Source organism: Meriones unguiculatus, chromosome 5, assembly GCF_030254825.1.
Source record: "Meriones unguiculatus strain TT.TT164.6M chromosome 5, Bangor_MerUng_6.1, whole genome shotgun sequence".
NCBI classification, from domain to species: domain Eukaryota; kingdom Metazoa; phylum Chordata; class Mammalia; order Rodentia; family Muridae; genus Meriones; species Meriones unguiculatus.
Window position 1 is genome coordinate 13,347,717 of NC_083353.1, and position 121,896 is coordinate 13,469,612.

The following is a 121,896-nucleotide window of genomic DNA, read 5'->3' on the forward strand; positions in this document are numbered from 1 at the left end:
AGAAGAGAAGGCTGCTGGCCAGCATGACGTAGGGAAACATGCCTAGGAAAGCAGGGAGAAAACATGCCAATATGGCCAGACTCCCTCCATCACCTTCCCTTATGGAGTGCCTCTACAGAATTTTAATTTAATGAGTTGTGTCTTTGTTTCCTTAAGAGACAGCCTCATGTAGCCAAGGCTGGCCTAAACTCAGTATGCAGCTGAAGATGGCCTTGACTAATCCTTCTCACTCTACTTCCCAAGTGCTGGAAGTGGAGGTGAACGCCAGCACATCTGGTTCCCTGTGGTTCTGGGAGTGGACCTTGAGTCTCCTAGGGATGCGCTGTTGCAGCTGAGCTGCAGCCCACCCTTAACCTGTGCTTCCCACAGGCCTCCCTGTGCCACATGCCGCGCCCACACAGCCCAGCACTCTCATCTTATTCCCACTTCACAGGCATTGCATTGGGTTCAACCTAGCTCCTGCACCCATCACCATCTCCCACCTGCACTCAACACGTCTCTCCAGTCACGCCTCACAGCCCCACAGGGACTGCTGCCCACCACCACGCAGGTACTGACCTATGCTGAAGAGTTGCGAATTCATGCAGTGAAAGTAGGACACGAAAAAGAGGCCAATGGATCTTGAAGCATCAAAAAAGAGCAGGAAGCCAGCTGAGAGGTCAAGGAGAAGCCCGCACCAGTGTACCACCAGCAGGCTCGTCAGCTCCTCAGACAACACCAGCCTGCAGACACAGGGACAAAAGTCCAGAGCCAGCCAGCTGGGCACCCAGCAGCCACAGCACAACTGCAGGGGGCGCTGCAGCACCTGTCCCTGATGAAGGTCTGCCCCCCAGTGCTGCTTCCAGATTCCCACTCTGCTGAGTTCCTTCCTGCCTGGCTTCCCTCAATGATGGCTGATGATTAGGGTGGACTGGATGTGTGCGCCAAATAAACCCTTTCTCCCCAAATTGTTTTTGGTCATGGTCTTATCACAGCAGTTGAAAGCAAAGTTGGACATTATGTCACCTAGTTCTGATTCATTTTTCTCTTTGACCATCTATTGCCTTTAATATCATTACTCTTAACTTTTAATAACAGGACTATGCATCTGGCTGAAGAGGAAGATAAGGTGAATATCAGATAACAGGTTACAGACACCCAGCAGATGAGTGACCCACTCAGTAACTGTGCCCCCCAAAAGGCCTCTGTCCTGACTCTACTCACTTGAAGGGACTAAAGAGCCAGTGCCGGGACAAGTGTTCCATGGAGTAGCCCTCAACCCAGTCTGCATCCAGCTTTTTCACACCCGCAATGAAATATACAATGAAGATCTGAAAACACAAAATGTAGCAGGACTGTGTAAGCAAAACCCTCTGTGTCTCTGCAGAAAGCTCTGTGGTTGGGAACACTTGTCGCTCTTACAAAGGACCTGGGTGTAGTTCCCAGCACCCACATCGGGCAGCTCAGAACTGCCCATAACTCCAGTTACAGGGCATCTTCTGGTCTCTGTAGGCACTGTATGCTCATGGAACACATACAGGCAGGCAGGCAGGCACACATGCTTACATAAATAAAAAGAAATGAAGCTTAAAATTACATTAAAAGTTCTCATCTCAGCCAACGCCCAGGAAAGAACAGATTCATTTCTCTAATCATCTCATAGATTCGTCCAACAAGCTAAAGAAAAGAATTCTACCTATGCCAGGCACATTAGGCATAAAGGAAAAGTAATAAAAGCACAGAAGTGACTTTCTCATAAGGATTCTGATCCAATATGGACAAGGTACGATTCACTCCATGGTGGGGTGGAAACTCGGAGACTAAGGAATTGGAAAAAACAGAAGGGCCCATCTAGTTTTCTAGCAAAAGGAAAGAGAAATAACCAGAGCCAACAAGGTGGCTTTGTGGGTGTAAGTACACTGACGGGTCAAGGCGCGGGACCCATGTAAAGCAGGTACAGTGGCGTTTAGCTGTAATCATTCCTACAGGGTGATGGGAGGCTGAGACAGGGGCATCACCTAGAGGCTTGTGCGTCAGCTAGCCTGCAGTGTGCAGCAGGGCAGAAACATCAAGAGAGGCCCGGCCTCCACAAGTAGATGGGAGAAGCAACTCCCGAGAGTTATCCACTGATCGCCACATGTATGCCACAGTACACGTACATGCATAAGCAAACACACACACACATCATCATCATCATCATCAGGCTGGCCTTAGACTCACGGAGATCCTCTGCCTCTGTCCCTGAGGGCTGAGATTAAAGTGTGTACAAGCATGCCTGGCTAGATAAATAAATAATTCTTTGAAAAAAAGAAAGAAGAGCTGTGTGGTAGTACCTCATGCCTATGATCCCAGCACTCAGAAGGTAGAGGCAGATGGATCTCTGAGTTTAAGGCCAGCTTGGTCTAAAGAGTGAGTTCCGGGACAGCCAGGGCTATCCAGAGAAACCCTGTCTTAAAACAACAACACAAAGCAAGAAAATGTAGGGAGAAAAAGGAGAGGGCCTCTGACCATTGCTGACCATAACAGCTCAGAGGAGCCCCTTCCCCATCTGGAAATCCTACACCTTGGCTGGGAGATGCGCAATGGTAAAGCGTTCTCCACAAATGCATGAGGGCCCGAGTGTGACCCATGTAAAGGACGGCACAGTACTGTGCGTCTGTATTTGCAGCTCCTACAGCAAGCTAGGAGACAGGAAATCCCTGAAAGCTCATGGGCCAGCTAGCCTGGCAAAGGCAGCCTCAAACAACAAAAGTATGGAGACCCTGTGCTCAATCCAGGTGGAAGGGGTACACACACACGCTCACATGAACACACACACATGCTCGCACACACGCAGGCACACGCACGCTTCCATACCTGACCTCGCAGGACTGTGTAGTTCCAGAGGGGCACGTGGGCATTTTTCTTTCGAGCATTCAGCAGGCCATCCACAGACCTACGGGAACGAGGTAAAAACATCGAGAAGGTCTCTTGGTCCCGCCACATTCCCACCCTCCACTTGGGCCAGTCACAGGTATCTCAGAAATAGCTCTCACTCCCTCCCTGTCCTGGGAGAGGCCCTCTGAAACACCTGAGTAAATCTCCCTGAAACATCATGTTGACAAGGGAGCTTCTCATATCACAGACTGGTCTCAAACTCACTAGCTGAAACTGGCCTTGAACTCCTGATCTTCCTGCCTCTACTTCCCAAGTGCTAGAATTAGAGGAGTGTGCCATCATGGCTGGCAATATGAGTACACTGTCACAGTGATCACTGCTACTAAGATCATGAAAGACTACTACTATAGATGTTCTATAGCCGATGGAGTAATATCCCAATAGAGCCATTATAAGATGAAAAGAGTCTTAATCTGAAAATGTATTTAATATACATAACCTACTGACTCTCACATCACGGCCTATATACTATATTAAATGTTCTCAGAATGCTAGCAATAGCCTACAATCAGGCAAAATCATCCAGGACAAGGCCTATCTTATAATAAAGGGTTGAATATTTTATTGACTACTAGGTCAAGTGAATAAGAGAGTAGTACAGGCATGCTGTCACCACCATGTCAAAAAAAACACTGAAAATGAACTGTTGTGTTAAGTCCTAAGAATAGAAACTTCAGTATAGCTGACCATAGTGTGCCCACGCCTACAATTCCAGCCTCAGGAGGCAGAGGCAGGAGAACTGCTGAAACTTTGGAGCCAGTCAGATCTCTACAAAACAACCAGACTCAAAACAACCACACACACACACACACACACACACACAGAGTTTCTATTGGCTCACTCTTCAGTTTGTCCTAATGAATCAGACCGGGCTCAAAGTTGTAACAGAAGTGAGAAGAGGAACAAACTTGAGGGAGTGATTGAAAAACCTAAAGGAGTGGCTGGAGAACCGGCTCAGCTCAGCACTCTGAGTTACTTCCTGGAGCCCACAAAAGGTGGGTTGCCTTCCGGCCTCTGCACATGCACCATGACATGCACCCCTTGCTCCTCTACCCTGGGCTCCCACCCCACACTAATAATAATACAACTAAAAAATAAAAACAGGCTGGGCGTGGTGCACACACTTTCAGCCTCAGTGCGCAGGAGGCAGAGGCCAGCAGATCCCCGGGAGTCTGAGGCCAGCCTGGTCTACATAGCAAGTTCTAGGACTACCTAGGAAAACTGTGTCTCAAAACAAAACAAAACAAAAGACGTAAACAAATCAAATGCTCCCCAGCAAAGTAACACCCACATCTTTCCGGATATTGCAGAGCACAGATTAACATTTATAAAACTGGATGCCAGGATCCAATGCTAGAGGACTCCTGACTTTAAATTTCATCCTGAGAGAACTCGGAACACCAGGCTACTAACAGCAGATGCATTCTGAGGCAGACACCAAGCAGGAAGACGTTAGGGAGAAGTGGTATACACTGTGGTCAAATACACGAGACACGCAGTCAAGGAATGGGCCTCTTTGTTTCCGTCCTGCTGTGTGAACTCAGGCAGATTCTTCATTTCCCCCAAGTCTTCTTCATCTACAAAACCAGTTCAGCGCTAGGGACCTCATGTTTGTTTGTTTTGAGACAAGGTCTCATTATATATATAGCCCAGGCTGGCCTCTCCTTCAAAGCAATCCTCTTGCCTCAGCATCCCACAGTGCTGGGCATGAGCAACTAAACCTGAGTCCTCAGAGAGCTGTCTCAGTTTTGTTTTGTTTTGAATTTATGTGTTCTGGTGTTCTGCCTCCGTGTGTATCTGTCATGTATGTCAGATCTTCTAGAACTGTAATCACAGACAGTTGTGAACTGCCATATGGGTGCTAGGTAGTTGAACTGAACCCAGAAGTCTGAAAGTGCAGCTAGTGCTCTCAGCTGCCAGGCCATCTCTCCAGCCCCTTCATAGGGTTTTAATTAGAGGAAAAAAAATTAAATATGCCTGCTGCAGACAAAGCCCTGACTATTTCAAATTGTCTAAAAGTCAAAAAGAGTAACTAGGAGGTGAAGAGATCTGTCAGAACGGCTGTTACTTCTCTAGATCAGAGAGACACCCTCAATTGGTTTCAAGTTCCACAAAGGTGGGAACTGGGGTTTGGGGTTGTAGGCTGGTGGTAGTGCGCGTGCTCAGCGTGCAGGAAGCCTGGGCCATCCCCAGCCCAGGTGCGCACACAAAGCTTTACAGGAAACATGTACCCTGCTGATGTGGTGAGCCGTCTCCATCTGGCTCATCATGATCCACGCCTATGACTCACTAAACAATGGAAAAGTCTCCTTAAGGTCTTGGGGCACCACCACCCTGGCTCCAAGGCTTGTCCCCACCACCACTAAGAGATGGTCACCTAGGCCAGAGATGGAGTGGTTACTTTCTCCTAGGACAGCACTGCTGAGCAACGCTGGTGGCCCCTCTCCTCTTGGTTTCTGCTATCATTTCCACCTCACAGCAACTTCTACGTTTGGCTCTAATTCTGCTTTTCTGGGCTCACACACAGAAAGTAAAGTCTGCACCCCAGGAGTGTCTGTAAACAGCTATGTCTGGCTTTAGTCTTCTCTTCTTCTAAGAGGATTACAGGAGTGGTACATCAAGGTACCTAGAGAGATATGGAGAAAGGAAAGGGGTGGAATGGAGCCATTTTCCTGTGTCTCTGCAATCAACCTGCTGGTCCTACCCCTTCCCAAATCCACCCAAGTCAGGCAAGCAATACAGCTGAGAAGCTGGGCAGATACTGTTACTCACATCAAGCCTACTGACCTGAGCTGGGTCCCCAGAACCCACGTGGGAAAAAGTGAGAACAGGTTCCCCTAAGTCAAAGCATGATCTCATAACCAGACTTTGTTAAACTTGGTTAAATACTACTGTCTACTGAGCACGAAGGCTCAAACCCACAATTCTAGCACTCAGGAGGCTAGTACAGGAGAACAAGTTCAAGGTCAGACTAGACTACAGAGTGAGTTCAAGACCAGCCTGAGATACAGCAATACATATCTCACTTCAAGCCCCCTTCTCCCCACAAAACCCAAAACACCAATAAAATTGTGCTATGGGTCAATTTCTAAGGCTTCAGTGGACCCCTATCTCTCTGGTAAGCATCCTGACTCAGACACATCTTCCCTCTAGTTCCCAAGGCTACTACATACCAGTAGTGGTTTGCATCCATGAATGTCAACTGAAAGGCCAACAAGCCATACAGATAGGAGTGGTTGTTCCACGAGGTCTTGTCCAGGAGAAACACATACCAGTATGGTAGCAGGAATAACACACAGCTCAGCCGGTAGCACAGGCCCAGCATCATGCCCAGTGCCCCTGGGGGTTTGTGAGGAGAGGATTCAAGGTCAAAGTGTCACAACAGGCCCAGCTTCCCTGGGACTGAAATTAAGAAGAGTCAGCAGGCATTTTATAACCAGGCAGAGAACTAAACGGAAGAAGAGTTATGGGGTCATGACGGATCACATGACACAGATGAGCAGCGTGAAACCGAATCACAGCAGAAGTAATACAAACATCCAGTGACTTGGTTCACCAGCATGCTTCTGGTGAGTGTCTGACAGGCCAGTCAATATTCCCTGGTTCAGAGCCCCAGCACCCAGTTCCCCTCACCCAGAAACATGATGGTGTAGACAAGATACATCCAGTCAAGTGGCAGTGGGCGTAAGGCATCCAGCAAGGGGAAACGGCACACATCCAGCCCATCCAAGTATTTTCGGTCCAGGGAGCTAAGGCCCCGTTCCTGGGGAATGTCCAGGAGCATCAAGAATGCTGTGAAAGCAAGCAGGGGAAGACAACTGTTAGGCAGAGGGAAGCAAGACAGAGTGCTAAGCATGCACAGCCCCACACGTGAATTCCAGCCTGAGGTAAACAGAAAAACCTTGTCTCAGAAAAACTTAATAGTCACCACTATTAGTGCAGAGCCTGTTCTGTGCTAAGCGAGGTGCTAGTCGAGTGGTGTGACAATCCTAAAGCTCTGTGAGAAGATTCACACCTGTAACAATCACACTTCGTGCGGGGGTGGGGAGAACGCGAGGCGGCTCAACTGAGCAACCAGAAGGACTGCAGATCAGATCCCAGCGAGCACATAACAAGCTGGGAACCCCGTGCACATCAGTAATTGCAGCAGCGAAAGGGGCAGTAACAGGAGGCTTGCTGACTTACTGGCTTCCCACCTGCTAAGAAACTGCAAGCCTCAGGGGCTCAGGGAGAGATTCTGCCTCAAAGGAATTAGAGGAATGTGACGGATCATTTTCTGGCCTCTGCTCACATACAGGCAATACCAGTTGTAGCAGCATATACTCTCACACACACGCACACACATATGGAAAAAAATTAAATACACCCACCACACACAAAGCCCTGCGTATATGATAAGTAATCTTCTTCTTTTTTTTTTTTTTTTGAGACAGGGTTTCTCTATAGCCTTGGCTGTCCTGGATTTGCTCTGTAGACCAGGTTGGCCTCGAACTCACAGAGATCTGCCTGCCTCTGCCTCCCCAAGTGCTGGGATTACAGGTGTGCGCCACCGTACCAGGCTAAGTAATTTTTTTTTCAAAATGTCTAAAGGTCACAAAAATGGATCTAGGAGGTGGGAGAGATCTGTCAAAATGGTTGTTAATTCTCTAGATCAGAGAGACACCCTCAATCGGTTTCAAGTTCCACAAAGGTGGGAACTGGGGTTTAGGGATATAGGCTGGTGGTAGTGTGCGTGCTCAGCGTGCAGGAAGCCTGGGCCATCCCCAGCCCAGGTGCGCACACAAAGCTTTACAGGAGAGAAACATGTACCCTGCTGATGTGGTGAGCCATCTCCATCCGGCTCACCGACATATACAATATATTATATTAGTTTATAATATATATAATATATCTACTAATACATATTTATTTATGTATGATATTTATGAATCTATAACACTAACAAATATATCTTTAAGAAAATACTTCACAAGTCAGGGTTCCTAGCATGCCTTTAATCTAGCACTGGGGAGGCAGAGGAAAGCAGAGAAAAGTGAATTCTAGGCCAGCCTGGTCTACATAGTGAGTTGCAGGCCATCCAGGACTGTGCATTCGGGACAGTGAGAGCCTGTCTCAAAAAATAAAACAAACAATGTACAAGACAAACAATACCAAAATGTCACAAGGTTGCAGATAACATTAAATAAGACCAATGTACACACTTAGAAACTTGGGTTCAAGTGGTTACATCTATAAAGATACACCCTCACTGAGCTATAAGAGTGTTCCAGGAGGGACTTCTGAGCATTTTTTTTTTTTTTTTGCCTCCTGACACACCCAGGAAAGCAGTGGTATTTGGTCAACACACTAAGATAAATAAGGGACACTCAGATCTGAAAGCCAGCTAGAGTTCAGGCAGGGTTTCTCAATCCCAGGAGCAGTTGCATTAGCCAGTCTGGTTAATTGTCAATAGGGATATTTACCCATTCATTACAGGGCCTCTAATGCGTCCTGGTACCAGCACAGAGGCTAGCAACCGCCTATTCCTCCCCTCTGAAAGTTCTAACATCTAAAAAGGTCTCCAGGGAGCAAAAGCTCCCTTCCCCCTGCCCTGCTGGAAACTCCTGGAGTACTATCTCGGCCCATCTGCAACACTGTGCGCTGTTTTCCTGGCTGTTCCTCTGAAGTGCTTAGCACAGCCCCTGAGCAGCCTCATGATATGAACAAAATGGGCTCCTTGTCAGTGTGACGGTGTTTGGAACCCTAGCACTCCAAAAGCAAGCCAAGCCTGCTCTATGTAACGAGACCTTTTCAAAATCCTGAGCTCAGATCACTAGAACTCATGTAAAAAGCACGGCACAGTAGCTAGCGATTTCAGTGTGGTGGAGGCAGGGGGACAGTATGATGATCCCTGGGGCTTGCAGGCCAGCAAGTCTAACTAAATTGCTGAGCTCCAGGTTAGGAGAGACCCTGACTCAAAAAAAAAAAAAAAAAAAATGTGGAGAATGATTAAGGACAACACCTGACACTGACCTCTGGCCTACATGCACCCACATGCGCAGGCAGGTACCCATTCTTCAACTCCATGTATCCTACATAGCCTCAGATCAAAGGATTTCTGAACACTAACTTAACTGAAGGTGAAAGGCCAGGTCTGATTCTAATTTATTTATTTTTTAGTTTTTTGAGACAGGGTTTCTCTGTAGCACTGGCTGTCCTGGACTGGCTTTGTAGACCAAGCTGGCCTTGAATTCACAGAGATCGGCCTGCCTTTGCCTCCCCGAGTGCTGGGGTTAAAGGTGTGCGCCACCAACACCCAGCCCAGGTCTGATTCTAAACTTTCAAAGTCTTCCATTATTCCAGTATCTCCGCTCTAAGAGAAAGAGCATCTATGAAGTAGCTAAGAAATAGGCAATTAGATTGGAGAGGCTGTATCAGCAGTTAAGAGCATGCACTGATCTTCCAAAGGACCAGAGTTTGGTTCCCAGCACCCAGACCAAGCAGCTCACAATTGCCTTTAAGTCTTCCAGCCCCAGGGAATCTAACCCTTCTGGCTTCTACAGGCACACCTAGCTCACAGTCACAGAGATGACCTGGTTAATCTTTGTCAACTTAGAACAAGCTAGAGGAACCTCAATTGAGGGAATTCGTCAAACAGACCGGCCTGTAAGAATTGATGTGGGAGGGCACGGCCTACTGTGAGCAGTGCCATCCCTGAGCAGGCGACCGCAGCAGCACAAGAAAACAGGCTGAGCAAGCTAGAGGAAAAAGCCAACAGCAAAGTTCCTTCATTGGCCTCTTCTTCGGTTCTGGTCTCCAGACTCCTGCCCTGACTTCCCTTCATGATGGATTACAACTGTAAGCTGAAATAAAGCTAACTTTCCGAGGTTGAGTTTTCGGCATGGTGTTTTTATTACAGTAATGGAAAGCAAACGAACACACACAAAAACAAAATAGTAATAAATCCTAAACATAGGTAGAATGCCATTTTCCCACCACCACCACCAAATGGTCCCCATCCATAAAATGGACTTACCAAAGAGAAAACGAAAGACAGCCAGGTTTGCTGGGTCCGTTGGTCGGTTAAGCAGGGTCACGACACTCTGCCAGCTAGATAAATCTGTCCATTCAAACCCTAAAAGTTTCTCCGTTCGGCTGCCCTGTCTGAGCCCTGATGTCCGTGCTGACTTGTTTTTCTGTACTTTATCTACAACCAAAAAGTGGGGAAAATGTGTGCTGTGCGTAGGAAAACCGCAGTCCCTACAGCCTAGGGTCTCCACCCACTGGCTTCTCCTGATCCCGCTACTGCAAGCTTCTGGATCGCAGGGCCTCCTCCAGGATCCTCGCACGGTCTCCCCACACGCCGCCATCTCTCTCAATAAGCCCCTTCCTCACCTGCACCACCATCTCTCTGGCCAGCCCTCAGCCTACCTGAGGCGGGAGCGGCCGGTGCCGAGGTGCGGCGCACAGCCATGACTGCAGGGGTAGCTGAGCCTCCGCTGCCGCGTCCGAGCGAGAGGAGCCCTAAGACTTTGCACCCTTAGGCTCCGCCTCCTCGACACGTCAGCGCCCGCGCGGCAGGCCGGAAAGCGCCGGCACCGTAGTGAGGCCGGCACTCGCGAGGGAGGACTCCTGAGCCGGGGCTAGGAGTGAGGGGGCGGAGCGCGCTGAGGGGGCGGGGCGGGAAGGTTGTGAGGGGTGGTGTAGGGTTAGAGGCGGGGCGAGGCGAGGACGGGGCGGGGAGGTTGTGAGGGGTGGTGTAGGGTGAGGGGGCGGGGCGAGGCGAGGGGCGGGGAGGTTGTGAGGGGTGGTGTAGGGTGAGGGGGCGGGGCGGGGGCGGAGAGTCCTGAGCTGAGGGCTGAACCCGAGAGGGTGGTGGCGCGAGGGGTTTTGCGGACGGGCAGCGCAGGGACTGAAGGGCTTGCTAAATCCAGCCTTGGCCTTGTGAGGGAGGAGTGACCAGTGACCGTTCCCGGAACAAGATCTATGCTAGCTACCCATCACGTACTTGAGCTTCACCCCCTACCTCTCGCCTCTGTTTTGTTGTTGCTTTGAGACAGGATCTCTTTTTGTAGCCCTGGCCTTCCTGGAACGCGCTTGTGTAGACCAGGTGGCCTCAGACTTGACAGATCCACCGGCCTCTGCCTTCGCAGTGCTGGGATTAAAGGCACTCACTACCATGCTGGGTTTGCCTCGACCTCCCGGCGATCCTTCGGCCTCTGTCTCTCACACGTTAGGATTACAAGACTAAGAATCATACTTTCCTAACCTCCTTGTGTCCTTCCCAGGCCCCATCAGGCGTCTGCAGGTTTGAACGTCCCTCCCAATTCCCCACCCGGAACCCCATCCCCACCCCCAAAAAAGTTGCTTGGTGCAAAGGGGTGGACCTTTCCACAGACGTGGAAAGGGTTAAGAAAGAACTGCTCCTGCTTAAGGCTGGTGCACCAATCCTTTCTGTACTAGAAGAACCCCTAAACTTGAAAGCAGCAGCCTTGTAAAACAACAGAATGGCCGAAGGAGAGATACGGAACACGCGCTGTGGATCCAGACGTCAGTCAGAGGGTTTTGAGCACAGTTGTATTGTTGGAGTTGGCCCACAGGCTAAGGAAAAGCATCCCAGAATAGAATGGCTCACCGACATTTTGATCTCAGGACACTTGCACTGTTGGAGATAAAGGAAACTAGTTTTTGTGTTTAATTTGGTTTTGTTTTGAGATGGGGTTTCAGGTAGCCTAGGCTGGCTCAAACACTCTAGTCGAAGGTTACTATTGATCCTATTGCTTCTACCTCCCCAGTCCTGGTATTACAGACATGTGCTATGACTCATTGCTGCTGCTCCTCCTTTTCCTCTGTGTGTGCGTGTGTGTGCGTGTGTGATGCTGAGGATCAGACCCAAATCGTATACACTGCAAGCACTGTACTGCTGAGCTGCAACCTCAGCTTTGAAGGAGTTTTTGAAGATTTCTTTTTATTTATGCGCATATTTGTGTGTCTGTATGCCATCTGTGTGCAGGTCCCCCAAAGAGGACCAAAAGAGGACATCAGGACACCTATAGCTGGACTTTCAATGAGTTCTGAGCCCCGGTATGTGGTGTGGGAACAGACTGTGTCCTCTGCTGAGCAGCAAGTTCTCTTGGCAGCTGAGCATCTCTCCAGCCCCTGTTTTGAAGGCTTTACATTGAGAGTATCTAGGGATGGAGAGATGGCGGCAGTTCAGAGCATGCATGATCTTCCTCTTGTAGAGAAACTGAGTTTGGGTCCCAGTGTCCTCATTAGGCAGCTCAGGACGGTCTTTAACTCCAGTTCCTAGGGCATTTCAGGCCACTGGCCTCTGAGGGCATCTGTAATCGTGTGCACAATTCCCTCATACAAACATATACACCCACACAACTAAAAATAAAAACATATTTCAAAAATACACGTCAGTGCTAAATGTGGTAGAGCAAGCCTGGAGCCCCAACACTCAGAAGGTATCGTGAGTTCAAGGTTGTTCTCAGTAAGTCCCAGACCAACCTATCTAAAACCAAAAACAAACAAACAAACAAAGTTATATAACATACACATATACATGCATGTGTTGATTTATTCAAATACAATTAAAAAGTTATTACATGTTTACGTAAATTACATCTGTAACTCAACAGATCACTGGCCTCGCATGCATAAGGCCTTGTGTTTGATCCAGCACAAAATATACTTACTTTTCTGTAGAAAATTTTCTGTAGTATATTTTTTACCCAACCATTAGGTCCTCAAGAGACAGGCCTCCTCAGAGCCCAGACACTTCATGGCAAAGCTAGTGTGAAATGAAGACAGTCCTTCCCTGTCGGAATAGAGCCTGGAAAGATGGCTCATTGGTTAAAAGCCCTGGCTGCTCTTCCAGAGGACCTGGCTTTGATTCCCAGCACCCATGGTATGGCTCAGACCATCTGTAAAACTCTGGTGCCAAAGGCTCTGATGTCCTCTTCCAGCCTTTGTAGGCATCAGGCACACACATGATACATATGCATGCAGGTAAACCATTCATAAACAGAAAAAAATGAAATATTTTTAAAAATTTTTGAGCACACATTGAGACACAGAGAACTCCCATGAAAGCACAAACTGCCTCTGAAGCAGATTAGTAAGGAAGTAGCCCGGATCTGCTCCCTGGATCTGTGCAGCAATCCTGCAGTACAGTGCCCTTTAGGTCCTGTTGCTCTGTTTCCTCGGCAAGCTACAGTTATGGGACATGACGATATCCCATATCAGAGTGCTAAGTTCTTTTCAACAATTAATTTCCCTACAGGCTATCCCTTCAAGTCACCTAAGGTTGCATTTTTAACAAGAATTTATCAGGCTAGTAGTAGTGGCCCACACCTTTAATCCCAGCACTTAGAAAGCAGAGGCAGGAGGGTCTCTGTGAGTTTGAGGCCAGCCTGGTCTACACAGCAAGTTCCAGGACAACCAGAGCTACACAGAGAAACCCTGTCTCTAAATAAATAAATAAATAAATAATCATTCAGATAATCACAGTCATAGTAGCATTTGTCTTGACACTGTAAAGTCACAGCATTTTTCTGTTTTAACTATTTTTTTTAATGTGTGTGTGTGTGTGTGTGTGACATGCATGGCATGTGTATGCCTATGGATCCCCTGGAGCTGGATTTACAGGCAGTAAATCAGCTGCCCACTGGGTGTGTTAGGACCTGACTGGAGTTCTAGAAGAGCAGCAAGTGCAGTTAACTCTCCAACCTCTCTTGAACTGTCTGTAAAGTTCTTTAATCTATTTGTTCGCTGCCTTGTGATCCAGACCCAGATGACCCCCTAGAGGCTGCCGGCGTCTATAAAGCAGACCCAGAATATTTCAAGAACAGACTCAGACGAAGGCCATGTAGCAAGATCCTAAAGGTGAAATAACCTGAATTCTAGGTGGAATGAATTTTAAGTCACCATTTTTGCTTTGATCTTTTTTTCTGGCTGTTCTCCTGTCAGACCTCATCTTTTTAAATTTTGCTTTTGTTAATCTCTGTCCATTCATTCACATGCACATATGGAGAACTTAGCTCTTCCAGCCTTAGACAAAAACAGCTTTGAGGGATTGCAAAGCAGTTACAAGAGAACAGTTGCTCAAGATTCAGAAAAAAAAAATTCTTTTAATGGATTAGAGGGTGGTCAGAGAGATGGTTTAGTGATTAAGGACAATTGCTGCTCTTACAAAAGACCAGAACTGGATCTTAGCATTCATGTCAGGTGAATTACATCATGGTTTCATGTAACAAAGTTCTAGGGGATCCAGTGCCCTTTTCTGGCCCCCATAGCTACCCGAACTCATATTTATATACCCAAGCAGAGACACATACATACACATAATTAAAAAAATAAAATACTTTAAAAGCGGGGCCTGTGGAGCTGGGGTAGTAGAGCGAACATTGCATCTGAATTTGGATCCCTCACACTAATATAAAAACCAGGCCTGGGTCAGGCAGGGGTGGTGCACACCTAATCTCAGCACTCGGGAGGCAGACGCAGGCTGATCGCAGGCTGATCTCTGTGAGTTCGAGGACAGTCTGGTCTCCAAGGTGAGTTCCAGGACAGCAAAGGGTACACAAAGAAACCTTGTTTCAAAAAGCCAAACCAAACCAAACAAACAAAAAAGCCGGCCTGGTTCTGAAGCGCTGTGCCCTTGGTCCTGAGGGATGGAGATAGAGGATAGTCAGTGCTCACTGAAGTGAGGTAAGCAATCAGTGAGCCCTGGGTTCATCAAAAGACCCTGTCTCTAAGAGATCAGGTGGAGGACTGGAGAAATGGCTCAGCGGTTAAGAGCCCAGCCCTTACTGCTGTTGCAAAAAACCAAGGTTTGGTTCCCAACAACCACAAGGTGGCTCACAACCGTCAGTAACCCCAGTTCTAGAAGATCCAAACCTCCTCTGCGGCCTCCTGGGGCACTGCATGCACATGGCGCACAGACATAGGCAGGCAAAACAAACACAGACAGTGAAAAGAATAAATAGCTAGGCCTGGTGGCACGGGCCTTTAATCCCAAGCACTTGAGAGCGGAGGTGGGAGGATCTACGTGAGGCCAGCCTGGTCTACAAAGTGAGCTCCAGGACAGCCAGGGCTACACAGAAAAATCCTGTCTCCAAAAAACTGTAACAATAACAATCTTTTTTTAAGCTCAGTTAGAATGACACAAGCCATTAATCTTTCGGTTACACCCTCATGTGTGCATGTGTGTGCGTGCACACACATACCATACACCACACACACACACACACACACACACACACCACACACACTGGGATGTATGCATTATATGGACAATATCTTCACTCTAACTTGATTATGAGACCTCACTGCTCTGACAAGCTGAAGAAATAACCTGAGGTATGTTGTTACAAAGGAAGGAAATCCCAAACGTTTGATTTTACCAATCTTGACTCAGGAGCCAGATGCTGGGGTGAAAATCTGCTCCTCAGAAGAGCAGAGAAAGCACCCAGCTGATCTTTCCAGTCAGCTCACCTCCCAGAAGGAAAAAAACCCTTTCTCCTTCTCTGTCTTAAATACCCTTCAACTCCATGTCCCTCTGCCTGTGTTTTCTAATGTTCTCTCCCAATAAACTGGTAGCTTGCTCTGCCGCTTGATCTATGGGTGACTTTATTTAATCCTGTTTACAGAAAGCTCTTGAGTTAAAAGTGTGTGCTAGGGCTGAGCCACACCACAGCTAAAAACAGCCTTTTCCAGTATACAATCTCGGGGTTCACAATGAGATCAGATATCCTGCAACAGGGGTAGAAAAAGGTGGTATTCATCATTCATCAGAGGAAGCAGCATCCCTCCAGCAGCACCCATTCTTTATATATATATATACTGTTATTATATTATATATTATATATATTACAGTTTATTCACTTTGTATCCCAGCTGTAGCTCCCTCCCTCATCTCCTCCCAAACCCACCCTCCCTCCCTCTTCTCCTCCCATGCCCCTCCCCTAGTCCACTGATAGGGGAGGACCTCCTCCCCTTCTCTTTGACCCTAACCTATCAGGTCTTATCAAGACTGCCTATATTGTCTTCCTCTGTGGCCTGGTAAGGCTGCTCCCCTCTCAGGGTGATCAAAGAGACAGCCACTGAGTCCATGTCAGAGACAGTCCCTGTTCCCACTTGAAGACTGAGCTGCCATGGGCTACATGAGCTACCCAGGGGTTCTAGGTTATCTCCATGCATGGTCCTTGACTGGAGTATCAGTCTCAGAAAAGACTCCTGTGCCCAGATTTTTTGGTTCTGTTGCTCTCCTTGTGGAGCTCCAGACCCTTCTGGGTCTTTCTATCTCCTCCTTCTTTCATAAGATTCCCTGCATTCTGCCCAAAGTTTGGCCATGAGTCTCAGAACAGCACCCATTCTTGTCTAAGCCTTCCAATGCTAGAAATTAGTGTTTACACGATGAATTTTATGCTCGTAACTGATATATCTGGTGAGTTCTATATCAGCAGAACAGAAAATGCATTGTGTTACACTTATCAATAAAGAAATGTCATTTCTTTGTTCTAAGAGAATAGAAATTAGAAATCAAATACCTTTGGTGTTTCAAAATTTAGCCTCAAAATATTTTGTAAATTTTATTTAAGTTACTAAGAGGCTTGGTATTGTTGGCTAATGTGCCTTCCAATACACTGTCTTGATTAGATTTTTTTATAAAATTTATTTAATCTTATTTCATGTGTGTTGGTGTGAGGGTGTCAGATCCTCTGGAATTGGAGTTACAGACAGTTGTGAGCTGCCATGTGGGTTCTCTGGAAGAGTAGTCACTGCTCTTAACCACTGAGCCATCTCTCCAGCAGTTGGTTAGGTCTTTATTGCTGTTATAAGACATCAAGACCAAAAGTAACCCGGGGAGGAAGAGTTTATTTCAACTTACAGTTCCACATCACAGTTCATCAGGAAGTGATGTCAGGGTGGGAACACAAGGCCGGAACCTGGAGACAGGAACTGAACCAGAGGCCATGAAGGAATGCTGCTCGCTGACTTGCTAGGTCCTGGCTTGCTCAGACTGCTTACTCAGACAACTCGGAATCACCTGCCCTGGGTGGCACTACCCCCAGTGAACGGGCCCTCCCACATCAGTTATCAATCAAGAAAAATTCCCCCCCACAGGCTTGGGCAGATTGCACTCTCTGGTGTCAAATTGACAAAAAAAAAAAAAAAAAAAAAAAAAAAAAATCCAGCACACTCTGCACCTATAAAAACAGAGCAAACTGTCAGTGAACAGTTGACCAGCTAATAGCTCTATAGTGAGAACTTTGGAGTTTTGTTTTTTAAAAAACACAGAAATATTTTAAGAATATGTTTTCAATTTACTTCTAGGTGTAGGATATGAGGCTGCTTCGCAGCAGCTGACTGTGATTGCCTCGGGCTCTAGCAAGGCGAGATTTTGTCAGCTGCAGATAATTTCTGCAATTGTGTGATTCTTGGAATTTTGTGAGGACTTTTTAGTGGGTGTACAAATAATTCTAGGGCCCTGAGCAGCAGAGTGGGCTGTAGGTCACTTGTTGGTTTTTGTTAGCTGTGGTTTGGTAAGTAGTCTGCACAAAGAAGAAACAAGAAGAAATTAGATATCCGACAAGGAAGATCAAATTTGCCCCAAGGAACTCACATCCCCTAATCAGCAGGAAGTAGAATAAAAAAAATGTTGCCCCCCTTTTCAACCCCTGGTTTTATTATCTAGCTTTAGAGGGCTGAAATAGGGGGAGAAGAGTAGAAGAAAGAAAACCCACAAAGTAGCAAACACCACTACATAGCTTTGCTAGTCTTGGTTTATTTTTCTTCCATAACCCCCAAAAATCTATTTCCCACAAAAACTCAGTGTTGTTTTACATATAGTTCTCTTACATTTTTGTTCAAGTAAACATAGTCATATTTTTTTTAATTGAAAAAATATTCTTCTTTCATACAATACCCTCCAAGCAGTTTCTCTTCCCTCCACTCCTCCCAGCTTCCCCCCACCTGTCCTCTTCCCAGATCCACTTCCCCTCCCTTTCCTCTTCAGAAAACAGCAGGCCTCCAAGAGCAGCCAATGGGACAGAACAAGATACAAGAAGACAACGTGAAAGCCCTTTTATCGAGGCTGGATGAGGCAAACTGAGGAAAAGAGTCTCAAGTGCAGGCAAGAGCATCAGAGATAACCTGCTCCCACTGTTGGGAGTCTCACAAAAACACCAGGCTAACCTCTATACATACAACACAACACAGAGGACCTGGTGCAAACTCATGCAGGCCCCATGCTTGCCGGCTCACAGTTTCTGTGAGCAAATGTAGGCCCTGCTTAATTGATTCAGTGGGCCATGTTCTCCTGGTGTCCTCCATCCCCTCTGACTCCTGCAGTCTTTTCTTCCCCTCTTCTACAGTGTTCCCTGATTTCCAAGGGGGCTGATGGAATCTTCCAGTGTAGACTCTCTCTGTGCATAATGTCTGGCTATGATCTCTGCACCTGCTCTCATCTGCTGCCAGAGGAAGCCTCTCTGATGACCCTGACTGAACAAGGCACTGATCTGTGAGCATAGCCAAATATCATTAGGAATCATCTCATTGATTTTTGGAGGGGGCAGGCCAGTCATGTTTAGTTCTATTCTAGGTCTCTGGGCTATCCAGGCTCCCATTCCTGGTCACCCAGGCAGTGTGGGGCATGGTCATGGGCCTCAAGTTAAATCAAACATTGCTGGGCCCCTCCCACGAGTTCTATGACCATTGCTCCTGCACGTCTTGCACGCAGGACAGATTGTGGGTGGAGAGTTTCGTGACTGGGTTGGTGTCCAGGTGTCTGTTTCTGCAGCCTGCAGAGTACCTTCCTGTGTCAAAGCAACTAGAACGCAGGGGTAAAGGCTCCACGCCACACAGCTCAACCTCTGCATTCAGTGAACTGTGTGCAAGTTGTCCTCAGCAATGGAGCCCCGCTGTCGATTTTCAGAGAGAAAGACCCTCTGTCAGCAGCCTGGGTTGTTTAGGGATCTCCACAGGACCTTCTCGGCCAACAACCAACCGAATGTAGCACCATCCCACACTGGAAGACTCGCCTGGCCATCAAAGATGGCCAGATTCTAGAAGTCATCTCTAGAGTCACCCTCATAGAGTCCAGAAAGTTTCCACATACTAGGTCTCCACACAGACCCCACATCCAGCTGTCTCTCCCTGTGCTCTCCCCCTCCACCCCTCCCTCCCCACACCTGATCCCTCCCACTTCTATCTCCACACCCACCAGTACAACCCCCTCCCCAGTCCGCCCACAGAATCTATTTTATTTCCCCTTCCCGTGGAGATGTAGCTCTAGGTCTGTGGATTGTAGCTTGGGTTATCACTTACCTAACAGCTGATAGCTACTTATAAGTGAATATATAGCATATTTGTCTTTTGGGTCTAGGTTGCCTCGGTCAGGAAAGACCCTGCGTCCTAGCATCAGTCTGGTCTGTTTAGGGATCATCACAGGACCTTCTCAGCCAACAACCATGGAATGTAACATGGTCCCACGCTGGAAGCCTTTTTTTTTTTTTTTTTTTTTTCTAGTTGCATCTATTTGCCTGGAAAAAAAAAAGTTTAACTATTGAGTAAAACTACTCCATTGTTTAAATATACCACATTTTTTTAATCCATTTCTCAGTTGAGAAACATCTAAGTTGTTTCCAGTTTCTGGCTGTTATGACTGAAGCCACCATGAGGACAGTTTAGCAAGTGTCCGTCCTTGGAGCAGACACCCAAGAGTGGTATACTGTGTGGTTCTCATCTTTAGATCTCTACTTTATGGGGTGTTCAGGCCTCATCCTCCCTTACAATCTCCCAACTCTACAGAGGAGAGAGGTTAGTGGGGACAGAAGGCCCCTTCACTTCTCCCGGCTGTTTAGGGTCAGGGGGTCTTTTAGGGCTATTCCAATCTCCCTCAGCAGCAAACACAGCCAGCAGTCTCCTCAGCCACTGTGCCTGAAGCCTTTCTGTTTCTCTCCATCCGTCTTCTCCAAACTGCCATACCATCAGCCTCTCCAGTGTCTCTAATCTGCTTCATGCCACACACCGACACCAGACTCCACCGCTTCTCTTTCCCAGCTCTCAATTTACATCCTCCAGGTCCTAGGCCTCCCTGTTCTGCATGTGGAAGGCTGTTACCAGCTGGCAAACACCAGCTTCATGACACAATTAACAGGTATGGACAGACAAATTATAGCCCAACTGAAATCCTACACTTGGGATTAAAGCAAAAACATATTTATATAACATAACTGAGTTTACAAAGAAACCAAAACTTCCATTACACAGCTGGGGGTTTTGTTTTTTTGTTTTTTTTTTTTAAGTTTTACTTATTTATTTATTATATATACAATGTCCTGCCTGCATGTGTGCCTGCAGGCCAGAAGAGGGCACTAGATCTCATTATAGTTGGTTATGAGCCACCATGAGGTTGCTGGGAATTGAACTCAGGACATCTAGAAGAGCACCCAGTGTTTAAGACCCATCTCTCCAGCCCCTAGTTGAGTCTGGAAGTTGATCCATTCCAACTTATCTGAGAAACTGCCATACTGATTTGAATAGTGGCTGTACACATTTGCACTCCCACCAGCAATGGAGGAGTGTTCCCCTTGCTCTACATCCTCGCCAGCATGAGCTGCCATTGTGTTATTGATCTTAGCCCATAGCCACATTCTTGTATTAGTTTCTTTGCTCAATCTGTTTTGAAATATTAAAGGATATGAAGGAAATATGACCATACAGATATTTAACTGGAAAATAAGAAAAATCAATTTAATAGCCTTTTTGGTAATTGTAGACTTTCTTCTCTAGTACCAAACCTACCTGTACTGTACAAGTGTTTTTATTTATTGTAAGCATGATGTGTATGGGGGGTACTTGTCTGCATGTATGGGTATGAGAGACTAGTCAAGGTCAGAGGACACCCTTAAGGGGCTAGTCTCCAGCTTCCAGTCTTAGGCAGGTCTCTCTGCTACAGCAGAAGCCAGACTATCCACTTTGCAGCATCTGGAGATTCTCCCACCTGTTTCCTGTCTCCTCCTAGGGTGTGCTGGAATCCTATTGCATTAAGCTTTTATGTTGGTTCTGGAGAGCCCAGCTCAGGTCATCAAGCCTGCACAGCAAGTGATTATACCTACCAAGCCATTCCCAGCCCTCTTTATTTGTTTTTAATAGTATTGGGTATTAGGAACCACAGCTCTCTGCTGTGCTGCTCTCTCCCAGCGCTGCATCGCAAGTACTCTGCTACGGGGCTAAATCCTCAGCCCTCTTTTAATTCATTGTTCTAAGACAGGGTTTTCACAGGTTTGGCCTTGAATTCACTCTGTATCCCGGGCAGCCACTGAACTTGTGATCCTCCTGCATTAGCCCTCCAAGTGCTTCCAGAAACATACTACTACACTCAGCAAAGAAAAATGGTTTTGACCCTGAGGAGTCAACCTAGGGCACTGCACATAAAAGACAAATGCTTTACTAGTGAGTCATATTCCAGCTCATCAAGGGCATTCATAATCAAAAATGGTTTATTTCTCGATATAGCCCTAGCTGTCCTGCACTTGCTATGTAGACTGCGCTAGCCTCAAATTCACAGAGATCTGCCTGCCTCTGTCTCCTGAGTGCTGGGACTAAAAGCATGTGTCACCATGCCTGGCAAAAATGGTATTTTTAAAAACTGGGCATGGTTCCATATGGTAATAATCCTTGCATGCATGAGACAGAGGCCAGGGTGGGGGGGTTGTTGCAAGTTTCTCAAAAGCCAGGTCTGCTTTTAGAGTTTCAGGATAGCCAGGGCCTCATCATGAAACTCCGTCTCAAAAGTCTAAAACCAAGATAATTTAAATGGTTCTTTGAAAAAATTACAATTTGAGGCCTGGGTGTGGTGGCTCAGGCCTTTAATCCCAGCACTTGGGAAGCAGAGACAGACTGATCTCTGTGAGTGTGAGGACAGTCTGGTCTACGTATTATGTACCAGTCAACTAAGGCTCCTTAGTGAAAGGCTGTTTCAAACAAACAAACAAGCAAAAAAGTTGCAAGCTGAGGTCTGTGCGGATGGATCGGTGGGGAGCCTGAAGACTTGAGTTGGGATTTCCTAAACCCATGTAAAACCCAGAAGCAGTATGAATCTGTAATCCAGTGCTTCCAAGGAGGGTGGGAACTTCGCCAGAGAACTCCTGGAAGCTTGCAGCTGATCTGCCTCAGCAACCGCAAACAGCCGGAGTCCCCATCAAATAAGATGGAGAACAGGGACCAATACCCAAAATTGTCCTGTGACCTCCACGTGCACACCACAGCACACACACACCCTCACACGAATGAACAGACACAACCATATGCCCACATCGCAATCTGAGGAGCTGTGGATTAGCTCAATTGGTAGAATGCTTGCTTAACATGCATGAAACCTGGGTCCGGTCCCCAGCACATCAAATAAGGTGCGGTGGCACACGTTTGTACTTCTTGTAATTAAAAGCTCATGATCATCCTGCGTTATTTTGTGAAACAGCCTGGGATATATAACACCCTGTTTTGAAAATAACTAAGGTATAGAAGATTGCTCCGTGGTTAAGGGCACATACTGTTCTTTCAGAAGACCAAACTGGAGAGATAGTCCAGCAGCTAAGAGCAGTGATTACTCTTTCAGAGGATGGGGGTTCAATTCTTAGCACCCACCTGGAAGCTCACAACCATCTATAACTCCAGTTTTAGGGGGTTCAAGACCCACTTCTGGCCCCTGTGAACACCAGGCTCACACGTGGTGCGCAGACATACATTCAGTCAAAACATTCATGCACATTTAAAACGCAAGAGTAAAAGAAAGCATTTTCAAAACAGTAGGGAGGCTGGAACTATGTCTCATCAGTTAAGATTATTTGCTTCTCTTTCAGAGGCCCCAAGTTTTAGTCCCAGCACCTGCACTCACCTACACCTACAACCATTGTCTCTCTGGCTCCAGGGTGATCCAGTGTCTGATCTCTCAGGGCATTAGTGACACACACACATACACATAATTTAAAAGCAAGAAAGGGAGGGAGGGAGGGAGGGAGGGAAGGAGGAAGGATAAAGAAAGGCTGGAAGAGTTTGGACCCGGAACACCTGTGCTTGACGCTCAGGAACCTGTATCTTCCACTCTAAAGTATCTGATGCCCCCTTCTGGCCTCCAGGAGCATCACATAGGCAAGCAACAAATAAATAAATCTCACTATAAAACTTGACCTGCTTGGAATGCACTACATAGACAGGACTGGCCTTGAATTAGCAGTAATCCACTGGCACCTACCTTCCAAGTACTGGGATTTAAGTGCCATAAGTCTTGGCATTAAAAATAAATTGTTTAAGAATGTTTAAAAAATGTAAAATAAGTAAAACAAACAAAAAATTTGAAGCCAGCATGTTTGTACATGCCTGTAATCCCAGTGCTTGGGAGGTAAAGCAGGAGGGTGAGGATGTCAAGATGTCAAGGCCATTCTTAGCTGAATAGAAAGCTTGAGGCCAGCCTGGGCTACATGTGACCCTGTTTCCAAAATCATAAAATGAATGAATGAACAAAAAAAGTAAATAGCTAACTATTGTAAATATGTGAAAGTAAGGAATGCAATTGGATATTATTACAATTTGCTTCCTCTCTTCCTTCCAGCTAAGTTGGCAGCATCATCAGTGCAAATGTCAACATGATAGCTCAGTGTTATTGTAGCTGCTGTCCTTGAAGGCCCCAGGAGTTCTGAGCCACACTGTGCAGCACTGTTAGCAGATGTAGACATAAAAGCAGGGGTCACTGGGGCCAGATGTGTGTGGCAGCTGGAATCACCAGGCCAACAGTGTTCCTGCGGTTGAGGACACGTCCACTGCTGGGTTATCCTAACAGGCAAGGTGGTCACGTCACTTTGGAAGCTTCAGACCTATAAGAGATGGGTTTCCCAATCTCTATCAAGCTGTGGCCCAGCAAAGCAAAGCCATACAAAGAAAATAAAAAATAAAAACTCATGGCCCAAAAGGAGTCAGTGCAGCTAGGGAAGCTTGTGCTAACTTTTCTGGGACCAGGCATGGGGACTGAGCTGTGTGGCTCAGTGGTAAAGTACTGGCCTAACAGGCATAAAGCTCTGAGTTTGATCCTCAGAAGGACCCAACCCCCCAAGTTAAGTCCGTCAACTTTAACCTTCTAGTCTGTTATACACAAGTGGCTCACTCTTATAATCTCAGCACTTGGCAGGTAGAGGCAGGAGGGCAAGGAGTTCAAGGCCATTCTTGGCTACATACAGAATTGGAGACCAGCCTGGACTATATAATACTCTGTCTAAAAGAAGAAAGAGGAGTGTGTGAGTTCACAACTCAATGCACTAGCCCACTCCTATGTCGCTTAGCCACCTGTGATGTCATCATTGGTCACTGCAGCCAGGTGCCAAAATAAAAGGACCCTCCTCTTACTTCTCTCTCTCTCTGCTCTCTTGTTCTCTCTGCCTTGGTTTCTCCCCCTTTCCTGGATGCCCTCTCTCTCTTCCCTCTCTCTTTCTCTCCCTGCCTCTCTTTCCCAGGGGACTCCCACCATGTCTTTCCCTTTCTCCTTCCCTCTCTCTCTCCACCTCCATCGAACAAATATCTTTCCTATAATATCTGTTTGTGCATGGCATCATTTTAAAATATAGAACAGAGGGGAGGACAGTAGCAATATGATAGAGCAGAGGGCTGGAGAGCGGAGTTGAGTAGTGTGTACTTAGCAAGCATGAAGTCCGGGGTTCAACAATAACCGTGCTGGTCGGAATAAGAATGATCCCCAGAGGCTCATATATTTGAGTTTGTGGTTCCCAGTTGGTGGACTGTGGGAAGGATTAAGAGGTGTGTCCTTGTTGGAGGAGGTGGCTTCAAAAGCTCAGGCCAGGCCCACTGCCTCCGCCTGTTACATGAGGATGAGGGTGTAGAGCTCTCCGTACTTCTCCAGCACCAGGCTGCCTGCAGCCATGTGGACTCCCCACCATCATGAGACTCGGCCAAGGCTCTGAAACGTAAGCAACCCCCCAATGAACTGCTTTTCTTTAGAACAGTTGCCGTGGTCACGGTGTCTCTTCATAGCAATAGAACACTGACTAAGACAACAGCAAAGGCTGGCAGGATGGCTCAATCACTGTTGCCGAGCCTAACAACCTGACTTTGATCCTTGGGAACCACTTGGTGGAAGGAGACAACCAACTGCTGAAAACCGTCTCTCTCTCTCTCACACACACACACACATGCATACACGAGCACACACATAAAGGTAAAAGCATAATCTTATGGAAATAATAGGCAACTTCTGTGACCATCTATCTAGCTGGAGTGAAGATATTCTAAAGAGAGTTCTTATGCCCCTCCCAAGGTATTGGTTCCAAAGAATTAAAATTTCACAGGATTCCCATGCTAGAGTACGGGAAAAGCTGAAGTCTGGTGCCAAAGGAAGAAGTTGCCTCCCAAGGAGATAGTTCACAGAATTCTGACCTTATCAGATTGCACTGGAGCCAGATCTGAGCAGAGGCAGTGAGGGGTTTGTGGTAAGGGGGCATGCACATTGACTGAGACTGCCTAGTTATGCATGCCTCTATTTGACTCTAAACCTTAAGTCAATACCCTAAGACGGACTTGTGGACCGCGCGACTTCTTTATTTGATCCTCTTTCCAATGAGGGCACACTGAATCGATCTTTTATTTTCTGTTTCTATTACTTGTCTCTTTAATTGGTATATTGGGGTTTGGTGGCCTAGCCTAGCTTGTTGAGGCTTTTAGAGCCCAGGCTTTGACCCTAAGAACTCTAGTGGTAGCACTATTGTGATGTAGAAAGTCATAAATATTAAATAAATTCTATGGGAGCACTGGGGAAAAGTGAACCAGGACTAGAAAAATCAGGTTTTTGTGTTTGTTTTGAATTTGGGCTGGTGGTTGTAGCTCACTGCTAGAGTGTTCCCCTGGCATGCACAAGACCCTAAATTTGACTGCAGCAAAAAACAGATGTGGAATAGACTCGTAGTCTCAGGAATGGGAAGATGACGACAAGCTGTTCCCTGGAGCTTACTGGTCACCTAATGTAGTCTATTTGGTGAATTCCAAGGCTGTGAGAGACCTTGTCTAAAAAAAAAAAGCCAGTTGGTGATGCACACCTTTGATTCCATCACTTGGGAGGCAGAGGCAGATGGATCTCTGAATTCAAGGCAGCCTAGCCTACAGAGAGAGTTCCTGGACAGCCAGGACTACACAGAGAAACTTTGCCTCAATAAATAAATAAATAGATAGATAGATAGATAGATAAAGTGGATGTTGCTTGAGAGAAATCATACTGAGATTATCCTCTGATCTTCATTGCAAATGTCCCTATACATACAGGCACACACACATAGCAGTAGCATTTAAGGTAGCTTTAAAATGTAATTTAGGGTGCTGTAGAGATAGCCCAGCAATTAACAACACTGACTGCTCTTCCAGAGGACCTGGGTTCAATTCCCAGCACCCACATGGCACTCACAACTGTCTGTAACTCCAAGATCCGACACCCTCACACAGAGACTTATGCAGGCAAAACACCAATGCATGTAAAATAAAAATAAATAATTTTCTTAATGTGAGTAGAGTTTTGGGCTGGAGAGATGGCTTTCTGGGTAAGAGCACTGGCTGCTCTTCCAGAGGATCTGGGTTCAAGTCCCAGCACCCACATGGCAGCTCACAGCTATCCAGTCCTAGGGGACCCCACACCCTCTCTGGCTTCTGTGACTGCCTCCGTGTGGTGCGCAGACATGCACACAGGCAAAACACCAGATGAAATCAAAAGGGAAAGTGATTCTAAAGTTAAGTATAACTTCATCTGAGAAATCAAAAGTCCTGGGTGATCTAGGTAGAGCGGCAACATTCACCTAGAACTTTCTGGATACAAGAAATACACCTGTCTTTAAAAATGCCCCCCAAACAAGCAATTAACAGGTTGTGCTAACTCAGCAGCTCTTTGTCGGTGGTATGATTTACTTTTGTTCAGGGCGTTGTCAGTCTCCAGTGTATCCCTTCATACCTCATCCCTTCATACAAAGCCTTCAGCCCTATGTCTCATGAAATAGTACAAAGGTTGGGTAACAAATTTCTTCATGGGTGTTTTCTAATAAAACTGTCATTTTGTCTGCATTGTGGAGAGAAAGAAAGAAAGAAAGAAAGAAAGAAAGAAAGAAAGAAAGAAAGAAAGAAAGAGAAAGGAAAGAAGGAAGGAAGGAAGGAAGGAAGGAAGGAAGGAAGGAAGGAAGGAAGAAAGAAGGAAAGACAAATGAACAAAAAACCCTTATTCAGCCCTAACTTTAATATTGAAGGAGTTGCTCTAAGGTGAGGCTAAGTCATATAATACAGAGGGAGCCCTGCCAGCTACCAAGGAAAACAAAGTCATTAAAACTAATCTTTTTTTTCCTTCAGACAGGGCCTCACTTTGCAGCCCAGGCTAGCCTGGTATTTACTTGTCTTGCACCGAGTCTCTGGAGAGTTGAGACCGCAAGAGTGCACCGCTGCTCCTGTACTAGACACTTTGCTCTTTTAAGTGTGGGATGCGGTCTTTCTATGGTACCCAGGCTGACTTCAGCTTCCCCAGAGGCTGGAGTGACAAGTGCCATGACTCCACCCACTTCTAGCAATTAAAATGAAAATGAACATTGGAGCTGGGAGGTCCTGAGAGGCCTGCACTCAGCCCTGCTGAAGGCTAAAGCACAGAATGTTGCAATAGGCTTGGGTAAACAACTGCAGTCAGCATCTCCTGCCTTCAGCAGCACTCAGCAGGGGCACCCTCAATGACTACCAGGAAGGTTTGCAGCTTGGGATGTCTGCCCTGGCAATGACTGCCTCCAAAATCGACTCTGGAAATCCCCAACCACAAATTAAACAAAAGAAGCCCCTGCCTCCGCCTTCTGCGCTGATTGGGGGCACTCTGATTCGGTGTGTCCAAAGCACTCCTACATAAGTGCTATATTCTTTGGCTTCTGGGCTCTGTCATCTGTTTTGTTTTGGCTTTTGAGACGGTCTTAGTAGGTAGCTTTGGCTAGCCAGGAGCTTACTATAGTATGTATGTATGTATGTATTTATGTATGTATGTATTCTGAAACAAAGCACTGGTCTAGGCTGGCCTCAAATTCATAGATCATCTTGATAAATTTTTTAAACTAGTGCTGTGTTTCAGATTACATACATACATCTATACACGCATACATGATAAATGCCATGAAAAAGGAAAGATCAGGGAGGAGGAACTGAATATAACTCTGTGGGGAATTCCGGAAATAAAGAAATAGGAGAAGAATCTCCACAGGCCCAAAGAATAAAGCCTTTAAGCAAAATAGGTGCGTGAGGACGGGCAGGGCAGGCTGAGAAGGCTGTCTCCTTCGTGAAAGCTTGAGGTGGCGGGTGAACTCCTGGAATGCCTGGGAAGGGAGTCTGGCTTTAACCTGCAGGTGAGGTGAATTTACTCACCTGTTTGGGGAATACAGCAAGCACTCTCTAAAGGAATGGATGGGACCAGAAAGGTGAGTTTGGAAATGGCTGGGTCTAGAGAAGAGACCATGCTGGCAGCCACTCGGAAGCTGGAGTTGATGGGAAGAAATGAGTGAACATTATAAAGTGACCAAGAGTGAAGGAGGATATGGAACAACCCCAGGTGTGGTTCTGGGACCAAACCCAGGACTTGGTCCAGGCTAGATAAACAGTCACAGAACTGTACCCAAGCCCTTGCTTTTGTACTTGCTTCCTTTTGTTGTTGTGTGTTGGCTCATGATGTAGCCCAGGCTAGCCCTTCCACCTCACCACCACACCCTCCAATTCAGGCTTTACAGGCATATGTCACCATGCCTGGAGCCAGCCCCCTTGTTATTATGTTGTTTTAACTTTTTCCCCAAGGTAGATTTTTTTTTTTAATATCAAGCAAAAACAAGGCTATTTTGCAAAGGAGGTATGTAAAGTACTCAGATGGCCCCAGATGCCACAGAGGCACCTTGTTCTCCTGAACAAAACGCCTTCCTGCACCAAAATCAGGAGACTCCTGGGGTACTTAGCTTGTCATCCAAAGGAGACTATGCCCTTCAGCTCTCCCAAAACCCAGCATCTAGGCTGAAGTACAACTGTTTGCTTGATTTTGTGAGACAAGACTCTCTCATTCTTTAGCCCAATCTAGCCTGGTACTCACCATAGCCCAGGCTGGCCTCCAGCTCAAAGTGATCCCCTGCCGGTGTGGCTTGACTGCTAGAATTACATACAGAAACCATTTTGTCCAACTTTTGTTTGTTTGTTTTAGAGATGAGGTACTAGTATGTAACCCAGCCAGCCTGAAACTGGTTGCCTTTTTAGACTGTAATATTCCTACTTCCTATTTCCTCATTCCATTTTTTCTCTTTTCTCTTACGTGCTTTTTTTCCTTTTTGTTTTTGTTTTCTCATTTTTTTGTTTTTGTTTTGTTTTTGAGACAGCCTCTGGCTATGGCTATATAGCTGAGGCTGGCCTTGAACTCCTGATCATTTTGCCTCCACCTCACAAGTACTAAGAGTACAGGGGTGTGGAGTTAGCTTATAAGCAGCCTGCTTCTGGGTTGCCTAGTAACCTATGATGTCAGCATGTGTCACTGCCAGGTGTGTGGCACACGTGGTTCAGCTGTACAAGCTATAAAAGGACCAACCCGCCAGCTTGTGTCTCTTACTCTCCCCTCTTGCTCTCTCCTTTTCTTCCCTGGGGGTCCTCCAACCATATTTCTCTCTCTCTCTCTCTCCACCTCCATTCAATAAATCTTTTTTATATAATATCTGTTGTGTGTGTGGCATTGTTTTAAAATAAATACTAGCAGTGTGGTACTATGCCTGACTTTTTTTGTTTTATTGATGTTGGCCTCTGTTAGCCTAGGCTGGCGTCAAGCTCACTGTGTAGCCAGGGTTGGCCTCAGACTCACAGTAATCCATCCTCCTGCTTGGCCTTCACATCCTGAGATGACAGGAGCGAGCCATCTATCTGCCCGGCATAAAAAGTGATCTTGCAAGTAGCCTTCATTTCCACGCCTATTTGCAGAGCCAGAACCAAAAGCTCCAGAGGGAAACGGCTTGCCCAGGCTGCCCAGCTGAGAGCACACCACAAGAGCCCAAGTCTTCTGCTTACTAGAGCGAATAGGACCATCCTTAAAACCTTACCTTGGCTTTGCTAGCCACTGCCTAACCTACAATCCTCATTCCTTACTGTAACTCACGGGTGAGTTCCAGCTCCGGGGTCTGGCACTGAGCTGAAGACAGAGGCTCATTCTCAGCTACATAGTGAGCTCCATGCCAGTCTTAGCTATATAAGAACTTGTCTCAACAGGGGAAAAAAATTACATTTTAATAACCCAGGCTCAGAAAAGTTACTGAGCTTCTCATTTCTTCAGAGCATCCTCTTCCCTCTAGAAACAAAAACCCACAGGGAAAATAACCTCAGTGGGTAACACCCAGCCCAGAGTCTGGGGAGTTCTCTGTTCAGTCCTTAGCAAAGAAAAGAAAAGAGGAAGAGGGGAGAGGAGAAAGAAGGGAGGAAAGGAGGGAGGGAAGAAGAAAGGAAGGAAAGAAGGAAAGGAGGGAAAAGAGGGAAGGAGGAAGGAAGGGAAGGAAAGAGCAGTTGGGCATTTTGGCTCACACCTCTAATTTAGAAATCTGAGGAGGGAAGACCACTGTGAGTTTGAGGCCAGACTGGACTCCATATCATGTTCGAGGCTCTTTGAGTTACATTATGACAGTCTGTCTCAGAAAATTAAAAAATAAAATAAAATAAGAATTTTAAAAGGGAGGCCTGGAGAAGTGGCTCAGCAGTTGAGAACACAGACTGCTCTCACGGAAGAACCCGAGTTGTTCGCTCATCCACACCCAGGTCAGGAGGCTCACAACAGTCCCAGGACTCCAATACCTTCAGATTCTAGAAATAATTACATGAGACCAAGGATGTGGCTCCGCAGCAGATTCTTGCCTTACGGGAACAAGACCCTGGGTTCAATCCCTAGCACCCATCCCCCCCAAGAAAATAATAAAGTTTTTATTAGTTGTGTAGTTTAAAAATTTATACAACTCAAACCAAAACCTTAAAATAATCTAGAGGTGTAGCTGGGATGGCAGAGTGCTCACCTGGCACTGTAGGAAGCGCCAGACTCCAACCCCAGCACCATCCGAAAGAAAACATGGTGGCTGGTCGATGAGTCATTGAGTCATTGATTGATTGGTCCAAGACAAAGTCTGCCTCTGTAGCCCAAGGCAGCCTTGGATTTGTGATTTACCCGGCTTCGGATTCCTGAGCTCTGGGATTACAGGAATTGAACACCACGCCAGGCTATAAAATATTAATCATGTTTACGAAAGTAGCATTCCTTTTTCATACTAAGTTTCCGAAATCTGCCATGAACTTTATAGCCTCAGTTCTTACTGGCCACACTGCAAATGCTCAGTGGCCACGTGTAGTTAGTGCTGTATGGGGCAGTACAAGTAGAGAGCAAGGATTTGGGGGTGGGAGGCCTTGGGACAGAACCCAGGGCTCCATACCACAGCATCCTAGGCAGATGCTCAGTTGCTGCCTAGAGACCCATCTCCACATCTTGTTTTTTTGTTTTTTGCAACAGGGTCTTTCTATATAGACCTTGCTGCCCTGAAACTCATTATGTAGACCAACTGGTCTCCAACTCACAGAGACCCCCCTGCCTTTGCCTACCAGGGGATTAAAGCTTTTGACACCACACCTGGCCCAGGCAGGCAGGTTAGCTCTTGTAGACCTCTTTGCAGTTTAAGATGACTCTCTTAAAAGAGAGTAGTTTTAAAAAATACTCTTTCTTTTTAAAAATACTTAATTTTCATTATTGTTTGACAAAGTCTCACCATTTAACCCTGGCTGGCCTGGAACTGAGTAAGTAAACCAGGCTGGTCTCAGACTCACAGAAATCTGCCTATTACTACTATTTTTAAACCATGTTTGCCTGTGTGTGCGTTTGTACGCGTAAATACAGGGTCTGCTGGGGCCAGAAGAGGGCTTCAAATCCCCTGGAGCTAGAGTCACAGGTCATGAGCTGCATGACACAGGTGCTGGGAATCAAGTGTGGGTTTTCTGGAAGGACACTGCATGCTTTTAACCAGTGGGCCATCTCTCCAGGCCCCAGTGCTTTCTTTGTGAGCACTTGAGCCCTGCCACTTGATGAGAGAATTAGCACTACCATAAGGAGCTTGTTTAGAGTTAACATTCCCCTGCCTCTTGGACTTTTGGCTAAGATCAAGTATAGCAGAACTAACATTGCTGTTGTGTTCTCATTCCTGTTTATTCTGGATTTTTCTTCTGTTTAACTGGAAAGGAAAGGGGCTGCGCAGTTTTAAGGCATCACTAGGGGGCTGGAGAGAGCTCAGTTGCTATAAGCAGAAGGGTTCAGTTCTTGATTCCACATCAGGCAGCTCACAACTGCCCGGAACTTACCAGAGAACGGAACACCTCTGCCCTCAGGCACACACACACACACATACAATTAATTTAAAATAATAATAGTAAATTTTTATTTTTTATTTTTGGTTTTTCGAAATAGCGTTTCTCTGTGTGTAGCCCTGGCTGTCCTGGAATCACTCTGTAGACCAGGCTGGCCTCGAACTCACAAAGATCCACCTGCCTCTGCCTCCCAAATTATTAAAGGGAGCTTGCCACCATGGCCTTTAATAAATATTTTTAAATATATATATTTTAAATATCTACTTTAAAAAAGTGTTACTAGTTGCTTCTGTAAAACTAAGCATGCATTGTTTGGGGATGTAGCTTGTCTGTGAGTCCCTGAGCAAGCAAAAGGGAAAACCCAAATATCTCAAAATAATTCCGAGATTCTAATTTATTAAAGCCTTTAACAATAATAAAAGACTTATTTGTTGGAGGAGCTAAGATTTCCTCCTTGGCGCTGTTATTTCTTCTGGGGTGGAAAGAATGTCTGCTCTCTTGGTGCCCTGTTATTGTTCTGTCGTGACAAACGCCATCCGGAGAAGAGCAGTTTTCTCGGGCAGAGAGCCACATGTGGTGGAAAAACCCTTTACCCAGGCCCCCTCCTAGTCCATCGGACAACTGAGCAGGGTCACCAGGCCCTGAGGTGACCTTTGGAAGGAAATGTAGGACTGCTGAACTCCAGAAGGAAAGGAGGGGCTGGTGAGTGAGCCATTTCGATTGTCTTCTGTCCTGTGACACTGCTAAGATGCCCTGCCCCGTTGTTTACACTTCCCCCACGGCCTAAGGTCATCTTCAGCACCTAAAAAAACAGGAGGAGGACAAAGATTCCCCCAGGGCCATCTTGGAACTTTTCCTGGAAGACTTTCAGTGTGGGGTGTGTGTGTGTGTGTGTGTGTGTGCGCGCGTGTGGGTTCACATATCCACAGAGGCCAGAAGAGGGCATCCAGCCTTCTAAAGCTGCGTTACAAGTGTTTGTGAGCAGCCAAGTTTGGGTGCAGAGACCTGAACTTCCGGTCCAGTGCAAGCGCAGCAGCTGCCCTTACCTGCTGACCCATCTCCTCAGCCCCATTTTCTGAGGATTTTAGTGCTTCCTTCTCACCCAGGATGGCCCTGAAGGACAAAGGTTGCCAAGCAAGATGTTTTCATCTGTACTTCCGTTTCTATCTGAACAATGTTAATTTAAGTCTCTGAAAACTAGAATTACTTCTTTGAAACATAAAAAGGAGGTTTCTGAAAACTTAGGAGGGTTGGTTGATCCCTCCTTTCTCCTTGGCAATTTAGACGCTTCCCCCCTCCCCCCCCTCCCCCCCCCCCCCCCCCGCCCTGTTGCTTTAAGCTTAAGCTATTGTTTGGGAGGAGACTGGGAGGGCAGCAGAGGGCGGCCGCCTACCTGGAGAAACCTGCAGTTACGTGTGGCAGTAGCCCGGGCGGCTGGAGTCGCGGGATGGGCAGGAGGCGGGCTGAAAGTTGGAGTAAGCAGGAAGTGAAGCTGTGGCTGCCTTGGGTGGAAACAGACTAGGCGAGTTCTGTTTTGAGAGGCCCAAGTGCTCCTAGACATGGTGAGTGACGTGGGGACTGGAAAAAGGGAGATTTAGAGGGGCTGCTAGAGCGGGATCGGGCCTGGGGGTTGCCAGAGTGGAGCTAGGTTAAGTTGGCGCAGGCGAAGGGCTGGCGGGCGGGACTGGGCCAGCGCGGCCTCTGCCTCCTGACTTTTGACAACTCGTCCACAAATAGCTCTGCAGTCCCGGCCAGGGGTTCCGGACACTTCTCTGCCGCCTTCCTCCCGTGACCTCGTTGCCGGATCGGATCAGGGTTTTGGTGGGGGCTGGGGGACCCAAATTCCAAGCCGAGCTTCTCGCGCCGCGCCCTCCCCCTCCCCTGCCTCCTCCAGCTGGGCCTGAGCCCGGTGTTGTGACATTACCCGGCCACAGGCGCTCCTGCTCTCTGGTCTCACATTCCAGCCCAGCAGACTTGGGTTTTGCCCCTAACCCTCGCGCTGTATCTGCGCAGACACCCAGAGGGTCTGCCTGGCCACCAAAAGCAGCCCCTTCTCTAGAAACACTGGCAACAGTGCCAAGGGTTTGTAGAGCAGTCAGACGTAGGTTCTCCCTGATACTCTAGCTTCAGGCCCACACCCATGGTCGGTACCTGAGGCTCCCTGGGTTTCCTCTCCTAGTTCAAAAGCCTTATCTAGAGGTCTCCTGGATAGAGAGACCGCAGCAGGGCGGACTTTTATTAATATCTACACAAGCAGGAGGTGGTGTGGGGCCTACACAGGCGCTAAACTCTGGGGAAAGCAGAAGTGTGCAGACCAACAGCACGTGATGCCTTCTGAGGTCCACTGAACCGCCACTGAACCGCAGTTACACTGCCCAGCAGGCCAGAACCAGAACTCACCAACAGCTGTCTGGAGAGGCACTTGGGTTGGGCCAGGCAAGGGTACTCTGCTGGCCAGCTCTCACACTTTTCGTGAGAGCCTGCTAGGATTGGGAGGAGGGAGGCTGTGAGGACCAGTTAGCAGTTGGTAGCGCCTGGCTCTGCTCTGCTGAGGAAACCTGAGGTGACAGCTGTGTCATCTCCTCGACCCTCTTTGTGGGAGCTGAAATAGGGATGGTTGTGTGCTAGTTTTCCTTGTCAGGGACCCTGAAAAATACCCAGAAGAAGGTGGATCACAGAATCATCTTCTGGGGCTTAAACACACTTATACGGCAACCAAGATGGCTGGGCAGGTAAAAGTGCTTGAGGTGCAAGCCTACCGGCCTGGAGTTCAACATACCACTCACTGTTCTCCATCCGCCTGTAGGAGACAATCCACTCATGAAAGTTGTCCTCTGACCTCCACGTGTGTGCTGTGGCATACACGCATATTCCCCACCCCAACCTACCGCTAACACACACACACACACACACACACACGCACACAATGAATGCAAACTTATCCGGGACTAAGGATGTGGTTCATTTGGTAGAGTGTCTGTCCGGCGTGCATGAAGCTCTGGGTCTAATCGCAGCACCTCATAAACCTGGGGTGATGGCGGACACCTACAATCTCAGCACAGGGTCAGTAGAGACAGGAGGACCAAATGGTCAAGGTCACCCAACTTAAGTTTGAGGCCTGCCTAGGCTGTATGAGACCCTGTCTCAAGTAAGTAAATAAAACTGGGGAGGCGGCTCATTAGGTGAGGTGCTTGCTACGTAAGCATGGAGGTTTGAGTTGGATTCTCCAGACTCATGTGGAGGGGAAAAAAAATTCAGGTGTGGCTCAAGTACTGGGTGTGATGGCTTCCATCACTAGGATGGCAGAGATAAGCTGACCCCTGGGGCTTGCTGGCCAGCCTGACTGAGAGCCCAGGCCAATGGGAGACCCTGAAAAGAACGTCTCTGAAAAGAATGAAGCAGTGGCCCCTGAAGCGTGACACCTGGCCACTGGAGGCTGAGCTGGCCTCCACCTGCTGGGATATACTGGAGCACCCACCTGAGCATAGAATGAACATTCTCCTTGTGAACAATTGAAGGATTAGAAATGGCTCAAACCTACCTTAGTTCCCCACCTCCTCTGGCCCTGCCCCCGCCCCGCTCTGCTTAATTAACCTTCTGTTGACTTCCAGGAGGAGGCCAGCGGGGGTGCCGGAAATGACCGAGTTAGGAACCTGCAGAGCCAGGTGGAGGGGGTCAAGAATATCATGACCCAGAACGTGGAGCGGATCTTGGCCCGAGGGGAGAACTTGGACCACCTCCGAAACAAGACAGAGGACTTGGAAGCCACGGTGAGATGGGGGCAAGCTGGTGTGGAGGTGGAGATCTCATGGGGGGAGGTGAAGTGAGCAGAGGGCATGGCAAGCTGCTATCAGGAGACGTTGAGTCTCCACCTCTGGCTCCTGGCTGCTCTGCTGGTTGGCGGAGAGCCCAGTGAGCAGGTCCATTTGGGCCTGAATGAGGAGTCCACCCACAGAGCCTAGGCCTCCTAGGCTTCCCTGGAGTTTTCTTTTGAAGCCTCCTACCCTTGACAATCATTTGGAGTTGACACCCCCAGGGCAAAATTATGAGCACTGGGCAACCCTTGGGCTTTTAGCATTTTCCAGAGGTTATTAGGCCGAGAGTGGGGAGGGGGGGGAAAAAGAGTCTTGCTGAGTCAGCTTTAAAACACAACTGGGAAGATCAATGAAATTCTTTGACGCCAAGATCCCTTTGCCTGCCGAAGGCCAGAATAATATCCATCTTGCTTAGACCTTCTCTTTGCAGTCGTGGGCTCAGCAGCTCAGGGAGGAAACTCTAACATCAGCCAAGGCTGGAGCCATGTGTCTTGGGATCTAGTGCCTCCTTCTGCAGCATAAACTGGGTAAATGAAGACTCGGTGTCTGCAAGTTAACTTGGGGGAACAGGAGGCATTTTCTTACACTTTCACCTTCCGTAGTGCCTTGGTTCTTCCTCTAGCTTCTATAGTCCCCAGAAGACAAAGAGCCGTAGATCATGGAGATGTGTCCATCTGGAGTGCATTCCTGTACCCCTTAGCCTGTGGGTCTGCTCTCCAGAGGCCAGATTATTTTGCCAATCAAATGCCAATTGAGAGCATACGGGAAAGACCCCATATGTGCAGGCCAGTGCAGGGGCAAGAACAAGGGAGGCTGGAGAGAAGGCTCAGGTGGTAGAGTTCTTGACTAGAATTCATGCAGCTCTGGTTCAGTCACTGACACTAGATAAACAGGGCCTTGTAGTACATGCCTGTCATCCCAGGTCTTGGAAGGTAGAGGCAAGAGGATCAGAAGTTCAGAGCCAGGCCATCAAGATGGCTCAATAAAGGCACTTGCTCCCAACCCTAAGGACTTGAGTTCCATCCATGGGATTCACTTGACTGGTGGAAGGAGCGACTTGATTCTTGCTAAATGACCTCTGACCTCCACTGTGGCATGTGCACACCATACACATAAACATAAATAAATAGATATACTTTTAAAAAGTTCGAGGTCAACTTTTTCTACAAGGAATGGAGGCCAGTCTTTGCTATATGAAATCCTGACAAGAAAGAAAAAAGAGAGAGAGAGAGAAAGAAAGAAAGAGAGAAAGAAACAAAGAAAAAAGAGACCCTGCTATGCTCAGAGGGAAGCTCTATGAGCTCAAGAATTCTCAACCTGAACTTGGCTTACAGAGTGTTGTGGAAAGGGATTTGTCAAGGCAGGAGGGTCGTGCATATCGCAGCAGGCAGAGGTTAGACAGAGCTTTGAAGTTCCAGGTCAGCCAGGGATACATGGTGAGACCCCAGTCTCAAAAGTAAAACAAACAAACAGCAACCCAAAACAAGCAAAAAGCATAGAGATAGGTCAGGGGGTAAGGACTCCTGTTAGCAAGCCTGATTACGTGAGTTCAATGCCTAGGACACAACAGTGGAAAGAGAACCTTCTCCTGCAAGTTGCTCTCTGTCACCATACAAGCAGTGTGGTATATGCAGCAACACACAGAGGACAAATAAATGTCGTAAAAATATTTTTAAGAACCTTTCTGGACAGACATTCTGGTGCACACCTTTAAGGGGGGTTGGGGGGCAGAGGCAGGCGGATTTCTGTAAGTTTGTGGATATCCTAGTTTATAGAGAGGACAGCCAGAGCTAAACAGAGAAACCCTGTCTTGGGAAAACAAAACATTCCTATTGTAGCAGGAAAGATCTGTTTGCTCATTTAATTATTTATTTGCTTGTTTGTTTATTTTGAGGTAGCTGTGCCCCATCCAGCATCTTTATTTCAGTTTCTTACTTCATTTATAACGTCAACATCTACACTATGGCATGTGGGTCTCCATTTGTACTCTTAATTCTAAGCCAGGAGCCATTGGGTCACTACTTTATCTTGTCCCAACAGTCTGAACACTTCAAGACAACATCGCAGAAGGTGGCCCGGAAGTTCTGGTGGAAGAATGTGAAGATGATTGTCATCATCTGTGTGATTGTCTCTATCATCATCATCCTCATTATACTCTTTGCCACTGGCACCATCCCCACTTAAGGGCCCCTTTCATCCCACCCTGCTCTTCAGGAGTGGCCCTCCCTAATGTTTGCCAAGAGGGACCCTCTCCTGTCCTCCACAGGAATGCTGCTCGGTCCCTGTGAGGGTCTTCTGCTGCATCATATGCCCCAGAAGCACCTTAATCCCCTGGGAGGAGAGAGCTGGACTGTGGCTGCATCTCATGGGTCCTGAGAGTGGGTTAGAGAGACCCAGAGGACCCTGCTTGTGGCTGGGGAACTGCTGGTGGCTGATGGGCAATAAAGACCTTTCAGTGTCCCTCGGTGTTCGGTGCTCTTTCCTCTTTTGTCTTTTTTGCCCTTTGTCCTTCTGTTTCTTTCTACCTAAGGAAAGCAACTGCTTTCTCCCAGTCTAGTACCAAGATCATGCAAAGAATAGAGGCACGGGTTTATAGAAAAAAGATGGCAGCTTGGAGGCTTTGCACACCTGGTTTACAGATGTGAATCGCCATATCCAGTTGGAATCAATAATTCTGTCAGTTAGTCTGTCTGTCTCTCTCAAAGGACTTACTTTTATTTTATTTTATTTTTAAAGTATGAGTATGTGAATGAGGAGCCAGCAGAGGCCGGAAGAGGATGTCGATTGCCCGGGAGTTGGAGTTACAGGAATTAAGAGTTACAAGCCTAACATGGGTGCTTAGAACCAAACTTGGGTTCTCTGCAAGGACAGTTTGTACTCTTCCCCCACAACCCTCCTGTAGGCAAACATTTAGATTTGTTTATTCGTAATTAAAATGTAATTACACTGCATTTCCCCTTCCCTTTCCTCTCTTCAACAGTCCCCACCCATCATTCAACCTCCTTTCACTCCCTCTCAAATTCATGGCCTTTTTCTCATTGTTATTGTTTCTCTCTCTCTCTTTCTCTATCTCAATCACACACACACACATACAACCCACAGAATCTGTTTGGTGTTACTTGGATGTATGTGATTATAGGGCTGAGCACTTGGCATTGGATAACCAGTTAAAGAGCTCATCCCTGGGGAGGACTCTCTCAGCACTCCTTAATTGCCAAGAGTTCCTCGTCTAGGGTTGGGACCCCTTGAGAGTTCCCGCTTCCATGCTAGCATGCTTATCAATGTTGTTATTGTTCACGTCTTGTGTATATTGTTGAACAGTTTGTACTCTTAACCAAAGAACCATCTCTCCATTTTCCTCCTTCCCATCTTGATTATATGTGAATATGTACATGTGTGTGGGTGAATGCAGGTGCTGTGTGTGGAGACCAGAGGTCAATGTTGAGTGTCTTCATTGCTCTTCACCTTACTATCTAGTGGACCCTGCAGCATAATGAATGTGAGATAAGCACTCTACTGCTGAGGTACAGCTCCAGCCCTCACCCTACTTTTTGAGGCAGTGAGCTCATCAGTTTGGCTAGGATGGATGGCCAATGAGCTCTAGGGATCTACCTGTCTCCATGGTGCTGAGGTCACTGTGTTGAGGTTACAGAAGCATGTGTCAAACTTTCACGTGGGACTGGGGCTCCTAACTCAGGCCCTTGTGCTTGCATAGCCCTTGAGGGTAGAATACAAGATTGAGAATCTTCATTGGATCCTGTCATATCTCTTAATTCTCCTGGACAGGTCTGCAAAGATATGGTCATTCAGGACCTGGTTCAAGGCCTCCTGTCACTTTTGCCATGTCTTTTCTATGACTTTGGTATAATTCAGCCAAAAGTTGAAGGAACTAGCCAGCTTACCCTTTGTTGGTTATTCTGTGTGTTCTGTTTGTCTTTTGTTCACTCTTGCACTTCTGGATCTCAGCTGTTCTGAGGGAGTTGGGGTGAGGATCTCTCTCCAGAATCCCATGGCTAGTCACAGTCAGTGTCACAGGAACGGGCCTGCAGCACAATGAGCTTTCTGTCTTCTGGACCCCTCCTTCCCACCAGGTTCTTCATCACTGCTGTTCTTTCCAGGGCCCAGGCTGCCTTGGTTTGTGGGAAAGGTTCTTGGCTACTTCTGTTCTTGTTTCCTCCACAGCCATTCCAGAATTAGAAACAACCTGTTGTTGGGAGGATGTGAGGAAAGGGCAGGGTCAGGAGACAAAGGTTTGGGACTAAATAGAGACCAGATTCTGGGATCCCGCTCCTGATCCAGGGCAGGGACAATACCATATAGCTCCTCTCCGTCTGCTTTGACATGACTGTGCCTACTCCCCCCCCTCCCCCCCCCCCCCGCTGTTCTGGGGTTCCAAGCTTGGAAACACTTTGCCTGTCCTTACAGCTGCTTAACCCCAGGGGGGAAAGCTCCTGGCACTTTGGTTAAGAGAGGCCACATTTGGGAAGCCAAGGGCAGCCTGGAAGGTGGAAGATGTGTTTGGCAGTTTCTTCACAGCAGCTCAGGAAGGCTACATAATGCTAGAGGCACACCAGCACACAGCACAGGAACAGGTCTGCACGTTTCTCAGAACAGAAAAACCAGAGCTAGCACTTCCCTAGAGAAGCTGCTGTCTTTATACGTTGGTGTGAAATTCATCTGACATAGGATTTCTTTCATTTGTGACAAAGTCTCACTTTGTAGCTTTGTAGCCTAGCTTAGGCTGCCCTGGAATTTACTATGTAGAGCAGGCTGGTCTCAAACTCAGGCAATCCTCCTGCCTCATCCTCTTAAGTGTTGGGGTGACAGCCATAAGCCACAGTGCCAGCTCAGCTTGTCCTTTTGTTTTGTTTCTAGACAGGGTCTCATGTAGCACAAATTCACTATGTAGCAGACCATACATTTGAACTTTTGATCCTTCTGCTGCTGGCTCCCCAGTGCTGAAATTTCAGGCTTCTACCACCAAATCTGGTCTATACGAAGCCGGAGACCCAGAGCTTGGTGTAAGCACATCCCCAGCCTCGATTTACAATATGACGTTTCCCTCAACACTTCAGTCCTTTTTAAAAAATTACTTTTTCTTTAAATCATTTTTTTCCTATTTTTTATGTAAAGATGCTCTGCCTGCATGTGACTGTGCACCACAAATGACTGGTGTCCTTGGAGGTCAGAGCAGGACATAGGATCCTTTGGGGCTGGAGTTACAGGCTGTAGTGAGCACCATGCGGGTCCTGAGAATTAGACCTGGGTCCCCCGAGGAGCTTCTGGTGCTCCAACTGCTGCGCCATTTATGCAGCCCCGCGTTTTAATTAAGCGCATAAAAATCAGTGCCACTTGATACATTTCTCCACGAGCTTTTGTGGAAGTCATAGCACAGTGTTTCATTTACAAATCTTAGGACTTTCTCATTACACCTTTTGCACAATTCTTACAAATAACTTCATTCTAACCTTGAAGTTGGCCCCAAGCTGGGATGGGCCAGAGAGGTTAAAGAAGGGACTGCTTGGTTCCCAGATCTGCAAGAAAAACTGCAGTATATCCTCATCAACATTATCCTTCGAAATCTCCATCTTCCTCACCTTTCAAAGGACTGTCCAGTAGGACTGGCACCAGGATTCTAGAAGGAAGTTGTATTCTAGAAGGAAGTTGTGTTCTAGAAGGCTCAAATCTCCTCTGTTTCCTATTCTGTCTCTTATTGGTTCAAAACTTGGCTGCTGTTGCCTTCTTTTATTTCAGGATCCATCCCAGCAGCTGTAGAGACTCATCCCTCCACACACCATGGAGACTTTTAGCTCACAGAAACCTCTGGAGAGTTTTAGCATTTTAAACCCCTCCCCCCATGTCTGGAGTTGGTTCTTTCCACCACGTGAGTCCCAGGGATGGAACTCTGATCACTAGGTTTACTATCAAGTGCTTTTATCCACTAAGCCATCTCACCAGCCTCGAGCTATATCATTTTTTGGTTTGGTTTGGTTTTGAGACAGGGTTTCTCTGTGTAGCCCTGGATGTCCTGGAACTCAACTGTAGACGAGGCTGGCTTCGAACTCACAAAGATCCGCCTGCCTCTGCCTCCTGGGTACTGGGATAAAGGCCTGTGCCACCACCGCCCAGCTTCCAGTTTATCATTTTTAAGTGTACAACTCGATGATACATAATGTATTAAAAATCCTTCCTGTCTAAAAGCAATCAAAACTTTGGAGTGGCTGATGCGCTCACCAAGGTGGCAAACAACCCTCCTGGCTTTTTCCTGTCATCTCTTAGCGCTGAGCCCTCACAGATGCTTGTCGCACGTCGGAATGACGCCTCTCTGGCTAACTCCTTATACAGCCCCAGAGCCAAGAGACATCGGTCCCCTAATCACCAGGCGGAGGTGTCATCGGAAGTCGGCCGCTGATGGCCCGGTAGGAGGCGCCCCGCGGGCCCTGACGCCGCTTTCGGTTTGCCCGGGTCGGGCACCTCTGAGAAGGCGCGCCCCCCGCCCCCTTGGCCGGCCGGGCCCGCCCCGCCCCAAGGCTTCCTCCCGGGCCGCGGGCACTGAGGCCACCCGCGCGGGGCAGAGGAGCTGGAGCCAGCGAGCAGGCGGTGACTGTGGCGGCGGCCGCGGAGGCGATGGTGAGACGGGCAGGGGCAGAGGGCATTTGGGCAGGGGCATAAGGCAGGAGCCCAGACCCCAGGGGCGCAGGTCGCCAGATCCCAACTTTGCAGGCTGCCGGGGAGGGAGCCTCGTGAGTGCGCCCCGTCGGAGCTGAGTGAGCGGAGCCGCAGCTTCCCACGCTCCTGCAGCAGTTATCAGCTCCCGGCAATACCGGGCAAGTCACTTAACCTCCATGAGCCTCCTTTTCCGAGCCGTGAAGTAGGGGCAGCAATCCCTACCTTAGTGGGTCCTTGAGAGGTTAAAGACGGTGTTTATGGTCACTGCTGCCAGGCACTCAGAAGTCTTTGCTGAGAGGGCATAGGTAATGTGATGACCTCTCCAGCTCTTCCCCGGTCTAAGCGGAGCCAGAGCTGGCCCAAGGGTTAGAAACCTGAGCAGATGCCTGGTAGAGGCCGCTTTAGGCCGGGTGCTGAAGGATAAACACTTTCCCCAGGGGAAGAGAAAATACGCTGTTTACTATAAATTTTCCATGAAATTATCAGTGGGACACAGGCTGACTCTTTCCTAACCCCTACCTAGTGACATAATTCTGAGTTGAGTCACCCACGTTCCTGCTGCAGACTCGCCATTCCCAAGGCAAAAGTGTCCGGGACCACTAGTGCTATGATCCCCCACCTCCCCTGGGGGCTTCTGGAAAGACGGGCCAGACTGGAGGCGAGTTTAGTACTCAGGCTGGATGGATGTGGCCTGGCTAGAGGGAGCAATAGCCTCTTCTCTAGGGAGCTGGAGGCAGGAAAGGGAAGTGGGGCAGGAAGATAGCCCTAAGCTTTGAGGCCACACCAGGAAACTGAGGGAGGCTCTGAGAATGGGCTGGAGCTGAGAGCCCACTTCCGAGAGTTCAGGGCAAGAGATGGCACGAAGTTGGGGGTGGTCTTTTAGCTGGCCCTCAGCTCTTGGGGAGAAGTTCTCAAGTGAAGGCCGAGCCAGGACCGTACCTGGCTGTACAGGAAAACCTGAGGATGCTCCTGAGTGCGCTCCAGGCAGAGGGGGTTCAGAGGCTGGGGATGCATTAATTTTGTTGCTCCAGCCTGTCTCCAGCTCCATCACCTATCACTTCTTCTCTCCCTGTCCCCTTTTCTGTCTTCAGCTCTCTCCCCTGTCAGCCCATCCCTCTGACTACCAAATAAGCCCACCCCTACCCCCCTCCACCCACCCCCACTTTCCCTTCCCGTCCCTTCTCTGTGACTCATTCAATCAAAAGGCTCTTTTTTATATTCATTAATATAGCAGTTCTTTTGTGCCACTAGAGTAGGACAAAGCGGTGATGGGGAAGATGGAAAGTGAACAATACTTTTTTGCACATGTACATGTGTCGGAGTGTGGTGTGCACCCTTGTTCACGTGTATGGACACTTGCTTGTTTAGGTACAGAGGTTAATGTAAACTCTCCATTTTATTTGTGGAGATAGGGTCTCGGCTCAACTCGAAGCTCACCGTTTTGTCTAGTCTAGCTAAGCAGCTTGTCCTGGGATCCCCTGTTTCTGCCTCCTGGGCACTAGGATGACAGTGGACTGCCTGGCCTTTGGGTAGGTGCTAGTGGTCCAATCTCTGGCTCTCATGCCCGCGTGCCAGGAGCTTTATTTATGGAGATATCTCCTCACACCATAAATAATGTTAAAAGATGTTCTTTTATGTGTATGAATGTTTTGCCTGAATGTATGTATGTTTGCCATGTCTGTGCAGTGCCTGTGGGTCCAGAAGAGGGTGCTTGATCACCCCATACTCCAGGTGGCTGTGAGCTACCAAGTGGGTGCTGGGAATCCAGGTCCTCCAGAAAAGCAGAAGAAAGTACTCTTAAATGCTGAGCCATCTCTCCAGCCCTGCTACCAATAATGTTAAAAATTATTTAGCTTGCCTATTTGTTCTTTAGGGACAAGGTTTAATGTCGCTCAGCTTGGTGTGGAACTCACTAGAGAGCTGAGCCGCCATGCCTGAATGAAATTAACTCGTTTTTTTTTTCCTTGAAGCAGTCTTGCTATATAGCCTGCCCTTAAACTACCTATGTATACAAAGATGACCTTAAAGTTGCAGCAAGGTTCCTGCCTCTGACTCCAACTGCTAGGATTACAAGTATTTGGTACCATGTCCAGTTATAGGATAATTCTTTTTCCTTTTCCTTCCTTTTTTTTTTTTTTTTTTTTTGACATGGACTATGATGTAGACCTGACTGGCCTCAAACTCTTTCTACTGAGCGCCGGAATTATGTACGTCCACAATTATGCTCAGCCTGAAATAATCCCTGAAGTCTTTCAGGCAGAATTTGTGCTTGTAGTCACAGGCCTCTCTCCTTTGCGAAGAAGCTGAGTTGGAGGTATCAAGTGGCTGGAAGTCTACCGTCAGTTAGCTGGGGCATCAGACCTCCCACTTTCCCTGCATCTGGTTTAGTACAGAGTTTAGACATGTGGCCCCTGGAGTGTCTGTCCACTCCGCCCTCAGATTGGTTACCCTCTTACTCTGGGCAATTTAACACCTCTAGGCTGTAAAAGCGGAACAGATTTGATTTCCAGCCCCCATCTGGCAGCTAAGAGCTGCCTAACCCCAGTTCCGGGGGTCAGACCCCCTCTTCTAGTTTACTCAGACACTGCATGCACCTAGCACACAGACATACGTGCAGACAAAACAGCCATACACGTAAAAATAAAAATGAATAAATCTTGGGGGTGGGGGAAGGGAACAGGAGGACAGGAGGAACCAAGTGTGTATGATGGAATCCATCAGTCTGAACCACCTTACACCTGTCTGGAAAAGGAAAAGGAAATGGGCTGGAGAGGCGGCTGGTTGGTTAAGAACAATTGCTGTTTCTACAGAGGACCTGAGTCCAGGCCTCAGCACCCATTTTGAATGGTTCACAGGGCAGATGCCTGTACAGACCATGACAGGTCCCCTGGAGCTGGAGTTACACATGGTTGTAAGCCATCACATGGATGCTGGGAATCAAACCAAGGTCCTCTAGAAGAGGAGCCTAACTGCTGAGCCATCTCTCCAGCCCCCATAAATATTTTTTGAAGATAAGTCTTGGGGCTGAAGAGGTAGTTCAGGGGTTAAGAACACCGGTCCTTAGAGGACCTGGAGTGGATTCCTGGAACCCACAAGGTTTCACTCAACAATCCATAATTTCAGTTCCATGGGAGTCTGACAGCCTCTCTGACTTTCTTGGGCACGGGGCAAACACACCCCCAGGGGAAACACTCATTCACATAAAAGAAATAAAAGTTAACAAAATTCACATGTTTAAAAAAACAAATCAGCGGGCCAGTGGTGACACACCCTTTAATCCCAGCACTCAGGGGGCAGAAGCAGGAAGATGTCTGAGTTCGAGGCCAGCCTGCTCTACAGAGCAAGCTCTAGGACAGTCAGGACTATGAAGTGAAACCCTGTCTTGAATAACCAACTTACTAACTAACTAACTAAGTCCTTAATAAAAGGAAAAAGATGAAATTTTGGTCCACATTAATGTTGATTGCTGTTATTTATTTAGCATTTAGTCAGGTCAGGCATTGTGTAGGCTTTTGTTTATACTACGTCACATAATCTGAGCTGGCATGATGAGGTTTATGAGGTAAGCACTATTTTCACAACTTTACGGGAGAGGACGTGCTGGTCAGAGACCACATTCTGTCTCAGTTACCCAGCAGGTGAGTGGCAGAGGCAGAGTTTGAGGCGAGGGAGGCAGCACACCTTGTGTTTGAGATAGTTTCACTTGCTGAAGCCAGGGCTCAGCCTTCGGCAGGCACAGGGTCCTCCTCTCTCCCAGGTCCTGAGCAGTACATACTGTTTTCACATGGGTATGAGCTAGCAGGCTCTGGGAATCTTCCTCTCCTGTGTCATGTGCTCTGCCCTCCCCCATGTGCTGGGGTTATGTACATGCATGACCACACCCTATGCTTGATTTTGAGAGACTCTAGCAGAGGCAGGCAGATAGCTGTGAGTTCAAGCAGCCTGGCTGCTCTGTATATTGAATTCCCTGCCAGCCGGGACCATGTAAAACAAGACAAAACGGAGGAGGGAGGTGCTGAGTTCCAATGCTGCTGGGAAGGGTGGGCTAAAGCGATCCTCCTACCTCAGCAACAGGAAGGGAGTGTTCTTTCTTTTCTTTTTCTGTGATGTTGGTAATTGAAGCCCTCACCACCAGAGCAGGCACTTCTAGCTCAGCAGGATGTGGAGCCCAGAATATCTGGAAAGGTGCTCTAGAGGGTCCAGGGTGTTGTTCGGTGGCAAACTGCCCTGTGTTTCTCGTTTACGGCCCTGGGTGCTTTCCCTAGCGGGTGTGTGTGGTGTGCATGAGTGGCGTTGTGTGTTGTAGTGGATAGTCTGTACAGACGGTGGTCCCAGTCTGACAAGAGTGGTCCTTGTGCAATCAACCACCCAAGGCTTGGCAAATACCCCTCTCCACCTCCCTTTGGCTCAAAACCCCCATGTCCTGCCGGGCACTGGCAGGTCTCAGAAATACTTCTCACACCTCCCCCACTCCACCCCCACCCCGCTTCCTCTTCTCTCTGCTTTCCTGTGGGACCCTGCGGGCCTCTCCTCAAACCATGGCTGATGCACTTCTCTGCCCTGTTGGCTGGCCTCAACTGGACTTTTCACCTCCTCCTCTTCCTCCTCCTTTTCTTTCTCTTCTTCTTCACTTTATTTATTATGTATGCATTATTCTGCCTGCATGTGTGCCTGCACCCCAGAAGAGGGCACCAGATCTCATTATAGGTGGTTGTGAGCCACCATGTGGTTGTTGGGAATTGAACTCAGGACCTTTGGAAGAGCAGCCAGTGCTCTTAACCTCTGAGTCATGTCTCCAGCCCCTGGACTTCTCCCTTCCATTTGCTCCTGTTTGTCGGCAATAGATCAAAGAGAATCTGAAGCTCTCCCAATGTGAACATGTGTGAGTGTGCCTGAACATGCGTGTTACCCTGCTCCATTCCTCTCTGCTATATTCCTTTGAGACTAGGTTTCTCGCCAAACCTGGAGCCAGAATGGCAGCCTGTAAGACCTAATTATCCTGTCTCGTTCCCTCAGAGCCAGGGTGGTCAGGGTGTACAGCGTGACTGGCTTTTTCCATGGGTGCTTGGTGTCTGAACTCAAGAGCTTTGAATAGACAGCAAGCACTCTTACCCACTGAACCCACACATTCACAGCTCCCACCTTGAGATGCTCTTATCTAGCCCGGGCCAAAGACGGCCTTGAACTTCTCTGATTCTCTTGCCTCTGCCTCTGGAATTACATGTGTAGTCACACCTAGCACTTTTGTTTTGAGCCAGATCTCACTGTGTAGCCCAGGCTGGCCTGGGACTATATTTGTCAGTGATGCATGCCACTGTTATCACTTCCTCTATACTAGTTTCCACCCCTGACTTTCCCCGGCCCCACCCAGCGTCTCCACCTTCTGCCCTGTCCCTGTCAATAGGGGGCTGTGTCCCTGTCTCTGCCGGAATGGCCCAGCTCCATCCCAACACCTGCCCTTGTAATTTTGGTTACAATCTGACCCTTGTAATGTACTCACTCCATGGTTGGCTAGTGTGTGACTCTACTCTTTCTGATGGCATCGATGTGTTTCTTTTCCTCACCTGGAAAGAGAGCTTCCTGAAAACATGTACAGTTCATTCAGAAAATATCTGTCATGTGTCTTCCAGCTGCCAGGCCCTTGGCTGAGTTACAAGTGGCACAGGGCAGCACGGCCCTTGCCCTCTGTTTGCTCAGCTCTTCCCTAACACTGTATCTTTTATATTGCCAGGAGAGACCTGTGCATGTCTCAAGGTCCTTTTACCTCTGCTTGAGGGGGGACCAAAGTGGGTGAGATTTAATGGCTGTATTCCCTGGAGCCCAGCTCGGCTCCCAACAGGCAATAGGCCTGGCTTTGCTGTGAAGGGAAAAGGCTCCAGACTGCAGCTAGAGGCACAGCCAGCTGTCCACAGATGTGACCCTGCATTACCTCTTCTACTGGAATAAGATAACAACAGCTGTAGCATCCAGAACAGGAGAGCAGAGCTGGTGGAAGAGTGCTTACCTAAGCACGAATGAAGCCCTGGGCTTTGGTCGCTACCACCACATAAACTAGAGCACACCTGTAACACGGGGAAATGAGGCTAATGAGGTCAGAAGTACAAGGTCATTTTGGGCTGTATAGTATGTCAGAGGCCAACCAGGGCTATACAAGACCTTGTTCAAGAGAAAGAGAGAGAGAGAGAGAGAGAGAGAGAGAGAGAAGAAAAGGTAAAGGAGGAGGGTGCTGGGTGGATGGTTCATGTCTCTGAAGCCTGAGCACTGAGGTCACATGTCCAGACCCCATGTGAAAATCTGGGCATCGCTGCACATGCCTGTAACCTTAGTGACAGGAGAATTGGTGGGGCTTTCTGGCCAGACTCTTCCAGGTTCCGTGAGAGATCAACTCTCAAGGGAGTAAGATGGCGACAGAGCAGGGCGCCTGGCATCCTCCTCTTGCCTTTGGCAGGTGGACTAGTGCGCCACACCTCACACACACACACACAGATGCCGGTGAGGTGGCTCAGCAGGCTTCCACACAAGAATGCCGACCTGAGTTCAGTCCCCAGAATCCACTGTAAAAGTGGAAGGAAAGAACTGACTCTTCTAACCTTCACATCTGTGACCCCCTACAATAGTAAAGGACAAAAATATCCCCAGCATCCCACCAACCCTGAGTAGTGATTCTCATCTTGAAATCTTTGTCCACTCCTAAGTCTATGCTTTGGAGTGCTGGGATGTGGGGAAGTTCAAACAATGGAGCCTTGTCCAGCGATACAGGATGACGAGTGAGTCAGGAATGGGAGGACGCGTGAGTCCCTGTTCTCTGTTGCCCTGTGTCCCAGCATCCGAGCACCTTCTGCCTCCTTGGTTTGCCTGCCCTACACTTAAAACGGGCTGTTTTTCAAGCTCTTGGGTAAATATTGACCTGTTTGGGTTTCAGATGCCTGTCCCTCGAAACTCCAGCTGGCCTAGACAAGCAAACCAGGAGAGCCTCTCTTGAGACTGAGAGTCCCTTTTGGGTAGGAAGGCAAGCAACTGGCCCTTTACTGGGTCCTTGCAGCGATCAACATTGTGCTGGCCTCCCAGGCTCATGGCGGATGGTGCTAGGTGCTGACCCACCCCCGGAACTTGTGATCTAGAGGCAGAGAGAGGACTCATACACTGAGAATGCTCTGAGACTGTGTGCAAGGCAGCTGCCCGTGATCCTGTGTGAGGAGTCTTGCCTGAGTAGGAGGCAAGACTATGACTACCAAGTCTCTTCCAACACAAATTCTCTGGTTTTAAGTGGAATTCTGTCAAGTGCCAAAATGTCTGCTGTAAACAATGGGAGATATGGGCTGGCAGGAAAGGGAGGGTGTTGGTGACTCTCTCTGTGAGAAGGAGATAGAATAGGGATGGGCTGGGAAGGCCTAGGCTGAAGGAAGGGAGTTGCTGTGGTTTGTTAATCCTCTGGCATTCATCTTCCTGAATAGACCTGACCTGCTCATGGTTTCAACACAGGGCATCCAGAGACAGCAGGGCCTTAGCCCACAACCCCTTTTCCTCTACCCATCTCCCTCTCTTTCCCTTTCACTTCCCCTGGACTGAAGCTTGTGTCCTTCTCCTCCTAATCTGCCGAAACAAACTGTCTTTCTTGGTTAGGTGAAGCCATCTAGCCCAGGTTTAGAAGCCAAAAATTGCCACTTGGATTCCATCAAAGACTTTGGATCCCAGGGAAGCTTTGGATGACTGGAAGGCCAAAGGATCTGAGGTTCCCAGGAAGAGAGGAATTAGGTGGTCACTGAGGTGGAGAGCAGGTTAGCTCAGAGGCAGAACTGGCCTGACAGGTCAGAGGTCCAAAGAGAGGGGTAAGCTGCTCCCTTTTCAAGGATTTCTAGGCAGAGTCACTGATGTGATCTGGTCTCCAGTCAGCTCGCTGGCCCTCTGGAATGGACTGTTTTCCTGCCTGGTTGCATGGTTTTTGCTAATTCTTGGGGCCAGTGGGAAGCCACAGGGCAGGTGAACATTGGATAGATGCCATCTTGGAGCAGGTGAGCAAAGTGTCTGTTTTGTGAGAAGGTGGGGACCTGGCAAGCTCCCCATTTGAGGTAACATAAAAGAAGCTAAGATGCTGAAACTTAGGGCAGATGGATAAGGGTAGGAACCTATGAGCCTGGAGCCCTTGAACCTGGATATCTCATGCCTCTACACACAAAAGGCGCTATTACTCATCCCCAAGACATTGTTTAGGTCTTTTTGTGGCAGAGGAAGGCTGGGGTGAGAACTCTTGTAGTCTTGACCTTGGGCTTGGTGCTCAGGCAGGGAAAGAATTGGAGCGATGCCAGCGACAGGTGGACCAAGTGACGGAAATCATGCTCAACAATTTCGACAAGGCCCTGGAGCGTGAAGGCAAGCTGGCAGAGCTGCAGGAGCGCTCCGACCAGCTCCTGGACATGGTGTGTGGCCATTGGGAGTGGGGGAGGGACGGGGATGGGGAGGTGAGGCCCTAGGTGGGGTCCATGGCTTACTTGCTTACCAGCGTGGGACTTCTGGTTTCCTACAAGTAGGTTTCACAAAAGATACCCTTGGGTTGGGGCTGAGGCTCGGCTGGTAGAGTGCTTACTTAGCATGCACAGCCAGGCTCACTCCCCACCATGGCATGAAACACAAGTGCTGGCACACCTGTGATCCCAGCACTCAGAAGGATCAGAAGCTCATTCTCAGCTACACAGGAAGTCCAAGACTTGAGCTATATGAGACCCTACCTTACAAACAAAAATAAACAAATACATAAACCAAAAGAAGTCTTTGGAACTGGGCACATTCCAAGAGGTCATGGGCTGGTATTGCTAAGTGGGTGTGAGGTGGCAGGGTAGAGGGTCAAGCGTCACAGCAGTGACTGAGATCGGGAGCCAGGCTGCAAGGGTGGCAGAGCACAGTGACTGGGGAGGCGGCAGGCAGGGTGCAGAGGATGCAGGAGGTCGTTCTTGCTAGCATGGGGATGGAGAGCTGGCTCTGAGGCCCTGTGGCAACCATTAACTCTGTGTATGTGTGTCCCTGGCTATCCAGAGTTCGACCTTCAGCAAGACAAGCAAGGCTCTAGCCCAGAAGAAGCGCTGTGAGAATATCCGGTGCCGGATCTACCTGGGGCTAGCAGTGGCTGGTGGCCTGCTCATCATCCTGATTGTCCTGCTGGTCGTCTTCCTTCCGAGTGACGAGGACAGTAGTAAACCATAGGCCTAGGATGCAGGCACTGCCTGAAGGACTGGGGACTGACCCAGCCTGGCCTGGAGCAGAGGATGAATGGCTCCTCTGCCCTGTTCTGGACTCCAGAGAATCCTGCTGTTTGCTTTCATCTAGGCTGCCCCAGTGAGTGCCGAAGGACATCCTGGAAATGTTCACCTCTGCATCTCCCATCACGCCATAGACTGGCCCTTCAGGGCAGCCTGCTGCACTGGCCCTGTGAGGCCACAGCACTTGAGCTTAGTAAAAGCTGCTGTTTGGTTAAAAGCTCTCTCTTTCTCTCTTCCTCTCTCTCTCTGTCCCTCCTGCCTTCCCTTCCTGGCCTGCCTCTTGCACACACATATACCATACAGGCAGATGTACACATACAAACACAACCCAAACCCAGAAACATCACATACACAGAGACACCAGACACAGAAACACTCTATAGGCATACACATACACACACGTACCACAGATACACATACACACACCCTGCAGATACAGAAACACACTACATACTACACACACATACATAAATGAATGTATTTTTTTTTAAAGGCAAGAAAACTTGTCACCCAAAGACTGTATTCCAGGAGATGGCCTCTTCCCTTCCTTTTCCTACTTGATCCTGTCCTACACAGACAGACCTTACGGCAAGTGGAACAAGGACACAGCAGCACACAAACCAGACCTTTGTGCCTACTCCCATGAAAATGAAATCTATTATTTTGATATCTTGAGGGTTCTCAGAGGAATAATGGGATTCTGGATGGAAGGATAAGGAGGAAAGGGCTTGCTGAGAGCATAACTCAGTTAACAGAGTGCTTGCCTCATATGAATTTAGTTCTGGGTTTGATGGTGGCACATGTGTCTGAAATTCCAGCACTCAGGAGGTAAAGGCAAAATGATTATAAGTTCAAGACCATCTTTGGCGATAGTTAGTTTGAAGCCAATCTGGGCTATGGAGACCATGTCAAAAAAAAAAAAAAAATGAAGAGGATGCTCAGAGATGCTCTTCTAGAGGACCCAGGTTCAATTCCCAGCACCCACATGGCAACTCACAGCTGTCTTTAACTCCAGTTCTAGAGGATCTGACACTCTTTTGAGGACACACATGCAGGTAAAGCACCAAAGAACATAAAAAAGAAGGCATACTGTTGCTAAGGATCCAAGGTTGTAAGCTCAGTTCCCATCTCTTAAGTAAGGCATTTCATAGCCTCCTGTTACGTCCTTTCAGGGAGGTCATATTCTAGAGGCACTTGCACTTAAGTGCACACACACACACACACACAATTTATAAAATAAAACATTTAAGAAAAACAAGAAACATGCCAGAGAGATTACCCCATAAAGTGTTGGCCTTGCTAACACAAGAACCTGAGTTACACCCCTAAGATCCATTTAAAAAGTCATGGGTGTAGTCCAATGTGGCAGTATGAACCTTTGATCCAAACACTGGGAAAGTAAGGACAGGCAAATCTCTGTCAGACTGAGGCTAGCCTGGTCTACATAGTGAGACACTTTCTCAAAAACACAGAAACAAACAAAAACCCAATATGGTGTTCTTTTACTACCAGAATTGGAAGGTAGAGACAGCCGGATCCCTGGGGATCACTAGCCACCAGCCTAGCCCAATTGGTGAGCTCTAGGTCAATAAGAGATGCCGCCTTGAAAAAAAAACAAGTGAGCTGGTGAATAAACACTGTGGAGTTGGGGACGAACTGGTGTGCTCGAATCCCAGCACATGGGAGGCAGAAGCAGGTGGATGTCTGTGAGTTAGAGGCTACACAGTGACACAGGGTTTCAAGAAAAGGACAAAAAGAGGGGAGGGATGGAGAAAAGAAGAGAAACAAGACAGATAGTTTGTTTGAACAACTGAGGTTGCGCTCTGGCCTCCACACGTAGATGCACACACATATATGAACACAAATGCATGCATTACATAAAACAAACATGACAAGGAAAGGGCTTCTAAATTGTTTTCATGAGCTCTTCACCTGAAGACAGACCATCCCCAACATTTCCCCATTCCTAGTTTCTCAATCTGTGTCTTGTTCTCATTTGAGCTTTAAATACCACCACATTACACACAAAAACCTTTAATGCTGTATACAGGGTCAAAAAGGAGGTTTCTCTTTAGGAAAGAATTAAGGCATTCCAGTGTTCCAGGATGTACAGGACCACAAAACCAGTGCCTTCAAGAACATAGAAAGGGTCATCCATTGGGGACTGGCAGATAAAGATCCTGCTGCCAACTGTTAATGGTTAGGGGTCTTCATGTGAGTGTTGTCCGTTTGACACAAGCTAGAGTCATCTGAGAAGACAGGAACGCAGAACTTCAGTTGAGAAGATGCTTCAGTCAGATAGTCTTGTAGGCAATCCTCGGAACATTTTCTTGATTAACGATTGATGTGAAAAATCCCCATCCACTATGGATGGTGCCACTCTGGACAGGTGGCCCTAGATTATATAAAAAGCAAGCCGAGTAAGCCGTGGGATGCAAGCCAGTTAGTAGCTTTCTTCTACAGTGTCCTCCCATAGGTTCCTGCACCGACGTCCCTCATTGATGAACTGTGACTTGGAAGCTATAAGATGAAATCATCCCTTTCCTCCCTCAAGTTGCCTTGGCTGTAGTGTTTGTCACAGCAACAGATACCTAAATAAGACACCAAACCTGATGGCCTGAGTTTGATCCCTGGGACCCGCGTGATGAAAAGAGAGAAGGCACAGCAACTCCCAAAGTTGTCCCTGACCTCCATATGAATGTTGTGACATATTCATGAACACACACACACACACACACACACACACAAAGGTTTTCTTAAACAACAACAACAACAAAAAAAAAAAAACAGTGGAAAAGCACTTTGCTTAAAAAACAAAACATTCACTGGCAAAGATAGGCATGAAAGGGGGCTGGAGAGATGGCTCAGCGGTTAACAGCACTGACTGCTTCTCTTCGAGAGGACCTGGGTTCAATTCCCAGCACCCACATGGCAGCTCACAACTGTTTGTAATTCCAAGCTCTGCCACCCTCACACAGATATACATACAGGCAAAATATCAATCCACATAAAAATGAAAATAAAATTTAAAAAATGTAAAAAAAAAAAAAAAAAAAAGATAGGCATGAAAGAAGGCCCACCCCACTTTTGATACCAGCACTTGGAGGCAGAGGCAGGCTGATCTCTGTGAGTTCAAGGTAGCCTGGTCTACAAAGGGAGTCCAGAACAAGCAATACTACACAGAGAAACCCTGTCTTAAAAAACAAAAAACAACAAACAAAAACAGGAAGAAAAAAAAAAAAGGTGGGGCTGCAGAGATGCCTTAGAGGTTAAGAATACTGGCTACTCTTCCAAAGGTCCTGAGTTCAATTCCCAGAAACCACATGGTGGCTCATAACCATCTAAAATGAGATCTGGTGCCCTCTTCTGGCCTGCAAGCACATATACAGGCAGAATACAGTTTAAAAAATAAATCTAAAAACAAACAAAAAAACTTAGCTGGTACAATGGTGCAGGCCTATAATCCCAGCACTCAAGGAGGCAGAGGCAGGCAGATCCTGGTGAGTTCAAGGCCAGCCTGGTCTACAAAGCAAGTTCAGGATAGCCAAGGTGACAAGGTGACATAAAGAAACCCTGTCTCAAAAACAAACAAACAAACAAACAAAAGGCCCAGGAAGACCTTCTGTTTGAATTACTTTTTGTTGTTGTTGTTGTTGAGACAGAATTTCACTACATAGCTCTGTCTGTCCCAGAGCTCAATTTGCAGACCAGGCTGGCTTTGAAATCAGACATCCACCTGCGTCTGCCTCCTGAGTGCTAGGATTAAAAGCATGTACCGCTATACCAGGCTTGTTTGGGTAACCTAACTGTAGCTCGAACTCAAGTGTGAATGGTAAGGGAAATCCAATGTCAAGTGTATAAAATACGCTAGGAGAGGGAGGGCTACCAAGAAAAGCAAGAAAAAGAGATCCAAGAATTGTACAGAGCTTAACCTCTTACAAGGTTAAACATGTCCCACAGTCTTACAGAAAATTTTTCTTACAGAAAATAAAATACTGTAAAAAGTTCAGTCTCTTTAAAATATCCAGTCTTTTAGCTGTGGCCTCCTGTAAAATCAAAATAAGTTACATGCATTCTTATTCGTTCTTAGTTACAAAAGTTAATACTTAGAGGGAAGAGCCAGCACATGGTGACAATCAAATAAGAACCCCGAACTCCACAGTGTCTAAAGTTCAATGGGACCTGCCCACAATCCTCTGGGCTCAAAGGGCCTGTGACACTTGGGTTCTGCAATCCACAGCACTCACAGCTTTCCCCCCAGGCTCAGGCTGACTCCATTTCACAGATGCTGTCCTGAGCATCGTTCCACAGTCCCAGCGCCTCCAATATTATAGGATTTCCACAGGCCGCACCTTCACCAATGACCTCTTGGCCTGTCTTCAGCAACTTTGACCTTGCCACATGCTGCCAAGCCCCAGCAGCTCTCCATGACCCTTTCAGTCTTCAGAACCAGTACCACTTGGGTGACCCTTCCACATTCCCAAGTTCTGCTGCTATCATGAGATGCAGTCTTGGCCTCCTCTGGACCACAGCTTCTGTGTACTGATGCTGAGGAAACACTCCTAGAAGATCTCACCTCAATAATACTGGTCTCTTCTTAATCACTGCTAATTTCTCAGCTCCAGCTGACCAGTATGGATTATCCTAGTACAGCTAAAGTTTTGCTTTAGCGGGGTTGGTCTCTTGTTAATCATGGCTGATTCTTCAGCCCCAGCTGACCAAAGGCACAGAGTGTTAAATCAAATATATCTCACAAACAGCCCCAACAAAGTCTTTTCAGGATTCACAAACTTCCCTCTGAAATTTCATGAAGTCATGCCATGCCTCCATCATCTGCACTGCCCTCAACATTATCTTCCAAGTTCCCACAACAGTTCATTAACTTCTAAGCACTTAAAAAACTTTCCCAGCCCTTTTCCAACATCCTTCCCAATCTTCCCCAAAACAATATGTTCAGAGCTGTCACAGCAATACCCCGGTCCTCTCACCAACTTCTGTCTTGTTTTGCTTTCTTCTGGTGTGCTAAAACACTATGACCAAAAGCAACTTGTTGAGAAAAGGGTTCATTTCAACGTATGGTTGTAGTCTATTAGGAAGAGAAGTCAGGGCAGAAAATCACGGCAGGAACATGAGGCAGGAACTGAAGCAGAGGCCATGGGGGAACACTGTTGACCGGCTTTATGAACCTGCTTTCTTATACAACCCAGGATCACATGCCCTGGGTGTCACTGCTCACAGTGGGCTGGGCCCTTCCATATCAATCATTAAAAAAAAAAAAAAAAAAAAAAAAGACTAGTCCACAGGCCAAGGTGATGGAAGTGTTATCTCTGTTGAGAGTTCTTCTTCCCAGATGACACTAGCTATGTCAAGTTGACGAAAAGATAACCAACATGCAGAACTTATTTCTTTTTTTTTGTTAGAGTCAGTTAAGTTGTGCAGGCAATTCAACTGGCCTGCCCTTAAGGACCTTTAGGGTCCTGACAATGTCCTATGTCAGTACCTGTGTCCTATGACATCATCTGGGCCAGGTGCTTCAGATATAATTGGTGGTCTGCCACTCTCTCTATCTCCCCCCTCTCCTCTCCTCTCTTGCTGATGGGTTTTTCGGTCTCTCTCCCCTTTCACTGTTGGGGTGTCCCCCCTCCGCCCATCTCTGTCCCTCTGTCTCTCTCTGTCTCTGCCTTCATGGCTTACTCAGGCCCTAACTCTCTTCTTCTTCCCTTCCCCCTCTTCCATATAAGATCTGTTCTGTGCATGTGGCATCATTTTTTAAAAAGGACTAACAGCAGTATCTCCCTAAGAGCCCAAGCTGGCCTGTTAAATTCTGAGACTACAGGTGCATACCACCACTCCTGCTCTAAGCATTTGCTCCCTCCCCTGGATTATCATCTTCCTCTTCTGAGAAAGAGAAAGGGCAGCACTTTGCCTTGCTAAATGGGTCAGCAACACTCATTTCGGGCAAACCACTTCTGAGACTCAGGTCTTATGTGTATAAAAGGGAGAAGTAACGGGGTTTTAGCTCAGTGGTAGGGCAGATGCTTGGCGTGAGCTCGGAAGTTGAGCTCTCCCTCGCCTGCGGGTGGTGGATGTATGACAGACAGAGTCTCACTTTGTAGCCTTGGCCGGCCTCCCACTCACAGAAACCCACCAGCCTCTGCCTCCTGAGTGCTGGAATTAAAGGCACGCACCATCATGTACTCTTTCTTAATGTGTGTGGGTGATTTACTGTTTGTCTGTCTGTACTGCGTCTCCAGAGTGCCCTGGAGATAGTGTTAGAAACGGTTGTGCGCCGCTCTGTTGGGTGCTGCGACTAGAACTCGGCTCCAGGCCCTTCACCCCTTGCTTTTCTGCCTAAGACATAATAAATGCGTGGGAATTCTCCTCTCGGAGAGTAGGCGGGGCGTGTGGGTGAATTCAACCAGCGGGATGTGGCACAGAGACTTCCGCCTTTCACTTCCACTTCTGGAGCACTGCGAGGGCACTCGGGGCTTGGTCCCGGAAAGTCCGCGGAATTTCCTTTCTCCAACTCCATTGGCTTCAGCCTTTGGCCACCTGACGCATCCGGCCAACGAAAGGCGGCTGAATCAGTACTTCCGCCTCTGTGCGCGCTGGGCCACCCTCTATGCCCACCCCACGAGTACTCTGATTGGCGGGCCTCTCGAAACTCGCTCGCTTACTGGCCAGCGCGGACCCGGCCGTCCAGCGGCAACCGGAGCTGTGTCACACAAGCCCGGCAGCCCAGCGGCCATGGCGTCTTACTTCGACGAGCACGACTGCGAGCCGTTGAACCCCGAGCGGGAGGCCCGCAACAATATGTTGCTGGAGCTCGCGAGGAGAGTGCGCGGGGCTTGGAGCTGGGCCCCGGGGAGCAGGTTTCGGGGCTGGGCCTTGGCGGAGAGGGCGGGTAACCAGGGAAGTGGAATGAATAGTGTGGGACGTTAGTCCGGGCGTCGCGATTAGTCGAGTCGTTAATTTGGGCCATTACTAAGCAGGGCCCGCCAGCGGACTGCGGGAAGGCCAGAGCTGGAAAGGGTGGGGGTCGCAGAAGGCGGCCCCGGAGAAGATTGTCTTGGGGCAGACATGGCCTGTGCCCAGCGTAGAAACCGGATAGTATATTGCTGGCCATAAGCAAGTACGGAAGCCCACCGCCGCCCTGGAATCAACTTGGCCTTCCTTGAGACTGCTGCTTCTAGTAAAATGGGAATGAAAAGCTAGCGACGGTTGTCTGATAGCCATAAATCACACCACTGCGCTGGTGTTTTCCTTGTTTTGTTTTGAAGCAACCGATGTATCCCTAACTTGCCTGGAACTTAGTATGTACACAAGGCTGGCCTCGAACTCACAGCCTCCCAAGTGCTGTGATTACAGGCGTGCGCCATCGCTTTCAGTCCTCAGCCCGCCTTTATTTATTTATTGTTTTCTTCCCTACTGAGCAGCTGTGTGTACAAGTCGTTATTAGCCAGCGCAGGTATCTTTGTCTGTTAGTGTCCAGAGGATTATGGGGGCCAAAAATATGGGATTCCCTTATTTCTGATCCTAGACCCTCTTCCTCAGATCCCTCTTTAATAGGATGGACTTTGAGGACTTGGGATTGGTAGACTGGGAACACCACCTGCCTCCACCAGCTGCCAAGGCTGTCGTGGAGAGCCTCCCCAGAACAGTCATCGGTCGCTCCAAGGCTGGTGAGAACACAAGGTCTTTTTTCTGTTTAGGGCAGATAAGCCAGACCTGCCATCTCCCCCATGCCACCAACAATCTGGCCTGTTTTCTAGGCCAAGTCTGGGTGTGAGTGGGAGGTTGGGTTGGGCCTTAACAGCTCTCCTGATCGGTACTTCCTCTTCAAGAGCTCAAGTGCCCTGTGTGTCTTTTGGAATTTGAGGAGGAGGAGACTGTCATTGAGATGCCCTGCCATCACTTCTTCCATTCCAACTGCATTCTGCCCTGGCTAAGTAAGGTACATTTTCCACCGGTCCCTAAGCTGCTTTTTTGGTTATGGACCGAGGTGAGATCAAGGAAGGGTGAAGGCAGGGATGGGAATCAGGATTAGGAAAGGGCTGGAATACTCCTCTGATTTTTCTAGACAAATTCGTGCCCCCTGTGCCGCTATGAGCTGCCCACTGATGATGACAGCTATGAAGAGCACAAGAAAGACAAGGTAGGGGCTGGTGGTTTTGTGGTGCGATACGGTGGCCCTGGTCACCCCATCCCCGCTGCACTCCCTGTCTTTCCACTTCAGCAGGCTTGGATAAGCCTCTGAATCCCTTGCTTCGGCTCCCTTCCAGGTCAGTTTGGTGAGGGGCAAAGACCTTAGCATGGTTGATGCTAGGCACCTGAAAGCAGGCCCCTGCTTTCACATGGCAGCTGCTCTGTGGCCCTATCCATGAGTATTCAGCCTGGCCCTGCCTAGCCTGCTGTCTCTCTTCCAGGCTCGGAGGCAGCAGCAGCAGCACCGACTGGAGAACCTCCATGGAGCCATGTACACGTGAGGCAGCAGCTAGGGCTGAGAGCTCAGGCTCTAGGACATCTTTCCTTTTGTACTTTGACTCTTCATTAAAGGTTTTTTCCCCCAGCCTGCAGCTGCACTGCTCACCAGCTGGAGCAGGAACTCTGCATCCTCCACCCTGCTGCTAACGAGAAAGTTGTCAAAGGTGTCATGGCAGAAGGCGCCAGGCTGCATTGCCCTCTCTGCTAGCCTCTAGCCTCTGGATGGTGGCCAGGGAGCAGCCAGGGCTTGGGTTTGAGTTTTCTGTTAGAAGTCAAACTGTTTCAGAGCCAGGTGCTTTGTAGCATTTAAAACTGATAAACTTAACTTGTACCACCCCCTTCCGGAACTCTCTAGTTAACCTTGGAACCTTTAGTTAACACTGGAATCCTGGGGGTGTTCTTTATTTCAACAGAGAAACCTTTCAACATTTGTAAAAAGTGCTCTCTGTATCCCACCCCTGGAGGTCCCCTTATCAAGGAAACAAAGTTCAAGCTAGACTGAGTAGAAGTGAGGCTACAAAGCCAAGCCAGTTCTTCAGCTGTTTAGAGACTTATAAAGGGGGACAAACGCTTGTGGAGGTTTTGAAAGTGGGCTTCTCTGTGTAACCCTGGCTGGCTTGCAACTCACTGTACAGACCAGGATGGCATCTCCTGGTCCATCTCCCAGTGCTGGGATTACTGCTATGTATGTACCACCATGCTCAGACCTTTGTGATATATTTGAATGGCACCTGTCACTCTTAGTTCCTGGCAACCCCCAAGAATCTTCCCTGGACAAAAGGGCGTCTTTCCATCCCTACCTACTGGATCAGACCCTCCCTGAGTCTCCAGAACAGACTGCAAACATGCAAATTAGAATTCTTTTAATAGATATAAAAAAGTACTAAAATACTTGTGTGGTTCTGCTGTGTTATTTGCCCTAAAGGAAGTGAGGGGCAGAGTGAAGAACCCAAGTGCAGCTGGGTGGGCCTTCCCTTAGGCTAAGGCATGCTCCTCCCCTCATCCAGACTTTTGGGCCCCTGCTGCCCCAGCCCCCAGTTCCTGCAGCAGGAAGTCCCAGTGGTCTGGCTCTGGCACTGGGAGTAGAAGGCACCTGAAGGGCTGGCTGGGCAAGTGAGGACAGGTGACCTTTAACACAAAATACTACTCTGGTATCGGGGAAACAGAACATGTCGCTGAAGTAGCTGGCAAGGCCCCGCTCCTCTATGGCACGGGTGGGTGTTGGATGGCCATGTCTCCAGGAGTGAGGAAGCCTAAATCCCAACAGTACTCTAAAAATTGTTTTTGGTACAAAATAAATGCGAAGAAGGTAGAGGGTGCGGGTGCTTTGGAGGCTGGGCCAGCCACCCTCCAGGCCTCAGATCATGGCAATACTCTCGGGAGCACAGTTGAGGTGGGTAGAGGTGCTGCTGCTCCCTGAGGACTTACAGGCCCTGCCAGGGGCAGGCTGCAGTGCAGCCACTAGTGTGTCTGAGGAGATGGCCCCAAACTCATAGCTGAAGGTGCCGTAGAAAATGAGGATGTCGAGGACAAACACCCATTCGCACAGGGCAGCGCCGTGCTGTAGCTGAGAGCTCTCATGGAGGAAGAAGACTCCACCTGGAGTGGGGCTAAGGAAAGGGCCAATAGGATGTGTGGACCTGGCAGCGCCTGTTAGGCCATCCCCAATAAGTAGGATCGGACCTCATGAGGAGCCTAGGGCAGTCACTGGGCTCAAGGTCCCACTCCTACCCCCAACCTAGGGTGGAAGGTTGCGCTAGGGCGCAAGTTCCTGGCTCCCCTGTCCCAGAAGGATACTAAGGATCAGGGTGATGAAGGCGATGACAGCCAGTGCACTTCGCAGGTAGGCCATGGCCAGGTCCAGTGGGGTGGCGGCCCCATGGTAGAAAAGAACACACTGCAGGCACACGAAGAGCAGCCCAGCGGGGAAGGCCACACCAGCTCCGATGTAGTGCAGAGACTTGGCATGGTCCACCTGGCCCAGACAGAGGCTGATTATCACCCTGACTCCCTCCTCAGCTCCTCCCTCCCTTGATCAGCCTCCAGGTGCTGTCCCTACAGGCATCCAGACCCTCTGAAGGGGAGGTAGGGAGGGGGCACCTGGAAGTTGCCGACCACCACGAGGCCTGCAGCGTTGGTGCAACCCGTTATGAGCGCCGTGGTGTTAATCCAGGAGTGCCGGCTCTGCTCCAGAAGCTGCCCATAGCGAAGGAGGCAGATCAGGGCCACTAGGAGAAGACAGTAACGATGGGCCAGTTCTCTGCCTTTGAACTGTGGCTCTCCAGCCTCTTGCTGAGAGCTACAAGGTTGTGGGCAAGTAGGGAGCAAACTTTTGGGGGTGTTGCCCCTCCCCAGGCTTCTACCCAGGGCAGCTGTGAAATTAACATCCGGCCTTCGGTGAAAAGAGAGAAGTTGCCGGTCTCACCTTAGCCCTTGGTGGTGATGGAGCAGACTGCAGAGTAAAGGTTTCTGGGCTTTTCTGGAGATGAGGGGTATCACTCACCCATAAAAGCACCCACATTGCCAATGAGGCTGAAGAGGCAGCTCTCTGGGGGATATGTACCACACTTGCTGAGGGGAAGGGGAAGGACAGTGAGGCAGGAGTACCGGTGGCCCTCTGCATCCTTCCTAGCCTTGCCTCTCAAGGGCTTTATCTGTGCTTGGCCCTCAGCAGCAAGCCTCTGATTTAAGTAGTGTTCATATGTTTGAGAGATAAAGAGGTGCCCTAGAGTGTCTGGCAGATCAGAGACTCCTTGCTGAGGCCTGCAGCTGGTCTGATTTTCTTGATCTTTCCTCAGCACTCAAGTAAGTATCTCCTGAAGTAAGTATCTCCAAGCCTCTTTCCACATGCAAAAACGGAAAGAGCAGAACCTAAACTGCAGGAAGGATTAAAAGGCACCACTGGCATATAAAACCCAGCAGGATTTTATATGCTAGAAAAAAACAAGTAGTGCACTTAATTCTTACATTGCTCAGGCTAGCCATAAACTAGCTGGGATGACCTTGAATGTCTGATCCTCCTGCTGGATTTACAGGCTTTTGCTACCACATCTAGTTTTCTGTGGTGCTGGGCTCTGTACATGCTAGGCAGGCATTCTGCCAACTGAACTACACACACGCCTAATGCCCAAGCTCCTCCTCCTCCTCTCTTCTCTGAGACAGGGTCTCATATAGCACAGGCAGGCCTTGAACTCATCTTCCTATTTCTACTTCCCAAGTGCTAGGATTACAGTTCTTGGCCACTAGGCCTGGCTTGGTAGTATTAATTGGCTCAGTATAATGTTTGTTCTTAAGATCTAGGGACAGCCCTTTGCCTGAGCGGGTTTCCAAAGTCTGGAGGGACCTAGGCTCTGCCCAGTTTCCAGGACCTACCTGATAAGAGGAACATCGTCAAGGGTGCAGCAGGTCTTAGGGCCCCCTTGTTCAGCAGGGTCAGGAGAGCAGGACTCATTGTAGGACCTGGGAGGTACGACATGGGTAGATTTGGGGGAGAGGCTTCTCAGAACTCTGGCCTGTAGCCTTAGGCCTCGAAGAGAAGTCTTTCAGACCTCCCCAGGGCCTTCCTGAAGCAGAAGCAAAGAGAATGAAGGGATGACGGGAAGTGGGTACATGGACAGGACGTCATGCCTGGAGACCAATGTCAGAGAACAGTAGTGAGGCCTATGGTCTCCAATGTGGCTTGTGAGCTCAAGGAGGGACAGAGATGAAGGGAGCTTTAGAGTGAGGCCATCTGCAGAGTGTTCCATACCAGTTCTCCACTGGGCACACGTGGCGGTTCATCACGGCCATGGCATACCTGTGGGAGCAGAACTGTCATGCCACCTTGTCCCTATGTCTCTTCAGGCTCAGCCATTACCTACTGTCTCTTTTACTTGACTTTTGGCCTCATTCAGCCTCACTGTCCTTGCTGGGAACTCATTTGGTAGGGTGAGGAGGGAGTTAAGTATTAACACTAGAGCAGATCCTGTAGAATTGCCTCCAACCAGAGACCCTGCCTAGAAGTCTATGTCAGAGCTGTCCTGCTGGACCGCAGTGGTGCCAGCTTGTCCCAAGAGGCTGTGTGCCCAGGAATCAGGCCAAGCTTTGGAGACAGAGAGAGTGACCCTGGGTACCATTCTGGAGCCTACAAATAAAGACAAGGGGCTTTGTGTGTACTATCAAGCTCCTATTAGCACCCCTCCCCGAACAACACATCCCTCTTACTCACACAGTCCATATGCCCGTGATGGAGAATGCTGACAGGCTGACAGGAAGGAGGATCCAGGCGGTCATGAGGGAGTGGAGCCAGGGTGGTGGTAGTTTGTGGGTAAGGACAACAGGTAGTTTGGGAACAAGGGGCAGGCCCGGCTACCTTGAGATAATTTCGGCCACAATCATCAGCTGCCCTGGCCTGGTTGGGGAGAAAGATCAAGGTCCAGGGTCTGGTGACTGGCCAGGGCGGGTGGGGAGGAGGAGTGTGGTCAACACTTAATCCAGAGCTCTCCTTAGGCTTTTGAGTGTCCAGACTTTGGGTGCCCCGGTAGGAACGTGGCACCCTCTGGCTATCCATCTTGGGCCTCCGTGGTCTACCCAAATACCACGGGCGTGCTGAGAAGCTTGGGCAGGGCTGTAACATCTGGAAAGAAAGCCATGCTCCCCGGCCTTAGGGACGCCGGCTTGGTGAAGACTGAAGCTAAGACAATCACGGGGATCATGCCAGGGAAAGCCTGGGAGGGTACTCCGGGCCGAGAGAGCGGCTGCGAGGCGTTGGCGTGCGGGCAAACCACCTGACCACCGCGCCCCGGCAAAGGGGCGGGTTCTCGAGGGAAGTCTGACCGGGTCCCGCTCGCGTGGGCACAGGGACCCCAGCTTGGGTGGGAGTCCGCAGCCAGCGACAATACCCCCTCCCTGCAGAGCCCGGCTCCCCAAAGCGGTCCCTTGGAGGCCGCGGGAAGAAAAGGAGTCCAGTACGCACCTCCCCAGAGCGCCCCGCCGCCGCCGCTCCCTGCTCGGCCCCCTCGTGGCCGCGTCTCCAGCTGCGGCCCTCGGAGCAGCCCTGAAAGGTTTAAAGGGCCGAGCGGCCCCGCCCCTGGCGGCCCCAGGCCCGCCGCACCGCCCGCCGGGACGTGGAGTCCGCGAAGCCCCGGCCCCGGTGCCGGCGCCCCGCCCGAGACTACAACTCCCGAGCCCCCGCGGCAATGTCACGGGGAAACGTGGGCGGTACCCCAAGTCCAGGGAACCTGGGCGCCCGGGGCTATGGCCCGGACACCTCTGACACCGAGATCTAGAGGGCAGCTGGGTTTGTCATTCCTGCGGTGGGAGTGCGGGCAGCCTGACCCTGCAGCTCCGCCCGTGACTGTCGCCTGTGGCTGTCATCGCGCACGTGGCTGGAAGAAGCCTTCCTTCACTGCCTCGGCGGCGGGCCGTAAGATTTTTGGGCAAGCTCCCTCAACTCACTCAGTGTGGCGCCCCAAGCCTGCCACTGTCTCCGTAGGCACGAGGCAGGTGGGTGAGAAGCCAAGCACCCGGCCTGGGTCTGGCTTCGGAAACCCAAGCACTCTGGATTTAGTTTTGACCACCCCACCCTCTGCCCTCGGGCCCGCCTCCTTAGCAAACTCTGGAAGAGGGCTGCTTTCATTTTTATTTTGGGGGCAGACAGAAACAGAGTACTGGCCAGAAGTCACATGTCCAGGATGTTTCCCAACTCGGCACTTACTTAAAATAAGGGATAGGTTACTAATAGATATCCACTCTAAATGCATGCGGGCACCTGTGTAGGGCAGGTAAAGATTAACGCAGCCAGGTGTTCATTAGCAGAGGAGAAGGCGAGGGACTCAAGTGGAATCTGGGAAGAGGAAACAGGACTATTAATTATTAGTCTCCCTCAATTGATGGACCCAGTGTGTACCCTGAATACTCTTTTCACGATGGAAAGGGCATGGCTACTTATGCTCATACAGCACAGGTGTACCTGTCTCTATAAGGTAGGCCCAGCAGCGGGGTTCCACGGAACACCCTTAGGCGGATCATTATCCCAAGGGGGCATGGTCCCTGGCTGCCGGGAGTGGGAGCTAACCACCCTAAGCCCCCTTGTGCTGAAGCAACATACAGAGAGCAAGCTGTGAATTGGGGCTTCAAAAGGAGAAACCTTTGGGGGATCCAAATGGAGGACAGAAATGGTACAGGAAACCACTGAATGCCTTTTCTTTTTTTTAAACAATTTACTTCTATGTGCATTAGTGTGAAGGTGTCAGATCCCTTGGAATTAGGGTTACAGACAGTTGTGAGCTGGGTCCTTTGGAAGAGCAGACAGTGCTCCTAACCACTGAGCCATCTCTCCAGCCCTGGCCTTTTCCTTCTTACCATCAGGACTTAAGTGAAAACAGAACCAAGAAATATGGTTGTGCAATGATCACTGGACAAGACTAGATGGCTGAACTGATAGGGGTGGAGGGGGTATAAAATCCAGCCCAGCTTCTGAGCCGGGGACAAAGGTGCATACCTCAGTAAGAAAGAACATCTTCCTGTCCCACTACATTCCAACCTAAACAGGTACCTTTTTCTTCTGTTTAAATGAGTCTGAGAACCATTATTGAAGGCTGTCTTTTAGAGGACAGGTAGAGTCCTAATATGCAATCCAGACTAGCCTCAGACTAATGATCCTTCTAGCTTTAGCCTTCAGAGTGCTAGAATTACAGGCTCATAGTGCCCTACCCCCCAGGATAGGGACTATGTAGCCTTGGAACTCCCTGTATCTGGCTGATGAACTTTAACTTCAAATATACATATGTGTTTAAGATTTATTTTGATTGCTTTTGTGTATGGTGTTTTGTCTGCCTGTATGTCTGCACACGGTATGTTTGCAGTGGGTCCTCTAGGACTGGAGTTACACGGTTGTGAGCCGCCATGTGCTTACGGGGAACTGAACTCGAATCCTCTGGAAGAGCAGCATGTGCTCCTGACCGCTAAGCCATCTCTCTAGCCCCCCAAATATATATTATAGATAAGACAGGGTCTCACTATGTAGCCCAGGCTGGCTTTGAGCTCAAGGGATTTTGCTTACCTTTGCCTCCCCAGTGCTGAGATTAAAGGTATCTTCAACCAAGCCCAGTTTAGCCTTTAACTTGTGACTATCATCCTGCCTCTGCCTTAGCACTGATAGTATAGGCCTATATCGAATGCTATGGTTCCTAAAACATTCACTGTATCCTATTGAGTTGGCTTTCTGACATGGTATTGGGTGACCAGAACTCCATAGCTGTGTCGCTGGTGGCACTTTTAGGTTTAATATGTCAACTTGAATAATCCCTAAAACAGATATTCTTACGAGATAGTCCTGATGAGGACCAGGTTGTTTATGGACACCTGAAGAAGGAAGCTGTCTAAGAGGGCAAAAGGAGGACCAGCTGTCTTTAAATTTGCCACTTTTATGCTAAGTGAGTCTAGCTGTAATACTCCAACCAGACAGCGCTTAAAATAGTCAGCACAGCAAGAAGTGAGATTTCCAGTGCTGAGGAGTGGAGTGACTTTAGAGTAGGCCTTTAATTTCCCTTCCCCCAAAGTACACAAGTGATTTCACAACTCTTGGCAAAAACAGTGCTGTAAAAATAGTTTATTGGTTGAAAAAGTACCTTCCATGATTTTCAAACAATTTGCATAATTCATTTTATTTATACAGAAACACCTGAAATGAGAAAAAGAATGTATGGCTTTTTCTATATTTTAGCACCATGACAACACAGCCAGTACACTCTGAGGCTTTTTTTTGAGAGAAGGTGTTGCTATGTAGCTTAGGCTACTCTCAGGATTGACAGTGACCCTCCTGACTCAAGTCTCTTGAACTGTTCACCACCATTCCCAGCCTCTGTCGGCTCTGGGAGGAGAGAAGCCCTTTACTAGGACGATTTTCACTTCTAGTATCAATCCAACTCCAAGGAAATTTGGGCAGGATGCCTAGGGCTCCCCAGGGATAGGGCAGGAATTCGAAAGAGTTAAGGTTTCAAATAACTGTCAACATTCCATGAGAGTTTTCCCCAAAAGGCTGAGCGTTAGGAAAAGTCAACTGTCCTTCATAGAAAAGCTCTCATTTAAATTTATCTGGGAAGCAACACCCTGACACTCACAGAGCTTGTCAAACACACAGCAGGTTGGATCCTCACCACCCCAAGGGGCGTCCACCTCTCTGGGCTGAGCTCTAGTTGGCAGTGCACCCCAGATGACCGGTAAGATGTTATGTTCTCTCACATTCATACTGCTGGCAGGCTAGACTGCAGCCGGTACATACATTACTCTTATCATACACAGTTTTATAACTTTTCCTTTCTTTGCACTACACTCGTCAAAGACACTCTTTCATGCTTGCCAGTGGGCTACAACTCCAGCTTTATCATTTATTCTTGCATAGCCCAAACCCCCTTGCAAAATCAACTCTCTTCATGAAATGACATACATACTGTTCCAGGAATCACAAAACTGTTAAATAAGAACTGAGGGAAAAACATTCCATAGAGAATAGGAATGAGATTTTTTTTTTTTTTTTTTTTTTTTTTTGCTTGTTTGATACAAGGTCTATGTAGCTCAGACTGGCCTCAAACTCAGACCTTCCTGCCCCTACCTCTCAAGTGCTGGTATTAATGGTATGTGTCACCACACCTGGCTATATGGCAATCCTTTTACCTTAGCCACTCAAATGCTGGGATTACAGGCACATACCATCATACCTGGCCCAGCCTCCCTTGTCCCCATTCCCTCCCTCCCCCCAAAAAAAGAGCATATCTACTCAAATGAGTGTTGCTTCTGAAAGCAGTTTACTCAAAGTCCTGCCCATGGCACACAGCTTCTACTGTGCCACAACACAGGGAAATTCTGAGAGCTCACTATGGCTTTTGAGTTTTGAAATAGGTAAGAGATATCTGCCACATGGACAGTACTATCAGGGACTCCAGAGGAGAGCAGCAGAGCAATGCAGCTAAGCTGAAAGGCTGAGGGCAGCCCCCGAGAGGCATTTCAGAGGCACCTGGAAAGCATAAGCATCAGCTCCAGCAGGCTGGCGCAGAAGGACTGCTCTTGACTTAACACAGGCTTGGAACTTTAGGTAGTTACACAGGACAAATTAGATAAGAATCAAGAGCTTAGCTAGAAAATCTTTCATACACTTGATAAGCAAAGTGCTTCTGAAAAAGGAGCTTAGAGAGTTTCCATCAGTCTCCTATGAGGATCAAATAAACATATAAAAGAATGAACACTGCAGTCTTCTAGTTCTTTTATCAACAAGTGGGATAGAGGGAAACTTTTGGGTGCTGGGTCCTCAGATGCTTCTTCAGGTCTTTTTTCTAGGTTCAATAACAGAACCAGAAACTAGGAAGCACAGCTCTAAGAACACAGACCCCCAAAGCAGCCAGAGTTCTGGTGAAACCTGTGTTTCAAGTCAGAAGATGGACTGACTGACGGGAGATGCAGAATGACTTGCAGAATGGAGAGCACCCTAGACACTCTAGATGGTATATAAATGTGAGTCCAAAGGCACTTATAGCACTTGTGCACCAGAACAGGGCAGAAGCTTTCTCCTTTGACAGCACCCTGGGGTCAGGACTGACAAGCTTATGGCATTCAACACTGGGACCAGCCACCTCCAGACAGGCCCTTCTAACTTACCGCCGAACTCTCTGCCCCTGAATTATTCTGGCATGGCAAGCTGTGACTCACTGTTTTAATGGCATAAAGCAGATGGCTGCCTTCGTTACAGGTTTTCAGTAGAGTGGGATAAAATCCAGCAGGGCCACCAAGAGTCCTTGAAGATAAAAGCTACTGAGCTGCTGGAGTCAGAATGATCGAGACTCTCATGGGGAAGACAGCCTCCTGGGGTTTTGGTTCTAGGCAGATTCAGTGTTCCGTAGGCTCTTTACAGCTCACATTTCTAGGTGTTGATGTTAGGCTCATTACCTGGAAATCTTACATGCCTCAATTCCTGTACACAGGATGTGTTGTGGACTTCAGACCTTAGCCTAACCTTGGGTTGGAAAACATGCCCCCTGTTGAAAAAAATGCTATCTCTGGGGATCTTTAACTAAAGGACCTAAGTTACATTTATTTAGTTTTTTCTTGAGACAGCTTAGATTGGCCTTTAACTTGCAGCAATCCTGCTTTGGCTCTTGCTTACTGGGAATAACAAGTGTGCATCATCATGTTCAGACATATTCTTGGGAGGTAGGAAAAACAAATCATAGGGCAGAGAAGGGTTTATTTTACTTCCTCTATGGTATTTTTCAGGACTCTCTCACTCTCTTTTTTATAACTAAAGCTCTCCCATCCTCCCGCTCCTAACCGGAAATTACAGCTATGGTCAACTCCCTCAACTTCAATAATTCAAGAGTGCTAAACAGTAATTGGAGAGGTATTTTCAAGTTTGTTTTGATAATTCCCCTCTAGTTTGAGCAGAAGGTAATCAATTTAAAGCTAGGGGGTAAATTTGGTAACCCTAACCAAGGCAGGTTTTCCTTTTTTTAACCTGTTTTTTTTTTTTTTTTTTTTTTTTTTTTTGAGACAGGGTCTCTATACAGAGCTAGTTGTCTGCCCTGGAATATGCTAATATGCTATGTTCCTATGTAGACAGGATGGCCTTGAACTCAGAGATCTGCCTGTCTCTACCTCCTGAGTCCTAAGTGCTGGGATTAAAGGCATATGCCACCACTGTGCTCAGCAGACGAGGTTGTTTTTTTTTTTTCTTCAACAAATGACTGCAGATTAGCTCAGCATCTTCCTCCTGGGTCTCCTATAGAGTTCTCCTAGTAGACAGTGCAAAGTAGTGGGGCATATGAACAGCTTGTGAAAGCCATGGAATGGGAAGAAGTTTCCAAATAGGCTTTCAAAACAAAGCTCTCCTGTTTTATTGGCATCAAAAGTACTTGGAGAACTTGTTAGGAAGGCAGGCTCCCAGAACCCCCACTTCCTAATTCCTGAGTGGTAGAGAAACAGTCATGTTGGGAGGGTGAGGAATTGGATTCTACCCAAGGCAAAAAGATAGGAGAAAGGAAAAGTGACAACTGAAAGTAGGTCTAGGGGAAGATGAATGGAATAAAGCAGAAACATCAGAGAACCACAAAATAACAAATATGGCTCGTGAAGGGGCCTGGCAAATGATCTCATCAAGACAGCAGCACATGGGCATAGACTTCATAAACCCTGGCTCTTCCTGAAGTCTCTGTCCCTAAGACACCAAGTCAGCCAAGACCATCATAAAATTCCAGAATGTTAGGTTAGACAAATGGGCCAATATACAAAAGAAAGAATGGCTGCTGGGAGGTAGGCCAGATGTGGTCCTGCAATACAGGACCTTGTGGACACAGCAGCTTGGAGAGTAAGGACAAGGATCCCTGAAGGTCATATAGACTGGTCCTGGCACCCCCAAACTAGAGGTGAGCTCCCTGGGCGAAACTCTACCAAGTGCAGTGAACCCTGCCTGACCGCTTCAGGATGTCAGTGTGGGCTTTGGCGCTTTGCAAGCTCCTCCTGGATGCGCAATCTGAGGGCCTCTCGCATGGCTGGATCCAGAGGCGTGTGTGCTGATACTTCCTCACTCACCCTTCCGGGATCATCATCCTATATGGAGGAAGAGACAGGAAGCTCAGAGCATGGTCTCTTTCAGGAAAGTGTCTTGCTCTGTTCCTAGACAGCATTCTCACACAACTGTTTGGTTTCTCAGGAGTCCCCTGTAATGTTGATTCTCAACTGGGGGTCACAGTTCTCTCTGTCCCCCCAACTAAGAATCACTGTGTACCGAGAAGCAGCCCTATGTGGAAGACATGTTTTCTCACTAACCCTGAGACAAACAGCGGCTCAGGATCTGGCAGAAGTTTCCGTTATGGCCCAGGACTGTTAAGCTGCAGCTGTTTCCAAAAGGCGTACCTGATATACAATAACTGATGTGACCTCTCCACTATCCGCCTCATATTCTAGACAGAAGAGCTCCCGGCCAGGAGGCTCCTGCTCAGAGCTTCCACTACTGCTGCTTTCACCGGACTCCTCACAGTCTGGGTTGACTGGGTTGGTAGAGCCATCTGTAAGGGCAAACCAGAATGAAAGGGAAGAGGGGATGCTGCTAAAACCCCTGCCCACAGAAAAACAGCACCAAGGAAGCATCCAAACATCCAACAGACCCTGGTCATGTATGTATGTGCACACAATGTGTGTGTGTGTGTGTGTGTGTGTGTGTTTGGGGAGCTATCAATCCGGATTAACTTCCCTTTCTATCGACTCTCTAGACAATTTCGTTACAAAGTACCGTACAAGATGCACATATCTCCAGCAAATATCACTGGAAACTGCTGAAAGGATGGACAGAGCTGTGTCTGGGTTCAAATCCAGATTCTGCCATTTACTAGCTCTGAGATGCTGGACAACTTATCATTTCACCTCGCTGGACAGTGAAAGAGAAATAATAGTTCTCAGCTTATGGTGTCCTATGGACTCAATGAGTTTGTGTACTCAGGATCACAGGAAAACCAGCAAAAGGCCATTTACTAGGTTCCTTTCATTTTATACGCTGGCGTTTTTGTTTAGGTTTTTGTCTTAAATCTCAACCAGGCTCTCTCTCTTCCAAATGGCAGATATTAAAACACAGCATGGCATACCATACTGGTGGACAGCGATTTCTGGCTGGGTCCCAGGTACCTTCTGTAAAAATGCTTGCTTAACTGGGGTCATTGGCCCTGGAGCGGAGGTCTGGGGGTGCTCAGGCTTCGGTGAGAGGAGGGGCTCGCCCGGGGGCGGGGCCGCGGGGGCGGCTGCTCACCTCGGTGGCGCGGCAGGTACACCGGCAGGTCCGGCTTGCGGGGCCGCGTGGGCGCGGGCGTGTGGCGCCTCCTCGCCTTCTCCTTGGCCGCCTGCTTCACCTTCTTGTCGTAGTCGTCCCTGCGGGGAGCCGAGCGGGAATCAGACGCGGTCACCCGGCCGAGTCGGGCCGGGCCGGGCCGGGGGCGGGGCGGTACCGAGCGATCTGGTTCCGGCGGATGTGGTGTACGAAGCCGTGGCTCATGTCCAGACGCCCGCCGGGCTTGCAGCACAGTCCCGGGCTGGGATCCCGTGCCGCCTCCATCCGGATCCTGGGCGCAGAACCGCCGCAACCGCCACAACGGCCGCGGAACTCAGCCCGCGAACTGCGGAGCCCGACTTCCGGCTGCAGGCCGCGACTTCCGGCTCCGCTGCCTTTTTTTTTTCCGGTTGCGAAGGGGCGGGGCGGCGGAGCACGCTTTCGAAGTTGGGGAATCTTGGTCTGGTGCAGCGCTGTTAGAGCGGGAGTTTCCCTCTTTGTCATATCACCTGTACGAAAGAAGGATTTTATAGCTGATACCAGAAAATTATAAAAAATGCGAGTCATCTACGATACTGTAAACTCTATTTACTAGTCTAGAGATGTTGGCTTTCTTTTTTTTAGCCTTTTAAATTTTTCATTTTTAGTGTACCGTGTAATAAGCTTCATTATGAATTAAATATATGTGTATATGTGTGTGTATCTGCTTTGCTCCTATCTTTAAGACTAAATTCTTTTCATGAGAAAGTGATCGCCTTTGCTCCATTTTATCTCCCTTTAGACCCCTTCCTTGCTTCCTCTTACAGTCTTTTCATCTCTCTCTCTCTCTCTCTCTCTCTCTCTCCACACACACACACACACACACACACGCACTCTTAAATCTAGGTTCTGCATATGGGAAGAACACGCTGCATTTGTGATTCATTTCCCCAAATTATACTTTGCTTCACGTGATCTCTAGGTTCACCATTTCTCTGCAAATGACATAATTTCTTTGTGATAAAATAAAAACAAAATATGGTATATATGCCACTTGGTTGACTCTTTAATCCAGCAGTGTGTGTGTGTGTTTGTAGGCTAGAAGGGGTCTCCAGGTGCCCTGGTCTGTATTCTACTTCTTTGAAATAGAGTGTTTCACTGAGCCTGTAGCTAAACTGTCAGCCATCAGTTTCAAGAGGTCCTCCTGTCTCAACCCTCCAAATGGCTGGGCTTATAGGTGTGTGCAGGCCATGCTTCCTGTAGGCTTTTTATATGGATGATAGGATTTGAACTTGTGTTTGCACAGTAAGCATTCTCACAAACTGAGCCATCTCAGTTTGTTTGCCTATTGGTAGACAGACTAAGAGCATCCATCTCTAATGGGCAATGAGACAGACAAGTGCTCAGGTAAGTTTTTCCCACCAGTCCCTCCTTCAGCCACATCAGAGCTGCACTGCCCAGCCCCAGATCACTTGCTTTAACTGTCCCCGTGGGAGGAGCCAAGACTTCTGAGGGGCTTATAATGCAGACCCTTCTCTTTTTTTCTGCTACGTACCCCAGGGTACTCTTGGACTAAATGTGTAGCTCAGGCTGGCCTTAAACTTCAGGAATCTTTTTGCCTCAGCATAGGTGTATAGTTTTTCAAGTCCTCTTTTAAAATGTAAAAATCAGAAACTCATTATTAGAACAGTAACAAACTCTAGTACATCTCTTGGATGGAATGTTACAACGAAAGTAAAGGAACAGATTGTCTATACACCAGGTGTGAGAAACAGTAAACACTGTCTAATAAAACTCTAGGAAATGTGGTCACTATTGTGGTTTGGGTGGGACTCCACATGGGCACAAGGATTTTTCTGGATGAGACAAGTTTCTTCTCTTGATTATGGCAATGGGTTCATATATGCTCACACATCAGAATTTGGCAAATTACACACATCGAATGTGTGCTATCTTGTATGTTTTAGTTATTCCTCAATGGAACTGTTCAAATAGGCAGAGACTAAGACTAAAGCTGAATTTGGAGTTTTATTAGCTAAATCATAAATGCGCTTTGGCAGATTATTTGCAAACTCCTTGTTTCAAGAGCCTCTAAATATGGTACTAATTGCAGTTCTCAAGTACAAGCCTGAATAAAGGAGATGACTTGGAAATACTGACTCCTTTTCCTGATAAGGAGACATCTCCGGATTGTCGTTTCGAGACTCAAACTGTCTTGAAGATACCTAGGTTCGAATGCTAGTTTCCTTTCTCCTACAGTCAACATAGCCTGTGAACGGTTTCTATCTCTTTAAGCCGTGAAGAGACGGTGGGTAAGCAGGCGCGTAGGCTTCCAGCTGTCTCAATTGTGCAGGGAGCGCCAGCAGCCTGTGTTGTCCCTCTCGGCGACCCGTAGCGAGCTGCACGCCCTGAGGCCAGCTCGGCTCCTGATTGGCCGCGTGCCGCCCGCCTGCGCGGCGCCGGCGCGGAAGCTCCTGACCTGTGGTGGCGATGTCTAGCCGGTCCAAGCGGCAGTCTCATGGTTCCACCCGTGGGAAGCGCGAGTCGGAGTCGCGGGGCGGTTCGGGTCGCGTCAAGAAGGAACGAGACCGCGAGCGGGAGCCCGAGGCGGCGAGCTCCCGGGGCAGCCCGGTCCGAGTGAAGCGGGAGGCCGAGCCGAGTGCGCGAGAGGTCCCGGCGCCCGCGCTCCCGGCCGTGCGGGTGAAGCGCGAGCGCGAGGCCGACGAGGACTCGGAGCCCGAGCGGGAGGTGCGAGGTGCGCGGGGCCGGGCCGGGCGCCCTCCACCTTCGCCTGCTTGTTTCTCTTCTTTTTCCTTTTGAGATAGGGTCTCAGGAACTTAATGTTATCCTGATACATCGCAGCCGCTTCCCGTTATCGAATAGCCCACGCGGGTCAGGTGCTGACATACCTTCACACATGTTCTCTTCTCCTGAGATGCTGGGTCCTGTTGTAATTTCTGGAACAAGGGCGTTCAGTTGAGACCCTTGTGCACCTGACTAAAGAGTTTGTATTAGTACAGTAGTTTGGAGACAGACCTGCTTCTCCTGAATTTTACATAGAGGTTGTTCCATGTTGTCTTGTCAAGGATATTGATGTAGTGAACAGACTTGGGAGACAGGTCATATTACTCCGTAGAGCAAAAAGTAGGTAAGTTCACAAGCAGACAGGATCCGCTTCTTTAAGGGCAGGGTTTTTCTCTAAGGAATCCACTATAGCTCTGCCTCGTCTGTGCTTTTGTGGGACTTGAGTCCAGGAACCGGCAGAGATGTCATTAGTTTTGGCGACTGCTACTGCTTTAATAGGCTCTTTGCTTTATTCTGATCATGCGTCTTCCGTCAGCATCTGTGGGGCAGTGGCAAGCTTTCCAGTAGGATTAACTCTCAGAACCATTATAATTCTTGGACAAATGGTAGATTTAAGGATGTTCAGCATGCTGGAGAGATGGCTCAGTGGTTAAGAGCACTGTCTTTTCTTTCAGAGGACCTGAGTTCAAATCCCAGCACCCACAAGGCAGCTCAAAACTATAACTCCAGTTCCATGGACCCGACACCCTCACACAGACATACATTCAGGCAAACATAAATAAATTAAAAAAAAAAAGGATGTTCAGCTTATCTTAGTACTTGTGACATATTTTGCAATATCTTTCATGCTTATTTGATATCTAGGTATCATCTATTTATTTGGACAGGGTCTTAATAAGTAGCCCTGGCTGTTCTGGAATTTTCTCTGTAGACCTTGAACTCAGAGATTTCATCTCTCTTTTCCTCTCAAGGGACAGATAGGATCAATGGTGTACACCGCCGAACATGCTTAGTACATCTATTTATTTATTCATATGTGTATGCATGTACAGTGGTATACATGTGGAGGTCAGAAGGCAACTTGTGGGAGTAAGTTTCTCTCTTATCATGTGTGTCTCAGGAATTGAACTCAGGTAGGTAGGTTTGGTGGCAGGCACCTTTACTAAGCCACCTTACTTGCCTGGATTCCTTTATGTAATACGTAAGTTAATCTTTTGTTGGTTATGTATGTAAGCGATCTACTCTCAGCTTTCAACTTTTTTTAATGTCACTACATGAAAAGTGAAAGTTCATCTTAGTGTCAAAATTTTCCATTTCCATGTTTTTTTTGTTTTGTTTTGCTTTTTTTCGTACCTGTGATTTGAGCAGAGCCTCCTAGCCTCCGTTTATGCTACTGGCGAGGAGCAAGTCTTGTCCATGCTAGGTAAATGCTCTACTACTGAGTTACATCCCAGCGCAAGTTTCCCATTTTAAAGCCTCTGATTGTTTTCTTCTCAGCAAAGAATGGCCGAGTGGATTCTGAGGACCGGAGGAGCCGTCACTGCCCGTACCTGGATACCATTAACAGGTCAGTGATGCAGAGAGGCAGAGGACAAGTCTTGGGGGTGTATCTCAGTAGTGGAGCACTTGTTTGACATGTTAGAAGCCCATGGATTAATCACCAGCACCACACAAACAAATCAAATTTGTAGATTTTGAGATGCAGGATAAAGTAGAAATTTTGTCGACAATTCTGTGAACTTCACAGTGAACAGCGCAAACTCTCCTCCCGTTAAACCTGCCTAGGAGATTGTGCTTCTTGCCATGTGCATCAGTGTTGTTCCTTTAAAGTGCCAGAGTGCTTTTTTGTTGTTGTTTTCTTCGTTTTGTTTTTCTGAGACAAGATTTCTTTGTGTAGCTCGGGCTGCCTTTGAACCTCTGCCTCTGGGGTGATAGGATTAAAGGCTTGTACCACTGCACCAAGGCTGAGTGCATGGGTTTCTTGTTGTGGTAGTGGTGGTGGGTCCCCGTGGGTCCCCCCTCCCCCCCAGAGTTTCTGTGTGTAGCCCTGGCTGTTCTGGAACTCACTCTGTAGACCAGCTAGCCTGGAACGCAGAGACCTGCCTGCTTCTGCCTCCTGAGTGCTGGGATTAAAGGTGTGTGCCACTGTCCCTTCAGCACATGTTATTTAAGAAGGATGAGCATGCATACACATTAAGAGCTTTTAGCTAATTATGAATTTTGTTTTTGTTTTTCAAGATGGGGTTTCTCTGTGTTACTGAGCCCTGGCTATCCTGGATTCACTTTGTAGACCAGGCCTCGAACTCAGAGAAATCCTCCTGCCTCTGCCTTCTGAGAACTGGGATGAAAGGTATGTCCCACAATGCCTGACAGAATTTTTTGTGTCTAAAAGGACTCTCCCAGTGCTGTTGGACTCTTTTTATTTCAGTCCTATCTGTTGTTTTTCCTGCAAAGAATGTGACCACAATGGAAGGTTCTTTTTTTGTTTTCAACACCTTACTCTATAGTCCAGGCTGATATAGAACTCTTTAGATAGCTGGATCTGACCTCAGATTTGCAGTCTTCCTGACTCAGTCTCCCAAGTGCCAGAATTACAGGAGTGAGCCACTATGAAAAAGTTGTGTCATCTATCCACGGGGGGAGTGGAACCAAGATTCCCTGATATATGCCAAATTTTGCTGTTCAAGTGTTATAAACAGTGGGTTAGTATTCATATGTATTCTAAGCATATCCTCCTGTTACTTTAAATTGTCTTTGAGATTACTGATCAAATACAGTGCCAGTGCCGTGTAAAACAGTGGTTATGTTGTCATTTAGGAATAGTGGCCAAAGGGAAAAAAGTCCTTTTATATTTAGTGCAAATTTAACTTGTATCTTTGCCAAATACTGCTCCACAGTTTTTGGAGCTAGTGGAAAAGTGTGCTGTGGGCATTTGTGTTTGCTACAGGCACATTGAGCCTGCTTTGGGGTATGCTGGGGAGAGGCATGTGGTTTATGGGCTGTTGTCACAGCATTCTCTGACGGACATGTGTGTCATTGTGGGACATAGAGCCAGCAACACCTCACCCCTGTTATTGTTTTGTGCCCTGTCTCTCAGGAGCGTGCTGGACTTCGACTTTGAGAAGCTCTGCTCTATTTCTCTCTCGCATATTAATGCATATGCCTGTCTGGTGTGTGGCAAGTACTTTCAAGGTAAATAAATGGCACAAATGATAAACCTTTGAAGTTTGTGACAAAGTTTGTGACGCTGCTTTTTTTTTTTTTGGAAAGTATGCTATTATTGGAAACCACCTTTAATAATTCCTCTTTGTTCTCAGGAAATTGGAAAATGTTCTCTCCTTGGTCAGGGTTGAACACCTCTGAAAGGGAGAAAGAGCTACTCTTGTGAAAAAGACTAGCTCTCCAAGTACTGAGTTTCTGAGTTTTTTTTCTTTGTTGTTTTCCTTTCCTCCTCCTTCCTTTTGGTACTGGGCATTGAACGTAGGTTTTTAGACATGCTAGGCAAGTATTCTACCACTTAGCCGCATCCCTGGCTTTCCAAGTCTAATGCTTTCTGAGTTTATATCTTTGCTGTTTTGAGATGGCCAGGCTTGCCTTGAACTTAAGCCTCCCCCTGGGCTTTCTCATGCTGGGGTTTGCAGGTGTGCTCCTTCACTGTCTCCAGGAATACTTACTTACTTCTTTTCTGAAAATGTATTATTTTAACTCATTTAGACCAAAAGAATAGTATGTACATTCGTAGTATACTGGTGACATGAAAAAGAGAAGCCATATTCTTTGCTTCTGTAGGGATCTTATATGAAATCAAGGTTGACATAGAAAACAATCAGAAAATTTCACTAGGCTATAATGATTTCTCTTAGACTTTATAGTAATGAATAAAAATGAGGACAGAAGGTGGTGAAAAATGCTAAAGTTAGTTTTTCTCTACTTTTAATGTTTTGAGACATTACCTCAGTTGGCCTGGAACTCATTGTATTGGCCTAACTGGCTTCAGCGTACCTCAGTTCTCCTGTCTCTTGTCCTCCAAGTGTTAGGATCATAGGTGTTGTCACCATGCCTGTCTCCAGAGTCAGTTTGTAAAGATTTATTACATTTTAAGTTTATTATTTTTAGTATATTTATGTACATATTTGTGAATGCATTTGTATACGTGTGTAGAAGTCAGGACAGTGTGTGGGAGTTAGTTCCCTTTCTATCAGGTGGGTCCCAGGGATCAAACTTAGGTCACTAGGCTCGGTGGCAAATGCTCTTACCTACTGAGCCATCTTGCCATCTCCCCAAGGTAGTGTGTGTGTGTGTGTGTGTGTGTGTGTGTGTGTGTGTGTGTGTTTAGACAGAGTCTTGATAGTTTGGTCTTCATCTACCTAATGCTGGGAACACAAGTATGTATTACCATGCCCAGCCTTTATTTTTGTTTTAGGTTAGTATATGAAGTAATGGGTTTCATATGCATCTTTATACGTGTGTGCCATTATACTTTTTTTCATTTCTTCTTTATTTTATAGAATTCACAGAGATCTGCCTGCCTCTGTCTCCTGTGCTGGGATTAAAGACGTGTGCCACCACACCTTGCTTTTTTTTTTTTTTTGAGACAGAGTTTGTCTGTATAGTGCTCACTCTCCTGGAACTCACTCTGTAGACCAGATTAGCCTTCAACTGCCTGTCTATGCCTCCCAGAGTACTAGGATTAAAGGTGTATCCTACCACCTGGCCTATTTTCATCTCTTACTATTCCTCTGAAAAAGGATTTGAATGGGCTAAAGATACTAAAAAGAGTGCTGGAAAGGTGATACAGACTATTATTTCAGCTTCTCAGTAATCCGAGGCAGGATGATAGGAGGGTGGAAAGTTTAAGACATTTTAGGCACTTTAGCAAGACTCTCTCAAAACGAGAGTCTGGGAGGATACCCTAGTGCTAGAGTGTTTACCTAGAGTACACAGAGCTCTGGGATAATATTAGCACTACTAACCAGTAGAAAACAGAGAGAGAAGCATCATGGGACAGAGGACACAGGCGCAGGTTTGTCGTGAACATGGGGAGGTGGAGGTTGAAGACTGAGAACTGATAGCCAGGCAGCTTCCGGATAGGTATATCTGTGTTTTTGTGTTATTTATGTACATATCAAATAATTGGCTTTGGACATTCCTAGTTTCTGATACTTATGAAGTTGGTTTATGTGTATACTTTATATTGAAACTATTTTCCCTAATTTAGGTCTTAATGTTCTTTCTTGTTCTCTTTGTGAAAGAAGTTTATGTGTGGATTAATTTCATGGATGGCATAGGACTTTGTTTCTGCTTTTAACATGTTTTTCACAAAATAATAAAACAAAGAGCAAACTGTGCCTTTCTCTGATAGCCCTTTCCTTTTCCCCACAGGCCGGGGTTTAAAGTCTCATGCCTATATCCACAGTGTCCAGTTCAGCCACCATGTCTTCCTTAACCTCCACACTCTCAAGTTTTACTGCCTTCCTGACAACTATGAGATCATTGATTCCTCGCTGGAAGATATCACAGTATGTGTCTCAGGTTGTTGGTGTGGGGCACAATGTTTTGTGAGCTCTCCCAAAGATCTCTGTAAAGTACCGTACAAGAGGTCAGGAAAATATCTGGAGAAAGAGTGAAAAAGTGAAATAAATTCTGTGACCAGGAAGATTCCATTCCTTCCCTCTACTCCTGGGGTCCCCAGAAACCTGGTGCTGACAGGGAAGGAGGTGCTCCATTCTTGAGCTAGATACAAATGATAGCTCACTGGGGACTGGGGTCCTGCTGTCTTCATACTCCTAAGGATCCTGTGGTTTCTGACAGTCATTGATCATCGAGTGATCAGTTGTAGGGCTGAAGACAGACCTGGAATTCAGTGATTCGGGGTTTGCAGATAAGCACTCAGGAGGACTTGCTTTTTTACCTTCGTCTTCATCCCTCGTGGCTGGGGCCTACGGGTGTGTAGTGAGGCATTTATGACCAGGGCATTTTATTTTTGGTAGAAATTGCTATTCTGGGCATGTCTTGTAAATTCTGTTTACAACAACCTAAGAGGGTTTTGTTTTGTTGTTGTTTTGTTTTGTTTTTTGCTTGGCAGTATGTGTTGAAGCCTACTTTCACAAAGCAGCAAATTGCAAACTTAGACAAGCAAGCCAAATTGTCCCGGGCATATGATGGAACCACTTACCTGCCAGGGATCGTGGGACTGAACAACATAAAAGCCAACGACTATGCAAATGCTGTGCTCCAGGTAGGATCAAGAAAGAACACTGGGGAGGAGAGAGTAACTGAAAGCAGTTTGAGGTGCCTTCTCAGGGTGCAGTCAGGTCTGTCTGAAGACTACTTCACCAGCTAGCCCAACACTCCTTTCTGCGCAAGGGGGTGGCTCCCACATGCTGAGGGATTCTCAGCCTTGGGTTTATGGCTCCTGCAGTTGCAGGTCGTCAGAGTTGGGCTCTGTTACTAGGCAGTGCCAAAACGAAACACATGGGTTGCTTTTCTGTTTCTTTTCCTCCCCCTCTCCCTCCGTCCCTCCTTTCTTCCTTCCTCTGTATATATATGTACTATGTAGGCTTGTGCATGTGTGAGTGCAGGTGCCTGTGGAGTCCAGAGGAAGATGTTGGATTCCCTGGAGCTAGAGTTAGAGGCAGTTCTGCCATGCCGGACATGGGTCCTGAGGGTCCCCTGCAAGAGCAGGATGTACTCTAAATTGCTGAGCCATCTCTCCAGCCCTGAATATTTTTTTTTAAATGACTTTTTATGGCTTTGTTTGCTTTCGTTTATTTGTTTGGTTGCTCTTTGGTTTTTTTGTTTGTTTTTTTGCTGGGGTTTTGCTCTGTATCCCAGGATAGACTGTACTCACTACATAGTCCAGGCTGGCTTCAAACTTTTGGTAGTTCTCTTGTCTTCCAGGTGCTGGCATTACAGACCTGAGTCACTGCTTGGCTTTTAAAGTCCTTCCTAGTGTGCACATTTCCTAAGCGTTTGTCAATCTTCAGTTTGTGTGACTCAGTAAAGGAGATTTTACTGAGCTCTGGTGGCATTTTCTGAGGGTCGCTTTCTTTTGGACTTTTTAAGGCCATCGTAGGCCTGCCTCAGGCTTTATCTGAATGTTAACTGGAACAGCTTGGTTTTGAGGGGTCCTGCAAGGGGCTTTGTGTTAACTGGAGTGCTTGATTTCCAGGCTCTGTCTAATGTTCCTCCTCTTCGGAACTACTTCCTTGAGGAAGACAATTATAAGAATATCAAGCGTCCTCCGGGGGATATCATGTTCTTGTTGGTCCAGCGTTTTGGAGAGCTGATGAGAAAGCTCTGGAACCCCCGAAACTTCAAGGCACATGTTTCTCCTCACGAGATGCTTCAGGCTGTTGTCCTTTGCAGCAAGAAGACTTTCCAGATCACCAAACAAGGTGAGAAACAAGTCATGCACATCTCTTTGACTTGAGGACAGCATATCAAGACTGGTGAACACATTTATTTCCATTTTGCAGTGACTCTTGATAGGCACAAAGGGACATTGGATGGATAGGGGGTTGGGTTCTTCATTCTTTTCTAATCAGTGGGTCCTGTGCAGAGAAACCGAAGAGATTGCAGCTGAATGAATACCCACTCTGTTTCATTTGGCAAAATCATGGTATTGCTTATGGGAAAGCCTGGGCAAGCCCCTGCTGTTATTAAGCAGCGCCCACCTGTGCTGCTGACTTTGTCTTGGTCCTAACTGGGTATTCAGGGAACTGTTTTGCTCATTCTCATCTCTCAGAGCTCAGTTCTAACTGCCACTGACTAAAGTCCCCACTTATTCTTAGTAGCCAGACCGTCCGCAGTACCACATCCCATCCATCTGTTCATTCTGTATTCTTTTTTTATTTTTGTTTTTGATACAAAAACAAGGATTCACTCTAGAGCCCTGACTGGCGTGGAGCTCACTGTGTGGACTAGGCTAGTCTCAAACTCAGGGATCTGCCTGTCTCTGACTTCCCAGTGCTGTATTATCCTATACTTTTCTTGCTTGCTAAGTTTTAGAGTTGTAGGGATGAGGAATGTAATAATTTTCTTCCATGAGCTCCCCAGCTAATGGAGAGGTGATTATATAGGAAGGAAATCATAGGGTGTTAGTGCTATAAGAGGAAGCTGCGGCTCCAACACCTGGGAGCATGGAGCAAAGACCTGTGGGAATAGTCCTGGGTGTTAGGTAGAAGGGGAAGGGGGGCTTGGTAATGATAGGCATGCCAGTTAGACAGGCATGGTAGTGCCAATGTATAGTTTGGGATGTTCAGAAGTGTCTGGCACAGAAGGTAAGTAGTCACAGCTTGGATTTCAGTGTCAGTGAAGAGCCAGGGGTAGCTAGGAAGGAGAATTTTTTCAGTTTATGTGTCTTTGTAAGGACATTGAATTATAGCTTAACAAGGTTGAGACTCAGTTGATGCTTACAAAAGTAAAGTCAGATCTGTGTTTATGAAACATTCCTAGCTGGTGGTGCATCCATATAGTCCCAGCACCTACTAGGTGGAGACAGTAGTTCAAGTTCATCCTTAGCTACAGTGAGATATTTCTCCCAAATCCAAAAACAAAATAAAAACTTCATTACTCTGGTAGAGGAATGACTTACATAGAGGGAAAGTTCAGTGGCTTGCTTTCTTTAAAATGTTATTAACTTATGCGTGTAAATGTTTTGCCTGTATATATAAGTCTGTATACTATATGCATTCCTGGTACTTGAGGCCAGAAGAGTGTGTCAAATTCCCCACAAACTGGAATTACAGACGGTTGTTGCCATGTGGGTGCTGGGAAACAAACCTGGGTTCCCCTGAAAGAGTAGCAAGTGCTCTAAAGTGATGAACCATCTGTCCAGCCACCTCCACTCCACACAAGGCGGGGTCTCATTATTCAGCCCTGGCTGTTCTGGAACTTGCTATGTAGACCAGAAAGGCCTGGGACTCACAGAGAGCCACCTGTCTCTGCATCCTATGTACTGGAAATAAAGGCATGTGCCACCTTGCTTGTCTAGCAGTGACTTTAAGATTCTCAGGTACTTGAGTAAAGGCTCACTAGGGATTGATAAGGCAAGTAGATAAGAAGCTGAGGCTCTTGGGAGTTTAGGTATTGGGGGTAACATTGAGTAAGATACACTTGGAATTGGACAGTGTATGTTGATCAGAACCCCATGATTTATTCCCAAATGAGCAGAAGTTACTAAACCATTTGAGCATGATGTTTCATAGTTTGCAACAAAGTCGGTCACACCGTACTCTTCTGAGCAGGGAGACAACTGTTAGAACCATCACATTCCAACACCTAGATTCATAAAGTCATTCTGTTCTGGACCAACTCTGTGAGGTCTCAGTTTTGTTTTGATTTTTTTTAAGATTTATTTTTGTATGGGGGGGTGTTAGGTGCGTATTTGTGCGGGTGTCCATGGATTCTAGAAGATGGTGTTAGATCCCCTAAAGCTGGAGTCACAGGCTCCTGTGAGCTGTCCACTGCAGATGCTAGGATCTGAACTAGGTCCTCTGTGCAAGCAGTGAGCTTTCCTACATTTTTATGTCAAGGTTACAACATACCATATTTTTGTGGAGAAATTTATTTTGTGTGCCATGGATGGTTATATCTGTCAGCCTTCCCTTTAGCTTTTGGCAGTTTTGCAAAGATAAAGCATGATTGGTTAGAGTGTTGCAGAAAGTCTTAACCCTAAGAATAAACTTCCACTTACCTAGTTTCTTCTTTCATAGTCACAGTTTGTGTTGTCAGTTAAGGATGCCTTACCTAGTGTCTGAGATCTATATTGTCAGTTGCCTAGATGTATGTGGAGTGTACAGAGAAGTTCTTGTATGGTCACTGTAATTAAATAGAGCATATTGTGGAGGAAAGTAATTTTGTAGGGTTGTCAGGCCTTTGGAATTAGGGAGACAAAGAAGAGTGTACAGTCTTACAGGTTTTTAACTAGAGAGTAGAGGGGAAGTAAATGGAGACAGACATTGGTTAGAAAGTAGCCATTATCCCAGAAATACTTGAGGGGTAGGCACTTCTTGCACTCTTGTCATGAGCTAGGAATGTTGCTTGTTCCCAGAATCCTTTACAGTGTTGTTGATGCCTTTTTAGTACTAGCACTAGAAGACATCTTCCTGAGACAAGAGTCTTTGTAAGAGTCTTTGGAAGTCGGAGCTACTCTGGAGAAGTGGATGTTATTTTATTTTATTTTATTTTTTTAGGATTTATTGGTTGATTATGTGTACAATGTTGTGTCTGCATGTACGCCTGCAGGGCAGAAGAGGGCACCCTGTGAGCCACCATGTGGGTGCTGGGAATTGAACTCAGGACCTCTGGAAGAGCAGCCAGTGCTCTTAACCTCTGAGCCATCTCTCTAGCCTGAGAAGTGGATGTTACATGTCTTCATTCATTGTTCTCACAGGGTGGGGAGATACATACTGGGACAAAATGACAGGGTCATCAAAGTGCAGAGAGAGAGAGAGAGAGAAAAGGCTGAAGAGTGAGCTTGACCTTGAGGAATGCAGGTGTTTGTGGTCAGGCAGAGGAGGATGTGCAGGGTGTGTGTGGAGAGGATAAGGAGGCCAGCCAGTGCGTGGTGGGCTCCTTTCCTGCTCTGAGCTTCAACATTCCTCTCTTCCTTTTTCCCAGGGGATGGAGTTGACTTCCTGTCTTGGTTTCTGAATGCTCTGCACTCAGCTCTGGGCGGCACCAAGAAGAAGAAAAAGAGTAAGTCATAATACATAATAATACTTGTTAAAAAAAGAGCCCTATTTTCTTTCTTTCTCTAACTCTTTCTCTCTTTCTCCCTTTTTTCTAAAAAAAAAAAAAAAATTGTAGCTTCTTTCCTTTTCATTCTTAGCTTTTTTCCTTTTCTTTTTTTCTTTTTTTTCTTTTTTTTTTTTTTTTTTTTTTGAGGCAGGTGGAAGTTAGTATATATTATACTGCTTCCCTCATTTTGAGACAAAGTCTTGCTAGAGCCCAAGCCATCCTGGAACTCAAGTTCTTCCTGTCTCAGTTTCCTCCATACTGGAATGACTTTGAACTCTTGATCCTTCTGCTTCTCCCTCCCAAATACTGGGATCACAGGCATGTGCCATTAGACTGTACTAGGCCCAAACAGACCTTGCTCTGGGGGTTTTGTTAGAATATGATTATATTCTCAGTTTATTGTTTTCCTATTTTGTTTTGTTGTTGTTTTATTCCAAGCCTAGCCTATACTAGCTTGGAATTTGTGATCCTCATAACTAAGCCTCCCAAATATTGAGATTGCAAATCTACTCCCCTATGCTTAGCCCAATGGTGTGGAAGATACTGTGTTAAGTGAAGTAAACCAGACAGAAGTCATGACGGTGTTGTCACTGCAGAAGTGATCTTCCAGCAGCTCTGAGTGGAATCCTGGTTACAAGCAGCCTGGCTGGATGGGCTTAAATAGAGGAGTTGGCAGGAAGAGGCGCTCTCAGTGTTCTTTGACACAGTAGGGTAATGGTGATTTGCAGCCACTGACTATATATACTTCGGTAGAGCTGCTAGAGAGGATTTTGAGTGTTTTGAGTACAGGGAATGATAAATGTATGCCAGTTAGCCTCAGCTGGTCCTTACTGCACTCAGTAGGCATTTCTTGAAATTGCACTCTGTTCCATTAATAGATACAGTTTTGTCTATCAGTTAAACCCCTTTACCTCCTACTAATGTTGGGATTACAAGCATGGACATTGTGCTCAGATTAAAGTGTTTATTTCCTCAGTGCCTGCATGAGTTCATGTATGCCACATGCGCAGTACAAGAGCCCTAGGAGCTCTGAGGGTGTCAGAAGCCCGGGTGAACCATGTGATGTGGCTCCTAGGAACTGAACCCTGGGTCTTCTGCAAGAGCAGGATGTGTGCTTAACTGTTGGGCCATCTCTCCAGACCAAATCAAGGCTTATTTTGTTTTTGAGAAAGGGTTTCTGTCTAGTCCTGGCTGTCCTGGAACTGGTTCTGTAGGCCAGACTGGCTTCGAACTCACAGATTACCTGCCTTGCCTCCCAAGTGCTGAGATTAAAGATAAGTACAACTACGCATTGGCCAAAGCATTTTTACAATTCAGAAATGGATATATTATGCCCTAGAAATCCTGACGCATTTTGAAATGGAAAGTGGGGACGTTGTGTTCCAGACCCTTAGATTTCTGCCAGTGCTGAGCTGAATGTTAGAGCAGACCTAACTGTATTTGGAGGCGCAAGTTCAGCCTCCTGGAGTCAGAAGGCCCTCTGACCCTCAGCCCCTTGTGCTCTCTTTCTCTCTTCAGTTTTGTGTGTGTATGTGTGTGTGTCTTTAAGTTGTGTAAGTCAGTCATTCATTTCAAAGGCACATTTTCCCCCATCACGACCTAACCCCAATGGTCAAAGAGATATAATGTAATTACTTAGAAAAATCATTATATAGGTACTATGATGATAGATGTTATAAAGCAAAGCTTCTGTGTCTAGGAAGAGCTTGAGTCTTACACTAGGGGATTCTCGGAGTGTGTTCTTGACATGCTTTCTCTTTTTTTGTTTTGTTTTTATTTTATTCTTATTAATTACAGGTTATTCACTTTGTATCCCAGCTGTAGCCCTCTCCCCCATCCCCTTGTTTTTGTATTTTTTCTTTTTTTGTTTTGTTTTTTTTTTTTTTTTAGGGACAAGGTTTCTCTGTATAGCCTTGGCTATCCTCGGATTCACTCTGTAGACCAGGCTGGTCACAAACTCAGAGCTACCTGCCTGCCTGTGCCTCCCAGGTGCTGGGATTAAAGGTGTACACCACCACTGCCCGGCTCTTGATGTGTTTTCTGGCCTCACAAACTTTGTATTTTGCTTTCTGTTTGAACAGCCATTGTGACCGATGTTTTCCAGGGGTCAATGAGAATTTTCACCAAAAAGCTTCCTCATCCTGATCTGGTGAGTGCTCCGAACAGAATTTTAGCCTGCTATGCGCTGCTTCAGGGGCTTGGGGAAACAGGAGCATAGAGAATAGGCAGAGTGAATCCCGCACGGAAGTTTAACAGAGCACTTGCTGAGGGCCAATCCTGGGCTCACAGTGACAGCGTGCTGTGTTTGTGGTTGGTAGTCTGTTGGCTGAAGTGATCTGACCCCTCGGTGATACTTGTTTGCTTTCCAGAAGGCTCAGCTGATCATCTTGTGTAATCTGAGAACTTTTTAAATAGTCTGGTATATAAATAAAACTTCTCAGAAGGTGGAAAGCAATTAGTTTTTTCTTTATAAGTTGGTGCATAAAGTAATGGGTTTGACTGTGGTGTTTATAAGCACGTGTCATTATACTTGGTTCTAATTAATTGCCTCTTCTCTTGCTCTCGCCTCTTCCCAATGCCCTCTTCCTGGCAGGTGTCTTCTCCACAAATAGTTCCTCCTTTGCTTCATGTTACATGTGTTCCACTACCCTTTCTTCCCATCCTGAAGGGCTCCTCCTGCCTGATGATCCCCTTTCTGGTCATCCATGATTACATGCATGCACACACATGCCATGAGGTTTTTTTATAACATTGTCAGGTGGTGGTTCTGCATACAGCTCTCTGGGCTGTATTCTGGGCTAGGGAAGGTGTGAGCAAGTGTCATGTCCTCTGAGGGTTTGTGCCATGCTCACACTCCTTTCCTCTTCAATGGTCTCATGCATTTCTAGCCAGCAGAAGAGAAAGAGCAGCTGCTCCATAATGATGAGTACCAGGAGACGATGGTGGAGTCCACATTCATGTACCTGACCCTGGACCTTCCCACGGCCCCACTCTATAAGGATGAGAAGGAGCAGCTCATTATCCCCCAGGTGCCACTCTTCAACATCCTGGCCAAGTTCAACGGCATCACTGAGAAGGTAGCCAAGTTACCACCCTTGCCCTGCTCTCCTGCTTTGCTTTTTGACTGTATCATCATTTTTGCAGAGTTGATAACAAGGCCTCAGAAGTGCGAGGCCGGTACTCTACAGACAAGTTACTCTACAGCCTCTTGCCTTTTTATACTTCAGAGCAGCACATAAATAGCATATGCTCTTAAGTGTATTGTCTTTTTCCAGTCTTCCAGCCTCTCTGGTGTTTAACTCTTAACCTTCTTACATGGCTGATGCCTTCCTCTGAGTAGAGAAAGGTGGAGAATTTAGATGTTTGGAAACAATAAATAAAGAAATCTCATGTTATTCTGTTTTGTTTTTTGAGATAAGGTGTCATCTAGCCAGGTTAGCTTAGAACTTGCTGTGTAGCCAGACCAGCCTTGAACTCCTGATTCTCCTTCCTCTACCCAAGTGCTGCCTTATAAGGGTGGACCACTACCTCCAGTAAAGAATTATTTATTTATTTTACATATATGAGTGCTCTCTCTGTAGGTCACTTGCATGCCAGAAGTGGGCATCAAATGCCAGTATAGGTGGTTGTGAGTCACCATATGGTTGCCGGTAAACATCCATACACACAAACGTGAAAGCAAAGCAGCTTCTGCTCACCAACTTTAAGCCCTTTGTGCTAGGCAGGTGCCCTGGCCCTTCCCTTTGTCCTTAGACCTTGCAGAGTGAGCTTACAGGACGTGTGACCTGCTAGACTACTTACACAAGCCTTGAGATTGTTTCTCAGCTGTGTGCTTTGGATGCTGGTTTATGCTTTGGTTGAGACAGATCAGTGCCTTCTGTGTGCTGAGCACGGGCTTTTCCACAGAGCTACACCCCAGCCCAGGTCTTAGGACCTTTGAGACAGTAGGGGTGTGAGAAGTTGTTAGTACCGTCATTGGAATACTGAGAGTGTCGCACTGTTGCTAAATCAATAATTTGTTCTCCATTTTGAATAAAGTCAGGTCTGCTTTGATCTGATTTTTTAAATTTAATAGTTTTGTTCATTTTTTTCATCAGATAGTTTTGTGTTTACTTGAGCTCACATAGCAGTGGTAATAGTTTCAACAATGTGATCATATACTGGCGGAAACAGCATCTTACTCAGTGTTTGCCACGCTGCTAATCTTAGCTCTTTTGTGATTTCTGGGACTAGGTGTCTTTTGAAGTTATGTGTGATGCAGTTATGCTTAAAAACCAGAACAAAGCTCAGGACCCCTTTCTGGTACCTACTGAGTGCTGGCACTGACGTCATCAAATTGTCTTTCTAGGAATACAAGACTTACAAGGAGAACTTCCTGAAGCGCTTCCAGCTCACCAAGCTGCCTCCATACCTAATCTTTTGCATCAAGAGGTTTACTAAGAACAACTTCTTTGTGGAGAAGAACCCAACAATTGTCAACTTCCCCATCACGTGTGTATCATCCTGCTTCACTGTGGGGGGTCCCCAACTCTTAGGTAGCTCAGGCTGTCCTTGAACTCCTGAAACTCCTGCTTCAGCCTTTCAAGTCTGCAGCTGCCACGTCTGGCCAGGAGTCTGCATGTCTTTCCCCGTTGTTTCTTTTGAACTGGCTTGGTTGGCAATTGCAAGAAACAGCTTCCTATATTGTAGACATTAAGGGGTTTGCTGGAAGGATGCACATATTTCAGGGTCCCCAAAGGTGGATGTTTACCGAGATGCAGCCCTTGGTTTATTTACTTATTTGAGATGCAGACTCTAGCAGCCCACACTGACTTTGAAGTCACTCTGTAATCCAAGATGGCCTTGAACTTTGATTCTCCTGCCTCCTACCTCCCAAGTTCTATAATTACAAGCATGTGACAGCACACTGTCATAAATTACATACTTTAATATGGGACCTTTTAATTTACCTGCATTTGAGTTTTCATGACTATTTTGAAGGAGCTGGAAGGTGTTTTTATTTGGCTGCCTTCTAATTCAGAAAGATCCACTACGGTAGACCATTGGTTTTCAGCTCTGAAGAGCCAATGGTTTAATTTTTTTGTTTTTGTTTTTCGAGACAGGGTTTCTCTGTGTAGCTTGGCTTTCCTGGGCTCTTTTTATAGACCAGGCTGACCTTGAACTCACAGATCTGCCTGCCTCTGCCTTCCTGAGTGCTAGGATTAAAGGTATATGCCACCGCACCCAGCAAGTTTTAACTTTTTAATTAAATTTAAAAAATTATTTTTATGTATGGATATTTTTGCCTGTGTGTATGTCTGTATCATATGCATGTTGGTACCCACAGAGGCCAGAAGAGGGTATTAAATTCCCTGGAACTGGGGTTAGAGACACTTGTGAGCCCACATGTGGGACCTAGGAATCAAACCATAGTCTTCTGGAAGAGCAGCCAGTGCTCTTAACTGCTGAGCCCTCTCTCCAGCTCTGAGAGACAGTGTTTACGTGGTGCGGAGGAGAATGTGGAGAAGCCTCCTGGCAGGCTGACAAGTGGGTGTCAGCATGTGTGGGTGCTGAGTTTAGAGGAAGAAGGTGTCTGAGGCAGCCTGGCAGGGAGAAGGCTTTGGATGAGCATCTGATGTTTATCTTGGGAATGTCCAGAGTATGTCCCATTTTCCTATTGACAGGGAAGTCTTATAGAGTCTTAATAGAGAAGTTTGTCTCTATAACAGGAGTTTGGGGCAAGAGTGGACAGGTGCTACCTCTTCCTCCCATCTCCTTTTACTTTCTGGTCCCCCAAACCACCAGGATTGTCAGTTTCCTCCTTTGAAAATGTTTCCAGTTCTTAGTTCTGTGTAGTCTGAAGATGTTAGGCTGGGGAGATGGCTCTGTGGGTTAAGTGCACTCTGGGCTGGAAGACTTAGATTCAGTGAGTCCTAAGGCTCCTTCCAGGCAGATGGTGAAGAGAGAGGTGTCCTGGGGAATCCTCTCCTCCTAATTACTAGAGACTGGACCCAGGCATCCCGTATGCTGGGCACTGTATCACTGAGCTTCATCTGAATTTTATCTAAATTTTGGAGAACTTGCTATGAAAGTCAGGCGTGGCCCCTGTCTCAGCATCCTCAAGCTGGGATTGTACGTGTGGCACCTGCCATGCAGGAGAATTCTTAATGAGGAGTCCGAGAGACTTTCTTGTCTTACCTGCATGCGGGTCTAGTCACCATGTGCGTGAAGAGCCCATGGAGGTCAGAAGAGGGCTTTGGATCCTCTGGAACTGGAGTTAGGGTGACTGTGAGCCTTCCTGTGGGTGCTGGGCATTGAATCTGGCTCTTCTAGCAGCCAGTGTTCTTAAGTGCCAAGCCGTCTCTTTCTAGCCCCACTGTGTGGTCGGTGCACTGTGTATGCCAGTGTATGGGCCAAGGCGGCCTGAAATCACTAGAGAATGTCTTTGAAACCCTGGCTCAGTGAGAGACCTTCTCTAAAATGTAAGAGAGCGAAATTGAGAAAGACAGCGGGTGTCGATCTCTCCCTCTACAGGCATTTCCATCCACCTGCACGTGCACGCAAGTACATGCCCCACACAATGAAATGGAAGGCAGCTCGCACTCTGGATCCACTTTGTCTTCAGTGCTGGTGCCCCAGTTAGATACCTTGAATAAACTCCTATTCGTGTCTCTACCCGTGTGGGCTATGCTGCTTGTAATTATTTTCCTCTAACTTCACTGAGAGAAAATGAAAGAAGTGAGGTCTTTAAAATTAAAGAAAACTGATGGTTTGCTTGGTCTTAAGGTTAGGTGGTCACAGTGAGGACATACCATGTGGTTGGTCTTCTTCCTGTAGGGCGCCTAAGGGCAAAGGGCAGGTGGTGCCTGAACCCTGGAGCTGCAAGGTTCACAGGTAGGCTGTGAGCAAGCCCCAGCTGCCTCAGCTCATTATCCTCAGGACAGGCAGTGGAGACGCATTCCTTGTGTAACCTGCTTAAATTCACAGCTATCATGTGACAGCCAAGATTCCCATTCAAATCCAGATTAGCAGAGATTCTGCACCATTTCCTAGACATACTTCTAAAGAGTCTTTTCCTGTTGTCGCTGTTGGAAAATGTGAATTCAGCTCACTGGAACTTTTGTGGTACAAACTTTCCCATAGCTAGGATCCTAAAGCGGCAGGCAACTGCTCTGTGGTTCAGTCATAGTCTGATGTTCTGATGTTGTTTTTCTTTATCTCCAGAAATGTGGATCTGAGAGAATACTTATCTGAAGAAGTCCAAGCAGTCCACAAGAACACCACCTATGATCTCATTGCCAACATCGTGCATGATGGCAAGCCCTCGGAGGGCTCCTACAGGATCCACGTGCTTCATCATGTGAGTGGCCTGACTGCCTGGCACACAGCTGCAAAATAAGTGTTGCTTCTGTGGTGTCTTTGAGTTTGCCCCTTGGGCCCTAGCTTCAGAACTGTGTATGTAATGAAGGCAATGGCTTTGGTTTTGTCTTAATGCTAGATGCCCCTTGGAGCTTTCTGTAAGTTCTGATGGCTGCCTCTGCCCCGCCCAGTTACAGTAGACATTGGTTTCAGCTGGAGTAGAGGCAAGGCATGCAGCCACAGAGCATACAGTGCTGAGACAGTCTCTGTAACATCCTTACAAACCCAAACAGTGATTGGTTTCAGCTGGAGTAGAGGCAAGGCATGCAGCCACAGAGCATACAGTGCTGAGACAGTCTCTGTAACATCCTTACAAACCCAAACAGTGATCGGCATCAGGGCTAGTTAGACTCTGCTTTAGAGTATGTGGGTGTATAGTGAGGTGCTTGATGTTCTGAGGTTCTGGGGAGATTCTGATACCCAGCCAGAGTTGAGAATCTCTGTCCGGGGTCAGAGCCCTACCAGCCAGAAGTAGGGTCCTCAGCCCAGTGTCTGGGGCCTCCTTAAAATGGCAGAATGCCAGGCCCTTGGGACACATTGCATCAGCTCTTTATTTAACAAGTCCCTTTGATGTATTTGAAGTTAATGTTTGAGAAGCATTGGTTTAGAGATTCTGTCTTTGCTTTTTGTATGTCTTCTTTTTGAGACAAGGTCTCACATTGTAGCCCAGGCTAGCTGAGAACTTGAGGCCATTCTGCCCTCAGCCTCCCAGGTACTAGGATTGCAGGCATTACTACCATGCCTAGCTGAACTCTAAAGTGTTTTAACAGTTTATCTCAAGCTGAAACAAAAGTGTACATAGGATATATTTGCAAACACAGAATTTTAGTGTAGGTTGTCATAACTTGGTTAGTATCTCTGAGACTAACGGTTTACTGTCCTTAAAGTTTATCCCTCACACATGAGGAAACGTAGGCTCAGTGTTTGAGGACTTATGTGGAATCAGTAACATTGGGATTTGTGGCAAGATACTTGGCCTCAGGCCCATGTCCTTAACTGGTCTTAGAATCAGAAAGGGACTTGCTACTGTAGGCCTGCACTTTCTCTATAGTCCCTGTGTTTTGAACTTGAGAGTATCTGGAATATATGTAGCATCTGTATCCTGTCATCACAGGGTTTTTTGTTTTGCGTTTTGTGAGGGTACAGTGTTAATCTAGAAACCCTTCCCTTTGCTTGCTCACGGCAGCATGCTGGGAGGTAGTTTGGTTGTGTTGGTATCACTGGTTTGCAGACCAGGAGAAACTGTAGCTGATAGGCAGTGCCCACCAAGATGCCTTCCTTTATTTTTTCTTTTGCTTTCTCTGGGGTGAGGGTGTGGAGGAGCAGAATGTCTACTTTTAGGTTCTTAGCAGCTAGCGTCATGTACTTTCTAAGGGTTTGTCTAATTTACCATTTCTGGACAGGAAAAAGACATTCGAGGTTAGAGGGCTTTCTCTTTTTCCTCTTGAGTGGTCACCTAAATTCCCCTTTAAAAGTCTAGAAGTGGATTTATGAATTTAGCTCAAGTGATAGGGTGTCCAGCATGCACAAAACCTTCAGTTTGGTTCCAGACACCACATAAACTGGGTGTGGTGGCACACACTTGTAATGCCAGCGCTCTTGGGGAGTCAAAAGTTCAAGGCCCTTCTTGGCTAAAGAGAAAGTGCTAGACTGGGCTATGTGAGGACACCCCTACACAACACACACACACACACACACACACACACACACACACACACAGAAAGGAAAGCAAAATGTTTGGGACTTCGTTGTACTTCAAGGACTCCACAGAAATTGAGATTGTTCAAACTGTTCATTGACTCAGGTCTAGCCAAGGTCATAAACCACCCTCGAGACTCTTGTTGGTGTTTAGTGGCTGTTCTGCTGTTTCTGTCTCTTGGCTGTGATCGCTTTATACCTCTGGTTCGGAGAGTGGGTTAACCCAGCCCTTTATGCTTCATGCAGGGGACCGGCAAGTGGTATGAATTACAAGACCTCCAGGTGACTGACATCCTGCCACAGATGATCACGCTGTCTGAGGCCTACATTCAGGTGGGTGTGGGCCACCATAGGAAGTGGAGTTGATGTAGAATCTTGCTTACAGGCCCCAGTGATTCAGGAGTGTGAGGGGAACAGATTATATGGCTCCAGAATTCAGTCAGATTTTCAGAAAGGAAAATTATGGAAGCCTGTTAGTTGGCGAGTGAGCAAAGAAATGTGTTTGTGGCCTTGTGAGTTTAGCAGAGATCTGTAACTTTAGTTCTAGAAGATCAAAGCTGTCTTCTGACCTTTGTGCACACCTTTGTGCATACATGCAGCAAAGCACTCACCACATTAAATAATAAATATGAAAAAGAATGGAAGGAAAGTTGAGGGTGTGTAGAAAAATGAACGAGAATATTCTAGAGGGATCTGAATTGGTTTTGGAGAATGGAGCACAGGTATCAGTAGGGTGTCATGTTGTCTGTTGCCTGCTACAGAATAGTTACTTGATGGCGGACCGACCAAAGAGCTCATCACTGTTTCATTCCTGACAGATTTGGAAGAGGCGGGATAATGATGAAACCAACCAGCAAGGGGCTTGAATGCCTTGTTTGGGGGTTTTGCTCCCAAGGGCTTTGCCTGAAGATGGTAAATAAGAATACTGAAGCTGTTGCTGAACGTGCACGGACTGGAAGATTCCTGCCCCAGCCCAGTTTTAATGAGTTTTGGCTGCATCACCATCAAGGAACTTGTTTGCCCGTTCAGCATCAGCAGGCAGAACGCTTACAGATGGATGCTTTGTTTGAACTGCTGCAGATATCAAAGAATGGATAGTTCCTAGGAAACATCAAGTCTTGAGAGTCTAGGAATGAACATGAACCCAGCAGCACCCTCTGTCTGTCATAGGTAGATGGTTTTGTATAGATCCCTTCATCTCCTTGTGGGACTTTTGGAGTGGATTAAATATCCTCCTGGTTTTAAACCAGCCTCTTGTTTTATATACCTCATTTATGCTTGTTCAGATTTTATTCTCCACTCTCGCCTGCAGTTTGCCATCTGTGGGCACCATTCTTGCCTAACTAGAGGGCTGAAGGCTGGGGATTTCAGACTGTGGTGCTGCCATAGAAGGCAGAGAAGTGAAAGAACTAGGGGAGGAAAAACCTGCCTGTAGTAGTGTAGTTTTGAGCAAGTCTCACCCTGGCTGATAGGGAGCCCAAAGCAGAGGTTGAATGGCAGAGGAATTGGCTTCTGTCAAGCTCAACCACTGACTCAGTAACAGGAGGACTTGAGGCCTTGGCAGGAGCACTGAAGCAGACCTGAGATGTGGGAAAGCTGGCACTGCAGCAGGCAGCAGGCCGCTGATCACAGCAGCGTCTCTTTGACTTTCTTTGCTTGTTTTTAGACAGTCGTGCCATGTATCCCTCTCTAGCCATCCTCCTCTTTCTAACTCTGAGTACTGGGATTACAGACCCCCAGAACCCCTTCAGCAAGTTCATTTGGCTGGAGAGATGGCTCAGCAGGTAAGAAGGCACATGCCACCAAGCCTGATGACCTGAGTTCAAACTCTGGTTCCACATGGTAGAAGGAAGGAGAGGATTGATTCCTGTAAATTCAGTAACCTCCACATGTGTACTGTGGCATACACATGCCCCTCTCCCATACTAAACAAGTGCAAGTTAGAGCCTTTTAAAACACCATGTGATGAGCAGTGATGATAAAAACCTGTGTGTGTTGCCTTGGGAAGCTTGAGGCTGTGGATAGAGCTCAGCAGAGAAGCACTCACCTAGCAGCATCAGCCCCTGTTCTCATCCCTGAGTCCTGGGGACGAAGATTGAAATCAAAGGCTGGGAATCAGTGAGGTGGCTTAGCTGTTAAAGCACAGCCTTACAGCACAGCATTCAATCCCCCAAACTTATGAACAAACAAAGAGAGAAAGGGCAGGGCATGTCTGGTTGTATCAAAGCAACAGAAACAGGAAGATCCCTCCCTGGGGCTTGCTGTGTCAGGCGAGGAAGGGACCCTGTTCAGAAAGCCAGGCAAGCAATGCATGAGGAATGACAGCTGGGTTATCCTCTGGCTTCATACGCCGTCTTCCACACGCACACTAACCACTCCAGCATGCACACACTCCTAGTAAATACGGCAGTGTGCACACGCAGCTGGATTGATGGCGCCTGCCTACTGTTCTCATATTTAGGAGGCTGAGGCAAGAGAATCATGAGTTATGGCTGTTCTGCGGTACACAGTAAGATCCTGTTTCAAAAACCAAACAAAAAATGTCAGGTTCTTGGGGAATTGAACCCAGGGCTTTGTGTTAAGTAAATTCTAGGCCTGCACTGTGGTACATGCCCAGTCCTGGCAAAGTGGAAGGAAACAGTACAGATTACAAAGCGACTTGGATAAGATTCACATTTATCCTCCAGCCACTAAGGCTGTACATTTTTGCATATGTGCACAAGAAAGATTTTGAATAGTATATAATATGCCTTGTATTGGCTGGAGAGATGGCTCAGTGGTGAAGAGCTGCTTAATGGCTAAACAGTTAATGGCTGCTTGTCCAAAGGACCTGGATTCAGATCCCATCACCCACATGGTAGCTCACAACCAGATCCAAAGGTTGCAGTGACCTCTTCTGGCCTTTGTGGGCAGCAGGCACTCATGGTGCACAGACATACATACACACACACAAATACCCATACAAAGTAATTAAAACTTAAGGCTGGGCGCGGTGGCACATGCCTGTAATCCCAGCACTCTGGGAGGCAGAGGCAGGTGGATCTCTGTGAGTTTGAAGCTAGCCTGGTCTACAAAGTAAGTCCAGGACAGCCAAGGCTACACAGAGAAATGCTGTCTCAACAAACCAAAAAAAAAAAAAAAAACAAAACTTTTTAAATAGCTTGTGTTGACAGTTTAAAACTTAGTCATTTGCTGTGGGGCCATAGATGGAATTGTATTGCTCAGTAAATAAGTTTTGGCTCACTGAGCCTCCAAACCATACTCTTCATCATGGTCTTTCTATATAGTCATTGGCTGGCCTGGAACTCACAGTGTAGACTAGGCTGGCCCTGAACTCAGAGATCTGCCTGCCTCTGGAATGCTGGGACTAAAAGTGTGCACAACTACACTTGGCTCAGTCCCTTATTAGACGTTTGCGGCGACCTTTGACTTCCCCTTTTCCCTGGAAGTGGCTTGCACTTTGTCTTATCCTGAGCAGAACACTCTGTGTGTGTGTGTTTGTGCACACACCCATGTAGAGCCTGTGTGTGTGTGTCTGTGTGCACACGCGTGCCAAGTCTCCTCAGAGGGACCCCTTATCTACACTGGTGTCTGCTTATCTGTGTTGGCATTGCTCCAAGTGTTTGGTTTCTGTTCATCTCAGCATCTATGAAATATAATACTGTTGTGGACCCACCATGTTGGCCACAATAAATTCTGAATGCTGACCACCTTGATGGACCTGTTGTGGCTTGCTCTGCCCTCTGTCTTTCTCTCTGTTTTTTTGTTTGTTTGTTTTTATTGAGACAGGGTTTCTCTGTGTAGCCCTGGCTGCTCTGGACTCGTTTATAGAGCAGGCTCCATCTGCCTCTGTCTCCCAAGTGCTTAGATGAGTGCAAGCATGAGCTGCTTGTGTGTAACACACCATGGACTCTTTCTGTGGTGCCTTCTTCTCAGCAGCTCTTACTCTTTTTGTTTAATTTCAAGGGATTGAAGCACATGCATGCAGAGGTCAGAGGACAATTTGTGGGAGTCAGTTCTTTCCTTCCAGCATGTGGTTCCTGGGGATCCTACTCAGGTCATCAGCCATGGCCAGTGGCTGTGCAGGCTGGAGAGGCTGAGCACCCTGGGTGAGGGTGGGTGCCTCAGTGGTTCCAATCTGGCGTTGAAAGCCTGGAGGATTCCTGGAGAGCTGCTGTGGATTCAGTCCATATTGGAAGGTCAAATTTTTCCTATGTTAGTGAAGGATGGCAGCGGCAGAAACAATTGATGCATTCACCAGCCAGGAGTGAAGGCAGTCAGGCAAAAATAGGTCAGATTTTCCCTCAGACTCCTCTACGAAGAGGAGTTTGTCTGGGACACACATTCTCTCCCTGCCTTCAAGCTTTGGCTCATTAGCTCCCTTTCTCTCAGTTACCTGAAAAGGGTGACTTTCAAGACAATAATCTACTGTACATTTACAAAATACAAAGTTCAAGTTTAGAGGCCAAGAATTTGTGTCTCAGAGCAGGGTGAGCGGAAAGCTTGCATTGGTGCTTGGGTGATGGAGATGAAGACAGAGGCTCTGGAAGGGCGGTGCACTGAGCTCGCTCAGAGCATGAATGGAGTTACGGTCCCCTCCTGGGACTGATGAAGATTGTATGCTCTGGCTCTATATTTTGTTTGTAGTTTCTAGATTTTCTGTAAGAAATGTAGTTTTTTTATAATTAGAAATACAAAAAAGTTTTTAGCTCTCTATATAAGTAAAGAGACATATCTGGCATTTAGGTCTTTAATACTAAAGATAGACTTATTTGCCTGTATTTATGTATGTGCACCAGGGGCTTGTGTGATGTCCACAGAGGTCAGGAGAGGGCATCAGATCCTCTGAAACCAGAGGCGCAGATGGTGGTGAAGCCACCATGTGGGATGAATCAAACCCAGGTCCCCCACAAGATCAAAGTTCTCTAAACTGCTGAGCTGTCTCTCCAGCCCCTGGATGACTTATGTTTATGTTTTGGTGCCTTCAGCTTAAGAAGGGAGCTTGTGGGGCGAAAGAAGGCAGGTGGGGGCTCATGCTGGAAGCCGAGTTTAGGAAGTAGATGTGGGCCTCTGTAAGGCAGAGAGAGTCGAGGCTGAGGCTGTGACTCCTGCCGCCCCTTAAAGGACAGGGGCTTTTTGTTGGTGGTGGTGTTGGTTTGTTTTTGTTGTTGTTGTTGTTGTTTGTTTGTTTTTCCACAAGGGAACATGACTTTATTCGCTGTGACTCAGGCATTGTGTTAACATGAGAACTGGTCCCTAGAATGCACAGTCCTAACTGGCCTAGGGAATCGTGGCAAACATGGAATCACCCTCAGGATTGTAAACTTACAGAAAAACAAGAGAATCTCTCTCCTCTTCCTATGCCCATCTATTTTTCAGGGCTGGGATGAAACCCAGGGACTGGAGCATGTCAGAGCAGTACTCTACTGCTGAAATATCCCCTCAGCTCTAGAAACCCTTTCTCTCTTAGCAGCAGAACACCACAAATATGGAGCTATAATGGCTGGAGTGTGCGGTGCTCACCCTCACCCAGGTCAGGGGTGTCCTGACTTAAGAGAAAACTATTACAGTATCTATATTGTGTGTATATAATAGGAGGGTGTCGTGTGAGCTGTGGCGTAAGGGTGGAGGTCAGAGGACAACTTTTGGGACTCAACTGTCTCACCACCTTGGGTTCCAGGGATCAAGCAGCAAGTATCTTTACCTGCTAAGTCATGTCACTGGTCCAATTTCTTAACTTTTACATGTGCATGAATGCGTGTGTATGTTTATGTTTATATGTGAGGGGCACGTGGAAATCAAAGGATAAGCAGAAGTTGGTTCTCTCTTACATGTGGGTTCTGGGGATCAAACTCAGGTGATCAGCCTTGGTGGGAATCATCTTCACTCAGTGAAGCATCACACCAGCCCTTCCTGAATTTTAAATTCTCTCTTTTGAAAAAGGACAAGCCCTAAGCACTCTGGGAGGCAGAGGCAGGCAGACCTCTGTGAGTTCAAGGCCAGTCTGGTCTACAAAGCAGGTCGAGGACAGCCGTGGCTACACAGAGAAACCCTTTTGGAAAAACAAACAAACAAAAAAGAAAATGCACAAGCTGAGGATTTCATATGCATATTTGGACTGCTCCCCTCACCCCCTTTTTTCCTTTCCCTATTGAAAAAGAGATCTGTAGCCCAGGCTGGCCTCCAATGCGCACAACCCCACTCTGTAGTCTCCGGAGATCTGAGATTGGGGGTGAGAGACACCACACCACTTTAAAACTTTTTTTTTTGGTGCTGGGGATCCAACTCAGGTGCATGCTAGGAAAGTGCCCCACCACTGAGCCTCACCCACAGCCCTTAGAATAATATTTCATGTGTCCATCTTTTATTCTTGTAAAGTTTGTATTTCACAGAAGTGTTAGCCAGGGGTTGGTGTGGCCACATCCAGCTCCTCACTGCTGTCTCCTTGGAGCCATGGCAGTCCTTCTCAGTCCCTGATGTCTACAGGAGCTGTTGGAGCTGGGCTTGGCTGTGGTGGGCATGAAGACCTGAAGCCCCTTCTGAAGGCTTCCAGAAGACACAAGCCCGCTGTGCATGTCCCCAGAGGAGACAGAAACCACTCTGGTGTTGGGCTGTGGTTATAGCTGGGGCACACAGGCAGAGGGTGCAGGCTGAGACTTGTGGCCCTCTGGTACAGGGTGCTGTGAGGAAGGAATGGGAGTTAGGGTGGAGCTACTTTTCAGGGAGAGTAGCTGGCGGGAGGTGGGGCTTGCTGTGATGGTGACAGTTCAGAAGTGCCAGAGCCCCTTCATTGGGCCATTTGCAGCTAGACTAGTGACATCTCAAGAGGGGCCTGTGTATTTTGTCTGGGACCCACTGGCCAGTTGGCAGTTAGGACCAGAGCTCAGGCTGCCCCTCACTCTTCCTGCTTCAACAAGCAAGGCCTGGAGCCCTGGGAGTATGTTGAGAGCCTCCCTCACGTCCGTGCCCAGATGGAGTTGATGGCCCCTGGGGGACTTGGGCCCACAGTGGCTGTGACAGTGCTGGGGTCCTTCCTCGAATTAGAAGTGATGGGCCAGCTGTGCACACCAGCAGAGCCCCGTCACCAGCACTGAGTTTTACAAACGTGAACAATGGATAAATGAGTCCGCAGTTGATTGCTGGCTTTGAGTGCATTGTGACCTGGACTGTCAAGGTCACTTGAAAGACTACTGTTGTTGTCCTTCTACACACCCCCCGCCCCCAGTCATTTCCTGACTCTGGTTTTGGAGCTACTTCTGGCTTAGAAAACAGGGATCCTGAAAAGTGATGGGCCTTGCGGGTCCTGAGGTCAGGTGACCGTGGTGCTCCTGGCATCTGCGTAGACAGTAAAGTGTGGCTTCCTGTTAGCCAGAACATGTAATATCCTTAAGGTCAGGCAGCCCAGATGTGAGGAGGCCTTGGATGGAAACTGTGGAGGGCTGGATGGGGTGAGGAGGGCCGGGAGGTCCCCCCCAAAATGTCTTCCTGATGGAACCACTGAAGGCCCGTAGGAGCCTGGAGCTGTGCCTGGGAGTGGTAAGATAATACAGTCCACAGAATGGGCAGGAGGACCTTCTGCTCCCAAACCTTAGCAAGTAAGGCTCCATTCCCCCTCCCCCAGGGGCCCAGGACTCACCTGGAGACCAAGTCCTCATTGCTGCGGGGGCTGGAAGCATTGCAGAGGGCTGGCCGGGGCCTCACATACTCCAAGGGCCTGCCAGAGACAGCACTGCGGCTTCAGCTTTCCACTCACCTCACCTGCTGCCTGGTAGGCACTCTTGATGTGGCCTCTTGAGGCACTCCCCAGTCACGGGGCTCCGGGACATAAAGATGAGGCAGACCCCCGTCCTGTCCTACAGCCCCACCAGTGACACACACTGGTCACGGCACACAACCACCTCTCACAATGAACGCCGTACCACAGCCCCAGCTGTCTATCGCGGCATGTACTTGCTCCCGTCCCACGCTACTGTGACGTGTTCTTGGCTGCTCTGAGATCAAAGCCTGCTCTGTAGATACTTAGTCCTGGGCCTCTGCACCCCAAGGATCCAAGACATGGGGCCCTTGAGGATCATGGGCCATGGAGGCAGGGATGTGGGAGCAGAGGGAAGTCCTGGAATCAGGAATGGGTGTACCTGGCAGGTGGTATGGGCATCCCGGTTCCTGGGTACCAGGGCCAGCAGCTGGGGCGTGTGCTGTTCCACAAACTGCTGGCACTGAGGAAACAGACACACAGTATTAGGACCCTGTCTGTGACAGGACTTTACTGTCCTGTAGTCCTAGCATTCTACCTCCCTTGGCCACTCTGTACCTTCTGATTGTGTGTTTGCCTCTGTCAGTGCCTGGCTGACTAGTAAGACTCTACCTAAGGGTTGGAGAGATGGCTCAGTGGTTAGGTACTTGCCGCTCTTCCAGAGGACCCGAATGATGGCTCTTAACCGTCCTTAACTCCAGTGTCAGGGCATCTGCTGTCCTCTTCTGACCTCCCTGGGCACTGCACACATATGGTGCTCATGCATGCATCCACACAGGATAAAATAAGTCTTTTAAAGAAAGACTCCACCTAAGCTTGACCATCTGAAACAGGTGTCTGTGGGGAAGCCGGGTCTTGGAGCTGGGAAGGGATCAGCTGCGTGCCTCACAGTGTCATCTCACGCCTGCCTAGCATGCATGAAACCACCAGTTTAAACTTGCCGAACCTCACGAACCTAAGCGTAGTGCATGCCTGTAGTCTCAGAACAAAGAGGTGGAGGCAGGAGGATCCGAAGTTCGAGATCGCTTTAAGTTACATGAGATCCTCTCTCTAAAGAAAGTCCTTTTTCAACCTAGTGAGAGAATTTATCGTAGGCTCACAGAGGCATCAACTTCAGGGTTGTCTGTCTATTTGCTTACTTGTTTGTTTTCAAGATGGGGTTTCTCTGTGTGATCCTGGCTGTCTTGGACTCACACTGTAGAACAGCTGGCCCTGAACTCAGAGATCTGCCTGCTTACGGCAGATGTAGTGTACCACTACAGCCTGGTCTTAAAATATCTTAACATTAGGTTTTATCTATTTATTTGTGTGTGTGTTCCAGTGCGCATGTGTGGTCAGAAGGACAGCTTACAGGAGTTGACTGAAACCAAGAAAGGACAGCACGACTTCTCCTAGGGCTAACAGTGCTTTTCTTGTACTTGGCCTAGAAAGAAGGCCTGTTGACGCTGCACAGCCCAAAGCTTTGGGTCCAGCGATGTCTCTTAGTGAGTTACAGTTGTGACACTGCCATCATTTCACAGCCCCATCATTTCCTGTCTACCCGTCTCGGCTCCGGTCCAGCGTCCTGTGTGTCTCTGGCGACAGAGCCTCTCCCAGCTAAGGCCCCAGGTCCTGCCTGTGTGCGCACTCCTGTACCTTTTGCCTGTCTAGCCAGAAGTGAAGGCAGGCCTGGCGCATTGCCTGGGGCCTGGCCTGTTCACTGGAGTTCCAGGCCCGGGCCATCACAGACTTGCAGAGATGGCACTCAGTGTCCTGGAGTGGCCATTCTTCTGTCAGCGGCTCCAGAGCAGGGAGGGCTAAAGAGAAAAGAGTCAAAATTGTTCAGTAGGCTGGGCATGGAGGCACATACCTTATCACAACAGCCCTTGAGAGGCTCAGGCAGGAGGATCGCACCAAGCTCAAGGCCAACCTGTGCTGTGTAGTAAGACTCTGTTTTAACTTTTCCCCCAGGGCTATCTTGTACAAGTGCTGGTTCTGGGGGTAGAGAGATGGTTCCAGGGTTAAGAGCACTGGCTGCTCTTCCAGAGGACTGGGGTTCGATTCCCAGAATCCGTATGGTGGCTCCCAACTGTCAGTTATTCCAATTCTAGGGGATTGGACATCCTTTCTGGCCTCTGGGAACCAGACCCACTCGTGCTGCATAGATGTGCATGCAGGCCCGACACCCATATCCACACAAACAAACAATTAAAGTAGTGTTGGTTCCCGTCGCTCACCTGGTCAGTTTCCCCCCCCTCCCCACATGTGTGGTGTAGGGATGAGTTGGGGGGAAGCGAAGGAGGTAGCAGGGGAGGGGACGGCAGGCTTACCTGGGCCAGCGGCGTCCTCGGTGGCGCATCGGAGGACCAGGCCACAGACTAGCTGGGGCACCACCCGGCCCAGCAGTGCGTCGAGCAGGAGCACTGTGTAGCGTTCAGCCAGGCACTGGCAGATGCCGCCCACCACCAGGGGTACCACGTGGCACACCTGGGACACAGCCACGGCCAGCACACCCTGGGGTGGGGGTGGACAAAGGACACATGGGACCTTCCTCTGGCAGGCGGGTCTCATTTGGGCTCATCTGAGTGGGCACCCGGACACACCCCTTTCTCTCTTTTCTGAAGGAGAGCAGTGCTGTGCACCGGAGCACAAGACAGCAGGGGACTCAGTGACTCAAAGTGACTGAGTGACTGAGAGAGTCAGCAGCTCCAGATCCGGCTCCAAAGGCTTCGGAGTCCCTCGAAAGGGGCGGCGAGGCTCCGGCTTCTAACAGCCTGGCCCGAAGCTAGAGCTCAAAGCCCATTTCCTGACCCAGGGCCGACTGCTTTCCCAGGGCCACCCGTCAAGAAGACAGACAGCTCCTTCCATCGGTCCCCACAGCTGACATGTCCTCAACTTTAGGGGCCCTTGGGAAAACCAGCACTTCTCCCATCCCACTCCAGTTCCAGGAAAGCGCTAAGGTGAAGGGCAGCAGAGGCCACGGTGTGCGGCTTTATTCAGTCCTTGTGACAGACAACCCCTTGTGCCAGGAGGTTGAGGCGGGGGAGGGTTTGGAGTGTGGACACCCGGAGTGTGATACCTCCCAAATGGGGCATTTCACTCAGGTCCCCACCTGTTATCGAGCCACACATGGCTCTCCTCCTGTTAGGTGACACAAGTCAATAGCCACTGTCGTCAATGACCACACTGTTCACGGGTGACACGGGCCTTCCTGCTGGGCTACTCCACCCGTGCCTCCGCTGGCCTTATTCTCTCCCTAGCTTCCTGCTTTCTGGAGGACATGCATGCTGGAGTGGCTTCTGACCTTAGGAAGCCTCACAGTGCCTTTTGGGACACATCCGCATTCCCTGCCCAATTCTCACCCTGCCTGATGGTCGTCAGCAGCTTTCTGGCTTCCCTGGCAACACACCGCCATCCCCCACTTTGCTGGCTGTTCCCTCTCAGCTCTTCTGAGGCTGTCTCCATCTGTCCGCACATTGTCTCTTGATGGTCTTGCTCAGGCTTTTGGTCCTTGACTTGGTCTTCAGTGTTGTTCAGACTGATATGGCTGGGTTTTTGTTTGCATGTGTATGTTCTTGTATGTGTGTGCAGATATGTGGAGGCTACAGGTCAATGTTGAATTCCTTAGTCACTCCCACATTATTATTTTTTTGTTTTTTTGCTTTTCAAGGCAGGGTTTCTCTGTGTAGCCTTGGCTGTCCTGGACTTCAGACTGTATACCAGGCTGGTCTTGAACTCACAGAGATCCACTTGCCTCTGCCTTCCAAGTGCTAGGATTAAAGGTGTGTGCCACCATTGTCTGGCCACCGTATTACATTTTAAAGACTGTTTTTATTTATCTATATGTGTGTGTATCTGAGTATAGGTGTGCAGGTACCTATGGGTGCCAGGAGAAGGCACTGGATTCCCCCAGCAGGAGGTACAGGTGGTTGTGAGCTGTCTGAGAGGGGTGCTGGGAACCCAGCTTGGTCCTCTGGAAAAGCAGCAAGTGTTCTTGACTGCTGAGCCTTATCTCCAGTCCCTCCTTGTTGTTTTTGAGTCAAAGTCTCTCACTAAATCTGAAATTCATCCTTTTGGCTAGGCCGGCTGGCCAGCAAGTGCCAGGGATCTGCCTATTTCTGCCTCCCCAGCATGTAGGTTACAAGTGTGCATTGCTACCCCCAACTTTTTATGTGGGTGCTAAGGATCCAAGTTCAGGTTCAGCAAGTACTTGTTTCCATGAGCGTCTTCCCTGCTCCCTGAGCTCATTTTTTATTGATGGATGTCGTTGGTCTTATTTTCTCCCAGATTCTCTTCAGGGTTGTTCCCTGGCCTACCTGTCTAACAACTCTCGTCATTTTACCTGTGTGAACCCTGCAGGTTCTATAATCTGCAAGTTCCTTCCACAACACAGGCTTCACAAAGGCGGGAATGAGTGCCCTGTTGTGAGTCTTAATTACTGACATGGCTTCAGGACCCCAGCAGTGTTGACAGGACTTGACAGTTTGTGGGCAGGACAACCCTGGGCTGACAAGGCCACTGGGAGAAGCCACCATGGATTTGGAGGACAGAGGGGATGGAGATTATTGGTGAACATTCTTTTTTGAGACACTAAAGCATTTTTTCCCTACAGTGACAACTAGGGCTTTTCAGCCTTCAGCTAGTGAACTGCTGAAAGAGAGGGCTGGCCCTGACCTAACGCCTCATACCTGAGCCTCAAAGTTCCTTGGGTAGAGGACATGCATGGGTGTCTCTTCAGCTAACTCCTCACAGCCTTCTTGGAGAGTTGAGGTGAGGGAAGGTGCACTCTTGGGGGTCCCCCTGAGCTCTGTGTGGTTCTGCACACGGCATCCTTACCTTGGGAATCACAGCTTGGACTCGCTTGATCAGAGTCCTGCAAAGCCAGCAGAAGGGCAGGGGGATGGGGAGCTGCTGCTCAGAGAGACCCTGAGGAAGGACAGAGTGAGGTGGGGTTAAGGCTTGAGGTACCATCCAGGCCCTGCTTATCTCACCTTGCTGTCTCGGCCTCCTAGTTCAAGCTCTGCCTGGTTCAAGTTTTGTCTCTTCTTAACTCTGCCCCTCTGAGTGCTCATGTGTCCCAATGGCCACTCTAGCTTTCTGGATTCCCCATAAGCAGCTGTTGAGGCATGGGTGGGGAGGGCTGGCTTACCTGTGTGTGCAGCCCAGGCCTTGCCAAGAGGGCTCCTGGCAGCGCAGGGAGGGTCAGCTTGTTCAGCTTGTTCAGCAGAAGGCCTGGAATAGCATCCACCATCTCTGGCTTCTGTTCTGGCGTAGCCTGCTCAAGTGGGCACAGGCCCACGTGGTTGCAGATGGCTTTTGGGTTCTAGGGCACAGAACAGGTAAGGGCTTTTAGGCTCGGGAAGGACCCCCCTCTCCACCCAGGCTCATGCACAGGAGCCACAGTCTTTGAGTCTGGAATTATGGGGAGCAGGCTGGGTGGAGAGTTTATGAAAGGGACAAAGACAGGGATGGGATCAGGTAGTGCCTTGGGCGGGTGTCTGGGAAAGTGAATGTGAGCATATTGTGTGAGAATAAATAAGAAAGTGGATGTGTATGAGTGAGGGATGGAGGGCATCTGAATGTCTGTAGTATGTTGCGCAGGTAGGCTCCGATCCGGTGTCTGGAGGAAAGGACTGAGTTTCCTGTGGTGGGAAATGTGTCTCTGTGTGTGTGTGTCTGTGTCTGTGTGTGTGTGTGAGAGAGAGAGTTTCTCTGTGTGTGTGTCTGTGTGTATGCTGTGAGTGTATGTGCTGTGGGTGGGTCTGTGTCTGAGTGATGTGTGTCTGGGGTTCTGTGCATGTATCTGATTGAATGGTATACGTGGGTGTGTGGGTATGGATAGGTGTTTGTGTGTATGGCTGTGTGGGTGCTGTGTATGTATTTGGTAGAATGTTCCATGTGTGTTTGTATGTCTGTGTGTGTATGCCTATGTGAATGCTGTGTGTGTGTCTCTGTGTGTGCTGTGTGTGTATGTAAATGTGTGTGCTGTTTGTGTGTGTGTGCTGTGTTTGTGTCTGGGGGTCTGTGTGTGTGTATGATTGACTGGTGTAGGTGTGGATGCTGTGTATGGATCTGGCTGAATGTTCCATGCATGTGTGTTTGTGGGGTGCGTGTGTGTTGGGCTGCCACTTATATGAGTAAGTGGCCACTTAGGCACACAAGATGTGTGGCAAGTGTGGCAGGCAGGTCTGGGTCCTCACTATCTGGCTCTGGAAGTAGTCGATAACCAGGGGCAGATAGACATCAAGCACTTGGCGACACCGGGGCACGAGCAGCTTCAAGGGAAGGATATTGCATTCTTGCTCCAGGAACTTCCGGATTGTGTCCTGGGAGGGCAGAGAAGGGAGGGTTAGCCCGGCCTTGCTGAGGTCTGCCCCCACGGAAGCAAGGCCTCCACCAGAGCTCACTGGGTGTGTGTGGGTAAGTGCCTGTGGGTGCATAAGATTATTCTAGAACTGGAGTATTGTGAGCTGTCTGATGTGGGTGCTGGGAACCGAACCCAGTCTTTGAGGAGAGTATGTGCTCTGAGCCACTGAGCCATCTTCCAGCCCTAAGCTCAGTTCCATGTGCCCTTGTGTGGCTGGAGCAGATGGAGGCTCACCTCAGCCCGGAGACACCCTTCTGGGGAGCTTGCTCCTCCTCACTGGCCCCCTCATCCCTTGTTCCCTAAACATCATGCAGGACCTGGTTCCATTACCTGGAAAATGTCTTCTTTGGTCATCTTTGTGAGAATGTGGACAATATCCTCACACTCTTGGCACAGGTCGTTCTGGAAAAAGGGTCTCAAGTGGGCAAGGGAGGAAGCATGCTGCTGTTTCCAGGGAGCGAGGCTTTCTCAGACACAGGCTGGCAGGTCTCTCCAAGGTATAAGTGTCTACCCTTGTCCCGCCTTTCCAGTTGTGCGAATTGTATCCCATTCTTCCCATCCGTTTGAGCCGTCCTGTTTTAGTTAGCCTCATCTATTCTCTCCCACCCAGTACCTTCCATCCCGTCCATTTTGTCCCGGCGTATCTCATCTTACCCACACCGTCCATCCAGCTCACTGCTTTATCCTGCTTTTTCTCATCCCCTCCCACCCTAGTCATCCCCTTTTGTGTCATCACATCTATTTCATGCCAGCCCGCCCTACCCACCATTTTATGTCGTACGGTATACCATACCATCGTTCCATGCCACCGCAGCCCCTGTGGGAGCTCCTCTTCCCTTAGGCTCACTCACAACCCACGCCAACCCCTTCTCTCCAGATTTCTAGTGCCCCTGGGGTGCTACTCACGGCTCCTGCATGTCCCCAGACTTCCTGTAGGCAGTGTGCCAGGGCTTTGCACTGCACGGCTTGCTCCAGGTTTTGGCACCAGAATTTAGGGCCTTGTGCACAATCCAGGGATGAGGTCGACCCGACAGCTACAGTTGGGGTCAGAGCAACCTCCATCAGGATCCAGTTTACACCTGTCACCTGCCTTCACCCCGCCTCCAACCCAGTTTCACTGCAGAAGGTGGCCGTTACTCAGGCCAGGCAGCTCTGAGTCCTCCCGCTTCCTCACCACTAAGTGTGCCTTCGGAGGAGCCCCCAGGGCCTCTCTGCCTGGGAGGGGGGCTGGGGGACTCACCTGCACCCGGCCTGCAGAGGATGGGCAGCAGCAGCAGCCACTGCAGTAGATGGGATTTGGCCATGGCTGCCTACTGCTATCACCCTACTTGAGGCAGGGGCTCTTATAGTGGGGGAGAGGGCCTGGGGGCTGGACTCCGTGGGAGCAGGCTGACCTCAGTGTTTGCCTGCGTCTCGAGAGCCCTCTAGCTGTTTGGTTGCCAGGTCTTCTGAGCAGGGCCACTCCTGCCCACCTCCCCTGTGCTGGCCCGTGTCGGTTGGTTCTCATTCCTTTCCTCAGCCCCCAACCCCGGCTGCATCAGTCTGACTCTCTGTTCATCTTCAAACAATGGGGTCTTGCTTGCTCCCAGCTCTCTGGACTGTGCAAGGGATGCTGGCTGGGGTCAGCACGAACCTCTCCAGCCCCACCCCAGGCTTCTCCACCCTCTACTCTTATGCAATGCCCTTGAGAGCTTCCTGCCTGGCTCTTGATGCAGAGTGAGGGCCAGAAGGGCACATTCAGGGTGCTCCTGGGGCCACCTGCCTCCCATTCCCTCCTTACTTTAAAACCCTCTGATTCTATACATTCAGAGCTGGTGCTAGAGAGAGGAGCATTTAGATAAAACAAGATGATAAAGTGTCCTGTGAGGCTGAGGCAGGGACCTGGGGCTGAAATTTCTGTGTCCCCTGTGGCTCCCAGGTGGCTTTATCCAGAAGCAGATGCTCATACCCCTGAGCCCCCCTCCTGCGCATGGGATGGGGTCAGCTGAGCTAAGAACACGTCCTCCGAGGCTGAGTCCACATCTGGCTGGGCCCTACACAGAAAAGGCTCTGGGCTTGCGGCAGGGCAGATGCTGTTGGCTTGGAGGGGCGGACAGCAGGACACTGTTGCCCCCAGCTGTCAGGACCCCCTTATCTGATTCCTGCCACAGCCTTACCCTACTGAGGCTCCCTCGGAAGTACTCCAGCCCTCACAGGCCCGGCAGGCGGGGAACTAGTCCCATGATGAAAGTAAGTAGTTGAACACGTGCTGATAAAATAACATACTAGAAGTGGCTCAAGGATTCATCTAGTTTCTGTTGACCTGAAGGCCACTACAGCCTGCCATTCCAGTTATAGCTAACCCCAGGGAGGGCTAGGAAAGGGCCCTCTTGAAGGTCTGCTTTTTCTGTCTCTCTTTTAGTTTCCTCTTTTCTTTCTCTTTTTATTTTTCTTTCTTTCTTTTCTTTTTCTTTTTTTTAAGACAAAGTTTCTTCATGTAGCCCTGGCTGTCCTGGAACTTGCTCTGAAAATCAGGCTGGCCACGAACTCACAGAGATCCCTCACCTCTGCCTCCAAGTGCTGGCTTTAAAAACACTGCCCAGCTTTGTTTTTGTTTGTTTGTTTGTTTTTGTTTTTGTTAGACAAGGTCCTCATGTAGCCCAGACTGGTCCCGAATTCTATAATGTAGCTGAGGATGACCTGAGAGTCCTAATGCCCCTGCCTCCACTTCTGAGTGCTACAACTTACGGGTGTGTTCTGCCTCACGAGGCTTATGTGGTGTTGGGATTACAGTGTGTGCTCAGCATGCTTCTTCATTTGTGTTTCTTAGCTGGCCACTGATGACACTCATGAGGTCTTGAGTGGTGTGACTGCTAGACGCTGCAGCTCACAGACAGGACAGTCGTCGGGGCCTTGTCAACACCTTCAGAGAGTTCTTTGGCTTAAGACTAGTGCCATATCTGTCATAAAATGCCAACAGTGTCAGTGATATTCCTGCTGGGTTTTGTGTTTCTTTGCATCTTTCTGCCTCTTTGTAGGCTCTTGAGGGCTTTGATGGCCAAGGAAGGAGCATCAACTCCACTCTGACCAGGGCCTGTGCATTCCGAATTCTCAGTATTGCTCCAACCCTCAGACCCTAGGAACTAATCTTAGGCTTAGGAAAAACCTGGCACCGCCTTGGCCACTAGGGCCTCTCAGATCCACATCTTTGATGTCGCAGGGCAAGCAGCACAGGGAGGTGACCCGAGTCAGAGGAATCTAGACTTGAGAAACAAAGGAAGTTGAACCTTGGCCTCCTTTAAGCATGTGAACTGAAGTTCCCAGAAAAAGCTGTACACACATGTTACATGTTAAACATCTGTCTGTGGTGAGCCCGAATGTCAGAGATGCATAGCTAAGTTATCTCCTCAAGAGCCAATTATTTCCCGCTCTGTGTGTCACCTCACATCCTTGTGACTATTAGGTAAATCTGTTTAAGATACACAACAGACCCTGAGTCCCACCACTCACGATGCGGCCAGAGAACGTCTGAGGCCTGTGGCAGAGGTTTCCATGGTTTCCTGTAAGCACTGGTTGATGTCTTCCCTGATGTGAAAGTGTCTTGGTTTATAACTCTCTCAGCTCTGCCCCGCCCCCCAAAAAACAACCTTCGTGAAATTAGAACATAGTGTGGGGACCCACAATATGTGTTGCGGGGTCACGGTCATTCATATTGGCCTCTAGAATGGACTCCTAGTCCACGTGAGGCGAGAGCTTATCACGTGTACCAGCAAACTGGAGACCAAAGCCGACTCTTTTATTTTATTTATTTATTTATTTTTTAAATATTTATAAAATTTTAATTATGCAGAGCTGGAGAGATGTCTCAGTGGTTAAGAGGCAGCTGCTCTTCCTGAGGTCCTCAGTTCACTTCCCAGCCACCGCATGGTGGCTCACAACCATCTATACTGGGATCTGATGCCCTCTTCTGGCCTGCAGGTGTACATGCAGATAGAGCACTCATATACATAATTTAAGTAAGAAAATCTTTAAGAACTTTAATTATGCATATCTATAAATGAGAAAGGCACGAGAGTGTTATAGAAGGGTAGGCTTGCAGGTAGAGAGCTGGATCTGTGCGTCAGAGCGTTTGCTGCCTTTCCAGAGCACTTATTAACTGAGACCCGGACTCAGGAACTCTAAGCTGTCTAAGCGTGCACTCTGCAGCTGAGCTACAGGTCAGCTCTGAAAACACTAATTACTAAATTGTATCCTTTAAAAGGTTTCCTTTAAGTGTGTGTATGTGTATATGTATATGTGTATGCCTGCGTGAGCCTTCCATGTGTGTGCAGGTGTCCTGGAGTCCAGCAGAAGGTATTAGATCCCCTGGGCTGGAATTACAGGAGGTCATTAACCACCTAATGTGGGTACTGGGGATCAGACCTGGGTCTGGAAGAGCAGCAAGCGCTCTTAAACACTGAGTCATCTCTCCAAACCCTAAATTGTATCTTTTAAAAAAGGTTTTTAAAAGATGTATGTGTGTGTGTGTGTGTGTGTGTGTGTGTATGTGTGTTTAAGTGTGTACACAGAGTGTGCACTAGTATGCATGTTACAGTGGCCAAGGAGAAAGCTAAGTGTCTTCCGGTGTCTCTTCCTGTGGGCGGGGTCTCTCCTTGAACGTGGAGTTCACATTTTCTTGTCTAGGTGGCAGCAAGAAAGTCCCGGTGACCCCCCTGCCCCTGCCCATCTCAGAACTGGGGCTGCAGATCTGAACTCTGGTGCTCATGATTGCACAGCAATCTCTCTCAGCCACCGAGCCGTTTCTGCAGCCCCTCACACGTCTTTTAGGTATTTTATGTTGTTTACGTAAAATAGAAAGCACAGATAAAGCACATTTTTTGCATGGGAGGTTTGATGTTATCCCAGGGAACAGCATTTGCACAGCTGTCACAAGCCAAGCTAAATCCTTCTTCTTGGAGAACACTCCCCCTCCCCCACCGTGGTAAATAAAGTATAACAGGCATCTCTGTGGTAGAGTGCCCGTGCAGTGTAACCCCTGTACCACAAACCCCAAGGAACAGAAAATTTATCATCTTAATTGTTTTTGTGTGGCCAGGTCTGAAGTTCTGAGTATATTCACGCTGTGAAATAGATCTCCAGGATGCTTTCATCTTGAAAAGCTGATGCTCTGTACTCATTAAACTCGTCTTTGTTCCTTCTCCCGGAGTCTGATAACCATCATTCTTTCTGTTGTTCTGTATTTGTGGGGTTTTTGTTTTTCTCGTACTGGGGCTTGCTCTACCAGCTCTGTTTCTACTATGTGTGTGTGTAATATATATATATATATATATATATTTGTTTTTGAGTAGGTTCCCTTGTAGACCAGCCTGCTGCCAAACTTGCTATGTAGCTGAAGCTGACTTTGAGCTTTTGATCCTCCTGCCTCCACCTCCTGTGTGCGGGGATCACAGGCCTGTGCCACCATGCCCTCCTCATGTGGTACTGGAGATTGAACAAAAGGGTTTGTGTGTGCAAGGCAAGCAGTCTACCAACTGGGCTACACTCCCAACCCTGTGCCTTTGAATTTGACAGTTTTGGATACTGCTTAGAAATCAGTGTCAAGTGGGATGTTTGCATCTTCATACGAGCTTGCTTCACTTAGCTTAATGGCCTCGTGTTCATTTACCTGGCAGCATTGGAAGGCTGAGGAAGGGTTCTTCTGTGAGTGTTTTGATTATCCAGCCATTAATTGATTGACACATGTTGCTTTCACCTTCAGCCATAGACCGTCCATATACTGCTATAAATTTGGGAGTACAAATGCCCTTTTGAGACCCAGCTTTTGACTCTTCATCTGTGTTAGCAATGGGATTGCTGGGTTGTATGCTCTCTCAGTTGATTTTTTTAAAAAATGAAACTTTTTTTGTTTGTATGCTTTGCATACCATTCTGCCGGTAACTTGAGGAATCCAGTGTCCCTGCTCTTTATTATTTATTTCTGTGTGTGTTCTTGTTCTTTCGACAGTTGCCAACTTAGTGGTGGCTCCAAACTTTCTTATTTTATGTTTATTTATTTATTTTTGTTGTTTTTTGAGACAGTGTTTCTCTGTGTAACATCGGCTGTCCTGGACTCACTTTGTAGAGTAGGCTGGCCTTGAACTCACAGAGATTCACCTGCCTCTGCCATCCAAGTACTGGGATCACAGGCATGAGACACCATGCCTGGTCATGGTTTTGATACACACTTGTGTGTACATGTCTCTCGTTTGATTCGATGCACTCGTGTTGGTGATATTCCTGTGCAGAGTCATGTATCAGTCTGGACTTCATGCTATGTGCTGGACAGGTGGCATCCACTTTACCTGCCTCAACAGTTGCTCTGAAAACGGAACAAACTGATTCTTTCTAGAACGAAGTACTGAGGGCAAGGCGCACTCTGGAAGCTATTGCTCTGTCAAATGGTGCCGCACCTCTCTCTGTCCAATCCAGATGGCTTTGGGTTCTCTTGTCTGGTTTCCCTGGCTTGAGTTCTCAGCATATGTAATAGAAGCCATGAATAAACATTCTTGTCTGGTTCCATCTCTTCAGGAGAAAGTTTGCCATTAAACGTGGAATCATTGTTGTTTGTTTATTTTCAGATGCTCTTGGTTAGTATGAGGACACACTCTTATATTCCTAGTTTGTTGAGTGTTCTTATTGGGTACACATGCCCTTGTTCTCGCATGCGGGGTCTTGGGGCTGTCAGACATCTTCCTTTGTCATTCCCCCCCCCCTTTCTTTTCAGACAGGGTCTCACTGAGTAGTCTGGGCTGACTAATCAGAAAGCCCCAGGGACCAGCGTGTCACTGCCTCCCAGCATTGGGATTACCTCTGTTGAACCTAGCCTTTTTTATTTTTAACTTGCAATTCTGCTTATTTCAACTTTTATAATCCTGATAATATTCTCTTGTATGAAGTTTTTCGTGCATTCGGGTATTTTGCATGATGCCTGATGTGGTCAGTGATGATGGTTATGATGAAGTCGTAGCTATGATCATAACTTTCTTGTAGCCTAAAAATAACAGGGATTTTTTTTTTCTGTGCAGGAAACTACGAAGTTATCATGAAGCAACTGCCAATTTGAAAAAAAACAAAAACAAAAACAAAAAACAAAAACAAAAACAAAAACAAAAACACAAAAACTTGCTATCTTTTCCTTTATCAATTAACATATCATTCTAGAAACTGGAATAAGATTTCACAAGACAGGTCAAATCGTGTTCCTTCCATTTTCTTTAATCTGGTCCCAAAAATCTATGAAAGGCCTTTTTACCCCAAGGATAGAGCACTGTGTTGAAAATTGGAGCAAATGCTGACATAGACTTGTATTTTCCAGGATTTTTCAAAGCATAAACTGGCACTGCAAGACCTCCCACGAAGTGGGTCCCCTGGGAAATTGGCATTTATGAATCCTGGAAGCTCCTCTGTTACATACGCGTACACTCTGTAAGTAGTTTTCCCGAGATCTTCAGTGGCAGGCACGTAAAGCTCAGGGCCAAAGTCCCAGCCGCCACCTTCTCCTTTAATTCTGCAGCCGTGAGGCTGGCGCCCTGAGCAACACCGAGAGTGTTCTGAGACAGCTTGCTGAGAGCTGCCTCTGGTAGGAAGTTTTGTTCTGTGCAGGTTAAAGCAGACAGCCAGTACAGACAGACAGTACAAGACACTTCCCACTCTCTGCCTGGGGTAGTAGGTAGACAGCCAATCAGATTTACATTTCAGCTCAACACTGTCACGTCTGAAAACTTTCTGGAGCCCGCCAAAGCACCTGCTGCTGGAAATCTGTTTCAAAGCCACTCCTCTCCTGCCCAGTTGCTACTTGTTTTTGTTTTAGTTTTTGTCTGCGCCACCGTGCAGTGGATCTCGGTGAGGGACAGCTTCTTACGTGGGTGCTGGGGACGCTGAACCCATGTTCACACAGCAGGCACGCACCCCACTCAGCCATCTCCTCCGGCTCCTATCCTCAGTCTCTCAACACGTTTTCCTTTGTAATAGAATTGCTTTACAATGAAAGAACACTGGACCCTTATCCCCTCCACCAGATCAACAAGCTGGCTGCCTCATGCATATGGGACTGTGACTAGGTCCCACCAGCAGACTTTGTTAAGTTTGAGAAAGGACTCTGAGATTCCTTGTCTAAGCTTTCATGACTGTCTCGGGAGCCTCGGGTGGGAGAGGGATGCTGTGTGTGCCTCACCAAATCCCCATATACCAGCTCTTCTCCCTGCACCCAGCTCCAGGCGCATCCCTGACGACCAGTCCTCTGGTGCTCAGCCTTGGCTTCTCAGCCACCAGCCACGTCTTTGCCCAGCAACTCTGCTCACACTTCTCTCATTTTGATCCCTCCCCTTCCAGCCTCCTTCTTTGCCCTTAGAGCAAAGACTCTATTTCCCTCTTTACCTAGATAAAATCTCTCCTCACACTCACTTAGGAATTTCTCCTCCCCCTCTTTCCTCTTTCCTCTTTCCCCCATTCTTTCCTCCTGCCCTCTAGTCCTTCCTCTCTCCTCCTTCCTTTCTTCCTTCCTTTTTTCCTTCCTTCTTTCCTTCCTTTTTTCCTTCCTTCCTTCCTTCCTTCCTTCCTTCCTTCCTTCCTTCCTTCCTTCCTTCCTATGTAGCCCCAGATGGTCTGAAACTGGCTATGTAGATGAGGCTGGCCTTGAACCCGCAGAGATCCACCTGCTTCTGCCTCTAGAGTGTTGGGATTGTATGTGTGAGCCACCACACCTGCATGCATTTATTTAAAAAATTTTTATAGTGCATATATATATATGTATATACATTATATGTATACATATAATATGCATATTATAGCTATCTAGGCTCCATTTTCTTGGATACCCACAATACCAGTTCCTCCAACCTTTGGTCTCTTCCTTCTCCTCTTTCTCCTCTGTTTCCTCTTTCTCCTCCTCCTCATTCGAATAGTTCTCTTAGTACTGCCTGACCACTCATGGACAATTTACCAGGGATCATGTCTCTAAAGAAAAAGAACTCCCCTTCCCCAGCAGCCATCAGATACAGATGCTGGTTAGATAGAGGTAGGGCCCAGGGGTCTCTCCACCATTCATGCTGGCATTATTGACTGGTGTGATCTGGTGCCTGTAACCATAGGAACTGTGAGCTAGTGAGTGCAATAGCCACACTGTTCCCAGAAAACAACATTTCCCAGAACCCTCCCCATCCTCCAGCTCTTGCATGCTTTCTGCTCCCAATTCCTTCCTGTTTCCTGGGCCTTGTGAGGATTGAGAGAGATGTCCCATTTATGGCGGAGCACTAAACAGTTGCTTATTCTTAGCTCTTCGACCAATTAGGAGCCTCTGCATGGGCTGCTCTACTAGAAGAAGAAGCTTCTCTGTCCAAGACTGGGCCAGCACTAACCTAATGGCAGAAAACAGATATTGGAAGGCAGCTTGACAGCACGTTCAGTTAGCAAAACAACGGTAGTGAGTGTCCCCAGTGGCCTATGGCCTCCCTCTGTGGGCTTTTGCAGGCTTACAGAACTAGGCATGAGTGGAACAGCCCTCTAATGTAATCATGAGCCAGTGTTTAGCCCCATAGCAGCCATGCACTATTTTGCCAGTTGACACTTGCTGCCTGGCAGGTTAGCGTTGCAGGATACAGGACTGCTGCTGGGTAAAGCTACTGATGAGACGTCCCTCCCAGGAGCCTGCAAAGCACTTTTAGCATTATGGAAGCTAACCAGCAGAGGGGAAGCTTCAGGTCCAGTTTGGTTTCTTCATGTCCAGCCACCAAAGGTGTCATGTCTTTGGCAATAAGGTCTTATCATCTGATGATTATGGTGAGTAGACAGCATTTGGAAAATTCCTTTCCTTTCCTTTCCCCTTTCTTTTTTTCCTTTCCTTCCTTCCTTCCTTCCTTCCTTCCTTCCTTCCTTCCCTTCTTCTTCTTCTTCTTCTTCTTTCTTTCTTTCTTTCTTTCTTTCTTTCTTTCTTTCTTTCTTTTTCTTTCCTCCTCCTCCTCTTCTTCTTTTTGGTTCTTTTGAGACGATAAGCACCAGGCTGTTTTCATACAAACTCCAAGAGCTTACTAGACATCCTTGCCACACTCTACACAATGCCTTCTTACTGCCAGATCCCAACCCAGGGCCTCTTGACTTCTGTGCGGAAACAGCGGACCTCACCTGCAGTCCCAGGCTAGCTCTATAAGAGCCCCAGCTTGGCCTACCTGAGTCATCTGGTTCTTACAGGGCCATCGTTTCATAGTGGCAGGACATAGCCTTTTGGTGTATGCAGTGTGAGTTTCAGAGAGACCAAAGACTTTGGGTCTACTGTTTTCACACCGAAACATGGGATTTAAACAACCTGAACCTGTGTTCCTAGGCCATGCTCGCTCATGTTTATCTCTACTGTAAACTCCGCATTCCCTTGTTTTTCATTGGTACTAGCCAGTCCTGGTTTAGCTCTGTTTCCAATAAATTTGCAAATTAGTTCAAACTCAGAAACTATGAGGTAAAGGATCTTATTTGGTGGCTTTAGAAAATGTATTTTGGGTGCTCGCTTCAGATGCACACACACTAAACTTGGAACTATACAGAGAAGCTAAGTATGGCCCTGTGCAAAATGACACACAAATTCATGAAACATTCTATATTTAATATATATATATATATATATATATATATATATATATATATATATATGTTCTGGTAGCCAGATATGGAGGCCCATGCCTATAATACAAACATTATAGGAGGCAGGAGGACCAAGAATTCAAGGTGATCCTTGGCTACAGCTCTGAGTTTCAGGCTAGCATGGGCTACATAGTGGAAGTGCTGTCTGAAAAGGTAGAAAAAGGATAACCTATTTCCAGAACCCTTTCTTGCTTCAGGGAGCTGTTATTCCTCAGACCTTTGTTTGCTTGCTCTTAAAAATAACACACACACAGGCACACACGAATGCGTGTGCGTACATATAGATGCACCATAGGCTGCGTCCACAGCTCAGTAGATAGAATGCTTCCCTCGTGTGTTTGAAGCTGTGGTTTGGACCACCAGCACAAAACAATCACAAAAATCAGAAACTGTACTTCAGAGAACACGGCTACTGATAGCTAAACATCATCGTCCTGGGGCAGGAAGAGACGGTGAGAGGTTACTGTGCGCTAGCAGCACTGAGTCTTCACAGAATTCTCGGGGCTGGAGAGCCTGCTGAAGGGTGAGGAGTGCTAGCTGCTCTTGCAGAGGACCCTATTTTGGCTCTTAGTATTCACATTCGAACACCTCACACTCAGCTGTAACTCTAGTTCTAGAGAACCTGGCGTCTCTTCTAACTTCCTTGGGCACTCCCATGAACATGGCATACATACATACACATAAAAAAAGATGGGGAAAGTTCTGCTGGGGTTGAGAACAGGTACAGGTGCAAATGATGAAGAAAAATTATATATATATATATATATATATATATATATATATATAAACCCAAGGTATCTGGGAACAAGTAGTCATTCTAGGTTATTGTAGATGCTTATGTAGGGTGATCAAGGTTTGCATGGTAAATAGTGAGAAAGGACCACCCCCATGCTGCTTCCAAAGCCTGTTCTGGACAGTTCTTCCAGTTTTCAGCCTAATTTTCCTTTTACCTTCACAGATTTCTATGTATCTGCTCAGACGCCCTTCATCCCCATTTGTACTTTGCTTGCCAGCACCTTCAAGCTTGGACCTTTCTACAGCCAGTCGCAAATTGAGTCAGTTTATTTAGTGAACTTTAGGAGTTTGTGTCTTGTATTCTCCTTGCTCCCTCAAGATTCCCATCCCCATAACCTGTGGGGTGAGGAGCATTCCTAGTGGAAGTGTTCTCAGGGGTGCTGAGGTAGCCTAGGAAGA

At 47.8% G+C, this 121,896-nt stretch overlaps 8 protein-coding genes, 1 long non-coding RNA gene, 1 other non-coding gene and 1 pseudogene across 16 annotated transcripts in view; 5 read left to right on the forward strand and 6 right to left on the reverse strand.

Annotated features, from left to right (window-relative positions):
- The window catches only part of Ggcx (gamma-glutamyl carboxylase), a 16,587-nt gene extending 6,092 nt beyond the window's left edge, over positions 1 to 10,495 (reverse strand). The window contains exons 1-8 of one of the 4 annotated variants that reach the window (XM_060383529.1): positions 10,291 to 10,495; positions 9,932 to 10,102; positions 6,550 to 6,708; positions 6,090 to 6,255; positions 2,836 to 2,914; positions 1,204 to 1,310; positions 559 to 722; positions 1 to 42 (exon numbers count right to left, since the gene is read on the reverse strand). The exon at positions 1 to 42 is cut by the window's left edge and continues 224 nt beyond it. In XM_060383529.1, coding sequence (XP_060239512.1) covers positions 1 to 42; positions 559 to 722; positions 1,204 to 1,310; positions 2,836 to 2,914; positions 6,090 to 6,255; positions 6,550 to 6,708; positions 9,932 to 10,102; positions 10,291 to 10,369 — 967 coding nt within the window. In that variant the 5' untranslated portion in view covers positions 10,370 to 10,495. The other 3 variants (XM_021654054.2, XM_060383528.1, XM_060383530.1) reach the window with 3 other exon arrangements.
- A 22,017-nt stretch (positions 10,496 to 32,512) lies between these two features.
- On the reverse strand, positions 32,513 to 33,849 carry LOC132654188 (uncharacterized). Its single transcript, XR_009591825.1, has 3 exons — positions 33,719 to 33,849; positions 33,372 to 33,438; positions 32,513 to 33,127 (listed from the first exon to the last, which is right to left on the reverse strand). It is a non-coding gene; the product is annotated as an uncharacterized LOC132654188 (long non-coding RNA).
- Vamp8 (vesicle associated membrane protein 8) lies at positions 33,696 to 38,600 on the forward strand. Its single transcript, XM_021654046.2, has 3 exons — positions 33,696 to 33,887; positions 35,937 to 36,095; positions 38,181 to 38,600. Exons 1-3 carry the CDS (start codon positions 33,885 to 33,887, stop codon positions 38,322 to 38,324), a joined length of 306 nt encoding a protein of 101 aa, XP_021509721.1. The 5' UTR covers positions 33,696 to 33,884; the 3' UTR covers positions 38,325 to 38,600.
- A 4,003-nt stretch (positions 38,601 to 42,603) lies between these two features.
- Positions 42,604 to 52,280, forward strand: Vamp5 (vesicle associated membrane protein 5). Its single transcript, XM_021654048.2, has 3 exons — positions 42,604 to 42,770; positions 51,089 to 51,226; positions 51,840 to 52,280. The coding sequence occupies exons 1-3, from the start codon at positions 42,768 to 42,770 to the stop codon at positions 52,005 to 52,007; spliced, it is 309 nt and encodes a 102-aa protein (XP_021509723.1). The 5' UTR covers positions 42,604 to 42,767; the 3' UTR covers positions 52,008 to 52,280.
- A 6,486-nt stretch (positions 52,281 to 58,766) lies between these two features.
- On the forward strand, positions 58,767 to 61,438 carry Rnf181 (ring finger protein 181). 3 transcript variants are annotated; one of them, XM_060383532.1, is made up of 5 exons: positions 58,767 to 58,935; positions 59,618 to 59,745; positions 59,908 to 60,017; positions 60,144 to 60,218; positions 60,346 to 60,565. In XM_060383532.1, exons 1-5 carry the CDS (start codon positions 58,811 to 58,813, stop codon positions 60,445 to 60,447), a joined length of 540 nt encoding a protein of 179 aa, XP_060239515.1. In that variant the 5' UTR covers positions 58,767 to 58,810; the 3' UTR covers positions 60,448 to 60,565. The 3 variants fall into 3 exon arrangements, with proteins under 3 accessions (XP_060239515.1, XP_021509734.1, XP_060239516.1); XM_021654059.2 differs by having other exon boundaries at positions 58,770 to 58,935; positions 60,490 to 61,438; XM_060383533.1 differs by having other exon boundaries at positions 58,774 to 58,900.
- Positions 61,394 to 65,650, reverse strand: Tmem150a (transmembrane protein 150A). Its single transcript, XM_021654057.2, has 8 exons — positions 65,502 to 65,650; positions 64,755 to 64,937; positions 64,296 to 64,343; positions 63,920 to 64,006; positions 63,051 to 63,118; positions 62,648 to 62,775; positions 62,345 to 62,522; positions 61,394 to 62,146 (listed from the first exon to the last, which is right to left on the reverse strand). Exons 2-8 carry the CDS (start codon positions 64,817 to 64,819, stop codon positions 61,905 to 61,907), a joined length of 816 nt encoding a protein of 271 aa, XP_021509732.1. The 5' UTR covers positions 64,820 to 64,937; positions 65,502 to 65,650; the 3' UTR covers positions 61,394 to 61,904.
- Positions 65,651 to 68,123: 2,473 nt separating this feature from the next.
- On the reverse strand, positions 68,124 to 73,694 carry C5H2orf68 (chromosome 5 C2orf68 homolog). The gene is made up of 4 exons (XM_021654072.2): positions 73,513 to 73,694; positions 73,317 to 73,435; positions 72,431 to 72,582; positions 68,124 to 72,124 (listed from the first exon to the last, which is right to left on the reverse strand). The coding sequence occupies exons 1-4, from the start codon at positions 73,617 to 73,619 to the stop codon at positions 72,002 to 72,004; spliced, it is 501 nt and encodes a 166-aa protein (XP_021509747.1). The 5' UTR covers positions 73,620 to 73,694; the 3' UTR covers positions 68,124 to 72,001.
- Positions 73,695 to 75,762: 2,068 nt separating this feature from the next.
- On the forward strand, positions 75,763 to 97,203 carry Usp39 (ubiquitin specific peptidase 39). Its single transcript, XM_021654071.2, has 13 exons — positions 75,763 to 76,068; positions 77,616 to 77,685; positions 79,216 to 79,310; positions 81,501 to 81,637; positions 82,204 to 82,356; positions 83,290 to 83,515; positions 86,742 to 86,819; positions 88,943 to 89,010; positions 89,750 to 89,938; positions 91,210 to 91,352; positions 94,065 to 94,200; positions 96,204 to 96,290; positions 96,776 to 97,203. The coding sequence occupies exons 1-13, from the start codon at positions 75,804 to 75,806 to the stop codon at positions 96,821 to 96,823; spliced, it is 1,695 nt and encodes a 564-aa protein (XP_021509746.1). The 5' UTR covers positions 75,763 to 75,803; the 3' UTR covers positions 96,824 to 97,203.
- A 5,195-nt stretch (positions 97,204 to 102,398) lies between these two features.
- Sftpb (surfactant protein B) lies at positions 102,399 to 111,452 on the reverse strand. 2 transcript variants are annotated; one of them, XM_060383534.1, is made up of 11 exons: positions 111,297 to 111,452; positions 110,963 to 111,090; positions 110,387 to 110,458; positions 109,890 to 110,015; positions 108,839 to 109,012; positions 108,526 to 108,615; positions 106,020 to 106,134; positions 105,346 to 105,506; positions 104,093 to 104,173; positions 103,594 to 103,671; positions 102,399 to 102,637 (listed from the first exon to the last, which is right to left on the reverse strand). In XM_060383534.1, the coding sequence occupies exons 1-10, from the start codon at positions 111,358 to 111,360 to the stop codon at positions 103,609 to 103,611; spliced, it is 1,074 nt and encodes a 357-aa protein (XP_060239517.1). In that variant the 5' UTR covers positions 111,361 to 111,452; the 3' UTR covers positions 102,399 to 102,637; positions 103,594 to 103,608. The 2 variants fall into 2 exon arrangements, with proteins under 2 accessions (XP_060239517.1, XP_021509724.1); XM_021654049.2 differs by having other exon boundaries at positions 106,020 to 106,203.
- A 5,485-nt stretch (positions 111,453 to 116,937) lies between these two features.
- Positions 116,938 to 117,960, reverse strand: LOC110558889 (S-formylglutathione hydrolase-like; annotated as a pseudogene).
- Positions 117,961 to 120,561: 2,601 nt separating this feature from the next.
- On the forward strand, positions 120,562 to 120,666 carry LOC132654401 (U6 spliceosomal RNA). Its single transcript, XR_009592055.1, has one exon. It is a non-coding gene; the product is annotated as a U6 spliceosomal RNA (small nuclear RNA).
- The last annotated feature ends 1,230 nt before the right edge of the window (positions 120,667 to 121,896 follow it).

Coding starts and splice junctions, on each gene's coding strand:
- Vamp8 (XM_021654046.2), top strand. Junction 36,096..38,180: donor CAGAGGACTTGGAAGCCACG/GTGAGATGGGGG, acceptor TTGTCCCAACAG/TCTGAACACTTCAAGACAAC.
- Vamp5 (XM_021654048.2), top strand. Junction 51,227..51,839: donor CCGACCAGCTCCTGGACATG/GTGTGTGGCCAT, acceptor CTGGCTATCCAG/AGTTCGACCTTCAGCAAGAC.
- Rnf181 (XM_060383532.1), top strand. CDS start 58,811: ATGGCGTCTTACTTCGACGAGCACGACTGCGAGCCGTTGAACCCCGAG. Junction 60,018..60,143: donor TTCTGCCCTGGCTAAGTAAG/GTACATTTTCCA, acceptor TGATTTTTCTAG/ACAAATTCGTGCCCCCTGTG. Junction 60,219..60,345: donor AAGAGCACAAGAAAGACAAG/GTAGGGGCTGGT, acceptor GCTCCCTTCCAG/GTCAGTTTGGTGAGGGGCAA.
- Tmem150a (XM_021654057.2), bottom strand. CDS start 64,819: ATGACCGCCTGGATCCTCCTTCCTGTCAGCCTGTCAGCATTCTCCATC. Junction 64,344..64,754: donor ATCACGGGCATATGGACTGT/GTGAGTAAGAGG, acceptor CTGCTCCCACAG/GTATGCCATGGCCGTGATGA. Junction 64,007..64,295: donor GTGTGCCCAGTGGAGAACTG/GTATGGAACACT, acceptor CGTACCTCCCAG/GTCCTACAATGAGTCCTGCT.
- C5H2orf68 (XM_021654072.2), bottom strand. CDS start 73,619: ATGGAGGCGGCACGGGATCCCAGCCCGGGACTGTGCTGCAAGCCCGGC. Junction 73,436..73,512: donor CGCCGGAACCAGATCGCTCG/GTACCGCCCCGC, acceptor GGCTCCCCGCAG/GGACGACTACGACAAGAAGG. Junction 72,125..72,430: donor CATCAGTTATTGTATATCAG/GTACGCCTTTTG, acceptor TCCTCCATATAG/GATGATGATCCCGGAAGGGT.
- Usp39 (XM_021654071.2), top strand. CDS start 75,804: ATGTCTAGCCGGTCCAAGCGGCAGTCTCATGGTTCCACCCGTGGGAAG. Junction 83,516..86,741: donor TTTCCAGATCACCAAACAAG/GTGAGAAACAAG, acceptor CCTTTTTCCCAG/GGGATGGAGTTGACTTCCTG. Junction 96,291..96,775: donor TGTCTGAGGCCTACATTCAG/GTGGGTGTGGGC, acceptor CATTCCTGACAG/ATTTGGAAGAGGCGGGATAA.
- Sftpb (XM_021654049.2), bottom strand. CDS start 111,360: ATGGCCAAATCCCATCTACTGCAGTGGCTGCTGCTGCTGCCCATCCTC. Junction 110,016..110,386: donor CCAAAGAAGACATTTTCCAG/GTAATGGAACCA, acceptor CTGCCCTCCCAG/GACACAATCCGGAAGTTCCT. Junction 103,672..104,092: donor ATGCCCATACCACCTGCCAG/GTACACCCATTC, acceptor TGTCTCTGGCAG/GCCCTTGGAGTATGTGAGGC.